This window comes from Papilio machaon, chromosome 1 (genome assembly GCF_912999745.1).
Source record: "Papilio machaon chromosome 1, ilPapMach1.1, whole genome shotgun sequence".
Classification (NCBI taxonomy): Eukaryota; Metazoa; Arthropoda; class Insecta; order Lepidoptera; family Papilionidae; genus Papilio; species Papilio machaon.
The window spans coordinates 4,728,939-4,873,117 of record NC_059986.1 but is presented as its reverse complement, the minus strand read 5'-3'; the positions used below and the strand labels follow the sequence as shown (position 1 = coordinate 4,873,117).

The window sequence follows — 144,179 nt, the reverse complement described above, 5'->3', positions numbered from 1 at the left end:
ATATTTATTTCGCTAACCTACTTCCTGTCGAAAAGATAAAATATTTTTTATGTTTACTTCTTTTGAAATATGTTACAAACGCTAATTTATTTTAAGTTAATGTCTAATTTAATAGGTTAGTAAAATTATGTTCCTCATAAAAAGCGGTATTTGTGATGTCAACACATAACATTTGGTCCTTAGCTGCTTCTTAGAATCGAAACAAAGAGATGTTCTCGTTCCGCGGACTATAATCCGCAGTTTATACACTGATGTATTTTCAACAGAACATATAGCCCATTTGCTATATTTACATATAGAACGAGTAGCGATGTTTGAGCCACGTAGAAAAAAATGTTAAATATAGTTAGAGGAATGCCTAATCAAAGCAGGCCGCGGTTTGTTTCGTTTGTCGGTTCCTTTAAACGGCCAATTAATGACATTATAGCCGTATGATAACGTAATGTCGAGCTCATAAATTAAACAGTTCACCGCAGAAAGAGTGTTTGTTTTAATACACGTTAAATTTCACTTGAGTTATTTTCTTTTTATCTAATTAGTATACTATTCTACGAATCTATTTGTGTGAGCATTAAAAATTTATCTTTTACTATATTTATTATTAAGGCCTTTTTTGTTTTAACTATTACATTTACTTGGAGGAATTAATAGGCTCCAGTTAGCGTTAAGGTTGCTCTTTATCAAGATTTCGTATAAATCTCTCTCATAATCGCAAACCGCAAAAAAAAAACACAACTGGTAACCTAAAACAGAAAGCACAGAGAAATTACATTTTTAACGAATTATAAACATCAATAAAACCTAACCAGCTCTTATAGTAATAGTAAATCATTACAGTTATATATAAATATCGTTCAAGTTTAGTATAGCGCTATTACAAGAAGAAGCAATAAAAACATATTTCGAGATATCTATAAAAGTTACAGCATACAAACTTGAAGCGTATAGAATTTCTATTATACCAAACGGCAGAGAGTACCCTTTATTCGGGTTATTACCCTAAAAGTGGTCAGACAAGATCAGGTGCACAAAGAGTTAAGTGAGACATTCACCCTGAGCCAGCGCACGCCCGCCGCCGCACGCCGCAGAACGCCGCCGCACGCCTCTCGTCTATGCATGTAGATCTTCCCACGATTTATGCGCTATCCACCTACAATTATAAATTAAACCTATTTTATTGCTAACAATAAAAATGATAATACAAATACAAACGATATTTGATATATCAAAGACTGCAAACTTCGTTTAGAATATAGAAAAGATAATTAAGTAAGTATAGCCATTAAATTGTTTGAGATATTACTGTAAACTAAGTAAACAGGATACTCTTACGTATAGTTAGAATCGAGTTAGAAACCAGTGATTAATTACCCTGAAAAAGAACCCCGGACGTTTCTGAACGTAGCTGGATTAACTGAAAGTGCAGCCGTTTTTATTAGCTTAAAATTATAGCCAATGTGTAAATTGGTGCTGATATAAGATTATTGATCATTAGCAAAAAGTATTTAAGTAAAGTAAAAATGTTTATATAAACCGTATCAATTTTTTCCATTTATTAATAATATTATAAATGCGAACGTTTAGATGGATGGATGGTGGTTTGTTTGTAGGTATCTCCGAAACAGCTCAACGGATAATGATGAAATTTGGCATAGATGTAGAGCATAGTCTGGAAGAACACATAGGCTACCAACAATATATTGTTTTATAATTCCGCGCGAACGGAGTCGCGGGCGACAGCTCGTTAATTACAAATTAACAATTAAGTAGTAAGTTTGATTATTAAAAACATTTATCTAATTTCAGATACAATACCGATAAAGCAGACTTGAGTTAGCCAACCGTGTTACCTAACGCCAGCTAACCCGCGGCCGCGTACACATTTCATACAAAAGAACTTTCAGATAAATGATGTTAAACTCATTTGTGTGTATCATTAATTTAAAATTATGCATCTGTTAAAATTAACATATAATGAATTGCCTTTGTATGAACTTGCACAATCGTATGAATGTACTGTGTTACCGGTACAACTGTTCTGTTATTACGATAAGACGATAATTACAATTTGTCTTTCTGATTTGACAGGTCGATGACCTCTATACACTCTCGTAGAAGGATGACAGCTTGACCTAGCATTGTAGAACATTGTAGCGAACAAAAATTATAACTGACAGGATGGTAAGAGGTCGACGTCTATGTTGTCAAGTGAACTATTTATATTGAGCACATAAAAAAAAGAATTTGCTATAATTTCCATTTTGCTAAGTAATACGATCATTTCGCCACATACAAGTGAAAGAGAAAAGATCAAGTATTTGTGTGTCACAAGTAAACTTAGAGTTATTAAGAATTTGTACCTTTTGATTCTATTTCCACTTAAAAATTGTATTAAATCTTAAATATATTAATGCCCTGTCAGTAACGGGATGATTTAAGCTAGCACTAATGAACAGCTTATAAGTACATTAACTGAGGTTTACCCTAATAGAATGTAAACGTGCTCCTAGTTTACAGTGTTAGTTCTCAAGGCTAGTCTAGGTTACAACGTATTAGAGTAAGGAAGGCGCACCGTTCCATTAAACGCGAGCAATCCTGGTAGTGGGCAGTGGGCAGCGGGTAGCGGGCTCGGTTTACGTTCCGGCCGCGGCCACAGGTAACCGTTGCAGATTGCGGTCGCCGACACCCAACACCGATTAAACATCGCCACGTGTCAGGTTCGCGGCTCACTACACAGCTCCCGCTTTCTCTCCGCGACACTTGAGCACCGCCAGGACTCCGCGGCCTGTCTAGTCGAAGAAATTTTGCCTGATTTAAATTGCTTAATTTTACGATAAAATTTTAATTAATGTCAAGCATGATAAACGTCTACTACATTAACTACACGCATCCAGGATACTCCCGCAAGCTTGATCAAATCATCGGTCCATCATGCGGAAGGCCTATGCCCAGCAGTGAGCGTCATGTAGCTGGAAAGAAGATGATAAACGTAAAGTACAGTAGCTGATATATAAAAAGTATACTGATTCAAGTCAGCAGTAGTTGCATGAGTATATAAATTACAGCAGTATTTTCGTATATAAATATCACCGTATACTTGTATAAATATAATATTATCACCTCATCAACACTAACTTTGTTTCCCTTTCTTAGTCTTTACAATTTTTCATTGTTTTAGTTTGGTATTGTTTGGTTTTGGTTTATTTATTTATGGTAGGTACACATAAATAATAATTCAAGTGTCGTTGAAAAAAATCAAGCTTTTTTCCGCAGGCGCATTTTCTCTTGTCTCGTAATCTTTTGTTTTGAGACGAAAACAAAACATAGGAAAAGTCAATAATTGCAACACAATCACATCTATATTTTAAATCACATCATGAATAGGCTTCTTACAAAATAATGATCTTGTTATTGTAGTTCAATGGATAAATGTGGATACGGGACGATGACGATCAAAATGGGAGACTTATGTCCCACAGGCAACTCTTAGCTGAAACGTTAACGACAAAATATAATGTGACTCGATTATTTTTTCCAATTTTTTTAATTTTAAGTAAACAAAGAAAGTTTTCGATATGCCTTTCATCGAGCTGTATCCTACATGACAAAGCAAATCATGTTATAATGAAAAACGGATATTAATTGAGATAAGAATTAATATATATTTTTGGTTAATTCACATATTGTACTAAAATTAAAACGTACAAGATTTAAAATTGTGGCTCTCTCCCGATTTGTTTATGTGTTTTGATAACATTTCACTTAGTTTTTTTTATCACAGTGATAATTAAAAAAAGGAATAATTAACATAACTTAATTAAGAACTTTATTGCAAGTTCAGGCAGGTGAATTCATTATTTTTTAGAGAGTAGCTAAACGAAATTTGTCGAAGTCGAGTTAAAAAGTTATCACCTTAAACTGGCTAAAATTATTATACTTTAACTAATGTTATAAATTATTTTTTATTTATTTATTATAGAGCGATTTATTGTTTGTGAAACATTTAACAGTATACTTGACTATTGACACGTTTACTTATCTCGATTATTACTCTGCTGGTTTGGTAATACTATCTCAGTAATGTAAAATAACGCTACCACCACTTTCCATTCATATTTTTGTATTGACTTTATTTTAGTATTGGAGACAAACCCGTGAAAGTGTTTTGACAATTCTACCAATAAATAATATTATTACATGTAGAATTATCTACAAGACTGTAGGGTGCAGGTTCTTTGATTATGTAATTAAAGGTACTGTATGCAATACAAATTTCAAAATATTCACAAGAATATTAATACACAACGTCTTAATAAATCAGCAATTATTAATTTAGCATGGATGAGGCGGGTTATTCAGTCAATAAATAGGAGTATACAACAATAGTTGTCTAAGAATGGATGGTGCAGTGGAGCGCTTTAGGAATGATATCTTATGGTCAAAGCGACCAGCAGCCGCGCTAATGGCGACTGATCTCAATCTATGGATCTATAAACATGGGAATCGTCCGCTAATGTCCGCTGATCGCCGTAAAAATACTCCCCGACTCATGTTAACAACGACTACATCTTATCTACAGACATAAAAGTACAATAATACTACTTTGCCAATGTTTATTCAGTCTTGCGTCTATTTTTAAATTAAATTGTTTTATTTAATGCAAAAACCGTGTAATCTTAAGCGATAATTCATGTCTAATTTCTTTAACTAACATTGACAATTACTTACATAGGTATATGAAATTTACTACAGCAAAGAGACGTGCTGTTTTTCTTCACATCCTTGAACTATTGTTGTTGTTAAGATACCTTGTTTTATACAAAAGCGGCAAACGTTGAATGTACTAAACAAGATATAACGAAAACTAAAATCGATTATTTAAAACTTGATCAAAATATTGCCTAAAGCATTAACATTCCGGCGTAGGTATAATATAAATTTAATATTTTTGATAGTAGATAATAAAACAACGCATAGTTCCCAGCGGTTTTTGAATACAATCGTTGAACTTTACTCGATAGATCTAACACGATCATCATAACGGATCTGTTTGAAACTAATGAACATACTCTACGAATGTGTTTTTAGAGCACGCTTCGTCGATAATAGGCGTTCACAATGTTTAGTTATAGAAAATCGAATGGATGTCGATCATGGCTACACTTGAATTCCTCGCGAGAAGATAATGGCTCACGGCGACGCCGCCGACAATAACGAGGGCGAATATTTTTGAATAACTTGCAAATATTCTAATATCGAATGGAGCCATCGGCACTGCCTAACGAATACCTGTCTAACTATTAAGAACCTTCATAGTTGGTATTTATTGAGAACACACACGTGTAACATAGCATACATATTCAGACGGAAACCAAAGTTCGTTCCTTGAGATTTATAGGAAAGTTCATTTAATAGGTACTTGGTATGAAAACGGGGCATACAAATTATTCGATTGCAATTTAAATATAGAGTAGGTTTTTCGGTTTCGATTCGATCTTTAGATCGGTTAAATTGATTAAAAATTTCGCGAATAAGCAAAAATGTTCAAGATGTCAAGATGATAATATTGTCCATGACCGACATAATTTTTTTATGTAGAAACGGTCACTGGTCTCACACATCTATCCCGGCGACTCGACGTGGCCGAGCGCCAAGTGCCTGAACCTGTTTAAGTATAATATAGTTCAAGGTCCCACATGAATCACTGTTTAACTAATATTAAGAAAATTGTACACTACTTGGTTTTAAGAGTACTATTTTTATTTCAGAAGGTTGTTGTAATTAATTGTAACATATTAAAAATATGTTAACATCAATAACAACGAAGACGGAATGCTTCTTCTTGCTTTATTTTTTTGTGCTTAATTTTATCGTAATTTTCAAATCGTGAAAAGTAGATGAACTCATACAATACTAAAACACCACACAATAAAAGCAAGTGATTTTATAATTGTCCTTTAATAGTGGCAACTTTCACACGATTTCGATACTTACAATTACATAAGGTAGCCATCGATCATGTGATATCACATATTTAAATGCGGTGATTACGGGGAAAATATGCTTATTAATTTATGTGCATTTTATTGTTGTTCTCAGTAAAGAAAAGAACTGCGCATCCATTGATATTTAACGTAAGGTCGTTACGTCAAGAGATCTCTCCGTAACGAACACATGATAAAATGATCAAGTAAAACTGTTGATCTTTCATATTTTATTTACGCTACATAAGTAAAAGAATTAACCTAAGTAAAGGAGCTTTTTGTATAACAACGTTTAATTTTATTAGTGAACCACCAAGGATACTACATATCATAGAAATAGGCAAAAGAAGTTTTGAAGGGCAGGAGATTCCTGAGCATTTTCAGTTTCTGACTTTCCAAATGCAAAAGTTTTGCATAGCAATAATTATGCTGTTCACAAAACTTATCTACTTCACTTCTGACCGCCGCAATAAATTACTATGGTCATCACATCCATTGTTTTCTATACACGACGCGACGGCAAACGCTAAACCTAAGTTAGAACTAATAAATACTCTAGCTACTAAATCAACCATGATGTAAAATATCTTTGGTCGAATAAGATTTAAAAGAGCTCTTAGCCTGTTAATTATGCAGTAGAGAGGAGGCAGGTTTGTTGCCGAGATAAAGCGTAGATTAATAGAGTCGTATAAAAATGTTGCGAAGCTTATCACGCGACAAAACGTAGGCAGTCTATAAATATCTTGGCCATTTAAGTGTGGTGCCTGGTACAGCCAGCATTCAAAATAAAACATCGTAAGCGCTATGGAATTTCCAAATTATAAGCCAGTACTGTTAGAAGAACTTATACTTTTTTTTAAATATAACACATTAAAACAAGTGATTTGTGACACAAGTATATCATTTACGATGCAGTGCGCTGAATAAAAATACGACATTGAATATTGTGTTTTGTCTATAAATCACAGTCATAAATATAGTCTTTATTGATGTATTAGGTTGAAGCCGGTCACGTTTCTTCGTCAATAATAAATATACATTTTACGTGTTACAATAGTGCCCGACCACCCGTTATTTATTACAAATCATTGGAATTATAAAATTTTACTACTGACGTACGGCCGCGTATTGTAACTCAGTTGTCTGAGCTTTGTACTCGTATTGAGTCATGAGACCTAGTTAGAAATCCTTAGTTTATGCGAGTAACGGATTATGAATTACAAAATTTGTATCTGATAGTTGATCTGATCATTTTTAATAACTTAGTAGTGATCATTTTGTTTAAGAAGAAATCGTCGCTAAAGTAACAAACAAATCTTTTACAAGTTTAGTCGTATATGAAAAAGTATCAAAGTTTCACATACCACGTAATATTAAAAAAAAATTTAACGTAGCATATGACAACTTTTCCGGTCGCTGATACCGGAATTATTGGACTACACATCTTAGCTGCACGCAGTAAATCATAACATTTATGAGTCATTCAAGTCGCCGGCACTGCTGAATAGGGCGCATGACCTCCACATTGAATTGCAATCTCCACTACAAATACTGCTTATTCGACTCTTCGGTGTAAAAACACTAAAACAAAACGACCCCATAGCTTTCATTTTTATCTCAATATTTTGTTTAACATACATCCCAAGTTTATCTACGATTAAAATAATCTAAGAATAAATTCTATGTTTTATTAAAACACCAATCCAGGCTTACTAACTACCTTAGGTTGCAATATTATCATTTAATACAAACCTCGTCCCATGTGTTAAAAAAGCATGACATAAATACGTCAAGTTGTGATAATAGCCAGTGATTACTGGTCTTATGAACTTTCACACTATTAAAATTCATCGCTCCATCTGTTAACTAGACAAACCCCCGCGAATCCAACTCCATTGTTCCGGCGACGAATCGAAAGTTCTCTATTTGCATATCATATCTCGCCTCATATTATATTGTGGCATATTATAATATAACCCGGAGATTATCGCGCCATTCTTCGTCGTTTCTTTGTGCCTACAAGATTTGGAACAAACGAACAACAATGTTATATACCTATGTACCTATATAATATAACATTCTATACGAGATATATATAACAATATGAACTCAAGATGATCGTAGGGTATTGTCAAAATAGAGTTGTTAATAGACATTTCTTGTAGGCGTTTGCATTGTGTGCTAACAACAGCATGAACTTGTAGATCAATTTTACTGAAAAATAATGGAATGAACCAAAAATACAATGTGCAATAAAAAGTTAAAAAACTAACATCAAATCTTATTAAAGTGGCATATCATATCCGATGCAGAAGACTAGTCACCTAGGCAGTTGCTTCTATGTCCATACGTTATTATAAATTCGTCGTCGTAACGTCTACTAAATACGTTATTATAAATCTATCTCGTTATTACAGTTTTCACTTTCAATTTGTACTACACAATTAGAGGTTAAACGTGTATTTTACAATTGTTTTTAAAAAAAGATGCAAAAATTAATAGCTTTTTATTAAATCAGACGAGAATAATGATATTTAAAATGTACGAATAAGTTTATTAGTGAAGTGTCACATGAGGCAAGTGATCTGACAGAGTAAGTGATAAGGGTTCTCACTTTTGGATTTCGACGAGTTTAACATTGTAAATTACGACGTTTCGACTTATCAATATTTTTTTACAATCTTTCTTTATTAAGAAAAGATGATCGTTGATTCATTGTGTATTTTAAAAAATATGAACGAAATGTATGGGCAGATGACACAAAGTTGCGCAGCGATCGTCTGACACGAAAACGTCACGCTTTAAATCCTTGGATTAATTTAAGACGCTGCAAAGAAAATTGGTTACGATGAGGCGAGACACGTGCCTTATTATTGTTGAATATGATGAGTTCTTGACGTTTGCTTATTACAATTGTGAAAGTAAGATATTTAAGCCGGCGTACGTGGCGGCGTTGACACGGACACGCGGCGCGGCGGCGGCGGTGCGTGGGCGCGCAGCTCCCGTGCTCCGCCCTCCGCCGCTCTCCGCCGCGCTCAGCTACCCGTGCCCGCTCACCTAGGCAAAAAAAATCCATAACAACATTACATCCTCCATCCTCCTTCTTCCATCCATCTGATCAGAGGTTTAGAAACGTATAATAAAAAAAAATTGGTTTTGCTTAAAGTAGGAGTCAATGTTTATACAATTTAAAAAAAATACAATCTACTACTACTAACTGCAAAAAACAAGATAATATTGAAAAAGCATTTTACTGTAACTGTTCGAGATCATCAACAATTAATAACTGAAATAATGTAATACCAAATGCCAATCAAAGCAAAAAACAACGTCTAAATTTGTGTATGGACCAGTAGATAAGAACAGCAAATGTGATTGTTTATCCAACATAGCAAATGTGGAGCACGGCACGCGTATAATGAGAACAGTTACGGACAAATCGTGACGCGATTTATGTGTGTTCGCCGAAGCCGAAACGTCGCAACACGAAATAAAACCTGAGGATGTTCATCAGACTCGAGACCATAAAACGAGCCCTAAAATGTTGAACGACTGCTCAAAATTGGTGGTAAGAAGAAATTGCAAAATAAAAGAACGGGATTACGGTACTTTGAACGATTTTTAAAAGACTCCGTCTTAACCTATATTTCAGTTTATGGGTGAACGATTTTACAACCTTCTCGTGAACAATCCAGCAATTACACCCGTAGAAAGTTTCTGTAATAATTATCAGGTGATCAGTAAATACAATAAACCCACTTTTTCTTTAACTTCATTAGCCTTACGGGGTTTTACTTATGGGGTTATATTGCAATACCATGCAAAAGTTTTTGGTACGGCACTTTGATGAGATGCCTTCAATACGGCATATAGGAAGACAGTTCGCGGCGGACTTTATGGAACGCAATCGTTTTCCCACTCGCTACAGAAATGTAGATTTTTTTAATTTTGATTACTTTTCTAGTCAATGAGTCTAGTCAGAACCTATCTACTTATTTATAAATGTATCTATAATACGAACAGAAATTCATAGATTGTTACATTCTACTCCACTCTACCTTTCGATGGAGTAGTTGTATGTATATCCACTAAAATAACTCAGAATGTAACCTTTATGATGTGAATAGCCACGTCGCTAGAGACGTCAAGTTTATCAAATCATTTATGTTTCTGTTATATGTTTCGTTTACATTGGTCCGGGGATCGGCGCTAGCTATCAGCAGTTACAAATCGGAACTGTGACAAAGCGTGTCGGCGGGTGATGGACGCTTGTGCCCGCATCACTGCCTCACTGTCGCAGCGCCGTAGCTGTGTCGTCGTCGCTACGTCGTCGTCGTCCCGTTGTCGCGGGTCTATGACAAACGCCACGCTATGAGTGATTGTGTCCGACGCGGCGTTCGCTCTCTTTGTGCTCTCAAATAATCCGGCGAGTCGTGATCTGTAGTCTAACGGACTTCGAGACCATACAATGTGCGCATTGTAATGCCTACAATTTTTCAACCACTTGTATAAACTACTAAAATTTGTGAAGCCATTAAAGTATTTTGAAAAAGTTTTTGATAAATGTGTATTTTTTATTTTATGTGTTTATTTTATAACTAGAATTGTGTAGCTGATTACTCTAATTTTACACCTAACGTTAATTATTCGCTAACCCTATTCTATTTATTCATTAACACTATTAAACATGTTCGAGAATGACATTTTATAATAGTGTTGTTGATTATTCAAATTTATTTTAATTTATTTATATAAGAAAATGTTCAAATATCATACTAACCATCAAATGTTAAAAGTAAAACAATGAAAAATGTAAGTCTGGTTTTCAATATTAAAACAATTGGATGCTAACTTTCATCGAGTGGTTGTATCGTAAAAATTACCAATTATCTTTCACGATAAAACAATTAAACGTTTATATGCTTTGGTGGTATAACATCCGTTATTTTCTTCGAAAACAATCTTTAAAAATACCAACATACAATACATATATACAAATGTAACTGACGGTTTGATTATGAAAATAATTATATTGTCTGATGTATTCCATCTTGCTTGATGTAAACGTGTTTCCTACATAAAGATAAAAGAAATAAGAATAAGGTACAGAAAGGCAGCGCATAGTGATCATGGCCGCAGCACGAGGGACCACCGACTTTGTTACGACGGCGTCATCTCGTAATCTGTGAATGCTACCTCTTTCTATATATTTTGTACAAAACGTATTCACGAAAGTATGACCTTGTGAATTTGTAAAATATTTGCTATAATGCTATATATTAATAAATGATTTGTAAATACATGAATAATAATGTATCAGGTACATCTGGATAATTATGGTTATCGCTTTTGTTCCATATTAAATGAAATCTGCAGTTTTGCTATCCAAGGCAAAGCTCGTAAGACAGAGAACCACACTATTTAACTTCGTGATAAAAAAAGTACTTAAATAAATTGGTTTTAACGAAAAAGCGTTTGCTTTCTTGTATGTACCGCAAATAAACGATTAATTAGTACCGAAGTAGGAAGCGAGCGAGTCTTTTAACACCGAGGTTAAACTCCCCGCGTTAAAATCTCAGGTCTCACCTGCACTCGGCCAGCCACCTGTTAACTGCAACTCGGCAAAATAAGAAAAAATAAAAGAAGCGAGCGCCAGCCAATGCAAAAAACAAGAATCCAAGACGACACGTTTGGAAAATAAAAAAATAAGCTCTCGCCCACCAGATGGTCGCCTCGACACGCCGAGAAACTCGCTTCGAGCAGGTTGTGACTTACCACGCACATTCAGTCGAGCTCACAAACACAGGGAAACAACTAAACAAATCTGATTAAATCGTCACTAAAATATGTTCCAACATAGTCGTTGTAAATTGAACGATATCCCAATATAAAGACGTTATAAAATGATGCCCGATCTCGAATCAATTGTTGTAACATCCGTCGACGCAATCGGATTGAAATAAGGCGCCGTGTTCTTGAAATGTGGATGTTTTATTTGTTTTATTTGGATCGAGAGTAGTTATTTAATGTAATTAAAACGGCATCGCGAAGGTGATATGCAAATAAAATTGCGAACCAAAGCCGTTGTTAATAATTATAAATTAAGTGTTTTATAAGTGAGTTCATCGTCATAAATAGTTACAACAAAAAATCCAATTTCGTAGTTTGCCACGAGCCGCGAGCGCGGTGATCTAACGTTTTATAACACCTTTTAAAACTGCTCTGTTGGCATTCGTTTAGCGGAGCTAGCAGAAATTAATTGGCCATATGTTTTCGTTACATTGTCATTAAGAGAGCATTTCAAAAGATATGACCCCATATGGTGCAATATTGCTTTTTTGTGTTGCAAAAACAAGTTAAAGTTAAGCCGACAAAACAATAGAATAACAGGCTAGAAAAAAGGACCTGTTATAATCTCGAACGATGTGTCAAGTCATCTCATCACCTCAGTTCCTGTTTTTTGTTATGTTTATTTGGTTATCGCTTTTGAACGCATACGCATTTTTTTAATGTAGCAATTTACTTATCTTTACTATCTTCATTTAAACTTATTTCGATTATATTAACTTTGTAGTAATGAGTTTCCGGTTATAGAGACAAGCTCATCCTCGATCGCTAGATGACAATGTAGTAGCGAAGTTTTTAGTAATTTGCTTTTCATTATCTACTGATTTTTATTAATCTTACACTAATTAATCGGGTGTCCGTTATAAGCTTAATAAAAATAGACATTTAATCATTTAACCCTTAGGTTTGAATCCGGGAAAGGATCGCGTGGATTACTTCGCAAGTATTCATTGGTCCGGATCTGGTGGCTGCGGCTGGGAAATTGGCCCGCCTTCGCAATTAGTTCTCAGCTCACTAATGCTAGTGTAACTTATGGCCGACGATAGCGGCCGTCTCATGTCGCTCATTAATGGATAGTTTCCATTACTAATCGACATCAAACAACATTTCACTTTGTTATTTAAGGTAGATAATTATAGCTTCGAGCGCAGATTGGCGTTTGACGAAAGGTCAGTTTAGGCTATTCCATGTGGTCAATTTGATATTGTTCAAAGAAAATTGTGCTTAAAACTATTGGACTTGTCGTAGTTTTGTTTGATACTTGGATAGTTTGTTTGTTTTGTTGGATATGGTTTGGAATGTTGGTCAGTATAACTAATCACAGGTGGCAGCAGGCGCAGCAGTTAGCTGGGTAGGCTACCTGCGCTACGTCCCGCGCACCTGTGCCCGCATGCCCGCTTACACATAAACGGCAAGCACGCGGCGTGAGGTCCATCTATTACTTATCACGCACTCGCTCTGGGGTCATTGAAGTGCATATTTAATAGCTCCAGTATTCAAATACACCTAATGAATCCATTCAATACCCTAAATGGCGCGAGTTACCTGATATTATGTACTTATTAGGAACACCGCGTTTGTAGTCTTCAACATGTGTCACTACGTTGTATGACATTAAGATTTTTAGTAAGGATTATGTGAAAGCTTCTTTTATTAACGTTACATAATGCAAAGGTTCATTAATAAAACTATTTAAATACAAGACTACGATTATATATAAGCATTATTAGTATATGAACTTAATTTTAGTTTGTTTACTTTAACTTGAAAATAATCATTAATATGTTTCATTGTAAAACATAAAAATCTGGCGCGTTCCGAGAAGCAAATCAAAAACAAGATTCAATCACGAGATAAAATAATAAATGATTCCACTCCGGCACTTCAACACTTAAGTTGTTAAGAGCACTTCACTAACACTGCGCACGCGCTCATGACATGCACTCACTCTACATACCTCGGGGGAGTTAGAATAATATTCTTTTGAACTCTAAGTCTGATAAATTTTCTTTTACAAAAGTAAGTTCTTGTGATGATAGTCAAATACATTGCAATGAAGACGTCGGCTGCGAAGCTTGGTGGCGGGGTTGCAGCGGGAGGAGGGTGCGGTGTGCGGCGCGGCTCCGCCGGATCTTATCGCGTTTATCTGCGATATTGATTGCGGCCGTGTCGAAAGCCTCGCCTGGCCAAAAGCGAGTCAAACGCAGATTGAAACTTGTCCGTGCATAATGATCGATTACCGCGTAATGGACACTGACGCACGACACTGATTCTCATAAAATACCAATGTGACATTGTATTCACATTTATGATTAATAATAACTCACTGCCATGCATTTTTCACGATTGTTTATAGCGTATCTGTATATTTTTTGGAATATTGCTTTATTAAAATTCGATACTTGAAGCCGTGTATGTCAGCCGAAGGTCTGTGAAATAAAAATAATAAAACGAATTTTCGAAGTTTATTTCGCATTTTAAAGATTTAGGTCTCACCACAACATTACCAATTACCAAATTTCACGCTGCTATCGACCCATAACGGTGATGTAATGAGTTTTAAATATCATCCGGCTTGCCAAAAATTCAAAATCTTTGCAAACAGGCGAGATCTTAATCTGAAGATCTGAGATGCGCTAAGTATTTTTACTGTTTTCTTTTTTAATGATTTATGGTCGAGTCCATTAAGGGGTGGCGGTAAAATATATTTGAGGTGATTTATGCCAAAGGTTCGATTAAAATCATTTACTGATTGTTCGATTTTAGCTTATAAAATTGCAGCATAATTAAAAAAGTGGTGAATTTTGATGAGTTTAATGTGTTTTCGAGGTGCGCTGTGTTATTATGAATAATAACGGGTGATAAAGCTGTAAATTGTAAGTGCGTGAGGTCGTAGTCCGCCATAGTCCCCTTCTGCCGTACGCAGCGCCACTTGATTGATAACGCCTGCCATCAAATCGCCGAAATGCTTCACGTAAATGCACTTGTCAAAAGAACTTACGATTTATACAATCAGTGACATATCTTGCTTTTTGAACTGACCAAATTAAAAATATTTTCTGTGACAGAATATTTTCACGTTTAATGGCCGATTAAAGATCCTTTTAAAATTTGCATATGAATAAGTGAGTTTAAAAGATCACGATATGTTAACTGTTTGAGATGGTAAGTGACTGCTACTAAATGAAAATAAGCATAATTTGATACGTTTCCGGTTACGGTCATACATTGGATAATAGAAGAAGTTCAAAATACTTATATGTATTTTTAACACGATTAAAATATTTGTTTTCTGTGATTGGCCGTTCCTTTGAACTTTTAACCGTTTGATCGCAAGCCCGTTGACGATGAGACAAGTAAACAGTACAATAGTGATGTTTTGCTAGTTATGATTAATGCTCAATTATCGTAGAGAGTACCTACTGACGTGTAGGAAGGCGATGTAACGGCGCGTGACGTCCACCTGTCGCGTGCGTCGCGCGTGCTCCACCAACTGCCAGCTCACGGCTCGCAGCACACAGCACTCAGCTCGCGGTCCGCGGCTGGCGGCGCCCACTTGCCTCGCGCCTCGTGCCTCGACCACGGACCGTGAAGCCGCACCTGACGCCGCCACCGAACCGATGTCCTGTTGCCATGACCACCTCGTGCAAATATATCACATTTCTTACAAACACATTTTTAGAACGTCTAGTTTTAACAACAGACTTCTACCACTAAGACGATAAATTCAATAAATAAATGTTAAAAACCACACAACTACCATGAGACATGCTATATTATTTATGTATTTTCAATTAGGTATTATACCTATAATACCAAATACATGTAGAAACTCTTTAAACGTTTTCGATTATTTAAGTTGGCCCGTCACATTACATTTTGGTATTTTAATATATTAATACTTCATGTAACAGTTACCTATGTTTACATCAATGAATACGATTATTAAAAAGCAATAAAAGAATCCCACAGATACTGTAAGCATAAGCCCAGTGGGAGATACGAAAATATTGAGGATAATATCGGCACACTGGGTGGCCGCAGCCGCAGCGAACAAACAACTAGATCGCCTACGCGGCTACAGGCAAAGGTTATCATTAGAGACTGCGACATTACGTAAAATTTTAAGCCTAGTGGTTTTGTATCACTAGACATTGCTGTTAAAGATGATTATAAAATAAATAAAATAAAATAAGCCTTTATTGCTGATAATATAAAGGTTTACAACAGTGTTTTTATCTACAATGTTACGTTATGATGAATTAAAATAAAATTAACAAACTATGAAACTAAAATAAATGTAAATTTAAAGTTATTTTAAAATTAAAACTTATAAATACAGATGCAAAAATTAAAAGTAATGTTAAAATATAACTAAGATATGATATGTCTGTGATTTACACATCGGCAAGCGGATACTACCGTTTTTGTGTATCAGCGTGTCTTTCGACAAAGGCCTCCTCTAACACTTTCCATTTCTCATTTTTTTCAAGACGACTAGTAACATTTAATTTATGTGTCTTTTCTTGTAAACAACATGTATTTGTAAGATGAATTAGTATCCACTCTTTTAGCTCAGGCGCCTTGACTGATTCAAGGATTGAGTGATCAATTTGAAGTGTTCCTGTGTGAGCGTGGATTAGGGTCAGTCCGGTCAAAAAGATAAATATAGTTAGAATGTATACCATCTGTTGCTGGAATTGGCCGGCTCGCCCGATGAAATACCACCACTACACAGAAGACAGGCGTGAAATGAAAGAAATTCCACGTCTCGTCCGAAGAGTGTGGTGCCGGAGGCCTAATTTTAGTCCTCTTTCCCTTCCCACCCTTTTCTTATAAGGAAAGGATGGGAGTCGGAGTAGGTGATGCACAGGAACGGGAAATATTCTCATTTTGTGCGTCCCTTCCTCCGTCGATTAGAGGTAGGCAACGCATCTGCAATTGCGGATGTCTATGGGCGGCGGTCGCTTTACTATTTCGGCGAATTCAGGTGGCCTCCTTATGATATAAAATATTCTCATGTCAAATTTACGTTTGCTTGCTTATGTATATAATTATAATTCACAAATTATGGATTACAATTCATATGATAATAGATGACACATGGCATACTTTGTGATGTTAATATGTGACATTTATACAGAGCACGCGCAGGCGCATGGGCGCGTGGACGTGGCGCGTGGCGCTGACCGGCGGCCGCCACGCTCCGCCGCCTCGCACCCTCTACCCCTATCACCGTGACATTACCACTTTTTACAATATTCGTACTCGTCCTAACATCCTTCTAACCGTCATGTGCACGACAGATGGACCCAAACAAAGATAAGACAAAATAATCACATTAACATTGCCCCGTAATTAAAACGAAGAGGAGCCGACCTCGGGCTAATACTAATTGTGGCATGTGGTGAACATTATTATGTGTATATTGGATGATTTTGCAGATAAACTTTTTTTACATCGTGCGTTACACGTCACGTAACACGTGTTATGTAACAGCCGCGATATTAGAATTTTAAACGAAATTTAAAACAAAATGTAGAATTTTTGTTGAAGTCATTGGATTTGTATAGTAGCTAAAATAATAGGTAGTTCCGCTTTACATAAAATTGAAAAAAAAATAGTTTTATTCACAGGTATTTTTTCTATTCTATTTAAAGAAACATGTCCTAAAGGTAAGCAAGGAAGAAGTAAACTGCAGGTAGTAAAGGAAAATAAAAGGCGGGCGTGAGACAAAAATCGCAAATTTGATGAGAGCAGCAATCACGGGGGCGGCACAGCGACGACACGGCAACGATGGGGCAACGATGCGGCGTCGGCAGCGCGAACGCACGGTTGCTATATTTAATTTATAATTACGGCCGACGACCCGAGATCCGGACCTGTTGCGATTTCACCTGCTATTATTGCCATTTAATACATTGTTATTGCATTTATTGCGTCGATTGATACAGATTTTGTCGTAGTAAGCTTTAACGAATGACGATCATAAACGAGAGTATATCTCGGCGCCGATTTCTCCTTATAAACATACGCGTAACGATCTCATCTCTTAGTTGTGGCGATTTAATTGACATGATTAAGATTTTTATAACCCTCTCGATACATTACGCGAAAGGAAAGTAAAACGGAATTTACCATTAATGTTTAACTTTCTTATACGTAAACTTTGTATCGACATCTGCATTATAAAATTGATAATTATTTTTGAAGTTGTTTCGCTTGATAATGGAGTATTATTTTAGTGTTTTTAGAAGAATGTTTGCGTAGTTTGAGTAGAATAACTATCATATACAAGTGTCTGTTATATAGGAGGTGTTGGAAGTGAGGGTCGCGGAGTATCGGAGTGACGGAGACCCGGGCGCACGCCTACGCCATCACCGTTATGCAGCGGTTAATTTTTATACCGAGCGAAGTATTAACGCCCGCGCCCTCTCTCCCGACCGGGAAACGACTGCGACCTCTTCGCCTCGTACTCGTACCTCCGACAAACAATATCTTTACGATATCTTAAATCATTAAGTGTTACGATGTTTGTCGCCATTCAATTTATTTGTATGAACGTCTCGTGAGAGTTACTTTATCTTTTTACTAATTAAAATTGTATGTCTTATTTTATATTTAAACGATACGGCACGCATAACTGTACCTGCTTCGATTATGTTAAAAAATTTAAATGTACTTTTATGTAATTAATGTCAAATTTACTTAAATTTAAAATACTTTGATAAATACATTGATAGGTTTAAAAATTGCTAACATAAAAAATAAATTAAATTGTAAGACTGTTATTACTTGTTAAGTTTATTTAACCTATTTAATTAGATCATAAATAAGTTATAAAAGAGCAACAGGTACAACTCTATGCTTTGATAACACAGAATGCTACAGTAATGATTTCATACTCTCATTTACCAACAAACCGAGCTCCGTGCAATTTATGTTCTCTTTTATACTTGTAATGAAGTCGTTATGAAGCAGCCATAAAATACACACATCATAACATACGACGCCACAGGAACAAAGATCTAATTTAAAAGACTTAAACCTATGGATACGATCCCATAAACATATAATTTAATCGCCTTACTTTTTCTTTTAATAGACGTGCGCTCTTGTTTTGCGTAGGCGGACGCTCGTTGATGTCTTTTGTATGAATTAATTTAAAACGCAACTCAACGTAAGATAATTAAATCTAATTCAATAATAGTACAATTTTTCTTTGACTGATTTAGAGTATTTTTAATTTAGATTGAACGAAATAGTATAAAACTTAATAAAATATAATGTATACTGCTTTTTGCAGCTTTCCTTGTAAATTTTAGTATTGAGATATTTCGCGTTGTCATGGTGAAAGCTTTATGGAATTAAAGCGTAAGTTTGTGAAGGCAGGGAGAGGAATCGCTACCAGAAAATAATCTCTTCACAGGCGTCGAAGCGCGTTGTGTGCCGCCCACACGGCAAATGCGCCATACCTTACCGTCTCGTAGTCGCAGCATTGGCACGGGATCTGGGGATTTATCGCGCAGCCGACGCACCGCGCCGCGCCGTGCCGCCATCGCACCGCATTCGATTGATTCCGTCGCTCTACGCTGCTATAACTACCCATTACTATGAAGGCTTTCTCGACAAACAACATTTGTGTCCACAAACAAAGCTTTAAATATCTGCAGTGAATATTCCTTCGTAAATATCCTTATTTAATATTTTACCGGGTATTGTTATTTGCTGAATTCTATGTTATGAAAATTTATGGTTTTTGTTTTATTTCGAATGTATCGTTTCTATATGGAACAATTTTAACGCTAAATTACTAAAATAATAGTATTCAAATTGTAATAAACAAAGAATATAAACACACATATAGAACGTGTTTGTGAAATTAACTAACGAACATAGAAAAATAAGAATGTAAATATAAACTTGAAAACATCCTTTCATTTTATATCAATTAAGAAGCCTTGTAGCTGTATATTAGCATGAATGTCATTGGGTTGAGCGCCTGATGGTATTGTGTTACAAGTTGTCAGAGAATCGTGGTGCGGATCCGCATATCACGATGTACTCATATTGAGCTGCGTAATTAGTACGCGCGACAGTCGCCACGGCGTCGGCTTCAGCGCGATCACTTAGCCATGTACTGTTACTGATTCTCATTAAAGCTTTCAAGGAACTACTGCGCTTTAGCATAACGTTTTCAATCATAATAACTTTCATATGTTAAGTCCCGAATATGATTTATACGATACGTCACATAAGTTTCTTCTTCTTACTTAAATTATATTTCTCAAAATACCGATGAAATATAGAAAACAGTTTAGGTAATGATGTCTGGCATCTGCAAGTGAGAAAATTTTCTTTATTTAAAATAATTAAAATATGAAAATACAGTCTGCATGGTAGTTTCAATTAAAATTTAACCATAAGAAAACATCGACAATACTTTAACGATTTCTTATCTGTAACTCATCGCAGTTGTAAAAGCAAAAAGTATTAAATCTGCAAAGGTAATAAATTTCAAGATTGTCATATCAAGAGTGGGTTAGGTAATTTATTGAAAGGTGCGCATTGAAATAACGTTTATTTGTGCGCACGCGCCGACGTGCGACGTTACAAATCATGCTTATCGTCCGAGCCCGGCCGGGCGGCTCCAGTGCCGCCGCTGGACCTGTATCTACACGCATCTAGATACTCTCCTACCCTGGGCTTCTCACACCATTTTGTGACGTAAATGTTTAAATAAAACGATTCTGTTTTCACACCTCGATTTTAATTTCCAATTTTTAACGTTAACTTCATACGGAACCAAGAATTCGTCTTAAGACAGACAATAATTAAATTAAACAATAACTCTTTAAAACGAGGTCAAATTAGTGTCGAAACGCGCCGTCGTTATCTTGAAGGCGATCGACAATACGTAATAGAAAAGTTCAAAGTTCTATTAGACTATTAAGTGTGAACTCTAATTGGTATCGCATATCGACGTTCAATCTCGGATTAGATTATCACGATGCAAATAGGAACTGAATTAATTAATGAGAGTGCGTGGTATTGGCCGCACGCGCGCGCGCGCCCCGCTCGCTGCACGTCGCCGCCCGTCGCCAATCACCTCGCAGCCGCGCCGCTTGCTTCTAATTGGCACTCGTGTAGGCTGATGTGGATATTCCCTGTCTGTTAGCGCATACATTAGCCGGCATAATCTCTGCACACGCACCTTCCGCGTCCGCCGCTCGTTGCCTATGTCATGAATACATTTGCGAGGTAATAAAACCGATTGAAATTTTGTATCAAAGGGCAATTCTATGATGTTGACAGATATATAGTTAAGTTAAGGTTGTTGAAGTATCATAAAAATTAAAAGGTAAATAATTCAGATAGCTGGAATGTCGCCTAGTTCATTCACATTGCGTTGATTGTTGACAAAGACAGCAGAGTAAGTTCTTAAATATAACGGATTAGTTCAATTATAGTAGGCAAATGTCAAGAGAATGATTGATTATGATATTGTTAGTGGAAAGAAAGCTCATTGATTTAAATCAATTAGGATTAGACCATCAGCAATCCGCCTTTAGAAACACTTTTACTGTCAGAGAAAGCAATATTAAAGAACTTTTTCTATGAAACACTTATCTGCAAGTATTTAAATAAGTAAAGATAAACTGTTGAGTTTTCCATCCCAATTAGAATAGAAAGGTACGCAATATATCAGGTACGCAACTCAGTCCACTTAGAACTTATATCTGTTAAAGCTTATTTGTTATTATCAAGCAATCAATTTTATTAAGAACTATAATTTTTAATATAATTTTGACATTATTAAATCTATTGATATAAGGTTATAAAATGGCCCTTAGCGTAATGTTCTTTTTAGTGTAACATATAAACATATGTCTGTAATTTTTTTATCTATTTTTAGATTAAAATATGGATCTAAGATTATCAATAAATCGAACAGACTACTACAAATGTTTTAAACGATATCATAATTTGAAATAATGTCAGTGACAAGAAAAGTTGTCCAATATGATAAGCATCGTTTTAATATTAACCTATGACCCTGTCAAGCAAGTGCACGCTTCTCGCAAGTCGCGATATCTCCACAACTATTGTGGACCAGCTTTAATCGAAATGTTTCAAATTAAGATGCTATCGTCGTGCGGCGGTTAGGTAATGGAAATATCTGATTATACGATACAGTTTACTGCCGATTTTAAAACGATACGTTAAAAGAACACAACCGTTGCACGCTCTTGCTCCCGCTAAGGTTCTCTCAAACAAGTTGATATTGCATAGTAACGATGAACGAATTTTTATTAAAAATCTATAGTCACAGAAGGTAAGTGAATATACTAAAGATATTCAATAAGTAATGAGAATAAGTGTGTTGTGTGAAAGTTTTATTCGAAATTTAAATTTATTTATCGGTATAGGACCCTTACAATTCGATAAATTTAGTTGTCACTTTTTCTGAACTACAAAAATATCTAATTTCTTACCACTAAGATGTTCTTAAACCCGAGAAAATAAATAAAAGTAGCTAAGGGTTGGATATGAAGCATAAGGTGGGTGTAACATACAGATAAAAATAATAACTTATTTTTATTTTATTTTCGTAAAGTAAGTTAAATGCTACGAACATGTATTTTATCTTAATAAGTAAAATGTTTTAAATTGGATACGATTTCCTATTTTATATATAAACAAGTCTCAAATCATAATATATGTGAGATAAGATAACCAATTTAAAGGCAATTTGTGTTCAAAATTCTTGATATAATTTAGTTAGAGCATGAGTCAGCGACCGGTGCAGTCAACGCTGCAGTAGAATTGTTTAACAATTTGATTTGCAATCGAAAACAATGTTTGACCCGCACAAAGCATTTGACAGATCTCGTAATTGAGTGTCTTGGCACTAACATTAAAGTTGTGCTGTAGGTACTTATATCATAATATTACTTGTAAAGGAGTTTACAAGAATTTGAATAAAAAAAATGTAGTGCTGGGTAATTTGATTTTATATCAAAATAACCAAACCATAACCAAACCATAACCAAAGATTAGATAATAACCAAAGATTTTACAAAATCTCACTTAAAACATAAAAATCCATGTGATATTAATATCGAGCTTATCATTTTTTTATAAAAAGGTATAAATATCGGATAGAGGAACAAACAAAGTTTGCACAAAATACTTACACTAATTGTGGGCCTGCTGGCCTAGTACTACGATTTGCGAGAAAGTATTTTGAGAAGAAATTTTGGGGAGATTTGTCGGTGTATGTATTTTATTTAAGTATTATCAGTAATTTTAAACAAATATGTTTAAAATATTATTACTAAATTACGCAATAAATATATCATAGTTTTATTTTATTTAGTGATAAATCAAAATGTATCATCATATAATAATAAAGTAGTATGAAATAGCGAAGGAAGCAAATGTTTGGGTCTTTTGGCCGTGTAGTCATTTGACCCGGCGCCCACACCCCAGCGCTAGACCCACATTATTACAACGATATTGTAATAACTATAACGTCTTTCTTGTCTCTCTAGAAATAATTATTAATTTACTCTTCTTCTTATATTTGCATATTTGTTTTTTTTAATTTATTTTCTTATCGATTAAAAACATTTAATTCTGCTTATTCCAATTGGGATTGAATGGGTATTATTTTTGATAACAATTTCATTTAATCCCAAAATTATACTGTGATATTATTTTTCTGTTATGCATTTGACAGACTCACGAAAGTGTCAAAAGGAGTATGGTATGACAAGATTTATTTTCTTCACCGAAATTTCATACCGGTCATCTTATTTTTTTTTCTAAGTGTCTTTTGTTTTTAAAAACACTTTAATTCCCTTATTCTTCTTGATGTTATTGAGGTATATGAAAGAAAATAAATATTTCATAATTAGGTAATATTTTATTTTCTGCATGTGGAGGTAACAGAAAGGAACGCAAAACGGCAATAGTTTTTATAAATATTACAGCCTCATAAATAGGTACTAACATGTACTTATATTATAACATAGTAGCGTCTAATGACATACTGTTTTATATTTTCCAATAATATATTAATCATTTATAATTAAGGCACTTTGTACATGGCTTAGGATTCAAAAATAGATTTTTTCGGCAAATGCCACATGACTAGCGACTCCGCCTAGAAGCGGCTGAACTATCTACAAGACCTATGTTAACTTACGCTCTACATCTTAATCTAAGTAAACTAATGACACACGGCACTGCGGCTTACGAACTAAATATTAACACACGTCTTGATTCTGTATAATTTACAAAAATAATTTAATCTTAACAACTAAGGCGATGTTGTAGCATGTAAAGAATGTGAGAGAAATTTATCTAGGCTACGAGATCGAATATACAGCGGGTTCAGTCTTGTCAGTACGCGTGCACTGGAGCGGTCGGGGGCAAGGCTTGGTGCACGTGAGACTGCGGCAGCGCCTCGGGCCGATACTCGTAGGGCGAGGCCCCGGCGACACCGCACCCGCCTTCCAAGTGCTTGCTCAGGAGCGACATGCGCGAGAACGTTTTGCCGCATCCGGTGCACGAGTATTTTTTGACATCCGAATGGGTTTGGAGATGAGCTCGCAAGTTCGACCGGTCGGCGAAAGCGCGGCGACAGTGGTGACAGGAGAATGGTTTTTCTCCCGTGTGCGTGCGGATATGCCCCTGCAACAGCCACGGCCGCGAGAACGCCTTGCCGCACAAGTGACACTTGCAGGGCAGCGTGTGAGTTCGGATATGCATCTTGAGCGCTCCAAGAGACGTGTATACTTTAGCGCAGAATTTGCAGCTAAACGATTTTCTGGCAAGACTTCCTTCGGCGGCGGCACAGTGATATTGCTGGTGTTTTGATAAGCCAGAGTACGTCGAATAGGACTTGGCACAGTCTGGGCATTGATAGCGGGGCCTGCGAGGTGCCGAGACGGAAACCCCGGAGTCTGAGGAAACTGAGCCCGGGGAACGGAGGTCCTCGGGACAAGGCGGCGGTGAACAGGAGGAAGGTGGCGATGCGGGAGAGTAGCGGGGGTACAGTTGCGGATGAGCAGGCGGCGATATAGTGGGTGTAGCTGGGTAGAGTTCTTCGAAAGGGTAGGTGTAGAGTGTCGGAAGATAGGCGTACTGCGGCGTGGGGCGCGCGAGCTCCGGCGGCGCAGGAGTGGGCTCAAGCCGCGAGCGACACGCCGACAGGTAATCGAGGTGCTGTTGCTGCCACTCACGAGGTTCCACTTTTACGGAGGCCGTGGACATCGGTGACGATGCCTTGCTGGGATAATTTCCAGTTTTTGAGAGATCTTCAGGCTTTGTGCTTAAATTCTCAGGTTCGTCATTTTCCATGTCACCTATGAACCAAAAAAAAATACAGTTAAAATCAATCATAAATCGATGTCATCGTATTTTTATATCTCTTCTTCTACTCGATAATTAGAAAGTGTTTAATAATTTTAATTAATTAATTAATTTAAAATACTCTGACAATAAAAATCATAAATAATACACGGGCAAGAAAAGGCTAACTTTGCGAAAAACTAAACGTCACTGTTTATTACATTAAATTATTTTCGAGATTTTGAAATCATAAAATCTAATGAATTGGACTTACAGTTGTAATCATAATAAAGTCGTGTAGCCAAGTGGGCGGGGTGCGGCGGCGTAGTGGGCGGTGTCGCCGGCCGCTCCTCCCGCACCGGCCGCTTCTTCAGCGGACAGTGCGCGTATTTTTTGGTCATCGGTGAACTAGACATTTGCGAATCTTCCACAAGCATCTTGCACTAATATTCACAAACACCAAAATCCGTATAAAAAGTTCTGAAGTCCGTAAACTGTTCAACACTTATCACATTCGGTATAAGCAATCCAAATAATATGGTAAGATGCGCCGGAGTTGACGAACGGTTCGGCGGTCGGGACGCGACTGACGTACGCATGCGCTCGCCGGCGTCCGGAAGTCGGAATGGCGCGGTGAGGGAAGGCCGGGGGTTTTTATGCGGCCCGGGGCGCAGCGCGGTGCGGTGCGACGGCGGCGCGGCTGGGACCAGGTGGCGCGGGCCGGTAGCGCACGTGCGCCGCGCCCAATCGCCGGGGCGCTGCGGCCGGTGGGCGCGGCGCGGCGCGGGGCGGCGGCCGGCACCTGCGCCTCCGCACCCGGCCGCCTCACCGTTGCTGCAATATGCCCAGTTTCACTACCTCACCACTTTTGTTCTCCATCATTCCGGTCGCAGCCACTTCGTCTCTCAGCCGGCGATCTAATTTTTTGCGCAACCGTCGAGGTTAAACACCTTTGAACCGAGCAATGCTTCTTTGTGAAAACTCGAGACCGATCCCTCACGTTTATGAATATTTTTCATTTGTCATATTTTATTTTTATTCATCATTCTTCGAGTCAATATTATATTAGAGAAAGGACAAAATTCAGACGTATTTTTGCATGTAACTCACGTGATGATTACACACAACGGATAACTACTCACATCTGTAATTTCAAATTTACTTAAATCAGTCAGCGCACTAATTGATCCAGAGTTGCCATATGAGACACCAATGACACATTTATACTAATTAGGCAGGTCGACAGTTTACATGATGGTGCTATTTACTGTCTGCTCGGCCTTGTCCTCATTCTAGCTTCGTCTTCGATTTCCTTTTATGTTTTTGATGATAATAACCGTTCCTATTTCAAATGTAAACATGAAGCTCTGTTGTAGCGCTCTGTAACTTTATCTAGAGCGTAGGTATTTTGTTATAAAATGTTAACAACTAACATTAGTTGGCGGGCTTTATTTTACTTGAATTATGAAAATAACAAGCATAATGCAAAGTATACCTAACTTAATAAGAATAAGGTTTAACTTTGTAGTATACATTGTGGTATTCAATCAAAAATGCTTTGTCTTTATACCATTATTTTTTTTATTGTTGTTAACTTTTTTCTTTTTATCATAAAAAGTAATTGAAAAAATTTACAACCTTGTTATTTTACCGGTTGTTCAATATTCTAGGAAACTTAAATTTTTACGTTAATCCTTTTATTATTAATATTGAACTATACTCAGAATTTGCAGTTCCCTTAAATTCGTAAAGTTACCGGGATAATAAAAAACGTTAAAAAATCATGGTAAATCACGAACATTACGCTTATAAAAAAACACTTAGGTACCTACATATTATCAATAGTTTCCGAATAAATAAGAAAACTAATATACCTTATGCAACAATAATTACAAAATTTAGTAAAGGACAACTTTATTCGCTAAACATTTTACAACGATTTTCACAATTACATGGAGTGTATCCATGCATGGCGAAAATGGCCGGTTTTCCCAACTTGACCTTGACCACGTTTTAATCGCGGAGACGTCCTGTTTTTCTGGGAATTTACCCGGGTAGATAGCCAGGTAATAAAATTAAAATTATTTTTTAAAAACGGTGTCACTTAATGACAAACGATGCTACGTAATCAGGGTAATTTGACTCTAAAATTTTATTGCTTTATAGTTTTAATATTTTTTATGTCGTTATCTATTCTATACAGTGGTTGGTCATCGGCTTTTATTTTTAAAGTTCTCTGACATGCAAAGCATTCAACCGTGATTGATACAAATTATTTAAATCAAATACAAAATGAGCATTTAACAGACACGATAATAAATTTCTTGGAGGTCGTAAAGTAACTTCATACAGTCTGAGAACAGACCACACAGTTATCGTCGATAACAAAACAAACAAGCCATTCATCGGGCGAGCTTGCTAATAATAATTTACCGATTTCTTAACCGGGAAGTGTCGGAACCCGTTCGTACCTACGGGAGTGTCGTAACAACCCGGCCGACGAGATACGCTCGCAACCCCTTCTAACACGGAAGTACAAAGTCCGCTCTTTGTCCGTTCTTTAGCAACCAGTGTTATGTCCCACAGATCGGTGTGATCCAAGGGTAATTTGGTCATTCCCACACTACCGGTTCTGACGAGAACAATGCAAAATCACAAAATCACAAACCAAAGCCAAACTCTTCCCTAAACATCACACACACACATTAAATTGTTTTTGACAATTTAATGTCTTAGCGCCACAAAATATTCATTTAGTTACATTATATGAAACTTAATTAATATATAACTATGACATATTAAAATTGACCAGCAATTTTTCCATGCACATCAGTAGGTATTTCACGGTTAAATACGCAAGAGTATGTACTGTGTCATCTAACACTTGAGTCATGAACACTTTCAAATGTGTCAAGAATCAAATTGAATATCATTCAATAAAGATGACTAATGCGACCTTGGTCAATGTACAGGGTTAATGAGTAATACTGGAACTATAACAGATTGCATTTGTAATCACTTTGTTTTTGACATACGTAATTAGTAATAAGCATTCCTTTAGTTCACAATCAACAAAATCGTCGATCATTATGTACCTCGTTAATTTATGCCTGTGAATGAATCCTTATCTGTTTTACGCGTGAGAAACGTAAATACATTAATAGACAGTAAACAAACAAACAAACGTATACACGAAACTTAATTTATATCATATTTCATGTTTACTTAATTGCAGTACAAATATTTAACGTTCGTACGTCTGATAGTTTGTATTCTTTGTGAATAAAACAATATAAATACACTAAAAATAAATATGAATCAAAATTTTTACTTTCGTGTTCAACTTACATTTCGTAAAATAGAAAGACTATTAAATTAGACTATATTAATAGTGACGTAGTATTATAGGGCATATGGGCAATAATTATTCGATGATAGGTGTCAAATCGTGTGTCGTGGCGGGGCGTGTGTGTGTGCAGGGTGGGAGAGGTGAGGAGCGAGGGGAGGTGTGTTCAGTTCAGGGGGTGGCGGCCAGGTGCGGCGTCGCGGGGCGCGTGCATAACGGTCGCGGCACGAGCGCGCCGTGCGGCGTGCGCTATGGCGGAAATAGCGATGGACAGGGGCGCTGCGGGCAGGTGGTGCCCTGCCAGACCAGACTCGTCGCATAATTGCCGGTTAATTCCACGCATACATTACTACATGAATTAAATCACTGCTTTATATAATATTATATTTTCTATATAAACTTATGATTGAAATGTATACTTACATACTTTCATGAATAAGTGACGAAGTATTAGTTTTTGCTGTGGGGTCAATTTTGTCATTAAAAAGCTCGTGGAAATTCTGGATGGAAGTCTTAGTTTTCATATCATAATGCATAATACAAGCTCAGATCGAATACAGCGTATTTACTAGTGTATTTAGCTTACTTGAAATAATTCTTTGTTATTATGCGGACGAAGAAAATATCAGATTTGTACCGCTTTATATGTATAAATATTGACCCAAAAACACTGCATAACTGGGTATAATCTATATTAAAACATTTTCATATATATATGTAGTTCAAATATTTCATAAAGTGAATTAACATGAAAGGTTGTGTAGTGAATTTGCATGGTGTAAGCTGCAATTTTTTTTGTCTTTGCAATGTATTTTTCACAATTAAGAATTATGACGTATAAAAGCTTGTTACTTCTAGACTAACTTTACTGTAGTAACAAGAAAACACTAAGGTTGAACAGTGAACGAAGTTACTGAAAAATTTTAGGACACGATCAAAAGAATCCGTTATGAAATCTGTTTAGTCAACTAGTTAAAAAAACACCGCACACCTGAGCCGTATCTATTATTGTTATCGCGCAGGCATTTGTATCATTGTTTGTCTGCTTACCTTTTACCTTCGAATATAAAATGCTACACAAAAGTTTAGGCACCCACTAGCAGCAAGGAGCAGCCATTGAATTGAATCAGTGCAGCTATGTCGGCAGCTGGCCGCGCGTGCAGAATCACATGTCTGTACCCGAATCGCACATCTGCAACCGCCAAGAACACACTTCTAAAACGTCGTAACCGACAACCGCGTCTGTAACGAGACCTATAGCATGCACTATTACACTTACGACACTTCGTTCTTGAATTAAACGGTTAGGGTCTCCCCCATTCATCGTTTCAAAGCTAAATGTTCAAACATCGTAAGCGACAATGCCGATGGAAGATTACTTGACGTTCTTCCACCGATATTCGTAATGTTTCGGTTACTACACAGAGGAAAAATTGCAAGTGATTACGGACCTTAATGGTACAAATATATGGTAGGTTTTTATCTATAACTTACAATATACTACATGAATAAAGTTCCACTTCAGACTATAAAATACGCTGGATATATACCCTTTGGATATTGAATGATCGGACCTTGCAGGTAGGTGAGTAGTTTAATTTTGAATAATGGCATAGCTGTAGAGTTCTATATAAAGCACACTGGTCCATTCAACGCTTTTATAAACACTTTTAATACAGATGGATGGAATATATTAATACAGGATGCTCTCTGGTCGATTATAAAAAATTACTTTAAGAATTAATTAAGAAAACAAAACATGAGTAGCATACTTTTTACAAGTACAAAATAAATATATTAAACACGTAAAAACACAATGATTATGTTCTTATTTCACTTGACAACAAATAGGTATATAACAACGGTTAATGAATTTTATATGATATAAATCTTTAGTTATTTGGTATGGATAATAATACAAACATTACAAGAATATAATTAATACAAATACATATTACGTCATACGGCTTATTTGAAAGACATTAACTTACTTAAAATATATTATGCATTGGTTGAAATTATTAAATTGAATTGCAACATGCTGTATACGGCGGTTCGTAACAGCTGAGATTTGGGCACACGCTATGCGCGGCCGGTGCGAGCGCGACGCCACCGGCCACCTTTCACCCCTCGCGCATTCCCCACCACCTTTACTCATAATATACATACCTCAATTCTTTTAAGGACTAATCTTTGATAAATTTTAAACATCGTCGTATTATACTTAAATTATATTTTTATATTAAAGAATAACAAATGTAAGTAACATTACTACATAAATGTATTGTTTCCCACATTTTCTTTTATTTGGTTGCGACTTTGTCTGCGCGGAATTGTTGTGTATCGTCCCAACAGTGAAAGTATTTTTTAAATCGGTTTAATATTTTCGAACCTATTCAATGCAAACAAACAATCAAATCTTTTTATAATATTAGTTTAGATGAGGATTTAGGTACATTTTACAATGATAATTTTCGTAATGCTAATTGCTAAATTAAAGTTAATAAACATTAAATTTCTTGAAAAATTAAGTACCCCTTTTAAGTCATTAGTATCGAAGGCTTGTATGCATATTTCATTTTAACTGTGGCATGGCTTATCGTGTCCGTGTTAACACCTTTTTTTTATCCGGTAGCACCTTAAGCGCGAAGTTTGTTCTTTTTATTAACAGGTGAACGAAACTTATCTTGTTATTGTAATCGTGATATAGATAATTATTTATTAAGCTGGTTCAATAAATTAATTAGACTAGATACGTTTTAGATAATATAGGGTCATTAATTACAAGTTTCGAAACGGATCCAGATGCTGTATTCGTTGGATTAAATGTCGACACGAAGTACAAATATTTCGTTCCCTGTCCGATATATACTTTAAATCTAGGGAAACAAAAATAGTACGGTTCCCACATACTGTTATTTTTTTTTACAAAAGTAACGGTTATCCCGATTTTTTGCGTTTCTTAGTGACGTCAAAGTATTTATAGTGCAATAGGGAGAAGGGGAAAGACCTGGGGTTGAAAGGCAGCTGCATCCAATGTGAAGCAGCATGCATGTTCAGACAAGTTGGTTTTGGAATGAGATTAACATGACCATTTTAACGAAAAATACTTTTATTTCTGGGTTTGTATTGTGAAAAACAAAACAACAATCGATATTATGCAGTGTATTTAATATAGGAAATTAATTATTAGGCAATGCAGGAATAGCAATACTCACAGCTATCAGTGGCTGGTATCAGCCACCACGAGGCAGGTGCAGACTAAACTGTTTCATGAACTAACTCTGATATACTCGTAGTCTCGCTGTAAATGTAACTGACATTTATTTACATTTATGTGAATAAATTAAACGTTCAAACATCAAACATTGAATACACCTTCTTGTGACAATTTTCGTTAGTTTGCTTTTATTATTTACATTTAAAGTCAAAAGAATTCAATATTATACTCGTGTACCTTATTTTGCCCTATTGGCTTTAGGTATAAATACTTTATGAAAAGGTATAAATGTATAAATAAGTTGATGAAAATTTGTACTAGTAATCAGTGTTTGAGGGTCAGAAAATACTTTCTTCGTAACTGTAAAGAGATCAACTGTAAGAGGATCGTTCAACTAACGTAAGGAGAAATTAATAAATGTTAGTGTAATCATATTTCAATGACGAACCGAATTGTGTTAGTTATATTTATTTTAATTGTATTAATTAAATAAAGTAACTAAATATAGTTTGATCAAATTGTATAAAGGCGAGCTAAACACTGGCGCAGTCACTTATACTTCGATCTGTCGAGATAATGTGACGAGGCAAATATTATAACGCCAAATTTGACCGTTTAAAATTGCAACAATCGTTCGTAGAATTATAGATTTACTGACAACTGCAGATATAATGTGCGTTAAATGTAATTACTTAGAGGCAAAACGGCGGACACACCCGTTCCGGGACACCTTTTCATTTAATCAAAACTTGTTTGCACACCCAACAAACGGTGTCGGTTCACGGAGGGAAACCGATCCGTACCGACGTGGAGCATAGTCGCAGTCGAACCTTGCACCGGTTTATTTGACGTCGCCATCTTTTGATAGAACTTTTTATACGCATTGAAATTTATTAAAAGCGCAGCGCAAGGGTGCGCGTGCGCAGCGACAACGCAGATTGACGCACCTGGCCGCCACCGCGCATGCCCGCTGCCGTGCACGTTACGAGGATGGGTTTTGTCTAATACATCGTATGCGAAGATAAATCTTTCTCTTGTACCTAACAATTCATATATGATTCCATGTATTCAGTTAACTCAGCAAAGTGCAAGAACAACGAAGTACAAACAGATTAATTCTTCATTCATAGTCAATCACCATATACCAGATAATTTGCAGCCATCGGTTAATGTAGTAATAACTGCACGTCTATTTATAATTTAAATCTGTTGTCTCTTAACAATGCTTAAACTGGATTTTCGACACCAAGAAGTTTGTTATTACAATTGTTTGTTAAAAACGGACTATCTTCTTCCAAATAAAAATCATTGTTTCTAAGTTTGTTCACTTTATGATCCTAAAAATTGGCAGATTTTTGTGAAATTTTAATGCTAAATAATATCAAAAATATTTATCAGGTCCAATGAAATGTTTTGCTTAACTATGATGTAATGTCATCACATTATTTGGCATCAATTTTATTATTTAAACTTTTGTCATAGGTATAATAGTAGTAGCTATTATTATTGTTACTAATTCACCTTAGATAAATTAATCCTCTAAATAATTTACATAAAGCCACTCTTGCGTACACTAGGTCTGCCACCAAAAGAACTTCATCACCTTTTACAGACATTAATACCGATTTCAGTTTTTTCATGCTGCACCAATTACGGAACACTTGTCTAGTACTTATTGATTATTAAAGAAAGTCACTAGTGACAGTTTAATGAAGCGACAGAGGGAGTTAGAGCGTAATGTGGTGCGGTGTAGAGTAGACAAGACGGCGCGCGGCGGGGCTATTGGCGCATGTCGTGTCGCGGGCTCGCTTGGCAGCGGAGTGGTCTGTCGGCGGTGTTGCGTGCACGGTGAGCTGCTTTGTGTGGTACAAGCCCCGATACATGTCACCCGGCGACCGCCCAGCACGCCAATAAACGTTATTTAGGAACCTGTAACAACACCAATCAATGTTTTATCAATATACTTCGCTTCAATAATAATTTTACAACCATTCATTAATAATATAATGTTATTTACATTTTGTTAACAACATGGGACCCAAAGAAATTTACAATTTTAATTTCTACATTTTTCTACCTACCCCTCCCGATTTCGAGCATGAGTTTCGTATTTGTTATTTTCCAAATTCAATGCATGTAGACAATTTTTTGTAAGACGGTAAGTACAATATCTCAACTTATTATTTAAAAAAGCGTAAAACATAAAGTAAAAAATTTAAACAAATAAAATGCAAACGAATAATAACACGTTGTTTTGCGAGAAAGGTTTCGAGACGTTACAACAAGAATGTGCCAAAACTTAAACTTTGTGGCTACGTACAAAAAAATATTTACAACTTCATCATTTCGTGCCATAAAAAGCGAACGCACGGTACAAACTGCATTCTTAATAAAATAAAAACCCAACCAATCGAGTTCCACAATCGTATTAAGAATTTTTATCGACAGGTTAGCAGACATCGCGTTGTGTGTGTGCAATATATTGTCATATCAGTGAGATTAAGTCATTTTATTTATTACTAGCGTTTCCCCGCACATCGCACCGTCATCTGATAGCGAGCGATTTCTTTTTCTCTCCAAACTTATAAATGAAAACTTTACCCGATCATCTTGCTTCATGCCATAATTTGTGATTTAAACGTTATTCACGGCTTAACATAACAATCCAGTCAAAATACTGCATTGTGTACAAGACAATTAGGATGATACTTGTATAAAGAAAATAAATGTATTAATTCTTCGCTTATTGTCATTTACGTAGTCGTTTATATGCAGATTATACTTATGAATCTTAGGGTTCATCTACTAGAAGGCGCATATGGATGCCATCATTATTTGAATATAACAGACAAGTACAGAACTTTGCTCTCTTCGAACCATCGAAATAGATGTTACGGACGCACCCCGGTTCCTTTCCGCAGTGATTTGTATTTAGAGAGAGACATTCATGACCGGCAAACAATTTATATTTTTTACATAATATCTATTTAAAACAAAATATATAAACAATAAAGATTAAGTTTTATAACAAATGCATATGATGCTCGAAATATAAATATTTAAACCCGGAAATTAAAGAAACAATAACTTGAGATGAGAACTTTAACATGAAGACGATTCATTGTTTTGATACAAGCTGAGCAATCGTTTGCGTTAGGTCCATCGGCTGTCAGCAGGAAGTTACGATGTTTGGAATCACGTTTATTCCGAGAACCGAATACCATCGGAGATCGGCCGCCGAAAACTGTGCCTTTGTGCCAACTTTGTCAGCGCCTTTCCCGTGTCGCAAAACAGAAACATTACAATGTGCACAGTCGTCCGAGGCGACCGCGGCCGTTATTAGCGTTCATAAAGTATGATTATGGTAACAGTACCTCATTGTTGTTTTCGACGATGGCCGCCTCCCTATTTTCTTCGTCCGGCCTCGGAGTGAGCGCCGTGTAAAAGGTTGTCGCGTCACGGCGAGTTATGACCGATATAGGTTACGATCGACTCTTGCGAAACTTTTACGGGTCAGAATATCCGACGAAATATCGCTCGGTTTAATGGCCTTCGAAATTTAAGTGCCAAAGAAAAGTAAATCACTTTGACGTGTCTCGAACTTAAATTTGTGATTTGATGTGGATAAGAATGTTCTGCACGATATTGTTGAAAAAAAAAAAAACTTTCGGCATAACTGTACCTTACGCATCGTGCAACGTGGACATACCAACTTATAATTCCATTACATTACCAACCTATTATAGTTTGTCTATTTAAAAACTAATCCTGTTTGACAACTGATGCCTATGAAGTATCGTATTTACTTATATGACGTATAATGTCGTACTTAGTGGACGGGTGTCATAGTGTCGATCGTACCTACGTGCATAAAGAACAACTATGAAAATATCGAGAATCGGTCTTGTAATAAAATTAATCGATCAAGTAAGTACTAAAATTTAGTAATTTATTTTATTACTTTTTGTATTTATATTGACTATATTAACTAAAATATAAAATACCTTTCTTTTTTGTTTTCGATAAAAGTTTTATTTCTTAATTTATTTCCGAATAATGAAATAGGAATAAAAAGAAACAATTTTCTTTATATTGTAAATCAAAATCAATAAGCATGATATTATCAATTGCAAGTTCTATGAGAATAACCATCAACAATCGAAAAGATAAAAACCGAATTTACTCAACCCATCTCAAGTAAATTGTAATTGTGGAACTAATTATCCTTAAATAGACAAAAAAAAAATAGGTGGGCCATTTTACTAGGTCCCATTTGACACTTTTTCAAAATCCAACAACGTAAACTTCTAACGGGATGACAAAAAATAAAAAACGTAATTTGAAATTAAAATACAATTACATAATGCTTTCAATTTAATTGTCATTGACCTGTATTGATTGCTTTCGTTAGGGTTTTTGCGTGAATATTGTTTGTCGCGCTCATTTTATTGATGCCAAACTTGTGAAAGGATTTTTATAAACGGTGTCCTATGATTGTTTTGTTACAGTAAAAAAATCGCCGATACAAGTGTAATTTACTTACGCAATTTATTTAGCATCGTCTGTTATTATGCAGTAAACAACGTGACTTCATTGTTATGCAAAGTTATTGTGTAATAATTAGTACTAAAGAAAACGATGTTTACATAACACTCAGGTACTATTTATATTACAAATTATAAAGTTGAAACGACTTAGTAATAACTCGGTTCTACTTATTAAGTTTAAAGAAAATGGTACAAAAATTTGTAAAATGGTATTTGGAGCGTATGTAAGATACACTCGTTCGAAGAACGCAGATAACATTTTTAACCTCACACATCTTATATTATTTTAAACATTAACTTCCCTTCACTACTTATTGTGTCAGATAGTAACAAATCCATCCCTTCAAACTTTCACGTTGATAATACATACTAGTAGAATATACAAGAATATGCGTAAGGTCTTCAACAATGGCTTTAGAAAGTGTATCGCGTTCATCCTGTGCCTGCCATTGTACTTACATATACATATGTAAAGCGACTTTCGATTAATTTAAACTTATATAGGTTGTTATTAGCATTGTTATTGGGCTATTGTTTGTGAAAGTATAAAACAATGATTATTGAAAATCATTATGAAGATGTCAGACAGTGATCAAGGTTTAATATGAAAATGTACGCTCGAGCGGGCAAATATAATAGCTGTAATGATATGAAGACAATGGGTCCCTGGGTGCAGCTCGACATCGAATATTGAGGAAAAGACGATCGCGCTTTACCACTTGACTGGCGCTGCCTCGCTCTGCTGGGCTCTTCGCTGGCTTCTTGGCCGATGTGCCACAATCAAAATATCTTTTGTCATTTAAATGGTTATAAAATATAATGTTTAGATTTTATGGACGTTACACTTCAGTGCCAACAATCTGGTTCAAGCCGGATCAATTGCCATATACAACTAGCTGACTAAAAACTAACGAACTAAAACTTACGAACCAATGTTCAGGTGTGGGTTAAAGCTATAGTTTAAAATAATTTTCCCAAAGTTTTCATACTCTGCGCTAGATTCCATGGAACTCACGCCAACTCTGAAAATGTAAAGTCTAACAAGTACCTACTACATGTAAACACTTTGTGAAAAGCGTATATACGAGTATGCATTTTTTGTAATATACATATTTATCTTTAAGTGGACGCATTAAAAACTCAAGTATTTTAGCTGCCGAATCACGGGTTTTAGTCATTTGATGTGGAACAGGTTGTCCAGGTAAGGCCTGGCTCAATGGAGGTGTAATGAGCGCTATAGAAGCGAGTCGTCACCTGCGGAACTCGTCGCCATTGTGCACGATGACGCGCTCGGGCAACGCTGAGCTTCATTCACCTCAACCGAATTCACAACGAAACACATGGAATGAACCTTTCTTTATTTTAACTCTTTCTTTTAAACACATGACATATTAGCGCCTAGAACCTTTGTTTACGTGGTATAAACATTGCGTAAAATTAGCATCAAATAAATAATTTATTCAAATGGGGTTAAATAAACAGGTAGGAACTTTATAGTTCATCCAACATTCCTTATGGTTGTATACTGTTTAAAATAAACTGTCAGTTTCGAACTTGAAATCCGTCCTAATTTGAAAACAATCATGTATCACAAGAGTCGTGAAATTGAACACCTTTGAAAATTATTTACACATATTATTACATATTACATATTTATCGTTAACTGTACTCTATAAGTAATCTAAAAGTTATATATAAAAATCTTTTCATGTTAGGTACCTATGTATTGTATAAGACTTTATATTAACATAAAACCTTACCCTTGCATCAAACTTAACAATAAAATAATAAGTAATGCATTTGGGTTATGTTGAAAAGGGCCGAAAGTACTTCATCCGACTACCAGTTGCATTGAGTTGCGCCGGATATAGTGGTATGACCGGAAACACTTGTTTGAACGCTCCGCAGGTACATTCTCGGTAGTTTAATACAAATACATACGTCTGAGGAGCTCAGCGGGACCCTCCGAACACGTGCAAGCCGCGGCCTCGAACTGATCCCCTCCTCGAGATCCGGATTTTATTGCGTCGTTCCTCACCAATGGAACTCGGAATGATTTTCATTGTGCAATAAATGAACTCGTTGACCCAGGGCACATCACTAGAGCGAGCTACGACTTAAATTTGCTATTGTTAAAATTTTAAGCGATTTTATCTTGACAGAACAGTTCTGCATCCGATTTTGTTATCATTTGCTTTATTCAAGCATCATTAGAATCGCTTCTAAAACACTAGGTTTATCTTGTTCACTTCTAGTTCTTAAAAACTCAATCGCATTCAGGTTCAATAGAGCTGCATGTGTTCAGTAAATGCTATAGAATATCACTTGATCACTTTTTAAATTTTAACATTTTAACGACCAAGGAACGATGTTGTGGTGGTACTAATATTTTATATAGTAAATCTTCTTACTATGTTTTGAATACTCAATTATTCATTAGTTCTGTTGTTCACGATCTGATTCTTTATGCGAGTATAAACTGTACAAATACACACAATTACCAAACAAAACATTTGATGTGCTAAAGGTACCTATATAATATATTTATCATTTTACAAATTGAATCATTCAATTGATTTTAATGTAAAACCTCCTTACGAACATGCCCGCAGTGTTCCAAATAGTTCCCAGCGAGAGGTGCAAAGTCTATTAATCAAACAATAGGCATTCCGTGAAACAGTGTGTCGACGAGATGTGCGATAAGAGTCCGGTAGCCGCCAAGCCTCGCTGCCGCGCCACGTCGCGGTACAAACGACTCTCCGCTCGCACCGCGCACTCAGTCACGCCCGCAACCATTACCTTTATACTCGAATGCTTCTGAATAATTGAACAAGTTATTTATAAGTTTCCTCTTTAGAAGCGAATCGTGTGCGCGATCGGAGCCGGATGCCGCCACCCTTCGGAGGGCATGCCTTCACAAAGGCATTTAGTCTATTTAAAGACATCCCGGTCGGCGCTGAGCAGCGCGGGAGCCCCGGCCTTCTCGCACGTGCGCGCTGTGTCCTACGCTCGCCGACCTGTCAATTACTGTCACCCGTACCGCACCTAGCGCTGGCAACTGACTCGCGACATGAGACTGATAGCTGAACCTCGTCCACGACGTTTCTCCCGAGCGACGTCGAAAGTCACTTTGTATTGCTACAGATTGTGTCACAAATTTACCACTGATTGTGGGTAACTTAAATAAATATCCTCTATAAGTAATCTAAAAGCTATAAATTCAGAGACCTATATATTCAGTATAAGTAAAGCACGCAAAAAATATTATATCACAAGTTCTTAAAATGATAATTCCCAGAAGGAAGACGACTTATCAACAATCATGACAAGAAATATATCCATGACCATGATGAAAACAATGGTCATCGATTATGATGACCAGTGATGCGTAAATTATTGCGTTCGCATGAGACAAGCGCGGGCGCAGCTAATGACCCAGCCTGCTTACACTCTAGAACAATGTCCGTCGATCACGCATCACTGCGACAATCGCTTTGTGACATTTCGGTTACAAGAATTAAATTTTATCCGCACAAACATGATGTAATTTCTATATGGCTAAGACATTAAATACTAAGTTTTATCGTCTTATTATAAAGTTATCAAATACCTATTTGTATTTTTTTTTATTATCTCATGAAAAATAAAAAAAAACGTATACAAAGAAGCATCTTTTATTACTCATTTATTAGATCTTGAAATTTGTATAAAGCATAATCAAGAACAATAATCACAAAAATAATTAGCAGACGTCAGCATTGTTTCCGGCGTGATTAAGTAGCGAGCACTCTGTCGTAACTGGGAGGTAATGTGAAGCCCCAATCTCGTCGCCGATTTCCGCCTCGACCCCTCACCTGCCCGTCGTTTCCCGAGCTCCGAGTTACTCCGCAGCGCCTCTCTCACGCACCACATTCCTGTGACAACCCTCCCATTCGTCAAGCGGAGCAATGACCTCAATAAGCACGCTCCCCTCATGAATTTCAAAATATCGGAACCACATGTTCCTGACCTTCCTTTATATTTTTCTGAATGTATCGACAAATGGATTTCGCTTCTTATTTGAATTAGTGATGCTTTCTGTGTGACTCATGACTTTAAATACTTATTTTACTTAAGTAAGCGTTTACAATTATATTTACTGTATGAATTTAAATACAAAGATTGCGTAAGTACATTATGTTTCTAGGCTAAAGAAAACAAGGCAAGGTTATTTACTAGTGTTATTTTTTAATTGTAATTGTTTGGGATTTGTCGTTGACTTACTTAGATAAGATTGTGGATATTTGGCAGTCAATCACGGCCACACTTTGAAGACATAGAGAAACATCTACATCACAAACTTTTTATTAATTCACGTCTTGGTCATTCCATGTTACAACATGTTATAAAAACAATAAACAATGAAGACTTGCGAGGTGAAGTTGATAAACGAAGACTAAGAGAGCCACAAATAATAGAAACTGATCTAATTATTTAACCGGCGAAGTAACAATATGTTATTCGATTCTAAGAATTCGCTGGCATCGTTTCCGGCATCGATTACGTAAGTAAATCAATCGAGTTCAAATATCGCACAGGCCATCTCATTTTGTAGTCGAGACACTTGCATAATTGGACCGATTTGCACAGAGCGGCCGCATTAGCCATCGAGTTAGGAGATCAAGCCGTTGCGCAAACTAACAATAATCGATGCTTTGCCGATGAAACAGTGAAATCGATGTGCTGCGGCCGAGTTACCGCATCACTTGTTCTATATTTAATGGTTAGATTGATCCCTTGTAATGAAAACTTCCATTAATTCCATTGCAACATTATTTATGTAACTAGGTGATTTATGTAATAAAAGACGACACTGTACTACGCTAAATAAATTCTTACGAAAAAATGCACAAGCGAATAAAAACATACATAACAATACATGTTTTATTCGCTTGTACAATTCGCAATCCGGTTAGAATAATTAAAAGGCGAAATAACATTTCAGTCCCAGGACTTGGCCCAGTTGTTGAGTGGTTCGCTTATGGAGGTAGAATTTTAGATACGAAACATATCTTTATAAATAACTAGCTTTTACCCGCGACTCCGTCCGCGCGGAATAAAAAATAGAAAACGGGGTAAAAATTATCCTATGTCCGTTTCCTGGTTCTAAGCTACCTGCCCACCAATTTTCAGTCAAATCGATTCAGCCGTTCTTGAGTTATAAATAGTGTAACTAACACGACTTTCTTTTATATATATAGATTCAACATTCAACAGTGGTAGATCCCACAACAACAATATTTGTTGGGTGCACGAATTGGACGGGTCGACCGATGCAATACCACGACCACACAGAAGACAGGCGTGAAGTGGAAGCAATTCCGCGTTTCGTCTGATGAGTGTGGTACCGGAGGACAAATTTTAGTCCTCTTTCCCTTCCCACCCTTTTCTTATTAGGAAAGGATGGGAAGGGGAAGTGGATTTGGCGGAAGAGGGGACGCATAGGAAGGAGAAATATCCTCTTTCTGTGCGTCCCCTTCTCCGTTGATTAAAGGTAGGCAACGCATCTGCATTTGCGGATGTCTATGGGCAACGGTCGCCTCGCTATTGCAGCGAATCCAGGTGGCCGTTTGCCACCTTATGATATAAAAATAACCTCCTTCTTTTTGAAGTCGGCTAAAAAAAGGTAACATCACACATGACATATGCAAAAACAGACTCCTACTTAGATTAAAATTGGAATCATACTAGTGACGATGATTAGAGATCTAGATATTGTATGTACATTCTCTAAGTACATTTATCGAGAGTACATAGACATAATCGCTGAATATGAGGGACGTCTCGTTGATTAAATCAAACCGCACAGGTCGACGCGGTAACGGGCCGGTCATAATTTCTCGCGGAGTGGCGTCGACCGGCGACCGGCGACCAGCGACCAGCGACACGCACAGGCAGAGCCCGGCTATTCGCATGTCATATTCAATCATATCAGTACGCCACTGGCCGCTTGTTCCTAATACGCGATTAGGAGTAATTAGATCAATACCCAGACAAGGTAATTAATTTTCTACGCAAACAAGTTCAGAATGAAAGGGTAATTATTTTATAGTTGATTTGCTATATCTTGCCTCATCGCGTCTACACGCCTAATGAATTGCAGCACATGACTTTAAAATTGGCTAGTAGATCTTAAATGATTAATTTATTAAATGATCATTTTAACAAATTGTAAGGAATAATTATGGATCTTTTAAAAAAATATTCTTATTTTATGATAGACTTTATGCGATCAGAATCAATTTGTATTCTCTTTCCCTTCCGCTTCTCCTTTTTCTTTTCCATTTCCTTCCAAAGGTTAGGTTAGCAATTAGCAAAGGTTAGGTATGTACCACATCTGCGTGCACTTGTTTGGGGGTTGTTCATAACCATGGTGATAATTTGCCAAAATATATTTCAAGGATTAGCATTTGCAAAGAAATGATCATGCGTAATGATTATATTAAAAAGCAAAATCTTTAAAAATTAAGTTTGTTAGGAGCACTACTCCGTGTAAAGATCGCATTGCAAATCGTGATCCCCGCTCGTTATCCTCTCGCAAGCAAATGGAACAATTGCGAAACAATTTGCGCAAAATGTATATTAGCTGTGCATTTAGGATGTGTGCGAGGTTGGTACCTGCGGTGTGGTGCGCGACCAACGGCGGCGGCGGCCACCCAGCGCGTCTCAGCCAACAAAGGCGCGTCCGTGAACCCATTCACGCGATCCCCCGGCCTGCTCCAATAAGTTAACCGCATTCCCTGGCCGGTAGCGCACCACCGTCCGGCACCGCGCCATTTAAATCGGTCGTCTCGGACACCGGACCCACTGCTGGCCTTACATTCACGAACATCTAGCGTTATTTAACACTGCAACTCAAAGACGCCGAGATACAAAATAAAGCTCATATAATCGCTACACGCGAGCCGGTATATCTTACATATACGAGGAATTTATGTGATGTCTGTCCGCGTGGGGACCGTAAAACATGTTGCGGCTAATTCAACAGCCTCTATAATGCATAATGTAGAGCAGTGCGGTTACAGGTCCACCCACTATATTTTATTGTACTTCATAATATAGTTTATTTTTTATGATAATTAGAAAAAATTGATTTTGTTACCTAAATTAACTAGCCTCATACATGCAGATACGTACGTCGTCGGATGTTATATAACCCACTAACATTTGCTTCTCTTGCTCCTTTCTTCAGTCAAGAGTTACATTTAAAAGACTAGTGTATAAGAAAACCGGTAAAAATGTAAAAAAAAATGAGGTCGGTGGCAGATACAATTTTCCGTCAAGTATGCAATATTTGAAGAATTTTCACTGTATGATCATTAAATGTTTGAATTTTTGTTTGACTTTTACAAGTTTTAACTAGCGGATGTTCGTTTATTCCATTAAAGTCCTTTCGATAGTCAGACAAGTATTAAAGGCTAAGGTAAAATTATGAATCAACAAATACAACTCAGTAGTAAATTTAAATAATTTTGAATTGTTGCATTGAAGCAGCATGGCGCTTTGTCTGAGAAATAAACTAGACAAAGATAATTTGTGTTGTCTTTATAGGCAACCGGTACTATGAGTCAGGCGTGATTGTTTAATTCAGTCCTACCGAACCGCGGCCGCGCGTTCATAACAAATCATTTTGATTCCAGTTCCTTCAACTGAGTAAATGAATTGAATTTGGAATTAGTAACTAAACTCAGTAACTTAATGACTAGAAGATGACTTTTTTTTAAGACTGTTGTCATAAGAACACAGAATGTTTGCAAATTCGGATTTGATAAGTACTTTTTAATAAAGTTATGCTATTCCACCATATTCTTTTGGTTACTATTATATTATTACATACTTTCGTAGTCTAAATAAATACTCAATCTCTGTTAGTTTTTAAACCACAAAACCCTCTCTCAATGTAAGACGGATATAAACACATTTGAAGAAGATGTAAAATGTTTTCAAATGAAGGTTTTGTTAATGTTCTCACGCTCAAGCAAAAGGTCCTATTCTACGCTTAACCCAACTCGGGCTATAATTGAAAAGCAACGCATTCAAAAGAGGCGAGTGCGCGTCACCTAAACTAGTAGATAATCGCGGGGCATGTACCTGTTGCGTTGCGCGCTCCTTTCATGGAATATTCTTCTTGTTATACAGAGCACACGACACAATGCGGGTTTATCTGGAAGCATTATGAGGAGCATCTCCGCTCCCAGATGGCGGCGATAGTGGCCGTCGCGTCGTCGAGGAACAAAAGTGTACGGCTGTAGTGAGTACGGTGAGGCGCGCCGCGTGATGGAGCGAGGCGCGGGCGGCCGCGTAAGGTGATCTCGACCCGACCTGACCTTTGTGTGCTCCGCAACCGACCGCAGTCGATCCTCTTTGTCTCGATGCCCGCTTGTCACCGACTGCTCCGCTATGAAGTTTGTTGTCTTTCTCCAAAAGAAAGTAGGTAAAGATATCGACGTAGCCATTGTTCCCTTTTCGAGTTAATTCAATATGCTGCTGTCTATCGAACTTAATTTTTATTTAACATTAGAATGGGCCTCATTGTGCTCATCGTGAACGCTTCAAGTCGAGCAGGTGTGGTTTCAGTGCTTTCATCTCTTTAGGTTACTATGTTTTTTGTTACCATCATTTCTTATTTTTAAATAAGCTAACTAAGATTGTTAAGTTAAACGTGGACTTTTACATTATAACTAAGAATAAGCTTATTAGAAGATCATCAGCTTATATCAAGCTCATCTCCGCGATTAAATCATCGTTTAAATCGTATCAAAATACATGTTTTTGACGGGGTTTTTTTGGGATTCTAACCCAGGACCTGGAGATTACAAGTGCTTAACCTCTGAACCACCGTCGCTCTATGCTTGTGCACTGTGGATAATTTAGTATAAATACTGAAAAAATTGACTAATGCTTTTCATATAAAACTTTCTGAACTTTCACACTTTTGAATCTGACGATTCACTCACGGTTTGATACATACAGTATACGATTGCTGCTTAAAATATCCACTTATGATATAATTGTTTAAATTGACAGACATTCAACTTTAAGGAATATCGCACCTAATAACAACAAACTTGTAAATCGAGAGAATACTATTAACACATCAATAGGATAGAAAGCGTTTCGTTGGTGTGATTGTAAGGAAGTTAGAGAGTTACTGTGAACAATAAAAACTATAAAATTCCTCTTTGGATTACCATACATTTGGTCACCCGTTTCAAATGAGCGATGAAGAGCGGAGATGTGTCATCGAAAATCACTATAGCGAGCGACATGTTTGTCAAATGTAAGACTTTGTGAGGCCGTGAGATCGGCGCATTGAGCCGTGGACGCGCATCCCAATAAAGGCTTATTAACTTCATTCATATGCTTATGAGGCAAGGCTTTACAATCTAAGAGCACATCAATGCATTAAATATATTTTTATATTATATTATTATTTCTATATGTTTTGTATATACTAATAATTGTATTTTACTGTTCTAGTGTTAACTTAATTATATAAGCCTATTATATATAATCTAGTAACTTAATAAATATAGGTGATAATAATATTATAAATGCAAAAGTTTGGATAAATGGATGTTTGTTAATTAGTATCTGAAAAACGGCTTTACGGATCTCGACAAAATTTGGCACAGATGCAGTCCGGAAGAACAGATAGGCCACTTAGGTACTATTTTTTTTAAATTCCGAGTGAACAAAGTGGAAGGTAAATGCTGATATTATAAAAACAGTAGGTGATATTATTTGATAGCAAAATATTTTACATTTTCGAATAAGAAGATGTGAAATATACGAGTATAAATCAGATCCTTGTATAGATACCTCCAATATTTAATACATAAACATTTGTAATCCTAACAAAATTACTAGCAAACCTATTAAACATCAAAAAAATGAAAGTTATACAAAAATTAAAGGACCTCCTTAATATTATCCTTTTAATTATAACTGGCCACGCCACCACTATCAAGTTAAAACTGTAGCGATAATTTATTAAAAGCAGGTAATAATTGTAAGGGCAACACAGATGACGCTTTTGGCCACCGGCTACTGAGACAGGTCGGGGCAGACAGATGGACCGATTTCGGACGGTGTCACCCAGTTCATCCTTCCCGTTAACGATTAATAACGGAGCTAGGGAGGCGGTCAGCTGGTGAACTTTTTGTAGCCGTTGAGCGATCTGTTGGCCGGCAGCCTGGATACCTCACTGGCACCCATATGTCACTTGGCTATAGTAAACCACTCTGCAATAAAATATACGAAATAATTGGTAACAGGAATTACTAACTTTACCAAAAAGTGAACGAACTATCTACCAGTAATCCCTAGTCGGGTATCTTAAGTAAAACTATAACCAAATTAAATGGTGTGGTAATGGTTGTGTAGTACTATTACTTTCTAGTCAAGATACTTAGTTGTAACTGCTGATGCTGATACGGCAACTTTTTCACGTCATTTTTTTACATAAAACATAGTAATATTAAATTCCGAGATATAAAATAGATTATTATACAGTTGAAGGTCATCGCAGCGATGACTATCGTAATCGATTATACAAATCTTTGTTTAGGTTCTCAAAGAACTCAACACGTTATGTAAGTGAGATATACTGAAGTTATCATCCTTTATCAGATATGCACAAAAGTAAAAAAAAATATCTAGGTAGGTACGCAAGACATGTTCGCAAATATCATCAACTAAACAAATGTAACTTTCGAACACAAATATAGATGGAAAAAATTTAATACGTATCAATTTATTGATGTAAACGTTTGATACATCAATAAATTGATTTCTGATTTAAGATGACAATTATGACATTACTTACTACGAATAATATAACATACGTATTCGTACTTAAAATGTCTACAAACATACAATAACAAAAACAGAATAAAGATAAAAGGAATTCGAAAAAGTGTAAAATAAAGTGTATTGAATGAATGGTAGCGCAGACCGAGGTAGAGGCCGGTACCTGCGCGCGCAGACGACGCGCAAGGTATTACACGAATGTGTAATCAGAGAGTTTATTGATCGCGCTAAGATTAACTCCAGCTCGCATTGTCTGACTTGGCACGTCTTAAATTTTCCCTTTTTGTGCCAATAACTTAAGGAATTCACGAATTAATTTTTTTCTCCGCCTTTATGAATGTCGCCGTTTATCACATCGGTGTAAGAATTATTCCTTCTTACGTTGCGCTTTCGTAACCCCTTTTCAGTTTTAAATTGTCGATTTGTACGACTATCTCTTGTGCTTTTGAAAATAAAATATATGAAGTGAATTTTAAATTTTATTCCAATTAAAAAAAAAATACAGATCAGGAAGTTTTCCTGTCTAGGGAAGCTTTAGGTCACTAATGGTGTCGTGAGACTGATTTCTCATGTCATTTACACTATCATTCAACGCGTATTGTAATAATAAGTGGATTCGATAATTGCATCAAGGACCCACATATTCACACGCTCCAGGCTGCAGCTGAGGGTGGCTCCCATGACTTTTTAAACAAATTATTGAAACGATGCGCAAGCGCATCCCGCACGCGCCCGACACGCGGCGGAAGCACCCGCCGCCGCCCGCGTCCTGACCTTCGCGAATGTTTGTGTATCTCCCGCTCAATATGCCACATAAATAAACTCGACATTGTACTATCGTCACACTTCCGGCCGCACGGCTCTTTGCTATTTATTATTATCTTACACCAAGCTACAATATTCACGGTACATAAAATAATAACCATTTTTATATGTTCTATGAATAATATTTTAACCGAAAATTATACATAAAATAAAATCTTATATCAACAAGAACTTGAAACATGTACTTCTTTGACATAATTTTCAAAATTCTTTCACGCAATTTATATGATCGTACACAATCCCTACATTAGTCACTTAAACGTCTTCTATATATCAAGTTATGATAAATACCTCACCTCGTCTTCTGTCTTTATTAAGTATTGCTGGTTATTATTTGGTAAAATGTACTAAAACCCATTTCATAGCACACCTGTTGTATAACAATTAACATTTGAAGCTTTTCTCAGCGTGCTGAAAGCGTCGCGCCGCTCGCCTTTACATCGTATTTTTATTGCGGCGTAGTCAATTAAGATAGCCGTACTTGTTGTAACCATACAAATCGCATCATGATCTCCTGCTTAGACTTTGTTACTAAACCGACGTCTGTATAAAGAATTGTAACAAGGAAAATGATTCAATCTTCATGGATTACTTAGAAACTTTATGACTATACTTTCATTAACTCTACAAGAATCTTTGGTTTCTTGGTAATATTTAGTATATCTATCTATTGGTATATTAGACTATAAATTTATGGCATTCCTTCTTATTCCTACTTTATTTATCAATATATGATCATTCTTCACATTTATGTGATTACGATCAGGGACGCTAAATAAAACTGACAGTAACCTCGTGCTATATTATAATAAAATGACATCCGCTAATAAATATTAACCAAGTTACAATTTTTTTCGAGCTTTACACCTATCACGTATTTGCATAGGTAATGTTGACAAGGCCAGCCGGCTAGATAACGTGGGCAGGTTGAGGCTTATCTCGGCGAGGATGTTCGCGTCGCGCGGACGTGCGCTATCGGCCGCGCAGTCCGTGCAGTCGGCACCACCACGCCGGTATCTCAGCACATCATCACGATATCGGTCACCGCGTGACTGCGCCGCGACCGCGGACACATAATGCAAGCTTGCCTCTATTGTGCCCGATTATGATTGTATTCATTCACAGCAGCTTTTCAATTGCAATTCTGTCCCTTTGAACACGTATATCATTCAGTTTGGTACTTTTCTCGTGTTGTGTTTCATTTTTCTGGCGTATAGTTAGGTTTCTAAATTTTAACTGTAAAGAAGTAAAATGCGATGTGATAAAGAGAAATAAAATTTGTCGCGTTACTTAAATAAATTTCCGTTTTGCATGAGAATAGACAAATCAGGAGCCGCAGCAACACCAACTTAACTCCAAAGCAAACTCTATGTTTTAGATATTAGCATATGTCGCAATTTAGCATAAAATTGTACGTAATAATTCATTTTTTATCATTTCATTTTGCACATTTAAAAAACGTGCAGTCTTTAGCCGAACCAAGATGCAAACAATTTTTGAATCAGCAATATCCGGCGTCGCAGATTAAGCAATTAATTGGTACTTATTGCAAAATACTGTTCATTTCAGAGTGTGGGTTGACACGTGACTTTGACTCTGTAGTTCTTTGAACTTTGAAATAATGTTTTTTTTTTAAATCATAACCAAAAACAATGAATGAGATCTATGTCACAATATCTTTAGAGAAATGATCACGTTTTCGGTGTTCTGGAGAGTTAGCGCTGACTAATCACGTTGGGCATGTTGAAAACATATTGACAACATATGCAACGTCAACAATTACTTTAGGCAAAACAAATAACATTTATGTCTAAGCAAAATTTTCTCTTCTTGTTTTTCAGATTATTTAAATAGCCAAGAAATAATTTATTTTGTTATATACATGCATTGATACATGCATGTACATACATGCATCGTTTAACATCGGCATTGAGTAACATCATATATTTTCATAAAAGTTTAGTCAGAATAAATGGATGCACCCAAAAATAATAACTAAACAATATCATGCTGCTGGCTGATTAATTAATTATAGATTCAACTATCAATGTAACATTGGGGAAAAAAATAATGTACTCTGGCCAATCGTTTCTTAATGTAAGGAACAAACGAAATCCATAATTCCTTATTTTATTCGGTATTCTGTCAGCATGTTGTTTTTACACTGCAGAAGATACGTAAAGATTACACTAACAAACTCTTTTTAAGTCGCATCCCACAATACAATTGTTCATTCGTAAATCTCGAACAATAACCTGTTGGAGCGCGTTGTCAGATTTTTTCCTCCAATATCTTCCTTCGTTCGTATTCAAAAAGCCTAATGGAATTTCGCATTACGCAATTCGTGGTATTGTAGGACGCGGAATGTGAACAAAATCAACGGCGCACTAAATCACACATACCCACCGCGCCGCCCGCCGCCGCTTAGTGCGGCATAAGGGAATGTTTACGTTTCGTATTTTCGTGAAGGGACAAAGCGTCCCCATAGCATTTTATTTTCGTAACAAATTAGACGATATTTGATGTTCTTTGGTGCATGTGGGTTCACTTTCACTTGCGCTTGCTCGTTTGTGCGACTCAGGTAGAGTCGGGATGCGCACATAAATCGTCCAGCGTACCCACTACCATTGCCGATGTCGAGTGTCGAGTGTCGACACCCACGAGCACTGGAGTACAGCGGCGGCGAGCGCGAGCTCTTAGCATATCTGAATCTGTGCACACGCGGCGGCGCACCACCGCTTCCCGATATGGACAAAAATTGAAACACGGAAAGTACATCTGAGTAGGTCCCAACCTACACATAACGTTTCGTGCTTTCTTTATGTTCATCCTTTGTATGGGAAATAAAATAAGATCTTGATGGTAATTTAAATTCCTTTCGCGTCCGGTCTTAACAAACAATTCGATAAGCGAATCGACTTTAATTTACCTGTTTATTTTTATAATAAATTTAAGAAAAAAGCCTTTGTAAGCAGATTTATATTGCACGTCTTAAACAAAAAAGTATATAAAGGTCTTGTGAAGGTAAAAATGTTCTTATGTCATAGAACAAGAGATTTTTTGTATTGAACTGCTTTGTGCAAGTCAGCTGGGAGTCGATAAACAAAGTTTATATTTTCAATTTTAACTGGGAGTGGTGTGCCTAACTAACAAACGGTCACCGCTTAGATAAAGACCAATTCTAACAAAGATAAACTATAAGCAAAACGTACGCGTTAGTATATCTATATAAAGAGTCTGTGTTTCTAACTTGTTGCGTTTTAATCATAGATAAAGATCATATTTCGCGGTTAACTGCTTTTCATCGCAAGTAAGGAGAATAGTTATTGGGTAAGGTACAATTTGTGATTTTTGCACATTTCCTACCTGCGGACTTATCACGTAATCCCACGGTCTCGGCGCCTCAACAGGTGTGCACCTGAGACTGAACGAGTTTTTTCATCAAGCAGAGCACCGAGCGCCGAGCACCAGCGTACAATCGAACAACATGCCCGCTTCTATTGACGAACGATGCTCCGGATCATTCATCCTTGGACATGGAATGCTTTTATGTTTGTTGATGAAACTCGTCCCCGTTTTTTTCTCTTTCGAATATTTTAGTCGTCAATAAAAAGCAAACATATTAATAGCCATACGTAATATTAATAATCATACGGTATGTAAAAAAATTATAGCAATTAAGCATTTGTTTGTTTGGTGCACACACATAGTTTATCAGTTCAACGGAGCTCATTTATGGCATCTTCTCTAGCAGTTTGTTAATATATTTCAGAAAGTCCAGTGAACCACAAATTATATGCCCCAATAGCTACAAAACAAATGATGTTCATAACTATTGTTATTTGTGAACTCTACATGTCACTAAAGATTTTATGTTAGATACACAAATGTGTGTCACATAGTAACAGGGTAACTGGGTACATTGACGTATGTAATAGGAGACGCGAATCGTTTCATCACCTGTTTATCCGTTGTTTTTTTTTTTGTTTTGACGTTATTAAATCATGCTTCGGCTGTAAGTATTAAGTGGAGTCAGCACGCGGCACACGTGACCGCTCACCAAGTGCAAATATAAACTGGCGCAGTCACGTGTTGGAACAATTGTGATGTTAAGCATTGATACACTTTAAATCTAAACCAATGAACTTACGAACTAATGACTTGAATCATTGATATTGTTTTTAAAACAAGCAATAAAGATTTAATAAATTACTTAAGAAATGTGGCATAAACCATGAAAACCATCACTTCCTCCGGCTTATATTTTTTGAGGTTATTGATTCATCACGACAATGTTGCGTTAACCTTGAATGTTTTGGACAAGATATGGGTTCGTTATATTTATTCCCAGGTATTTACATTGACACAAGGATCTGCGTTATATCTTAAACAAACAGACCGACAAGTCGTACTATTAGCTTTATACCATTTTATCGATAAATTTGTTTTTGATTTACACTATCCGTAGAGATAAACGTATCCGTAACCTTGATCTGAAACGAATACATGATGAAAATGTAAGTAAAAACGTCTTTACTCGATACCACTGACATCGTTGTGTGAAACATTTTGGGTGACCGATTACTTTCCCACAGAACTATTATTCATAAAACGACCAGGTGCTTGGGTAATAAGCCGTTTTTACGAAACTCTGTACCTGAATTTCTCAATATTTCTTATTATAAAATGATGGCACACAATTAGATATGGGAACAAAATCCCAACAATTCTATAACCATCAGACTTTTATTGACTAGATAAACTTAAATGCTCGGTACTAGTATATACTTAACTATTACAATGTAAGTTGCCACATAATATTTAGCGACATCGTAACGCAGCGCCTGCAGCATTGTTACAATATAACTCATGGGTTATCGGGCAGTCGCTCTCCCCCAATGATGCTGCAATCTCAGCGAGACTCACGATAGCAGACAAAACAATTAAAAGTCTTTTTCCCGTGTGTAAGCATGTCGCTAATGTCATAACTGAAAGATGTTAATACTCTTAATATTTATAACAATGCTTAGAAATTTAACATTTTTAGACACATATGCAATTTTAGTTTTAAAATATCTGTTACCTAAATACTAAACAAGGTAGATCTAGATGATATATTGTGATTTATGAGTTTTAAAGAAATAATTATTCATTTGCAGATCTTCTAGTGCAAATGAATGAAAGATTGCACCATTTATTTATTAGTGAAGGCAAGTGTAGGTTGATTTAAGTAGCGCATTGTGGTGCCGGCGTGCGGCGCGGGCCCGCTCAGCACTCGGCGCAGTATCGACGCCCGATCGCATCGTGTTAATTACTTTCATTAGGGGCAATTGTCTTGTTCAATCACACTGATCAGTCAGTTTGCCGCCGGTCAATATTTCCAATACTCTGCGTCGACATTCTCGAACATATTTGCTGTAGTATGTTATTGTTCGAACTTGTTCAAGTTTAAGAGTAGTTTTCTATTTAAATCGCTTTCTTTAATTATTTTACACAATTTATTCAAGTTAATTTAAAAAGTCATGAAAACAAAATTATTATTAAATGCGTATTGGACTACTCAATTATTTATTACTTACTAGCTTTTACCCGCGACTCCGTCCGCGCGGAATAAAAAAAATAGAAAACGGGGTAAAAATTATCCTATGTCCGTTTCCTGGTTCTAAGCTACCTGCCCACCAATTTTCAGTCAAATCGATTCAGCCGTTCTTGAGTTATAAATAGTGTAACTAACACGACTTTCTTTTATATATATAGATATAGATAGATAGATTTAATATTCTTTGCTCACTTTTTATTAAAGCAGATTTTATAGCAATAACTGTATTCTTTAATACTATTATTTAACATTTGCAATAAATCGTTTCACTCTTCCAATGTTTCTCACACTTTTGAATGCACAACAATCATTAAATGATGGATTGTCGAACAAATGTCACAATCACATGGCCTATTATGGGGTATCGAGCATCGGTTTTATTTAACTATGGTATCAATTGAAGAAACATTTATTTTTTATTAATAAATACTGACATTTTTATTTAGATGAAATATTTTTAATTTAATTCTAATTTTATTTTTTAATCGTTTTTCACATTAATTATTTTTTTAAATCCTATTGGAAACATTATAACGAAGGTTTGAACTAGTATGTAAAAAGTACACACGTTAAAAATATAAGAACAAAATAAGAAATGAGCAGTATTCTTTTAGAATTAAATTAATACATAATAAAATTTATAAAAAGAGATGATTGCATTGTAAAATTTATGAACTAGAATAAAATTGGTCGTAATATAAAGTGTAGTAATTAAACGGCACTGATGGTACGGAACGAAGGCGAGGAGTGGCGCAGGTAGACCATAAAGTACGTATCCCCAGTGGTCATTAACATATCATTTGACTGCGCGGGCGCTGGAGCACACTACACTAATCGAATGGCCGCGAGCCGAACGGCACGTGCGCCTGCGCCGCGCCGCTCCGCACCGCTTCTTACCTCTCCCGCCTACACAGATCCCATTTAATTATAAGGCTATAGTTCAATGGTAACAATACCTTTTGATTTAGAAAAACATTGATTTAACCTTTGGTAATTTGATTTGAAGTGGAAACATGGCATTAGTATTCGCCACAAGGTGTCTGTTTTCTATTTTGTTGGATGCAATATATTGATTATAATAAAAAACAAAACTGCTACATACACAAATATTTGACATCATTTATAACGATACAGAGACATGAAATCGATACAGTTTGGTGGTGATTGACTTCAGCTCATATGTCCCCATCTTGTAGCCTACCCAATTTAGGATTGTCATAATCAACACATTACTACATGGCGGGCATCGAACCAGGACGTAAAGATTTCGGTCCGCTACGGTCAAGCGCTTAACAACTGCGCCAACGACGATTTTTCGTGGTTATTACTCGTAGATTAATTTATTGCTTGTTTTCAGAATAAAGTCATATTGAATAGGTTGTCATTTAAAATATTATACAAAATTAATTGCTTGTACATTTATACATCGCGTGAGAATATATGTAATTCTATTCTTAAGGCTATTTCATAAGGAATATCTAGTGAGTTGGGACAGATGGCGCACCGTTATATCAAAAACAATACCGGCTAATAGTGTCCAGACATGGTCAGGTACAAATCTGGTGTGTACAACAACAACCTATCTGTTCGCTGATGGAATACATTGTTGCTTCAATGCTTTTTGGAATTATATTTCTCTCAGCTTATTGAAAAATATCTATTAGCAATAACCATAGATGTAAAAAAAGGTAAAAACTTATATTGCTTCTTAGTACAAATCTTTTAAAAGTCGATCTCATCGATCTATTTATATTCTCATTATTTAGGTAAGTACTTATACTTCTTAAAACAGAATATAAGAACTAAATTTTAATAGTGTATACATAAAACATAATTATTTAAATGTTGCCTACTTGTATTAATAACACACGAAATCTTTGCAACATTGAATTAAAATTCAAGGTCAACTAATCAAAGTAACCACTAGTTTACTGTTACTATGTCAAAATATAACCTTGAAATTCGAATCAGTCCGTGGCTCTCCCTCAAACTTTGTTGGCTCTACGTATACAAAGAGAATATGAGGAGTGACATGATGTACGAGTATTTTAGTGTGCAAACAGTAGAAACCCACCCTTAGTTACAATTTATCAGTTTACTACTCATTATTATTGGTTCCCTTTGTAATCGAGTTCTATCTACTTATTTGAGTCATTGCCAATATAAATTTAATTAAGTTTATTAATAACTACACTTTTATATCTAATAATGGCTCGCATCCAAAAATTATGCGTTGGATAAATAAGAGGTACAAGTTAGGCAGACATACTTTTTTTTAAACGAGCTAATTCAGTTTCAACCCAAAAATTGTAAAATAAATAGTTTTTCAAAATTTTAAATGGTACACGTTCTTGAGCCTTTCAGCCTAAGTTTCACCGTTATCTAGTAAATGGTTTAGAAAAAACATTAATTATTTATCTATAAAAGACGATGCGATAAGAAAATAAAAAACAACATAGTCATTTTATAACCTAGGATTTAGGAAAAAATGTGTAGTAAAATCACTAAAGTTAATGTTAGTAATATTAGTTAGATTAGGTTAGTTGTATTTGTTTGTATTCATTACATCTAATACAAAAGCATGACTCATACTTGATAATTTTTGGTCGTCAGGAATGTAAAATATCGCATTTCAATTAGGTCAAAGATTATTATCGGCGTGTTTGGTTTGGACCAAGAAATAATATAATACATCATGAACACGCGCAGAAATAATACGCTTTTAGTACTTATTAATATGGTTCATGATATGTTTTCTATGTAAGGACAAGTTTTTATGACAGAGATAACGCAAAGTTTACCATACCATTTGTAATGCTGCCAAGTCACGCAGTCTTGTTATTTTAACGATATAAATATGGTATCGTTGTGAATTGTGTGTTAAATTGATCTAAAACCACAGCAAGACGTTTGTCATTAAGGAGAGGGACGAGAGGGGAAGCTCATAATGAGTATTCGATAATTTCAACTTGGTAACCAACGCTCCAGTGGCGCAATTGGTTAGCGCACGGTACTTATAAGTCAGTGTTCGTGAGCAATGCCGGGGTTGTGAGTTCGAGCCTCACCTGGAGCAATATCTTTTTGTACATTTTAAATTTAACTTCTACTCACAGTACATTTTGTTATCGTCTTTTTATATTGAATTAAGGAATTGCAAATTAATAGTTAATCCATTTCGCATTTTTTTTAATCCGAATTTTATCAAAATTCATTTTTAAAACGTGTCGAAATAATTACTGCCAAATAAATTCTTAATAAGGGTCTTATGAATGTGAAAAGTATTTTTATTGTTTTCGACACAAAAGTGATATATTGGATCGGACAGAATGCTTTCCAAGTGTCACCCGGTTTAACCAATGATCGCTTCGCATTCTGTGGGGCGCTGGCCGCTGGAGAATACTGTCACTTTAAATTATTTGCATAAGAAGGGAACAAGTGATAAGTCGCCAAGCTACATTCATATCCTTATACCTAAATTGTGGTTTTGCTGCTCAATTCTGACACATTCTTCACATGCCTTTGACTTGTTGCGTGGATAAATTATTTCGTCAGTTTCACTAAAATGGCTCATCGCGTAGCGTATGTCGTCTTCGGATAAAAATTTAGAGAGTAACAAAAAGTCACATTGTTAAGAATTCTTGTTTGTCAAGAATGCTTGTACAAATTCTTTACGTGATTGAGTTTTTATAAGATACTTTTATAGGAAATAGAGACGACCCGACCCGACACGCCGACCCCGAGTCGTGAGGAATGTAAATCGTTGACCGTGCGCGAACAACCCCCTACACACAATCATTACCCCTATCTTTAATCACTAACGAACGTGAAACTATTCAAAGCTTGAGTTTTTTTTGCTGATAATTTTGAAATATTTATTTAATTCGCGTTAAAAAAAACGTTATAAATTACTTATAATCTTTAATCTCTACGTATGCCACGTACTTATATAATATAAACCGAACTAGTATATAGTTTCATTTTTTTTTGTCATCGTAAACCATAAATAGCAAATACTAAAATGATAGAGGGCGGAAAGCAAACAGAACAAAGATAGAAAGGCAATAAAGATAAAGTCTTTGCCGGGGTATCAGGACATCAGATATGTTGTTGACCACGAACATAGCACCACCCCTCCTGGCAAATATAGAAATACACCTATAAAATTTGATATACATACTCAGTCCCACCATAGATCCTGTCGTACTTTATGACTTTGGTTTTGCAAAGCGCTTTCAAAATTTTAACAATAGCTAAACGACAGGTTATAGTTAACTTTAAATCAATATTAGATATTAGTAAAAAAACATATACTTTTTGATAACTTTACCAAACTATAAAGTTGATGGTGAAGGCGTATTCATATTCATCTCATAAAAAATCTACTAAATTTAAATAACAATATATTGGGTGAAAGTCCATTACTGTCTATTGTTTTTATCACAAACGTCTGATAACAAAAAGCTTTGTTTACTGTTCAGTAAGCTTACATTCGGAATATTGCACAACCAGCAATAAACATGTCGAGGTTAATAACGAATAAGTTCATTGAGAAATGATAACAAGGTATCTTAGAATAACAGTACACGGTTACGTGGTCAACAGTTGCGTTGATAAGGCGGGCAACAACTGCGTTCGGCTTTGATTCAGTATCTAGGACCGTCGATCACGAAGCGGGTTGCTTTCGTCACCGCAATGCCTACTACCCGAGCACAATGTCCTGCTGACACTGAGCCCGCAATCGCAACACAGCTTATCCGCAATTACCTACGAGCTTAGGATCACTCATTGTCGCTATAAAACACGATGAACGTAATACGAGATTAATGAACTGTAATAAATATGTCAGTAATCCTTCCTTATGTAAGACTTACGTAAACAATGATTCAGTAGAATGGAAGTACACGTCGCTAGGCTTTTTATTCGAATTACTTTAAATGAGATCAAGTATGTAAAAATCTTACTATCTTACATCTTACTAATATTATAAATGCGAATGTTTGGATGGACGTTTGTTACAAGGTATCTCCAGAACGGCTCCATGGATATCGCTTAAATTTGGCATAGATGTAGATCATAGTCTGGATAAGCTACTAATAAAGTTTTTTTAATTCCGCACGGACGGAGTCGCGGGCGACAGCTAGTAAGTTCATAAAATCTTGATTCTAATTTAGGATTTATTAATGACGAACGAATAACTAAATTGGTTAAAAAAAGTACGGCATCGTACAATAAAGTATAAATAATATTATGATAGATGACAATGTACAATTAAGTACAGGTCAACTGCTCGTTACGACTAACAATTTAATTATAGTAGAATATTTCAGTTTTAATTGAAGATAAGTGAATTTTAAATGAAGACATAGCGTTGATTCGTACCGCAACCACATAATTACTACATACGAGCATTATTGGAATTATGACATGATCAAATGTCAGATCTGGCAGAATTATGTTTTATTGGCAGGCGCTGAACTCACAACGGCGCATTGTGTTGCGAAACCAGACGGGGCGACGACGACGTTAGAGGGATGTCGGCTTGTCGGTGTTGACTTATGAATATGCACGTCGCTCGCCTGTTGCGATAATCACTGTTATTGATCAGAGAGCAGAGAAATCAATGGAGTGTTTCATAAATGTTTAATAGGTGACGAACTTTTTATTTGTAATTTCTCACAGGTGAAAATTTAATTCAATAAAAACGTTGTTTTAAATGTAGCATATTTAATTTGATCTTAAACTCAACAGATGGCGATAGCAAAGCTTTTCAAATGGTCAATTGGCCGAAATTTACGTCTGTATATCAAAGCGGTCATTTATCGACGCACAGAAGTTCAAAGAAATTGCGTTGGCAGATCATTTGGGCATAATGTTACGGTGATACTACACTGGTAGTAGTAGGTAGTAAACGGGAATCCACAGGCGTGAGTCAGTCGAACAAGTGGCGCGGCGACGCCGCGCCGCGCGGCCGGCGACAGCGGCAGGCGGGTGGCGCAACGCAACCACTGCGCCGCCGCCCGCCGCCCGCCACACCGTCCGGCACCCGAATTGTTCTCGAATACGAGTATACAACACAAAACTTCCATAACGAATGGACTTAATCATTACATTATTATTCGCCACAAAAACTTATTTATATGACAACCCATTTGAATACAAAATATAATTTTTGTTTGGTAATAATAATGACTTATATCCCAGAAGTAAATATTTTCATAACAATTATTGTTAATTAAGTATTTTATGACAAAAAAACATCTCATTATCCCTCGTTAAATTAAACATAAAGTAGATCTAATTAACTTCTTTCATTAATATAATCCTAAACATGCGTAAACATCTCGGTGCTTTAATTCACTGCGTTATTCAAAGATTCAATCAGTGCGTTTCGAAGGTTAATTTATAAATGACAAACATTTTCTACATCTGTTATTTCATTAGGAAACGTGAATTGATTAGTTGCAATCTAATCAAATTAATCGTTAATTAAAATTTTAAAGACCTGCATTAAATTCACAGCGTGTGTTAACCTTATTAACCACGACCTGGTAGCCGAGTCGCCAGTTTCGCTGTTTCGTTAACACTGCGCGAATGTTCATTGTTGTCACTGATAAAGAAATTAAATTGAAACATAGTACAAATTATAGCATAAAAATTTGATTTAGGCAAAACGTAATTTTAAAACACATATCAAAACTGCAAATATTTTAAATATAAATATGAATAAATATAGATAAAATGATTTCAAATCCCGTATTTTTAACGTTAAATAGAATGTGTACATCGAGTATCGTTATAAGATGCACTGTACATTCTCGTATCATCATTATTACCTGTCATTCATTCCAGAATTTGTAAACTTGCTTCTTTCTTTCCTTCCATTATTTACGATTATTCCAACTATGCTAACCGTTTTAAATTAAAGTAAGAGATTCGGATCTACGACCATCTATTTTGCAAACATTTTCTATTAACATACACTTTAAAATTTATTAACAAACAGTTGTCAAGTATCAAAATGTTATCAGTCAAACACTAAAAATAACATTTATACGCAGATTGACAAATAATTGTTCATTTAAATCAGTAGATACGAAGTAGCTGGAACTAATTAATACTGCGGCACAGGTGTTGTGTCTGCAACAAGTTTGTACAATTCCTATTATGTATCCGTGCCACTCCGCTTGCCGTGAGCTCGGTAACAAGCACAGTTAGTCAGATCCTTGATTGAGTCGAATAATTTGCCTAATATCGCTATGTCGCTGCTACGTTTGTCATTGTTTACCTACAATCTGAATCTATTAATAGACTAATATTACGAGATAAAGTACTGATAATATAAATTTTACTAAATCTGCTACTAATTGTTAAAATAAAAACAAATTACGACTTCGATTAAAAAACAAATTCGACGTCAATTAGACTACGATAAAAACTAAGAAAACTTTTATTTCCTGTATTCATTATAACTTAAAGTTACTTCGAGAATTTGGAACTTTTTCACTAAAAAGCGATCTGCTGTGCTGCATATAACATCAACCATAGACAAATATTTACATGACAATTAGATGCCAAATCAATCAGCGAAGGCCCCTTACTTCTCAGTAGATGTCTAACAATGTAATCGACAATGCAGACGCAACATGAGCGAGCCGTGAGCTCTGGCCATCGAGGCGTAATATGATATTTATTGATTTCTGTCGGAGAGTCGCGTAATGAATGCGGAGCACATTTTATTATTTCTCACGATAGCTTTGGGAACGAAATTTTTTTTCCGTTTCATTTCTCTCGCCAAACAATAGATCACCGAACGCGGATGGAGGGTCGGGAAGTTGGAAGTGCCGAGTACGGACCGCGCTTGCGTTAACACCACTCTAGTGAGAATGTTCCTTATTGGCCTGTGTAACCGATATTTTTTAGTTTGTCAATAAAAAAAATATAACATTCATTAATAAATGAAACATTGTTTCAGTCGGCATTTAAACTGGAAGAAATTTTTAATAAAGTTATATAAAACATAATTACATATGTTAATTACGAACCTAAGATCAAAGTTGTAAACATTTATATTTGTTGAGAATTCACTAAAGTATTTTTGTTGCTTCAAAATGATTTAGACAAAAAAAAATAATTCACATACAAGGGCCAGTCCGCTAGTGTACTACTATGCCGTGGGTTAACCCATGCGCCGGCTCCTACTGTGCGCACAACTTGTTGCCTTGAACTAGTTCCACCGCCATCGAACCTGTGCCTGCCGAACACTTCCTCGTTTAATTATTCTAATATATTTATTGTACTGTGGGATCTTATGCAAAATACCTTTATTGAACATTTGTAATGTTGATTATCACTACAACACTATTATCATTGAAATTATTTCCGTTGCAACGCTTTAAAAATGTGCAAATTAAATTTCTTGCTACAATTTTTATTACAAACATTTTTTTGTCTTCGAAGGGTTAAATGATTATTACATAAGAACCAAAATATAGCGTTCATGATCCTTTTTTTCGCCTCTATATTTTTTTCATTTAAAACAGCACCAGAAATAACCATAAGCCGAACAACTTTTTTATTTTACAATGTACGTATACAAGAACAATAAAGTTTTCAACGTCAGACTATCTACATATGTATAAGTAACAATGAGGGTAATAATTCGAGATTTTACATTATATTTGGTAAAAGATGTCCCATGTTTAGTTTGAAGGAGGAAGTTGGGTTTATACAGGAGTTGTACTGAAACTTACTTAGTAGCCAAGTATTTACTATCAGAAAACGCATCCAGTGCATTAGGGAGTCTCTTGATCCATGCAATACCCTTTATTAAATCCAATTAAATAACACACTTGATAAAATTACATAAATAAACCAAAAGACAGATAATTGATAATTTTACCTGGCGATGTTTACTGAAAGAGTTCTCATGAGCCAATACTTGTGCCGACACTCACAGTACACACATTGTAATTACTGTCCCAATACGACTGCGTAATAAAAGGCGACGGAAGCTGCTCCTGCTACCTGTTTCGTGAGAATTTAAAACGGATGTTGCAAAAGGTGCCACCAGTTTTTACACAACAAAGTTTGGTTCCGATTCCGAAAGAAAGTCGAGCTTAAAAACTTAACGCGTTCAATTCACTTTTTTCTCCACATGTGTATTTTGTATTCAATCATGTATATCTCTTAGAACGACATTTGTGCTTCATTTTTATAAGGTATTTTATACCGAATATTTTTACTACTCTCAGCAAAAAATCAAATCAAATCCTCAACATGATCATCTAGATAAGAAAATAAAACAATATTAAATTCACTTATTTCCTCTAAGTGAGCTAAAAGTTATGGTTACTTTAATTTTTTATTATCTAGTCAAATACCGTAAATGTTTAGCAAGATAAAATGTTGAAATTAAAATAAAACAAGGACCCAATTTATTCCTTTGACTTATTTTTTGTGCGCGCTCCGTATCCGTGTGAAACGTTATCCCTTCACCTGTTACAAGTTAGCAAAACAAAAAGCTGTCGCGACAAAAACCGCAACAAGAAAGACGCGCTTAAATGTTAAACGTAGGTATTATAATTGATTTTCGTATATCGAAAATCACGTGGGCGGATTAGTATGATTAAGTGAGGTATTGTACATCCCGGCAACGTAGAGATCACAACATGATCACGCGAACAATTAATAAGTGTGCATTGTATAGCATATAAGTCATAGAAAGTTCAGCGATCTTGATATTGTTATCTGTATCATAATAAGGCATTAACAATATTAAAACAATCTATCATTTGAAATTAATATGATCGGTGATCGGCTCAGCGGTACGCGGGCGCGGCGGTAGATATCTGCATAGCTGAACAGAATGGCGGTTAATCAGGTGGCCCGTTATTTTACATTGTGCTTGGCGTGAGTTCGAACCCGACCGAACAGGTTGCCCCAGTGACAAAGGAGCAGATTCCATCGTCCGCAAACCGCGCTCGCCTCTGCCGCGTCGCCGACACTGTACGCTGTCCCTCGAAATAATCGGATATGGCGCGTCACCGTGGCGCCCACCGGCCTCGATAAAATAATATTTAGTCCTCTTTCACCAGCCATCAAATACTTTACTAAAAAACACTAACAGCAATGAACAAGTTATTTTAATGACAGCAAACATTTGGACAAACAATGATAGACACATGGGCAGGAAACGGATTTACACTTGTTTATCCGCTTTTGTTACGCCTCAGTTCCACTTTTCCCAACCTCTAATGTCTCACAAACAAGTAATTAGGAAATAAATATGGGTTGCATTTAATTACTTTACAATAGAAATAAGGATATGCGCACCACCTGCGCACCAGACATAGCTGGAATGGGTCTCAACTGCAGCGCTTATTACTAGCGAAACAATGGCTGGCCAGCAACTATTGTAGTTGTAAATGTATTCTGCACAAAGCCGGCATAATATCTGACGGAACCACCTGATTTCGATTACTTTATGAGAGCGGTTCCATAAACGTTTTGTTGTATATCCCCACTGTGTTAACTTCCCAAGAAGCTCTAAAACTTGTTTAGAAACAAAGCAATTTTTAATATTTGCGAAACTGGCACGAAAATATTACATTATGAATACGTTATCCACATGTTACAAATTTGAAGGCCGTGAAACGACAAAACGAGATAATGACCAATAATCACAGCTGGTGCCAGCGATCAAAAGATCCAACTAAACGATTACACACTATTTTAAAAATATAAATGCTTGTAACGCCCCGACTAAAGGGTTCAGCCCGTGGCGGAAATTGATTTAAATTACGTTATTAATAATTTTAATATTACACGTGGTTGGCCGCATTTTTTGTTTCGAAACTTCTGTTTTTAGGGCCCGTGTCCTTAATAGTACGCTTATTCTGTTGTAAAAAAACAACGCTTTGAATTCATCCTTTCTTTTTGATTTTCGTATAATGTTATGTTATCGATTCTTAATTATTAGAACAAATATGAAGGCGTGTCGTTATGAAAAGTTATCGACGGACAAAATGATACGTTGTTGCATTTTTACGAATGTTTTGTAAAACTTTGATATAATTTCTTTACAAAGCATCTATTATTAATTATATTATCTCTTATTTATTTGTAAGCGCTTTTGAATTGTGCGACGTTGAATTCATAAGAAAATCTTTGTAAATAATTTGATATAATTGAATATTATAAATGTGAATGTTTGGATGGATGGATGGGTGGATGTTTGTTAGAAGGTATCTGCAGATCTTCGGATCTCGATTAAATTTGGCATAGATATAGGTCATATTCTGTAAGAACACATAGGCTACTTATTAAGTTTTTTTTTAATTACGCGCAGGCGGGGTCGCGGGCGACAGCTAGTATATTCTCTATTTTTAATTTCGTTGTTTAACATTAGCTAATGACTTCCTTTATTAAGTATTTACTCCTTAACCAGCTTGGTTAGTACAAAAATATTTTTGGAGAAAAAGAAAGTTATTATCTTAGTGTTGTAAAAAATCCATTAGATCTCGTAAAGCAGTATATAATTTTAGAATTATGTTCGTAAAAATGTTTCACACAAGTTCACAATAAGAAAACCTTTATCTATTCTTGACTTGTTCCATTACGTTGTGAGTTAAAGGGTATTGACCATGAACGTTATCAAAGAAATTTCGGTTCATATTTTTAAAGGTTAAAATGCGAGCCAGGCGGTTCAAATTCTATATGATTGTTATAGTCACTATACTGAATTTATTAAGAGAAATTTTGGTTTCATCCATCCTGTTCACAAGTTTTCGGTGTTAAAAATTTAGCTCGCACACACTAGGTCTTCATCAAAAACGTTGATAACAACACAGAGATAATGGAAATTGGCTTATATTTAAATCTTTATACCAATACAAATGTGTGTAGAATTAGGTGATAATGTGTTTCGGTAATGCACAAACACAAACACAGTCGAAAAGGTGTTTGTGTGAATATCATCCGGTCAAAGGAGAGAGCTAACAACCTCCTCATTGCACTATAAACACAAATGCATAAAGTACTATAATCAACTGAAACGCAGATAAATTGCCTATTGACCCATTTATAATGTTTTCAAAACCAGCAAAAAAAGGTTAATTTAGAATATACTGTGTCGGCGGTCAATTACTGACCCAGCAGGCGTTATCCCGATTATGGTACAACAGATGGTTGTTTTTTATGCGGGAGCAAGGAGGGTAGGGGGCGCAGGAGGGAGCGCGGGGTGCGTGTGGTAACCGTATAATTACACGTTGTAGTTGCGCGGCCGCACGCACAATTGCCCTAAACGAATGTTTGCTTTGATCTGCCGCCGCCCGCCGCTTATCCACGTGCGGTCGCCTTAACCCGATCTTACGTTACTAGACGCTACTCGTTTTACGGTTGTTTGTACGACAAAAAATCTAACTCATGCCATCACATTATGAGTCTAGACGGTGATTCCGACTAAAGCATTAATAGAAATGTCTGACGAAGCGTACCATGATTCTTAGATAGTTAATTTCTTGGAATTAATTAAGGATTTTTTTTAGGTTTTGCGTTACCACTCGGCTGCTTAATGAACCTTACTTCTAATTAATCAGTTGAGAGATAACATCTACTTTAAAAAAAATCTTATTGGATGTGCACAGATGTTTTCAGTCATTTTTATCCGAAGTATGCGAACAACCTGCTTTTCCAATGGAATAGGAAGTTATTGAAGTTTCAAATAATGGTACCCCGTGAAGGAAACAGCATAATAAATCTGCATGAGCAAAATACGAGGTGTTGTCATTATGTACTATTTGATTCACCAATCTGAATATTTCAGGTTATTCTTCGTTTTTTCATTTAAAGGTGTATAATATTTTTAATCATTTCATATCTTAATTAAATAAAATTTTATTAGAACCTCGAGATTGTGTGATACTATCTAATAAACAAACGATTTTAAAATACAGTTCCGCTCTTTAATCTCTGGCGACATAGTTCATAATAATAGGCACGGACGATTTAATCAGTACGAGCACATGTCAATACACTGCTCGCTAACTAACCGTGTCATCTGTAGTTTACAGTTATATCTCACAAATGCCAAGGGCTACATCGATCAATTCGGCGTTGTCGCAAGTGATTCTTAATCGGCGGCCACAGTCGAAAGTTGAGTAGCGACGTCGTGATTCCAAACTTAGCCTATTTCCCCGCGTCGGCCCCAGCGCGCATATATACGAACACACCGGAGGCAGCATCGCCCGGCGACGTATAAAAACAAATTATTAATCTTATAGTCGTGACTAACGTTTTTGGATCATCGTTTACACGAATGGAGGTTGCGAGACGACGAATTCTGGATCAGCGTTCGCGGTAATGCTTTCGAATGTCGCAGCGGCGTCAGCGACAGCGACGATAGCGCGGCGGCGACGACCAGTCACGAGGCGCTGTCTTCACACGTTATTCATTGCACTAACAAATCGATCAAGCAAGCAGAACAAAGTAATATTGATGTAATATCTAAACATGCACAAGGTTAAATATAGCTAGCGGCGCCGTAGCACCTTCAATAAAGCACAACACAACAATAGTGATGATTTAATGGGGGCGCGGGAGGCGCTCGCCACCTCGTACATTATGATTGGATATCGCCTATCGATGGCAGGTGTTCCCGCGGCCGTCTCGCCGGCGTTACATGAACTTTTTGCTTCAAAAATTCTACTTAACACCTTGATGGATCGCTTTGACGGATCAGTTAGTTTACAAGGCTAATGAAACATAATAACGATCGATAAGTATCACAAACGAACTTAACTATATTAATCATAGACCATTGCCTGGGTGATCGAAAAAAGCCGGCGCTCGTTCGAACGAACCGATGAACATCCGTGATTTATATTCACCTGCGATGGACCTTCTCTTGGCAACAAATATTATAAAAGTCTATTATTATGTCTGCTCTGAATTCCTTGGAGCATTTTTATGCGCTACGTTCTAAATAAAATTGTTAACAATAACCGAGCTTCAATTAAATACCGTTACAATAAAGAATGATTGCCTGACATTTGAATGTGCCTTCGGTGCTAGTGCTTAAGTAGAACGGTTAGGAACTGTTAATTACATTATTGGAATTTAATATTTTCTCATAGTTCAATTAATTTGTAATTAAAGTAATGAAATCAAAATTATTAATCAGTAGTATTTAAAAGATCAAACTGATTCAAAATGCAATTGAATGTTTTACGCTACTATACGAGTAAATATTTTTACTTCTTAATTTCTTTTTATTGTTCATATTGAAACGAGTTTAATCTCAGTTTTTTTATAAAAGTTGGCTTAAATTGTGTTTCACAACAGCCCCTGATATAAATAAGTGAAAGTTCAACGAAAAATGGATCTTCTAATCCCGAGACTCAATCACCTTACACTACATATCAATAGAAGCGTAATTTAAAAAAATAATCTAATAAATCACTATAAAAAATACAGATTAGAATATTAGCCACTGAAGTTATACAATTATTGACGACTTTCGATAGTTGAAAGCTAGATATTGCATCCAATGTCCGCTTTATTAGAGCTTATTGTTTTAAGCCGCACATTGCTACATACGTTATGGAGCAGTATATATCTGGGCTAGCGAGATAATGATAGATAATGCGGCACAATGCAGCACGCGCCGCACCGCACCGGTTCGTTAGTGTAACTGTTGAGTCACGGACCCAAAGATCACCTGACGGGGTGCCTTTGACGGCCAGCGAGCTTACTACCACTACACTGCTACAGTGTACTGTACTGCCTTATACATTCACTTGTATCTATTTGTATGCAAAGTACATACTACAATTATAATTGCTTCCCAAATTAGATTATGAATTTATATTAAAAATAAATATATGCGAGTACTTTATTTAGCCACTTTTTTATGTGGTAATGTACTAACTAGAACAAATGAATCATGCAAATTGAGTTCGTGAATACGCTTTCTGTTGTGTAAGCTTTGCTCGTTATCTATCGGACTTGTAGCAATTAAAATTTAACTCTTATTGAATTAAAGTGTAAAGGTATCTACAATCTGGCAATAGAATGCCTTTATTTAGGTCATTATAAAGCGGCTCTATCGCAATAAATATGTATTGTTCGGCCTCTCATATAAAGGCAAAATAATCACCTTTCGCGCGTCCTCTTCTATTATGATCCGAAGCGACCTTCGGCTGCGCGCGGTCACTTCACGACTTCACACAAAGACTGTCAAGAATAATTAAAGTAATTACTGTTTACAGTAATTAATGACCCACATAACGTGATATGGTTTGATCTCGGATCTGTGACGAGATAATTGTGGCTCAGCAGAGTGTTGTTGCCAAACACCGCAGCCGCAGATCGTTTTCAATAAATGAATACGTTCTACACACCTTTGGTATATACAAAGCTTTACCCGTTACGTAGTTATGAAACATCCATTTCATGACATCAATCAATACTATTGTCTTAATAAATTTAAAACACAGTGAATGCAAAAATGCTAGGGAATACAAAACTATTTAGCAATTATCATATTACCCTAACGTATGAATATAGCAACATTTTTGTAATATGAAGACTACGACCATGCATTACTCAGAGTTAACCAAACACCTTGTATGTACCTTTAATGTGAAGGCTTTACGATAGAATTAATTAAACACAACTATCTTCAAAAAAGTTTAAATAAAGTAAGGGCCAGCATTCGATTGTGATTCAAGGCGTGTAGAGGCGACGACGGCGCGGAGTCGATAGCCGGCAGCTATCCGACGACACCGACACTACATTAGGGTTTCTACGCCGCCTGGCGGCTTCTTTGCTCGCGCCATAAGCGAACCTAACATGAAACCGCGCTCTCGTTTCTCTTCTCACAAAATATAAGAAAGATAAGAGCTGATATAATATGATATCAACGATAAAAAACCGTCACCTGAAGCGTAACTAACGTTGATACAGAAGAAGCGGAAATGCGTACCGCAACACAAGCTGAAAATATTCGTTTTCGACAAACCAAAACGTCAGTTTCTACCATTTTTCATGTAACATGGTGAATGCACAATCTATTAGGAATTAAATTTTGTATGCAATATATATAGTTACTATTTTTCCTACTAACCAGTTCTGTTTTCATCTGCGCATATAAATAAAAAATATAAGTCCAAGTTATTGGTAAGCTATTGCTTAGAACCACAGGTGGGCACAGTTAATCGAAAAGTTAACTTCGTTAATCGTTAATCCGTTAATTAAAAAAGTAACTTCGTTAATCGTTAAAGCGTTAAATTCTCGAAAATTTAACGCAAGTTAAAGTTAATCGTTAACAGTTAACCATACCAAAATTATACATACTAATTTCGCACTTATTGTGGCGACACTTGTTTAAAATAGTAATTTGACTGTTTATTCTATAACACATTAGTATTAGAGACAAGTATGAATGCATTATAGTATATTTCATTATGAGTGCGGAAAGCCTGTCATTGCAAAGAGTTCCGACAAATGTCTACCCGAGCCGAGGCGCAGCCGAAGGTGAGGGTTGACAGTAGGAACCAGTTGTAATGACAGTTCCGCACGTGTACTAAACAACTATTTCAATACGGTTGCGAAAAAATTAAGCAATTTATTAGAATAATATAAAAAAAAACAGTCGAATTGATAACCTCCTTCTTTTTGAAGTCGGCTAAAAACACAATAAACTCAACTAACTAAAATGTTTGAAAAATGGCGCCAACCGTAAAAGAATACAAACAAAGATTTTTTTGTTTTCTTCGCCCATTCTGGGTAGGCAAAGGGAACCATGCCCAAACAGCCAAGGTTTCAGTAGATTATTTTTATTGATAATGAAATTTAATGAGATGAAATAAAATGAAACCTAACCTAATTCATTGAATCAAATCATTAAATCTGATATTGTAACAAATTAGGAGCTTCTTTTTAGAAATATTTGCATGAATCATAAAAACTTCAATGATTTTTTTTTTTTGTAAAAACTTCGTGATTGGTTTTTTCTTTTTAATAGACATCATTTTTACAGTTGGGAAAGAGAAGGCACGAGTAAAAAGTGTTTTAATACAGTTGCTCAAAAAGTGGCGTATTGCAGGGGCGAAGAGCGTTCGGAATGTGGGCTATTACATACTCATGCTTTTATATACTCGTAATGAAATATACTATTTCGAACCTTCTTTTGTTTTGATCCTGTTGGTCACGTCTTTCCCGGATGCTCTAATGCATCACACTTGCACGCGAACTTCACATATATCAATTATCAACTCGTTGGTTCACCATTCGAGTCGCCGACAGTCGCCCAACATAGTTGAACTTACGAGCGTGGCGTGGCACGTTATTTAAACAAAATGACAGCACGTCTCCAAGTTTCTAATTTAACGATTAACGGACTTTTATTAACGGAAGTTGAGTTTAACGGAAGTTAACAAAAGCGTTAACACTTTTTGAAGTTAACTTAAAAGTTAATCCGTTAAGCAAAATGTTAACTTCGTTAATTAACGATTAACGGATTAACGAGTTAATGCCCAGCTCTGCTTAGAACTATTTCAATTACTACCTAAGAGTCATAAAAGAACAACATAAAGCGACTCGCATAGCCTAGAGACATATAAAAAACTACAAATACAATAAAAAACTTCGGTAATAATGATCCAATCTTGGTGATAAATTAGAGGCATAGTAGAACTGCGCTTAACTTATTCCGAACAAAGAATTTGAACAATTGCCTTTAGCCGCGAATTGTATTACTCGTATATTATCACCTAATCTTAGGCAGATAAATCTTAATGGAGTGTTTTATCCTTTGTTGCCTTATCTACGCTTATCGATTGAGAACATCTTTCGGATATTAATAAGTTAGTTGATTACCGTGAATTTATTCATCTTAAACTAATTAAAGCTTTATTGTTTTTAATTTGTTCTCGTTTAAGTCGAAATCCGTGACGCTTGATAACTATTATCAGGATCCGGGATCGATAGCTAAATTTTTATCTACGCGAAATTTTTAACAAACAAATTGTTCATTAGTGAATATAATTTGTCTGAGATTAGATATCGTTCAACGTCTTTTAAGTACTTTAAAAATTATCTATTTTTGTTACAACAACCGTCGGATTACTGAGCTTCCTCTTAAAGAAGAATAAACTGGATATTGAGAGGGACATTGCAACCATGTAGTGCCACAGTCTATAAATAAAAACAAAGAAATGAAATTAATATCCATAAATGTATAACTTTTAAAACTAAATCCTCTAATAAATCAAATTACACAGATTACATTTTTATTATTATAAAAACAAATTACTAATGACAATATTTATGAGTTGAAAGAATACTACAAACGTCAACAAAACTATTCCAATAAAAAATAAACAATGGGGCTTAACGTTGTAATGCGAATAGCGAGTTGTTGAGACGACGGCGCTGACGGACCGCGTGGGCGTGGGCAGAATTGACTCGTCGTCGTCGTCGTCGTCAGCGAGCTATCGGGCTCACATAGCGAGCTGCAAGCTTTATCGCAGCGCCGCCACCGCTCTAGCGGCCGCGCAAGAAAACTTTGCTAACTTTCGCACTTATCGCATTTCACCACTACAACATACTAACTTAACAACTACTTTAAAAATTTCACACCATAACTTATAATATGCCAATCGTCAGAATACAATTCTTTGTCGTTGTGTATTTAAATAGTGATTATTGTAAGTTAAATTTTATATGTATCATAATATATTTTAAGTATAACAATTCTCAATATCCCTATGAAGTGAATAAACAAATACTATCGAATCAATTGTAACGTAAACCAGTAATTTTTATTGTTGGATCGCTTTACAATGGCTCTCCCCTGTGAACTTAAAATGAACCAATTACCAGAATCCGAAAGTGGTGGGCTTGTGAGAATATTTGTACTCATTATTCAGATCGGTATTGTTCCACGGCGAGGGGATCAAAGGTAATGGCAGGTTACGTTTACATTGTTAAACATTTCTCAACGTGAACCCGTAATGTTTAACCGATTAAAATTCGTAACTCTTTATTCACGATACTCTAATAAAGGCGAGTCGATCGCTTAACGGTCACAAACGATAATAACGGGTACAATATCCTTCTATACTTTTACTTTGATTGACGCCGGCTTATAAAAACATATTAACCGAATGTAGACCTCCTTTGAGTAGTAAATTAATACATCTTTTTTCATTTTAATTAAATAATCGATTAAATATACCATACAAATGATATAGCGAAATCATCTTAAATTCATTAGTGGATGTTGTTTAATGAAAATTAATGTGATGTGGCGCACAGGGACGTAGCGCGGAGATGCGTAGGGGTGGTCACGACAGTGATGTGATAAGCGTTGCTAACGCTAACGCATTGCAACTCACCAGCCGCCATTCGACAGTCATCATCGCCTGCCACCTGTGGATCGCAGCCCTAATGCGTATTTCCGATCACAAGCAACATTTTCAAAGTGAAATGCTTCATCCCAATGTTTCTTTTGTTTTGTGTACTAATTAATTTTGTGATACGAGTACTTACTGCTAGAGGAGTATCATCACATAGTAATGAATAAGTGACACCAGAAAACGACTTCAGGGTAAAACGCAGACGTAAGTTAATAATTAAGAAGTTACATTTAACATTAAATGTATTGTATTTAGGCTAGTGGTACTCATATAGTAGAACAAAGAGAAGAGAAATGTAAATGCTATGTTAGTACCATATAACATTATCGTTAATATTTTGCATTTGATATAAGTCAAAGATAATGAACGATCCGTTAAGTCGCCTGACAAATAATATGACAAATACCGTTGTATGAATGAATATTGTATATTTACATAAATATCATATGCGAATGTTTCGAAATATACGAAACAAGAACCTCTGTTTATTACCATTATAAATGTACATGTGATTTATTGATATTGCACACCAAAATGATACTTACTGAAAAGCGCATTGGTATCTCAGTGTAAACTTTTGAAAATTTTACATTTGTTTGCAACAAGATAATATTAGCAAATTAAACTCGTCTCAATGTTTTATGTAAATTTGTTAAAAACGCTCTTATTGCAATAACAATAAGTGGTATTTACTATTAAAATGTAATGAAAAGGTAGTAAGGTTATGTTTGTAAAATGTAGTGCGGATTACTCACCGAGTCAGGCACCGGGCGCCGCGCACGTGCGCGCCGCGCCGCACTAGACAGTAGTCGGTGCGCTAATCTTTGCCTCTCCAAGCTCTAGTGCCTCGCCTTAGCATTATATCGATACATTTCACTATTACATGTGTTTTAACCTTATATACTTGTAATATTTCAACTAACATAATTACAATCAGTAATCTTGTGCAAGTATTTCTGCTTGTATAAATTATCGAACAAAAGACTTCAACGAACTTATATATCAGTGATACATCTCGAAAATCTATTATTATATTATTTGAAACTTTTTACATTCAGATAAGAATTTAACATCTCACTTGAGAAAAAGTTCTCAAAATTACATCAAAATGCATTTAATTATGTTTGACGCTGCGAAAATATTCTAGCGTTATTAATACAATTGTAAATATTAAATAAATAAAATCTACAATTGCAATCGACCGCAAAATTATCAACGAATTTATTATATTAAATTATTACGCTTGTTAAATCAATTGCGGGCAAGCACTATTGGCGGTGTCCGCAATCGTAAATATCGGACATTTAACGCACAGAGGCCCCCCTCCCCATCACCACGACGCCGACTACATTATAAATAGATTGTTGCGATACGAACGACGTGTTTACAGCAGCTATCTGTCGATACCCAATCCAGTATCGAACGGTAAAATCTCACAATTAACTTATTAGAAGAACACAATCTTACTGCGACAATATTACTACCGCCTTTAAAGTAAAACCTCGCCCTTAATTGATATTGAAACTTCGCTTTATGTGTCTTCATATAAAAAACGATGTTGACAAAATATGCATTAAAAAATAACCTGCACTAACACAGTACACATAAAAAGAGTTGTCTTCTCGATAGGGAAGAATAAAAACTATGGAAGTAAAAAATATGATCCACAGTAACAAGTACGCGCCAATTAAGATGTTCAGTCTGTTATTTCTGCTGTCAATAACGAGAAATAACGATTCAGGAAGGGCTTGATGTGCTCGCGTACAAAACCACTATATGACGTGTTGCACTATAATATCTTGTACAAAAATTAAAATAATATTTTATTGAACTCAATTTCAAAAGTAACTTCTTATTTAACAATATTTGAAGTACTTAAAGTGATGATTAATAATAATAATAATTTTTCACAACAACAAAGACAAAAACGATTTAAAGTTACGAAAATAATGTATGAAACGAGCTAGACCGTAATCCACGTGTATTTTTTGTACTCATTTTATTATACATAGCTATGGAATACCGGCCTATCAATAAAAAACAAACAATTTATACATTTACAAACCTACATCTTGAAGGTTACCAGATTCTGTATGTTTTTGCCTAACCCTCATAAGGTCTATACATACGTAATTTTAAAAAAAATTGTTTAAGTAGACGAAACGTATCTTATACATATTAACACAAAAAAAAAGATGTTCTGATCGAATATTTCACAGCGGATACTGAATGATATTCTAAAATACTCGCTTCAATAAAGTGGACGGAACGTATCTATTACCTACAAGAATAAATTTCGAGTCTTTTCAATGCACATGTATAATCTATATCCATAATGATGCAGACATTTATTCGGTTGCTCGATCAATAGGAATAGCTTGAGCTCTTTTTAGAATTGTATTCTGTGTGATACTGAGGCCATGTCGTTCTGGCTGTCATATTAAATATTACTTGGACAAAATCACAGCGATTAACTGATTCATAAATAAATCGATACAAGTCTGGCGTCTGCTTCTTCACAAAGTGACATAACCTCTATAAACGTAGTTTCGTTCTCCGTTCGTCCATATAATTATTTGAATTTATATAACTACGTAAAAAGTGATGAAAGTGAAGGCCACGTTTCAACAAGGAGAATTTGTTCTCATAACAAAATATAGTTGGTAAATTTGCAGGCGCTTGTAAATTGGACAGATAGTTGTTTAGATGAAATAGTGCGGCGCCAACGGCCAATTGTTCCGCTGCCGGCGCCGAGCACTCGCCCGGCCTACGCTGACCGCGAACTCTAATTACTTACAAATACTGTGAATAGACACAGTGGCCAATTATCGGGGGTTTTCATTGCCGAAACATCTGTACAAAGTGTGTTTGTTTTTTTATTTATTCCAAAGAACTACTAAAGAAAAAAAAGATATTAGAATGTATTAAACCCCATAGTTAGTAATGTTGAGTATTTTTACAATTATACGTGTAAATAACAAGAGTTAGTTCCGCCTAAAAATATTTTTTAACTTTCATACGTATGTTCCAATATAATTTATTTATAATACGTTGTTAACCTTTTGATTACTAAGTCCCACAATATTATTTAAATTAATTTGACTGCAGAATCAAAAATTATTTTTAAATTTACATATGTGACGGTTTACTATAAAATATAGTATTTAAACTATGACGCCACAATCATACATTCGAAGTTCATTAATGATTTCTACACAAGTAGACGTGCTACGTGCGGTCAGGTTACAAACGCTAACGCCTTTAACACACCGGCGTGAAAGCGGAACCAAAGAGATGCTAAGCATAACTCATGTAGCGTTATCGAGAACGAAGCTAGGCAGAAAGATGATCCAGCCCGGTTTAATAGTAGCTTCGCAGTAAGCCTATCTGCGGAGTCGCCTTAGTCGTCGGAACGTACCAAATCCACAGTAATTACATAAAAAATCGGTATTTCTACTTACTTTGCTTGGTTTCCGGTTCGCTATCACAGATGTGTGGTACAGGCGTAAGTGGGAGTCGGCGGCGGCAGCGCGCCGTAATGAGTCGCAGTAAATTATTAAACCCCGCGCTGCACTGACAACGGCTGGCCACTTGTTTCATTGTTCGAAATCAGACCACAATTGCGGAAATAACACGCAATTGTGTAAGCGTAAACCTCTACATTTGCTATCAATTAATTATCGTATCTCATTGTTATCTTTCTCGTATAACTTGTGCATTTCTCTGTATCTAGATTAAATTTCTAATTTTGTTAATTCGGTAACAGACGATCGCGTATTGAAATATATAATTACAAAATCTGTAAGCGTTCACGTGTAATAAATACTATTGGCATGACATGGGTTTACAAAACCTTTGACCGGATTTTAATGGAAAGACTTTTTATATTAATGTTCTTTTTATTTCTTTTACTACTACGCTGAAGAAATCGCGAGCAACAGCTAGTCTATATTAAAATAAAATGTTGATTCTGCCCCAGTATATTACTCCAGTAAACTAAAAATAATAATTTACAGGACTAGAATATTCGAAAAATTTATTTACCGAATTTGAGTAACTTTTATTTTATTAAAGTGTGATGAATAACTACTGGACCTTGAACTAGAAACGTCAGCATTGTTAAGGAATTGAAGTTAACCAAACCAAATCTTATTTTAACATCAGAATGAAGTGCGACGAATATCAGAATCAAAAACTGTTACGACATCATTCATAATAGCAGCAATAATTACAGACATTGTGTGTTGCGTTAGATGTCGTGCTTGGCAAAGGATCAATATCGGCACGAATGCCAATTTCGTAAGTATGTGGTGGTCAAGTTGATCGATGATGTGAAGTGTACGCGGCGCGGCGCTTGTCAATTACGTCGTCGTCTACGATCGGTGACCGGCGACGGTGGCGCTACTGCCATGGCCCGCGCGCGCCCTCTGCCTACCTATAGGCCTATCTATAGGCGCACTCTTGCAAAACTTTATGTTAACAACAGAAAACCACACCGCTATATTGCTAATATTGCAAATGCGTATTATTTATTTAATTGGAATTATGGTTTTAAAGTTTTCACAAATAGACAGTGAAAAATAATTGTATCATAATCGCGAATAAATAAGGAATAATTAATAAGGAAAACAGAAGTTATAAAAATTATTAAAAATTTCTCAAAATAATGTCCGCGAGCCTAGTATTAAACTAGGCGATGAGGATGAGGACTTTGTCTTAATATGGTTAATTAAAAACTTAACTCGTTATTTAAGTATTGTTATTTGCTGTTTATAATGGTCATTAATGTCTCGCGGTTCTTTGTCAAACGTTATTAACACTTTGTTCAATAAAATATTAAGTATCGAGCTTTTTAAAACTAAATCGCCGCTAATAAATAGCTAATACAAATGATATAGTGTATCACTATATCATTTGTATAACTATTATTTCAAAATATATAAATAAATATTGTAGTTTAATAATCGTAAAGGCTTATTACTATTTGTACAGAGACAAAATTATTAACTTCATTTGAGTATTGTTCTCGCGAAATGATCCCTCAAGACTATAGAACCTACCTCTTGAGTGAGTTTTGCCCATAATACAATGTTGTGTTGGGTCGAGACTTGCAGCTCGCGGGTTAGCGAATTTAACGGCGGGAAGGGCCAGCTGCGCTCGAACGCATTCTTATCCCACAAAAGAATCTTTACAGGTTGCTGCAGAACTAAAGGACGATCTCTCTTTCAAAGAAATTCACCTTCGATCCGACCGACAGCCATTGCGCATCTCCATTGTTAACATTTTGTTGTGTTACGTTTTTCCACAATAGCATCAGCTGATTTCGTAAACGTCAAACTATAAATAACCCGTCATGCAACTTCATACTTTCATCGAAATAAAAATATTTATATTATGTAATTCGTTAATATTGGGTATATAACCAGAGAGTTTTTAAATAGAAAAAATATCAAAAAGTATTATATTATTCTTACGGGAATATTGTTACTATATTGAAATAAAGTCAGTTTGATCTTTATAAAAATCACATATGATAAATTTAATCTTTTTTTTAATCTAATATGTATTCCAAAAGCATATTACGAATCGAAGAAGATCTAAGTTAAAATAACATAATGGTTTCTGAGAATCAAAACTATAACAAACTAAGATCATGTATAGGGTTAATAATTAAACAAATACAAAGGTTAACTTTATAGAAATAAAGATAAATAATAAAATAAGTTGATTGATACAATTGTGCTTTATCCGTACAGAGTAGGTAAGTTGTGAAGTGTTACGCAAGGCAAGGCGTCGGCGAGGTGACGCAGGCGTTGTTAACATTACCGCGGCAGCAGCTGTACGCTCCCCTGTTACCTGGCCTATGTGCCGCACGTGTTATATGTGCCTGCCCTCACTCTTGGATAAATAGTATTTTAAGTCCTCACATCCGGAGTTGACGCATGTACCGGCGACGCACGAAAAATGCTTCGCTCGATTCCATTGTACCTAAAATCGCGGTTTCCGCATTAAGCTTATTATTACTCAATAACTTTCTAACATATAATAATTGCAATAGGTGAAAAATATTTTCACTCAATATAATCAATTTGCCTGTTTGATGCTCACATGTAAGTGCCACATAACGTTAGCACCTGCCTGCGACTTCCGATAATTGTTTGTCCTGTAACACTATCCTTTAGAGATCCGTCCGAAATGAATCCCCCAAACCTAAAAGCAACAAATAAAACCGTTGCGTAGGCCACACTCTGCTTGCATTGACATTTCCATTGCCTTTTTATGGTAATTTGATTTGATTTGATATTCATTCAGTTAAAATCAGTTAGTTCACGAATAGATCAAAATTCGATCGGTGACAAAAGAAATGAGACCAAAAAGCTAGTGTATATTTATAGTGAATATATTAAAAACTTGTTTTCAGTGGTATCGTACAGGACAAAACCATTGCGGGGCCGTAAACGGGTCTCCCTTTTGAAAGTCAACAAAATAAGCAATCGGAAGCTCGGGGCAGGTGTGCCCGATCCCTTTCCCAGGACGATATTAGAGGCGTCTATTACAAAAAGTCGTTCACGAATTAATTAACATAATATTTAATGAATCTGGTGCTACTGGTACACTAAAATCCGTTATAGATATTGATAAATGGCCGACCTCACTTGTGTTATAGTATGCACTGAGAAAAAAGTTTTATTTGTGTATCCAAAGTTAACCTTATTAACATTGGATAATGTTATTGAATATATTAAAACCGCACACGGATAAATGTATTTTATGTCTACTGTTAAGTGGAAGAATAAGTAACGCTAAATAAGTATATGATGTTTTTCAATTTTAACAGTGCTATAAATATTGTTCCACCCACTATAACCACATATACTTAGCAAGATATAGTTGAGAGGGGAGAGGGCACCATTGGACACCCTTTCGCCTAAATATAGGTGTGTCATTAAGGCCATATTTAATAGCGGCATACGATAATAATTTTAAAATCTATTTGTACAATACTTTAAGAAATATCAGACGTATTCCACGGTTAAATATTTTTTCTTCTAGTATTAATGTTCCTAAAAAATAATAATTTTATTATTTATTTATTAGTTGCTAAATAATTATTTCATCTTAACTAATGTTTTAATCAATTTTCGAAAGCACAAAACATATTTTGGCTGAATAAGAATTTTTTGGATTAACATCTTAACTCTACAAGACAATTTTTTTTCACGTGCAATTTTTTCTTTACAAGAATATCTAAAAAGATATTGAATCGGAAATTTTATAGTTTGTATTTCTAGTTAGTTTAATGTCTTATCAGAATTGGTTTTATTGTTACATATCATGATAACCCATTATTTTATATGTACATTAGTATACGAGTAGCTAAACTATCAGAAAACCATGTGCTAAATATAACAGATTTTTTTTTCCAAATCAAAGACAAATTGCATAATTAAATCGGATACTTGGCTGATTGATTTAGGCAATATGTAAATTTATACTTAGGCAGTCATAGTTCTTAAATTCCACGTTTTTGTTCAATTTACATGTGTTTTTCACCCAGTCAGACAATTTTGATAAGATTAACATAGTTGCGAATTGAAAATGTAGTAAGACTGTGAGTAGTTAAGAAGGAGTACATTGAACGTATACTGCGTGAACAGGGATGCTTGTTATTATGAAGCTTCTACGATGTATTGTTTCTTTATGAGAATCAAAGTTTGGATTAATTTCGAACTCGTTAAGTAGAAGCATCAAATAAACTTTCAGACAGGAAGTGGGCATCCCACTTGGATGATTTCTTTACGATATGACATTAGTACTGAGTAATTAATGGATGAGAGTTTTACGATGATCGTAAATTAACATATGCGGTCTACGACGCGAGCCACGGTGACGAAGGGACGCGACCGCAAGACGCACATATTGCGCACAAGTGCACGTATCGACCTGTATTTTATATGATTGACACATAAAACATATTAATTAGAACCACATGCTCGCTATTACACTGAAAATAAGTAGGATCGCTCTAAAACTTCCTTCAATCACCGACAACTTCCACGTCCGATTAACCGCAATAAACAATGAAAAAAGTTATTAGTTTTGTTTCGTATCGGTGCTGCGAATCAAGACGTTCAGAAAATTAAATAGTACTACAAATATGTTCACCACAATATAGAGGTCCGATGTCAATATTCAATTTAGGAAGAGACAAAGTTGTTCAGACATCTTCAACCCTAGCTGCTTCACATCAACAATAGCTCGACAAATAGTTTATTTGCTCAACTCTTGAATTATGCTGTTCTTAGTTTTAAATTTTTATTTAATCTTATCATAGATAAAAAACCAACTAAACGTCATTAATATGAAACTATCTTCGTAAAAAAGATGCGCCACTCGAGCTGGACATCCAACGCGCTTTAAATCACTGAGAGCTAATTATTTTCACAGCTCTAGTTATCTTATCTAATCGTGTCCTGAAAGGAGCCGATGTGCACCGGCCCGGGGCCACATGTGTTTGCGCGTGCGCACGTGTTCATTCACGTACTGCTCGCCTCTCGCCGAAGGGACTGTGACAGGAATAGGTAACATTAAGTATGCCGTGAGCAAACAACACTCGTCGTCTCCCCTGATAATTTATAAAGACAACCTTTATACTGCGTATCTTTCAGTAACTGTGCTACGGATTTTTTTCATAAATATCGTTGCCCCCTTCTATTTTACATAAGAACTATCAAGTACTCTTTGTTACATTGGCTGAGAATGGGCACAAACATGTGCAAATAGGCCGCGTTAACATTCAGTAAACAGCCAACTACTTACTAGTACTTTCATTCCAGCAGGCGTAGGTACATATCTGATATACGTAGGTAATATACAACAAAAAATGTTGTTTAAACTATTTATGCTTTTATAAGAAATTATAATACAGTTGATACCAAATGTTTTTTTTATTTATAAATCTTCTATACATATTAATTAAACTGTAGAGTCAATTGCGATGTATATTTCTTACACTTGATATATTTGCGTTGCTGACAACGAAAGATCATTTTTTATAATTTTTTGTTTGTCTGTATGTCTATCCGCAAGGCCGTGTTTGATCCGGGTAATCTCCGGTACGGCTGGACCGGTTACGACGGTACTTTGACGAAAAGGTAGCTGATGCACAGGAGCAAGTGTGAGCACGAATAGGGGAGGTCAGCTCAAAGCGGTCACAGGAGGCAAAGCGGTCATTTTTAATTTTTCGGTTATTTGAAATGAGAGCGCGACGTTACCGTTTTGTCACATAAGGAACCTCCCACCCTGCGCCAGGCAATCATTCGGTAGCGTTGGGAGCGATCACTTGACCACGGTTTCGAAAATAATATTTTTACATGTTTTGTTAAAAAAATGCAAGGTAAGTTCATCCTGTTTTGATCATACCTCTTTATATTTAAATCCTTTTATGATACGTATATTGTTTCTTATCTATTTGGCTTGAGTTGTGCAAAATTTACTGAAACGTAAATGTATAAAAGTATGAGCAGCCGAATTTTAAAACAAAATGGCCGAAAAAGGTAAAGCGGCCAGGGCAAAGCGGCCAACTGCCCGCTTTGCCCATATTAAAAATATTATGGTTAGATAGATAATGCTAAATTATTTTATTTAGGTGGTGAACAATTATAAGAGAAAAACCCGCCAGGCATCATGGGATGAAAATCTTATGGCACGGGCGATATATATTATCTATAGCCAGAGCCCGTGGATTTAACAGATCCCAAGTATATAGATTTTTTGACCTCCTTGAAACTGAAACTGAGAAGCACCAAATTGATGCTATGCGCCTCTATAATATGGACGAGACGGGTATTCAAACGTCTTCCAACAAACCACCTAGAGTTTTAACAAGACTGGGTAAAAAGCAAGTGGGTTTCACTGCCAGTACTGAGCGAGGAAGAACGACCACAGTTATTTTTTGCTGTAACGCTGCAGGATCATTCCTACCACCCTTAATGATTTTTCTTGGGGATGAACCTTCTAGATGGAGCGCCGCCTGGCACACAGGCAACTGTGACAATGGGTGGACCAATGGCACTGTGTTAAAGTTCCTTAAAATTTATGCCTAATTGAAGTTTTGTAACTGATATTTTCAAACTAAATAAGTTAATTTAAATTAATTTTAAGAATCATATCCAGTTAAGTTAGAATAATGACACAAAACTGTATCTGATTAAATTATAATTATTTAGAAACTGAACTGATTTAGCAACTGATTATAAGACGGGTAAAATTAATGTCAAATATTTCCTTTAATAAATAATGTTCTTTATATTTTTTGGACATTTTTATTTCGTCAAGTATGTTAGGTGAAAATAAAAAAAAAACAATTAAACGCAGTATCTTTGAAGCTGGCCAATTTGCCCTTGCCCCCCTGGCCGCTTTAGGCGGCTCCTCGGGCAAAGCGGTTTTTTTACAAGTTGCCGTAATTTAGTCATTATATGCTTATTAATTCAATTTTGGAGACTTTAAATTTCACTAATCATAAATTTGATAAACTCTTTTGCCATCAGCATAAAATTCTTGTGGAAAATCAATCGTTTGATAGGTTTTTTTTTTACCCAAAGTTAAGGTGGCCGCTTTGAGCTGACCTCCCCTACTTCTTTTTTTTAATTCGGCGCTGACGAAATCGCGGACGATTGCTAGTGTTATATGCAAATGACAATAAGTTTACTTTAAGCTATTAAAAGTAATTTATTGGGATCATACAAACATCACACAGTTATATGTTTATTTTAATAGTTCAGGGTCGCGAACGAGCATTGCGCCCCCTATCGTCAGGTCGCGCACATCGTTAATTTCATTAAGAGCTTATTAAGAGGGCACGCGACCGCTGACAGTTGGAACCGACACGCGCACAACATAATCGAAAAACTTATGGACCGGAACACTGCTCCACAACACTCATGTTTATTTCGTTTGCACGCATTGATATTAATTACATCGGAAACACTAACGATAAATTTAGTATTCAATTCATTTGATACTAAGTCTAAAAAATTTAATAAATTAACGAAGGGGCAGCAAGTAATTACGTGTGTACTATGCAGTTGCCAGCGACTACAAAAATATCTAGTAATAAATATAGCCTATGTTACCCGGCATAGTGTAACTTCGCAATAGTGATTTTTTTTTTCAAATCGGTTCAATAGTTTCGGAACCAATTCAATGCAAACAAACAAATCTTTCCTCTTTGTAATATTATAGTATATATTAGTAGTGGTCGCTCATTGGTTGAGATTCGACCATAATTCATAACAAAAGATTGTTTTCTTTTAATTTTGCAGTTCTTTTCCACATAAAGTTTAACTATGTAACTTCACGTTCATCCGTTAGCGCAATTCCCTTAAAAAGGGATATAAAGTTTCCGCTTCACGTATTATATTAAAATAACAATGACAAATAAAATTAATACTTAAATAATCTTACTTATATAATATGAATTTCAATTTATGCAGCCCCTGTACACATCTCTCGCCTATGCCACACTGCCTACATATCCTAGAAATATAAGCTCGGCGGTACTTGTATAACTAAAAAAACATAGCATGTACTGTACAAAATATGGTATTCATTGCACGAGGAACACTTTCATTTGTAATATAAAATAGGAAACTAATTTGTTAATAAACAATTACAATAGATGGTCACGCAGAGCGGTCACCAATGCGGCGTCAGATGGCAACCCCGCAACACACACACTCACACACAAACACCGTGAATAATCCACGTGTTACGTCATCTTTGTTAAGTACAACCAAACCAATTACGATGGAATATCATTACCATTTGTTATGCATTCGTGCTTAATGCTATTACACTGATGTAATGTATGTAGTAATTATAGTTTTAATGATATGAACAAATATCGCTTTATGTACCATCGCTTCCATAGGTTTCGATGATCACTTCAATGTTCCCACTATTCGTTGGCCCATTTCTTTTATAAAAAAGAACCTACTTCAAAAATAAAGTCGACATGTATCAGTCTACTACTACTGGCTGTCTGACTGGCTGTGACTTCATTCTCGTGAGCGGAATTTTCCAAAAAGTATAATAGCTACTAGAAGTTTCAAATATCTCCGAGCAAAAGTAAAGAGATTTCTGAGAGATTTATTGCAATGCTCCCTATACACATGTTGTTGCAATTGAAAAAAAAAATAGTGTGAATAGACAATTACAATAATAATAAAAATTGTATGATAAATATGAATAGTCAAATTTCAAATTCATAATTTAGCAGAAAATTCTAAGTGTCTATTACTTAACAATAAGATAGTTAATTTCATGTAGTATATCATAGGTAGAGTAGAATTTTTTTTTCAACATGGAATAATTTTTATGAAATAAAATAATGCGATATCGCATCAAGTTCCGGTTTCGGACCAAAGCGTCCGCTGTGTATTGTTTGCTTTCGGATGGGGATTTTGCAATTGATATTATTAATAGTACCGTTCCGTTCCCACAGCTTCCCGAGGGGTGAGAGGGACCTGCCAGGCTAAGCGGTGTCGACGTGTTATTGTTGTCGGTGCGGCACTCCCACGACACCCAGCAGATGCCGGCCCTAGCGCCGCCACCCGCCAGCCGCCACTGTCACTCACAATATTGTCTCACGAGTGACCCTTCAATGCGTTGTGGGAAATTGATTCCGGGTTCATGCAGCCACTCAATGTGTTGCACAATGAATTTGCAACCACTCAAATCTATGCATTGTTTGTTTGTTGGATAATCTTCGAAGCTTCGAGACTCACGGATCTAATACATTGCGTTATATAGTATTACATTCTACCTAAACATCTTCAATTGAATGAATACAAAAAGTATTTTCAATTGGTAACCCTCGATAAAATATATGGCTAGAAAATCATTTAACTTGAATGATCACCTTTGTTCTCCGAGCAAAAATATTTCGATACAGCAAACAGACACTTGACCCGTCAAAACAGCGCATTATGCAGCTTGTGCGGAATTAACATAGATTTGCTAGGTGACGGACGCCGAGACGCCATTGCATATGCGCCCGCGTCCGCCGCCCCCCGCCGCATACCCCGCGCCTACACCAGAGCAGATGCTCCATTAATATTTTATTACGCATCGCATTAGACGCAGTTGCTATATCGTCAAACTTTTCATCCACACATCTGTCTGCTGAAACATGGAAATTTGTCAACTTCAAAAACATTTAGGGAAATATATGTGACTGCCAACAATGTCTATCAATATTTTCCTACATTTTCGTCTGTAACAAGAAACGTAGGCACTGAATTACACATGCGCAGTAGCTGCGCAAGTCCTACATCTGGCAAAATGAAAAAATGTGAATCTCTTGAACGAGTTGACGGTGAACATCATTTAATACGAGTATGAGCGTTTTTATTTACTCGAATAATAGTAATACTAGAATAATACTGATCTTCCATAAAAAGTTTCTTATTCGGGCAAAAAAAATATTAGAAGTAAGGAACTTTTCATATCATCATTAGCTAATTATACAACACTTTCTTAAAAGGAAACTCATTAGGTGCTTTATAAAACATAAATAAACATCCCCGTAACAGAGAGTGGGTACAGATTATTTATATTTTTGTCAGCATAAAACAAGTAAGTATAATAAGTACGATGCTGGTGATTTAAGCGAAACTCACCATTGAACTTTCATGCATGTCGATCCGTATAATGTAACAATTTGAATAGGCCGTATAAATCACGGCAGCAGTTTTAGTTATCGAATAATAATGTGTTCAATAACAAATGCTTTGTTTTTGCAACCGAGAGCGAGATTGATGTGCAGCAATTACGGGATGCTCCTCGGACATACATTCAAAATGTGTCGCATCCACAACTAGCTTTTTCTACAGTCTGCTATGCTAATCAGCAAATGGTTACAAATGGTGACAATGTGAAACGATCCATCGTCTGATCTGAGCATAAACACTTGAATAAAACAATCTGATTTGTTGCAGAAACATAAAGCAGACATTTATCTATTAAAGTAATTCGAATTTAAGTACGCTCACTTTATCTTACGGGATATTTACAATGATCTTTATACTATACATATAACTTTATTTTATTTTTTTTCTTTCGCGTTCCTTCCATGGTATTAAAGCTATACATTTCAGTATACTGTTGCACGCGCCTTGGTCTCCTCTATTCAAAGAAATGCATGTGTACGGCTTTGCTAAAAATTGTCAAAATAGTTTAAATCAAAATACAATTTGCATAATAAAAAAAAAATAAGACACCTCATTGTCTTTATCTATACATACGTTAGGTGTAGAAAACCATTGATGACCAATCGGACATCAAATTGTGCAAGTTATTTATCTTATTCCTATGAGGTCATAATGTTTTAGAATACATATAAAAAACGTTATTGGTCTTCACAGGCGTATTTGTTCATTTCGGGTTTTTTTAACGAAATAAGTGTTCTAACTTCTTCTTTGCAATAACATCTTTTCAGGTGCTTTTTGATAGATGGTTACATAACAGAATTATTTACTTGAAGACTGTGACTCAAAAACGGCACATTAAAAGCCGATATGTATTTATCATGATGACACGTATATTAAGTGGATATGGCAGGACGGTCGCGACTTTAAGTTAGTACAATCGCCCGTGCCGTACCATAAGGTAAGGTATCAGACGCTTTCATCTGCAGCTACGGCGCCGCGTCTGCGCCGTCTGCGAGGAACGATGCGTCCGACCCGAAATCGATTACGCCTCCGCTTTGAAGCTATGAATATTTTAACCGACCATGATTGACTCATTGTTAAAATTTGGTGTCATAAGCTGAACGTTCTTATTTGTTCCGGAAAGAAAGCGTATCTATTGATGTGTTGAAAGTTTTAAATTTATATATTAATCTGATCTTTGGGCATTAAACCTGTAATAAATATGTAGAAAATAACTGTATATAAAAAGCTTTCTATTTCGATTAGTTATACCCGAGCATACAGGAAAAAACTTGTACGCGTAAAAATGTGAGGTCGTGGAGCGCGAGTTCCCGTGTCAAGTGTCACGGGCAGGGACGGCGGAAGGCCAGCGGGCGGCAGCAGCGGCGAGGCCGAGAGCCACGACCAGCCATTGTCCGCCGTGCACGACGAGACGAATCGCAAGCCAGGACCCGTGACCCGCGTCAGCGCGGTCACGAAATCACTTTTGATGAATCTTTTCACAGGAAACCGTCAACAAATAGACTAGGCTAGAATCTTTAATAGGCCTATTTTCCCACGAAGACCATAATACGTAATAAAAATAAACTACAATTTTCTTATAGTTATACTAGCGATGCGCATTTACTTCGCCCGGGAGGCAAAGGCTATCTCTGATCTCTTTTCTGTCATATCATGTCCCATCTATTGGTAAAACCCTTGAAAAATTCTCGGCCCGCCGATTTTTCGGTTACATAGATCGAAGATTCTTACTTACATCTTTTGACTACTAATAGTTTTTTATTTAATTCCGCGCGGACGGAGTCGCGGGCGACAGCTAGTACGAAATATAAATACAAACCATCCGGAATAAATAACCTATAAACTAATAACTTGGTGATGAAAACCATATTTTAATCAGTTTTGTGGCTTAATAGACATAGCAGTCGAAAAGCAATCTTCTTTTATAAGATTGCTTTTATATACGTTTACGCTAATTCGCGGATGGTGAAGTATTATTTGTTTTATATACAACTAGCTTTTACCCGCGACTCCGTCCGCGCGGAATAAAAAAAATTGAAAACCGAGTTAAAATTATCCTATGTCCGTTTCCTGGTTCTAAGCTACCTGCCCACCAATTTTCAGTCAAATCGATTCAGCCGTTCTTGATTTATAAATGGTGTAACTAACACAACTTTCTTTTATATATATAGATTGTTAAATAAATTTTTAATTTATTTTCCAACTTCTGAAACTGCACAGGGGTGGCTCGCACAACGAACAATTGTCGAAAATCAGTGTTTAAAAAAATCAAACAAATAAATGCTATAATTTAGGCGTTTGCCTACTTTTTTAGCCGACTTCAAAAAGAAGGAGGTTATGTATTTATAAAGTTGTTATCTTTCGCACGAATAATTGTAATAAAAACATTACACGCCTTAATTATTATCACATTTTGTTCAAATACCTTGAACCATGTTTAGCTTTATTATTTGTTGGATTTGTAAAAAACAAAAAAAACATTATCATTTATCAGCCCACGTAACCACTGAGGGGGTTCGGAGCCTACCCTAAATCAGGGGTAACTAGACTATAGACAAGCACATTGTGGGTTGACTGTCTTTACACATATCTTTGAATTTCTTCGCAGATATTTTCAGGTTGCATCGCGGTGTTTTCCTTTACAGTTGGAACGTCAGATAAATTTACATATGTAAATCGAAAATCGCAACGGTACATGACGGGCTTCGGACTCAAGACCTGTAGATTAAAAGTCAAGTGCTTATCCTCTGAGCCACCAACGCTCAATTAAAATATCTTGAAAAATAATAAATAAGAAATTAAGGATTACAAGTTCTACGAAAATTATGAAAACTAAAAAGATTCATAAATTAACTTAAAATGAACAAGGTATATGAATGCTGCACTCAAATAAATCACTACAATACTTTGAACTTTTTTAATTTTTCGAAAAATATAAACGAAATATATTGTAATAATGTTAACAAATTAAGTTTAAAAAATAACTAAAATCTACTAATTATAAGATTTAAACAAAAACAATTATTAATACTTAGTTAATAATTAAAGATTAATTAATTCGTTTTCCCGTTGGTTTCTGAAACCAAAACATATGTATAAAACATATCATCATTCCTGTCATTGTCTTTGACAAAACAGAGATAATAATACATTTTTAAACAGAAACCTTGGTCTCGGAAACCCACAGTTAATATATCAGACCACAATCCAACATGTCAGTAAATTCTATAGACCATGAAATTTACTTAATATTATTATATTAAATTTATTTAATAGTTTGAATCATATATATTATAAACAGGTCACGAAAATGTCTATGTAATGAAAAACCGAAAGAATATATCAATATTCATTTACTATGTAACTTAATGTAAATAGACATTCCACTGTCAAGTACTACATAAATGCACTATGTTAAATAAGTAATTAATGTTGGTTATCAGGTCCCATTAAAATGTTCAGACATGTTTTTTAGTAATAGAATTTAATATAATACTTTTATTTTACAAATTTGGTCTTATTCTTTCCCAAAAGTTAGACACTTAACAAAACAAGATACAAGTAATAATAAAACATTATTCAATAATACATTTTAGTTTTAATAACCTCTTTATGAACAACTAATAGCTTATTACTCTGATTTATTTTTAACTGTGTACAAGATTTGGTTGGTTTGATGGATGAGGTAGAGTGCACTCACAAACACAGCATTTGCTCTGAAATAAAAATACAATAGAGTTAATATACATATAGAAGGTCAAAAGTTAAATATAACAATTTTTGTAGATACAGTTATGATCATATTATTAAGAATGTTTATATAACTTTCAAAAATATTGGCATCTCTGTTTTGTCAAAGATAATGACAGTGATGACGTTATTTTTATAAAGAGATTTTGGTCTCAAAAACCATGGTCAGTGTTGAAAATCTTTTCTATGCTAACGGTTCATTTACATACATACTTTGTAAGAAAAATAAGTTGAAAAAAGATAGCCAACGCCAAGCATTAAAGCAAAAAACAAAATCCATCGTCCACAAATCAAATATTCCGCAGGTACATAAACAAAGGTCATCTCCTAGAGATGATCAAAGTATTGTTTGTTTAGCAAAACAAATTATTTAAAGGTATCTAGTGATCTGAGAAAAGCATATTTTAGAGAAAACAACCCTTCAGCAATCTCAGCATATAATATTCAATAGTATTTGAGACCAAATACTAAAGTTGTTTGGTAATTTATTACCAAATTTAAAACAAAAGGTATTTTGCTTATTAGGATGTAAATTTGTAATAGATTCAGATTCAGTAATAGATTCTAACATGGCAAAAGTTACATTATTAGAAAAGTCATAAAGATATAATACTAACTGTCCCTCCTTGAAATATTCCTTTAAAGTGTTAGAAAATCTCTTTGAATATTTAACAAATTCCCTTTTCCTCTGTTCCAATGCCTGTTTTCCTGGACCAGGTGTGTATGTTGACACTTCATTAACCGCATCTAATAACTTCTTGATGGCAGATGCTATCTCTCTGTAAGATAATGAATAAACCTTTTACAATACAATATGAAAAGATCTGTTGAAGAAATAGACAAATGCTAACACATTCACTGCAACTGACTGCAATTTATTTTTAAATAAAAAGCACAGTAGCATGGAATTTATTCAAGTTACTTGATGTATAGCTCACTTAATTGTTTCCAGAAAAGTTTTACGGTCAGTAATTTCATCTGGAATTCGGCTCAAAATTTTCTTTAAAGCAGCTGATTTCTTATTCAACTCCTGGAAAGCTTCCTCAGACCTGTTCAATCTCAAATCAGCACCTGTAGAGAATACACAAGACATGTTAGCATTTTAATTTAAATAAAGATCCAGCACTAACATGTAAATTTGAAAATATTTAAAATTGTCTTACATTCATTTTCAGTAAGTGTTCCTTGCAGCCTCAGCAAGCTCTCATTCATGTTAACTGGTATATCAGCCCGCCTCATTATACCAGCCACTAAATCATAGTTAAGTCCAGGTATGGCTGCTTCAGCTTTTGTAAGAGCTGCTCGTAATGTTTGAGAGGCTCCAAGGTCATATTTTTCTAACTAAAATTTAAACAAACTGACATATTAGAATTTGGGTAAGAACTACGGTTTCCGTATCTCCATGAATGGCTTTAAAGTTGGTTAGTCGAACAAGCCGAAGAACCCCAGCAGCTCCCTTATGTAACTTACAAACTCTAGGAGCGATCTTAGCAAGCAGAGATACCAAACTCTATAGTCTGACGCCGCTGGGCCGTGTTGCATGATGTGAGATGATACCTCCAGAGATATTTCCACTTTCTCCATGCCCACTATACTTGGCTATTATAGACATACTTGAGCAATGATATGAGCAAATTTGTAACATAACAGCAAGGTTTATATGTATATGCGTTTAGTAGTAGAAGTATAGCAATACCAATTATAATTATCATTACTGATAAGTTTATAATGACCTCCAAATATTATGAAAACAAAAGTAATGCAAGACATGGTACGTATGAGAGATTGCGACACCACAATTAGTAAAACCAATATTACGTATAATATTGTACTTTTTTTTATTCATCATCCTAGTCATATAGAACACCATTCCCACAAGATATTAAAATAAAACCTCACCTGAGTTAAAACAGGACGTATGAGTACGGGTAAAACTAAGGAAGTAACAGGTAATTCATCGCCCATTGTCATTGTGAACAATTTTTTTTGTAATTCCGTACCTTCAGGAAAATAGGGTAACTAAAAGAGTGGTTACAAATATTACAGAATTTTATAGAAGAATTTCAACGTAAACAACACAAAAAAATAGTAGTATATTTTCAGATTTTTAAATTAAAATCAATTCAATTTCATTGACCCAAATGTCATGTCAAACTAATCCTTACCACAGAGCTCCACAGACCACTGAGCTCCAAAGAGTATGTAACTACTCAAATCAAGCTTCAAACATCAAAGAGTTTTATGAGTCATCACTCAACTTATCCATCAACATTGGCAAAAAATACTCTACGTGATGGGAATGAAAAGGTTACTAATTGAAATTATAACGGCTGTATGTTATTGATAGCCTGAAAAAAATTACTTTTTGCAACATTTTCATGCAATAAATAGAATTCTTTTTATTACTTCAAAAAGTCACAGACACCTTCTCTATGATACAATCATCATCAGCTCACTATACGTCCCCACCGAGGGGCTCGGAGCCTACCCCAAGTTAGGGGGTGACTAGGCCATAGTCAACCACGCTGGCCAAGTGCGGGTTGGTTGACTTCACACATATCATTGAATTTCTTCTCAGATATGTGCAGGTTGCATCACGATGTTTTACTTCACCGTACGAACGTCGGATAAATGTACATATGTAAATCGAAAATCGAAAAACACATTGGTACATGGCGGGATTCGAACTCAGGACCTGCAGATTGCAAGTCAAGTGCTTAAACCCCTGAGCCACCGACGTTCTATGATACAATGTGGAAGTGTAATGAAATGGTCACCATCTCAGATGAAGAATTATATAGATATGGCATGCGCGTTCACCCGTAAGGGACAGATAGAGAGTACTATAGACTATACCTATATATAAGTGAGAGGATTGGGGTTACCAGTTATTTGTTTTGTCCCGAAAATGAATAATTACGATATAATTTAATATAGACCAATTTATATATTCCCAATTAAATTGTAATTAATAAACGTAATAAATATAAAAAACAATGCGTAATTTTTGTTTATGTGACTAAGATTACATAAACAGATTTTTTTAGTAATACTTAGTCAGGTCATAAATTCTGTTACATGTTTAATATAAAATAATTGAAACAAGTTTATTCATTATGTGACCATTTATATACCAAAATGAACTTAACAAAACATAGATTCTTATGACACTAAAGTTTATTCAAAATGACATCCGTGATTTTGAATACAGGCCTTCAATCTGCTCGGCCAGTCGTCTATCACAGCACGAACGAGGTCCATGTCAATATCGGCGGCTGCCTTAATCAAGGATGTCTTGAGTGACTCCAAAAAAAGAATTTCCCGATATTTTTTTCCCGCGTACTGCTTCAACAAAGCGCGGCATCTCTTCAGTCTTAGGTCCATTAGACGAGCATTCAAACGATGTCCTATTTTTCTTCGATATGCACGAAGCCCTAAGTCTTCATAAAAAGCTACAAAAAACATACCAATATTATAGTCATATAATTTTAAATTACTCTGTATATCATTACAGTGAACACTACATGTAAAACTACTTAATATTAAACTATTTTGATTGTAATTTCTAAGAAACAAAATTTACATGGGACAAATTAAAAAGCATACTCTTTAAAATCAACGGGATAAGAAAGTATCAAATATTTAAAAACACAGCATATACCAGAATTAAAAACTCCTTTTGAAATCTGTTAAAAATAGTATAAAAAATGTGAATTGTTTCATTATACATACTATAATTTATTTCCCCTAAATTCAGGGTAATTTTTACAACAAGATGGTGGTATTATTTTTACGGGTAATAACCAACCAATTTGAAAAGAAGTTTAATATGGCCGCTTATTTCCCAGATCTACAGTATATTATTTGACACAAATGACATCTGCGTTTGGGCGCATAATGTTCGAAAAATACTATTTTATTTTAGCTGATTTTATCCGTATTTTAACATATTAGTTATTACAAAGACTGTAAAGAGCAACTAGTTTGTATTTTCTTCCTTATTTTGTATGAATACATGTGAATAAGTGCGTAGTTTCAGTACTTACGATTGAAAGGTTATGTTTTTCTCTTTTCGCTGACTACGGCTTTTACAACCAACAATACAGCAGTATACCATGTTTTATACACTTGATCTCACTAAAACTGTAATATCAAAATATTTTTGCACAATTACAGCCACTAAGTACTCACAATTTTCGAAAAATAGCACGAATGTCAAACTTTGTTAGGGACAACCTAGGTTGTTTGTAGGGGACAACCTTTGTTCCAAACAAAGCCCAAACCCTGGTACGCAGAAAGGGACGGAAGATAGTTATCCCTGTCTTTGTCACGTCACAGGAATTGTGTATAACTGTATCTCTCTCACTCACGGTATTATTATTACCGTGTCATAGACTTGGTCACCATATACACTCCTTGCCATTATTTACTATGGCTCTGATTACCACTGTGTGACACTGACATTGACAAGTTGGGTTGGTAGTGAATAACAAAGTTAATTTATTTGTACTCCTTTAAAAGCTTTTACATATAAATTTTAGTTAAAAGCCTACTTTAAATCAAAATACGAAATACCTAATAATAGAAATTAACAATGGCTAAAAATACATCTAGCTCAGCGTTTCGTAAAATAGACATTGACCAGTACAATGAAGATAATTTTAAAGAAGATGAAACTGAATCATCCGGTCCTACGGGCCCTGACGAAGGAGAAATTGGTGCATTACTTAATCAATATCCTTTTCAAAGTATAGAAGGTTATAAATTTGGAATTTCTATCGGTATATCAATTTCATGGTTTCGTTAGGCAAACGACAACTGTGAATTAACTCCAAGACCGTCGGTCATACACACGTTTTGATGTTTCCCTAAAACTACAATTTAATGTACTTCTGTACTTAAACTTTACTAGCGTTTGCGCGCGACACCATCCGCGCAGAATTAAAAAACTTAATTAGTAGCTTCTTCGTAGTTATTTGTGTTCTTCGAGACCATGTTCTACATCTATGCCAAATTTCAGTGAGATCCATTTAGCTGTTCAAGTGATAAATAATAACAAACAAACATACATCCATCCATCTGTCTTAAACTTCACATTTGTAATACTAGATCATTATTTTACTTAAATTTTGGAGACTGGTTTCCTTGTTTAAAAGGCATTAATATGATCATTCTTTTATATGTTCTAATATTATGTTCAATGTTTGATTCTACTAACATTTTTAACAATAGCCAATACATTGGAAAATTATGTTGCTGTGATAGAGTGCAAGTCTGTCATGATTTTCTTAACACATAAACACAGGAAGATATATAGAAGCACTTAAATTGGTGCTTGGCAATGCACCAGTTGGGTCAACAAACCAACAAGTCAAAGTAAGTGTTTCAAACATTTCCTGATTTCAGGATGTCTGGGAAAGTTGTGTACAAATGTGTTTAACAAGCAAAAACCATGGTTTCAATATGAAAAATAAAAGATATCTGAAAAATTTAAAGTAAATTATAAACTTGGGAAGCCTCTAGCATCTACACTAGACTAGTTTGGATAGGGATAAGTTGGGTTAAATCATCTTATTTTTGACCAAGTAATCTGTGGTACTCCATTGTGCATGTCTTTCCCGGACACCTTTAATAATGTAACAAAAAATCTTAAGAAATTTGTATAATGTATTGATATTCAATAAAATAAAATTAAAATGTTATCTATAAAAATGTCGCCTAGCGTATTAGTCTTTACAAATATTTTGACGGCCTAAACTCTTCGCCGCGCTGTGCAGTGCTGTCCGCTCGCATCACTTAAAGTTATGTTCTGTGCAACAACTCACGCGAAGTTAAAAGCCGTCAAGATATTTGAAAAATGTGTACTTCTCAAAAATTGCGCAGTATATACGACGTAAATGGTTTAGAAACAATCTAAGAATCCTTTGATTTATAAAATTGTAGTAACAACTTAGCATTTGTTTTTCCAGGATAATGCACTTGCCATTACTTTGAAAGTATTACTTGCTATTAAATCAGCACAAATAGAAGAAGCAGTTGGAACTCTTTCACTAGATGATATAGACATCTTGATGAAATACATCTACAGAGGTTTTGAATACCCGTCCGAAGGCTCCAGTGGACATCTGCTGCTGTGGCACGAGAAAGCGTTTAACATTGGCGGATCCGGCTCAATTGTCAGGGTTCTTTCAGACAGAATGAGAGTTTAAACATCATACCAAATATTTAAAAGTGTATAAGCATCGTTTAATAATATATGAATTTTAACTTTACATGTTTTTAATTATATGTAAAGACTACCTGTCGCCCGCGACTCCGTCCGCGCGGAATCAAAAAAAACAGTAACGAGGCAAAAGGAGATGAGGGGAGAGGGCACCGAGCAACACGCAGATAATCTATTCTATATCAATTTATAAAATATATTTCCAAAATTAATAGTAGACTCCCTGGTTCACATACTGATTTAAATAGCAACTTTATAGATTTACTCACTTTGAAAAACCGCAACGGATTTGAAACTAGTGGAACCCTAAACCCTAGACCGAAATTAAGTTAAGACGATATAATTAATTAGTGTAACTTTATAGATTATTTTTTACTCAATAACTTTGAGTAACACAATAGTTAAAACGATCGTGTTTGGTAGAAGGTGTTTCTATCAAAGACGGTATTTTTAAGCTAGACTTCGATTCGAACTATTTTTTTTTTTAATAAATAAAATCGTGCTGGACCTCGATCCAACCTGATGTCAAGCGGGATAATGGTCAAAAGATAGTACATGTTTGTTTAGTCTACTCACCCTACCTACTTATTACAACACTTAAATGTAAATTACACAACAACAAAAACAACTTAGAACAGAAAACTGCTGACCTGAATCGTTTTTTTATTGTTTTTTCGTTTGTACATTGATTCATAATACTTTAAATGAAATTTCCAAGATTCATAAAAAGGTAAACAGAGATTGTGCCTAGCCAAATCAGTCTAAACATATATCAAGTTTTACAATAAGAAACACATAAAAAAGTAAATAGTTTAGTTGAGTGAAAGCTATGATTATTTCTATAATGCACACTACAGTATTGATGTACAACCGATTTGGCCTTTGCAACAAATATTTTTCTCGTTTACACTTTAAAGTACTCAATTGATTCGATAATGATTCAGCGGTATAAGTTAAGTAATTCAGATCAGTGATCGTGGTGACGTGTGCGCCGGCCGCAGCCCGTCGCCGAGAGGCGAGTGTAAGAAAGTAATTGTCTGGTTCGAGCAGAAGCAATCTCTCGCTGCCGCGGGAACACGCCATATAAAAGGCTCTCTGTGCACTTGTCGCTCGATAGTTTTTATTCGCACCTCGAACGCACACTTCATACCTACGCTATGGAGTTACTGGTAAGTTAATTTGTTTGTATTGAATAACTACATAAGATATATTTTGATGTCCGGGTATCGGTAACGACAACTTCCTGATTACACAATAAGTTATATAACACGCTTCAGTAGATAGCTACAATAACAAAACGTCCGATGGCAAATTATACAGTTAACGACATTTACTACTCCCTGGCCAATTGGCAATTTTTTTCAAAAATATTACTGACTATAGTCTTATATTATCTAATATTTTTTGTTACGAACATGCTTGATATTATTACATTTTCGTTTCAGAAATTTACTACATTACTATGTTGCACATACATAGCTTTCGCCTCTGAACACAAGCATATAATCCCCGTGGAGAACTACGACACAGAACTCCAAGATCTGGGTCAGCATGTAGAGGTACCAGAAACTCCTGTTAGAATTATAAAAATTACAAAGACCATAGCTGTTAAGATTCCCGTACCCTATCCGGTGAAAGTAGTGGAAAAAGTACCTTATCCAGTGCACGTTTCAAAGCCCTATCCTGTGCCAGTGCCGCAGATCGTTAAGGTGCCACATGTGATTAGCTCAAAGGACAATAACGACCACGAAGCATTAGATAGTCCTTACCAGGGCCAGGGTCAATTCGGCGGAAACACTTACCAAGTACAAGAACATGCATCTCATGGGTATAGTCCTGACTCTGAAAATGTCTATCACGGTGATGGGGGTTACGGAAGCGGATCACAAGGAGCCGGTGACGAATACTCGCTGCAAAACTCCAACGAAGACTTCGCCGGGGCCAATAGTTACAACCAAGCTATTAAGAACTATTTAGAAAATCATGGGTCTGGTAACCAGGCTCCTGTGTCACATTACTAATTACAAAAATGTATAAACCTGGTGGTATGGCTGTACCTGAACAAATTTGTACATAGTAACCATATTTGAAACTGTGATCTTCGGAAAGAAATAAAAATCTCTTTGTATAATTTGTATAAGCCAAACCGTTCGAAACATTATGCCCAAATAGTCTGATTCAATAGATGTATTCTGTTTTGTTGCTACATGTGTATGTACTAATGATAAGTTGTTATTTATAGTGTGATCGGTGACGCGTCGCTTGTATATATGAGAAATACAAAATATAAAAACCATTTTTTTTTTATTATAACATAAGAAATCTACAAACTTTGCATGTCCACATCAAAAGCTTACAAATAATATTCTATATAAATGTCAAAAATATAATATTAATAATAATTAAAAGAAAAGTATCGCGTCGGTTGTCAGCGCCGCCGCCCGCCGCCCGCCGCCCGTCGCCCACCGAACTATACGCCGCTCGATACAAGGAGCCGCCCGAAGACTTCCGGCACATTACGATGTTATACTTTCCTTCCGCATGACAAGATCGACTTGCACTTATAAAACGATTATAAGACATCGAGTAGTATCAAATGAAACTCGATCCTCAATCTAACATCGAGTAGGTCAAACAATGAAGATAACTTACAATATATGGTAACACTACAAGCAAAAAATGATTACTGCATTACAAACTAATAGTATCAAGTGATTACGCCACGTAAATGTTTCTCTTTCAAAAGGAAGGAAAGAAAGTGACTCTAGGTCGTTTCTCGACGGTGGGCGTGTCGCTGGACTCGTCGCAGAGCGCCTTCACCGGCAGCGCGGGCGCCCGCATCGGCTCCGGCTTCTCGTCCTCGTCCGACACGTACATGCGCGTCAGGTCCGACGCCACCGACGCCGTCTCACACACGCTACAATACGTAACTTAAACATTACATACACTCTTTACATTGTTTCCAACAAAACTTCACTAGGACTACCAATTACTATACCCAGAGTACGGAGCAAAAAAATATACCATGTTGTAATCATAGAAAAACTGCACATTACTCTAAAACTCGTAACTTTTAAAATATCTCTAAAATACTTTTTATTGTAGAACTATATCGTACAATTTACACTAGCTGTTCTATCAAATAGATATAAAATGTTGTTCTGTATCGCCGCTAGGGTAGGGCGCGATTGAGCGCCCTGGGCGCTGGACAGAAAGGGGCGCCCCAGGTCTGCGAATTACACAGTCTCAAATAACATCCAAAGACATGGTAAAAATTATTTTAGCTTCACTTCAGCAACTGATCTAAGGCATTTGATTACAATCAATCCGATACTGATCAAATTAGCGGGATATCGAGTTAAATAACAGTTTGTGTAATGTCAGTTGCAGTAAGTTGTGTCGACTCACCTGTTGTGATATTCAGACTCCATGAGGTGCAAGTTATATTTGACATCGGGTTTGGTGCTCGTGGTGGTCGTGGCGCTCGTGGCGCTAGTGGCGGCAGGTATCGCGAGCGCTGCGTCCGGCATGCATGACGCCTCCTCGGCCTCCGCCCCAGCCTCCGCCCCAGCCTCCTGCCCCCGCACACGTCCCCGCTCCTCGCGGACCTCCTGATCCGACCTGCCCTTCACCTCCGTTACCTTCACTTCCACCATCTCTTCCTTCACAATACTGCTGAAAATATTCTTTAAATATAACAATGTACAAAAAACTTAAACAACGTCTTTGATTGCTTCACGTTAGTCAATCAAGCCACAGGATAACAAATATTTGCAAAGCAGTTGCGAAAAAGTGTTCGTGACGTCAGAATTTTTTTTTTATGAGATTTGTTGGTGTACTTTACTCCCGAAAGGGGCGCTGCTCAAATTCTAGTACAAATTTTGTAGAATACTGATAGACACTAAGATTTATTATTTTCCGTAATGTTAAAAATAATGTGGAAATACTACTTTTTCCACAAAGATAAAAGAAACAATGTAGGTTTACCTTCCAACATCGAAAGATATTTTGTATTCTTGAGATTTCTGAACTATTTCGAGCCAATTGGGCTTTTGAAATTCATCCTCGTTCAAGCTGAATGACGAACCAGGCCTATGAAAAATTTGGAGGTATAAATGTCACATTTAACAACAATAATAATTATTATGTATATAACATAATAAAGACATGATGGGAAGGGGAAGTGAATTCGGCGGAGAAGAGGAGGCATAAGAATATGAAATAACTTCTTTTTGTGCGTCTGTTAGATTGAAGGTACGCAACGCACCTGCAATTGCAAATTTCAGAATTCAGGCGGCCTCTTACTCCTTTGCCACCTTATAATATAAAAAAAATACTATTTCCAAAAAATGTTATAACTTACATAGGAGTGAAGTTAACGAGGGCACCAAATTGCTGTTGTTTGTTAACTTGATAGAAATTATCAAGACGAGTGGTCATTATAGTGTCTTTTGTGATTGAGGGCAACGCTAATGACTTTCGCTGATTTGAGTTTTTCACACTGCTCTCCATAGCTTCACTCACAGAAAACTTTAATTTAGCTAAAAGACAAAAGTAAAAACAGTGTAAAAATGCATAATAATTAAAACACAAGGCCACAAATATTGGCCTCTTGAAGCATATCAATATAACTCACATTTTTCAATCGGTGATATTTTACTTGCCACATCGAAAATAAAGTCAGGCGTCCAGAAGTGAGGTATACGAATAAACACTTTGCCAGAGTCGACGGGCATGTGGAAGCCGAGCTTATGCAAAAGCTGCAGAAATTTTAAATCCTTACATATTGAAGCTTGCTCGCAATTCCACGGCACCAGTGGTACGGATTGTTTTAAAACTGAAATTAAAATTTTAAACTCTACTTTGTGTCAGAATAACAACGTATCAAATCGTCTTAAGCACTGGTTTAACTTATTTGCTTGTAACAGAGAATATGTATACAACATAACTTACCCAATGAATGATACGACACAGAAGAGGCGATAGGGTCCTTTGTATTATCCATATCTTTGTCTTTGTTCGTAAAATCTATGTCCATTTGTGCTTTCTTCTCGAAATATATTTTGGCATAGCAAGTGTCGAGTAACACTGTTTGTACCCAATTCAAAAACTTCGACTTGCCATCCTGGGCCAACTGTTCGCAAAGCTTTCCTATTTCGTCATCTCGCATCTCTTTGTTAATTTCAAATGCTTTAGAGTTCCTATCCATTTCGGATTTAAGAAGTTTCTCGAATTCTTCCTTGCTTATTATTGACTGTTTAAAAAGTTCCTTTATTACGGAATCCCTCTTTTTAATTATGCCGTCCTCTTTAAATAATTTCAGTACTTCGCCGATCACATCAGACGTTGTGTTACACTGAATATAGTTCCAGCTCAAAGAAGATATCTCGTTCTCTGTCCATCTTAGATAGAATATTGTTTTTTACTTTACAAAATCTAATTTATAATTTTTATTTCTTCTATAAACATTAGTAATCATAATATATCACTATTACTAGAGTTAAGAAATATATTATTCCTATAACGTGACGAGATAATAAAAATGAGAAATAAGTTGGATGAGTAGGCATCAGCAGATTACGTCATCACGTAGAATTTAAGTGACGTAGTAAAGCGATATATGCCGCGCGGGCCATTGAGACGTCATCGTTTGATGTTGTGCAATGCGAGCACCGTAACAGCCCGTCGCGATTTAAACAACACGCTACACTTCTATTTATCAATTTCAATTTTCAGTCCCCAATACGAAGGCCTTGATCTATATATATTTCTATGTACAGTCAGCTGCATAAATATAGTGGCAGACAAGATATCCAGACATATAGGAACTCCTAAAGTGATCAATTATATAAGTACAACCAAAATCGTTAAATTATTTGAAACACCCACTATGCGCAAATATCATCAAGGCCATATGAGTACATTCAAGTTGCCCATAATTGGAGTAACAGACATAGCGTCAATAGTAACTAAGCATCCAAAGTATGCAAAAAATATTTAACATTAGACGAAATTGAACTCTATCCTTTTTACTTGAGATACACTTTGAATTATACTACTTCTGTTAAATTCATTTGACATTTTATATCAAAACATTTTTCTGCTATTTACTACAAGTTTACATCCCGCATGACAGATACTAGATAGATTTTACATTTAACATTTTAGTCTGTCACCATATTATATGCCAGTTTGGCCTTATGGCTTAACTATTCGCAGTTTTGGCGGTTCGAATCCGAAACTTAATTTTTTTTTTTAATTTTCAGGGTTTTTAATTTTACTATCGAAGCGTTATATAAAATTGAACTTTACCGCAATAATTATTGGGTACTACATTATGACTGAGTAACAATGACTATAATCTTTTTTGTAATACCGCGCGAACAAAGTCGCGGGCATAAGCTAGTCGTCATTTATATTTCAATGTTTATCGAAATTAAATATGTTTTCTAAATTTCTGTTGCTGTTTTCTATAGTTTTCTTCAAATCGGTATCGGTAGCCAAAAATTATAAATTTTCCTGGATTCGAATCGCGCCATGTACCAATTTTTTTTTTCAAGTTTCGATTAACATATGCACATTTATTTCTTACGGTGAAGGAAAACATCGTGATTGCAACCTGCACATATTTGAGAAGAAAATTCAAAGATATGTGTGAAATCAACCAACCCGCATTTGGCCAGCGTGGTTGACTATGGCCTAGTCACCACTAAGTTAGGGTAGGCTCCGAGCTCCTCGGTGGGGACGTATAGTGAATTGACGATGAAACAATTAGCTGAGATAATGTTACTCTACCTCTCATTAGCATTCGTTACGCTGCTTGTAGTTGACTTTCTTTTGACTCCGACGTCTTTTCCTGCTTCTTTGCTTTGGTCTACATCGAACTTCTCAGATTCAAGTCGGATGGTTCCAATACATTGCAACGATTGAGGTTTCTTTATGAATGTATTTATAACGTACTCAATAAGATCGGACCAATCCTATAAAGAAAAATGCATCAAGAAGAAAAAAAGGTTGCATTGCACGGAAGAGAGTAATTTATAGAGTTTATTCAATTTATAGAGTTTAAAACAGAGTTCTATGGCACATCTCCATTGTATTGTAATGCAACTTTGTACAGAATCTGCATCTTTTCGTGCAAATAAACAATAAAGGTGCTATCAATGTTTTGATCAAACAAAAAAACAACTTTTAACAATGGTAAAGTCCATACTAGCATTAGCACAAATTCTCGCTAAACAAGTGCCACAACCACACAAAAGGCTTAGCGGTGCAGGGTAAAATAGGAAAAAGAAATATCCTCTTTCCGTTAATCTGTAACGGGTGGCAAGCCAATTATAACTTTTTATCTTGAGACCACATGTCTACGAGCAGCGGTCACTTATTATATTATCAAATTTGTAAAAACTTTCAAACGTCATCACAATTTTAAAACTTATTGTAGGTTCTATTCCAAAAGATTTACATACATCGCAAATCTCGAACTCAGCTTGACATATGGATGTGAAAGTTTTTAAAATCTTGGGCTGAACCAAAGTTTTGACGCATCCCAACTCTCCGCCCACATGGTGCATCATGGTGAAAATGCAGTCGTTGACGAACTCCCCATTGCATTCGTAATCCTCCAACAAAATCCCATATTGGGACATTATTTCAGGTGTTGCAAACCTGTGACAAATTGATGTATCAATATAGAATAGTAACAAGGTTATTAGTTCGGAATAACGTACATAGTAATAAATTCATAAAAATACTAACTGTTTTATATGATCGGGCATACTGGCCGAGCCTTTGTAATCCGGCATTTTCATACCGTTGTCCAAAAACATCAGTAAAATGTGGTTGGTGACAATAAGGTCCTGAAAATGTTTCTAATGTTAAGTGATTCACAACTGATTTTGCATATTTTTTGTTGCTTAACATAATAATGTCAATTTTAATGGAAAAACGACGACAACACTATATTTCGTCACCTACCATAACCCTTCTTTTATAAATTATGTTAACAAATCTTAGTATGTGATTCGGTATTCGGCATTGTTATCGGTTTCGACAGTGTCAGAAAATATTTTAGGAATAGAAAATGATATCGAGAAGACACGAAGACAAGTCTGTTGTAAGGTAAAGCCACAAGTAATGCAAAATATTGCTATGTAAGAGATCAGTGGTGAATATTTTTACTCTGTATGTTTATTTGTAGATTGGGCAAATAAAAATTGGTCAAACCTGTAAATATTGTTTCGGATGATATTTAGGATTGTAATTACGTAAAAGCAATACTAAAAGCGAGCGCAATTCATCCGTTTCACACATCTTCATTTGCAGCGACACCAGTTTGTCTTGGTCATCATCACAAGTATGCGGCGATTTCTTATACAACTCAATCGTCTGAACAAATTCTCGGATGGCTGTCACCACCTATACAATGACAATAGTTTTTATTTCGATTTCAGCACCAAATTATAAAGCGTATACCTAATACCTGTTACACTTGATTATGTACCTACCAAATGCAATCTTCGAACGTTAGGTTTCAAGTCATTTCCGTCCAATTTCCTGGCGATTTCAAACTGTTCGCAAAGATTTACTCCTTCCGCTGTCAAATATGAAATGATTTCAAATGACAGCACTGAGCAAACGTGATCCAAGTCGAGTTCAATTTGTGTGGCAAACTTCAAAAAATATGTAACGAGCCAAAAAAAATGCGATGTATCAATTTCGAGTTGAGCATTAGTCAAAATTTCTTTATGCAACGTCTTCACTAACGAATTATATCCTTTTAACAGAAAATTAATTGTAAAGTCTTTTAAAACATTGGAAATATCGTCGTCGGTCAGCGAATTGTGCCCTTGCAGTGTTGTTCTAAAATAATTTAAATCATTAGTATAAACCAAAATCATATACATATAAAAAACACAACACACAATAATACGAACATATTAATTCTTCCTTTCTTGACGATTTTTTTTCTTTTTCTTTCCTGAAGAGTGAGGGTCGACCGTACTTTATTGTTAATTCTCTGTTTGTTCGTGTGCGGTTTTTGGTGCAAAGGTTTTTTAGTTGGCAGCTCATCTTCGTTGCTCGATGTGGATATCGACTCCTGGTTTTCTATCTGAGTGACGTAACCGTAATCAGAGTTTCCTGATATGACTACTTTCTTTTCTGATTTTCTCTGTTTATAATTTTCACTATCATTTTCATTTGAATCTGATGCGGAAACCGGCTGCAATCAATATTTATTTCACAATAAGTTTTATGATTAAGTAATTTAACGCAAACTTTTATGAAATACTAACCGTATCACTTTTAATGGTATCTTTGAGATTATCAACGCCGTCACTAGCATCGCCACCATCGCAACCATCGCCACTATCGCCGCTATTATTATAGACGTGATTGTCGGCGGAACGCGGGAACTGGAATGGTTGGCTTCTGTTCATGTTGTTTCTTGAAGAAGCATCCCAGTCGTTGTTCAAAAAATTGGCTTCGTCGTTACTTTTGCCGCTTCCGCCGGCGTCCGACGAATCAGAGGTTGGATTGGAAGTCAAATTTGGCGAAGAATTCTTACTACCTATATTACAGTTACACATATTTAACTAAGTCAAACTTAAAAAAATATAATTATACGAGTATTTTACCGCGTATATCAAAATTACCTCTGTCTTGTGGTGACGTATTACTCTCATTGTCTTCAGAACTTTCAGATATAGAAGCGTCGAGCCACAAATTAAGAAGTTTATGTAATGTTGTCACATGCTGATCTTTATATAATAGGGCTATTAATTGTACCATTGTAACTGCCCAATTGGTCTGGAAGAAAAATAACATACAAAACACACATCTCGAATCTAGAAGGACTATATAATTAAATTAATTCAATTTATAAAAATGAAATTAAGTAAGCAAAATTCAATACATATTAAAATGATTTGTAAATGCTCTGAATACTTTAATTCACAACTCACCGCATCTGGCATACACATAAGCTTTATAAGAACTATGTCAAAGTTTTGGCTAAACAAGTTCCATAGTAATTGATTTTGCACGCTGTGCTGGGAGCCATTGTAGGCGAGACTCAGCTCGCTCACATGTTCAGGTATATACAAGATATTACGCAGAAATAGAAGTGTGTTGCTAATATTTACGCATTGCTCCGAAGAAAGTTTACTTTTTTGCTCTAAGTTTGAATTTTTTTTCAAAAATTCTATTATAACCTTTGTTGCCCGATGGTCTGTCAGAGCAAGTTTAGTAGTTGCTAGTAAATTGTTAACTTCAAATATAGTGTGTCTCCCGAAGCCAGTTTTCGAAATTGCATCCATAGAAAGTAGACATTCTATAGGTATAGTTAAATTAACTAATATTTTTATCACTAGTTCAATAGTTTTATCTTCTTTTGCATTAATCAGTAATGGAATAAGATCCTTTTTTATGTTTTGACCGAAACTAATACTTCTACGATAGGTACATAAATATTTATCTTCTGTTAATATATTATGTAAAATAGTTTCTAAAGCAGCTGAAAAAAAAATGAAAAGGATTTAGAACATTTCGTAACATCTCTTTCTCAACGAACAGAAGGTATGAATGGACTTAAGAAATGTAAACTAAATATGCCGTACGAGTATTAGAGATTGATCGATATAGAGGTAGTGTCACTGAGTGTAGGCAGATATTGCGCTATAACGGCGTGTTGACGCTGTCAGAACCAAGCAACCGCAAATCAGTGATTAGCGGCTAGTTACGCTAATCTGTACGCACGCGACTGTCATTTTGTATAGTATTTGTGGCCGCGCCAGTGGATATCAGCAGGAGTTGGATCTTAACGTGATGTATGTAGTGCGTATTGAATGTGCGTTGCTAGCCAGAACGGACCCACAGCGCAATCTATAGACTCATATTTGACTACGGTTGATCGAATCGATTGACTTTGCCTTAGTCAATCCATATGACCTTGGATTGGAATAACTTCTCTTCCCTCAACAACCAGTTTCATACCACAGTCATCATTAAGTTTGAAAAAATAATGCACAAAAAGACTCTACTCACCGTTACAGTGTTCATTTACGTGATATCCATCTGAATGTAAAAATCCAAGATTACTGAATGTGCTATGGAGCTGAGGGCTTCTGAGAACCCATTCCATTTTTTATCTGAAAAATATTTATAATTAAACATTATTACTTACGTTAAATGTAATAAATGTAAAATCTTCATTTATGTTATGGTAAATGCTCAAAGAACGACAAATCCTAAGATTTACCAGAAGGAAAGGATTTAACTCAACACATTTCTTAAAGATCTGAAGTGGGGATTAATGTTTTTATAGAAAAAAATTCATTCCTTGGACAGAAATACTTGATAACTTACAAAAACTCGTTACAATACAAAGATTGGACTACCCTCTTTCGAATTTTCTGAAGATTTATCTTTCACGTGGACGAAATCAAGAGGGTAACGTTGAGACGTTATAGGGTTACCAGAAGTCCGAAGAGAGGGCGAGGATACGATAATCCTTAAGTCCGGTAACTTGTTCTTCAGTCAGGGCGACCAGCAGTCGCAAGGTGGTGTCGGGTTTATTGTCCACAAGTCCCTCGTGAACAATGTGGTGAAGATCGAGAGTGTGTCGACTATAACGACGACGACGACACGACTTATAGGGTGGCCTACCTCATACTCAGAATAACCAAACGGTATTCGCTGAAGGTCATACAGGTCTTCGCACGGACTTCGACACACTGCGACGAAGAGGTTGAAATTATGTATGTAATCTATATATGTATATATCTTATATATATAAAAGAAAGTTGTGTTAGTTACACCATTTATAACTCAAGAACGGCTGAATCGATTTGACTGAAAATTGGTGGGCAGGTAGTTTAGAACCAGGAAACGGACATAGGATAATTTTTACCCCATTTTCTATTTTTTATTCCGCGCGGACGGAGTCGCGGGTTAAAGCTAGTATATTATATATATAAAAGAAAGTTGTGTTAGTTACACTATTTATAACTCAAGAACGGCTGAATCGATTTGACTGAAAATTGGTGGGCAGGTAGCTTAGAACCAGGAAAAGGACATAGGGTAATTTTTACCCCGTTTTCTATTTTTTATTCCGCGCGGACGAGGTCGCGGGTAAAAGCTAGTATAAATATATTATTGAAAATATGAAATTATGTATCTCACGAGCCATACATAGTTCTAAAACCTTTTACACCGTTGTCATGAGGGACTTCAACGCAGCTGCGAGTTTTGGAATGAGATATTTTGGATATGGACAGCGCAACCACCAGGGCCACTTACTAGGCGGCTTCATGGAGAAGGAAGGACTCTACATGATGAACTCCTTCTTCAGGAAAAAAGAGCAAAGAAAGTGGACCTGGATGATCAACGGCGAGTACATAACTCACATACGCTTTGCCGATGACATTGTAGTCATGGCTGAGATCATGGAGGGACTCGGTACAATGCTTGATGACCTCAATAGAGCCTCCGAACGAGTGGGGTCTAAAAATGATTATGGATATGACGAAGGTCATGTCAAATAACCATGTTCCGCCCACTCCGATAACCATCGGAGGCCACACTCTCGAAGTTGTCGACGAATATGTCTACCTGGGACAGTCTGTCCAGCTAGGTAGGTCCAACTTCGAGAAGGAGGTCAATCTCCCAATCTGACTAGGATGGGCAGCGTTCGGGAAGTTGCGAGATATCCTATCGTCCCAAGACCTACCACAGTGTCTCAAGACGAAAGTCTTTGACCAGTGTGTGTTGCCAGCGATGACTTACGGAACTGAGACGTGGCACCTCACTGCGGGCATCATTAACGGGCTCAATGTCATTCAAAGGGCAATGGAGAGGGAAATGCTCGGAGTCTCTCTGCGAGATCGCATCAGAAGTTATGCGAACCGACATTGCCCGAAGAATTGCAAATCTTAAGTGGCGATAGGCTGGCCACATTCTCCAAAATCATTTTTTGATAAAACTTACAATTTCGTCGTAAAACACGAAAAACCCATTGTTGGTACCTTTGACCTTGAAAATATTTAGTACTTAATATGTCATTAAGTCTTAATTTGTACAGACATTTCAATACATTACTCGTGAATAAACACAAACTATAAAAGTATTATAGCTAAGACAATCAAAGCATTAGGTAATGATTTAAAATTATATTATAATTCCGTGCTATATACGCTTTCGACAAACTTTAATAAATACCATCCAGATGAAATTACATAGTGATAGCTTAAAAGTGTTAGTTTTATTTCAAATTTTGGGAACTTTAGTCGTTTTCAGGAAAGAAGCCTTAGAAAGTAAAGAAAATCTCAAAGTGCTGGAAAGTTACGAAGTCGTGATTACAAGTTGCGGGAACTTTTTCGGAGGTCACGTGTACCGATACAAATACATTACAATTACAACTCAATTAAAAGTAGTTACAAAACTTCACCAAATTGCCGCATTTATTTCTTGACTATAGATAAATGAGAATGTATTTGGCTGTTTGCTTTGGATAAACTCAAAAACAGATCTAAAAATCCATTTACCAATTAAATAACTTTTTTATCAACAAATAAGGTAGACCAGAACTATCATACTAAATGCGAATGTTTGGAATGATGGATTTTTATTAGAAGATGGAAGTTTACTATCTGTAAAACGGCTCAACGGATCTCGATCAAATTTGGCATAGGTATAGAACATAGACTGGAAGAACACATGGAATACCATTTTTTTAATTCCACACGGACGGAATCGCGAATAACAGTTAGTAATTTATACTTGTTTTTTATCTACCAACACGAACAATGCTAAAAGGTAGAGTAGGTTAGTAGACAATATGTATTTAAGGTACCTAACCTTAATTATATTCTTTGATCAAAAATAATAACATTCACTCCAGTGTAACATATAAAATTGATATCGTAAAACCGATAAAAATATATTAAGATCTGAAAGATCCTAACATCTAAAACGTGATTCGATAAACGCGCCAGTGTATAAAAAAGCACGTTTGTCGTCGGAATCTATTTGAATGAATCTCAGCTTTGTGTAACGTTGTTAAAGCAGGTGTATTAATGATACTAATATTATAAATGCAAAAGTTTAGATGGATTGATGGACGGATTTTGTTTAAAGGTATCCACGGAAAAACTCAACGGATCTTGATGAAATTAGAAAGTAGAATATAGTCTGGAAGGACACATAGGCTACTTTTTAAGTTTTTTTTTCTTTATTCCGGGCGGACGTAGTTTCAGGAAAAATAACGGAATATCGTAAATTAGGCTAACGTACATTTACTTACATAAAAGTATGATAAGCTCGGTTCCGATAAGCGATAACAATGGTGATTCAAAACAATCTCCATTGGATGACAAAGTACATCCAGTTCAAATTATTTCGTCCTTATTACTTTATTTAATCTTTATGTTTTGATCTGATTCATTTAAAACTACATAACACGCTGAAGCTTGAAGTTAATTTTTGTAAACCGAATAATCCACGTGAAACAGACAATGGCGTACAATTTTTTGCTTAATATTTTAGTTGCTCGGTAAAATAAAATGAAGTTTGAGCCAAACTAGAAACGTCGTTTCTATTGTACTTCTTTTCTGTAAAGTTGTAAGTTGTCCAATGTTTTATTAAATATACAACGCAGGGTCTATTTACTTTTAAATAAGAGATGGTAGATAAATAACATTAACTACTAATAAAATAACAACATTTAGACATTGGGTTCTATAATAACGTAATAAAATGAATAATAATAAATATTCGGATGCATTTTATTATTTTTATCTACTTCACCAGCTGTCGCCCGCGACTCCGTCCGTCCGGAATTAAGAAAAATTAATTAGTTGCCCATGTGTCCTTCCAGACTATGTTCTACATCTAAACCTAAATTCACCGAGATTCGCTAAGCTGTTCTGGAGATGCTTAATCACAAAGATCCATCCATCCATATAAACATTCGCATTTATAATATTGGTAAGATTATCTATTTCATTTAATGTTGGTATAGTATAAATAACATAATAAAATTGCAAAATATAATTTTTATAATTAATAGAAAAGACCATGTTATATTTCGTTATGTGCCTTCAAAAAGTATCTTTACCACGTGAACATGAGTTGCGGATTAATACGCACCAATAGTAGGTCACGGGTCGCGTGTCGAGTACACGTGCTCGCCTGAGCGGTGTGCTACGCCCCTCGACCCTACTCCCCCTCCCCTTCCTTAACAACCGCGCACACTGCTCTTGCCTCACTTCTCGCCTACGTAAGCAAGTCCTACGTAATTATAATATGAACCTAACAAGGGTTTATTAATGTTATCGTTTTCTATATGTACTTACATATTTCTTAGCAGTACTTTAGTTAGTTTTGACAAGACTTTTTATTAAAAAATGATTAAGCATAAGAATTTTACAAAATAACGAGGCAGCACTGAACCGCAAGAATTGCCCGTGCTCACAATGGCTCAGATATTAATAATAATAGTATTTGGTTCAATGTTATTTGTAATATTTCATTTTTGTTTCAACAAACTAAAGAAATATTGTAAATATTTTCCACAGTCTCCAGAAAACATGGTTGTTTTGAATTCATCAGACTTGATCTTTTTTATGATCATTGCAAGTTACAAGAAATGTAGGAGTGTGCCATTACAACTCATTTTAGAAAACTTAATGTCACTTGTCCATAAGGATGTGATTTTTTTTTTATATCACAAGGTAGCAAACAAGCAAACGGCCACCTGGATTCGCCCCAATAGCGAGGCGACCGTTGCCCATAGACATCCGCAAATGTGTTGCCTACTTTTAATCAACAGAAAAAGGGACTCACAGAAAGAGGATATTTCTCCTTCCCATGCGTCCCCTCTTCCGCCAAATCAACTTCCACTTCCCATCCTTTTCTAATAAGAAAAGGGTGGGAAGGGAAAGAGGACTAAAATTAGGCCTCCGGTACCACACTCATCAGACAAAACACGGAATAGCTTCCACTTCATGCCTGTCTTCTGTGTGGTCGTGGTATTGCACCGGTCGACCCAGCCAATTCATGCACCCAACAAATATTGTTGTTGTGGGATCTACCACTGTATGAACTGACATTGTTATCTCTATTTTGTGAAGCCTTTTTTTTAAACCTATACTATTTCCTATAGACATTCACTTTAAAGTTATAAAATTTAATTTCTCTTATATGATCAACAAAATATTACTTAAAAAATATTCTAAATTATTAGAATCTACACCAAATAACCTTTGAACCACATCACTATTTAACACTAGGTAGAATGGTCAATTATTTTTTTAAATTGGTATTTACTATTTTTTCATTGAAAGTCAAATTGTCTGGAGATGGTGACATTGAATGTGTTAAACTCAAATCAACCTTGTGAAAAAGACTACAATAATTACTTAAGGAGTTATATGTAATCTGCTCACTACTTACACTTTAGAATTAAACTATATAATATTTAGTTTGCATATTCAACTTCTACATTCCATTCATACAAACTTATCACTAACAACATTTAAAAATCCAAAATATCAAAATACAACTCAAATTAAAATAATTAAATAACTATATTTCCACAAGCTTGTTCATACCCTAAGACTGTATAACATACACAGAGCAGGATACTCGGTCTCGGCTATTATAATTGCAATTAAAATTATATTCGAATTGTTTCATTGTTTCTATGTTGTCGATGTACTTCTGTATTTCTAGATATCACACCAATAACATAATTTGCTAAAAATACTTACGAAGAAGACAATATTTCCGCTTAGCTAGCTGTCGTAGCATAAGTATAAACAATTACAATTATAAAACCACTTTACACAATATAAAGTATGATTAGTTTTTAAGAAAGCGAAACCAAACACTATTCACTTAAACTTAGTTTCTATTATTTTATTATTTGCAAATGAAATTTTAAAGAGTTTATACAACAATCTGAATTTTTTCAGCTTTTGTATCAATTTGATATAAATAAAAATACGTTTTCTTCCTACAATATCAGAATATGTAATTACTTTCGAGATTCGAGACTTCGAGAGTTGCCAGTGGCCAGTGTTGCCAATGCTACGGCAATAACCGTGTTCTACACATTGTTGCCACCTCAAGTACTTCAAAATCTGCTAAAAGGGCTGTAAAAAATGCTAGTTTAAAAAATGTTCTAAAATAAAATGCCGAATAGGTAAATGTCAATTTTAGATGAAAATTATTACAAAATATACAGTTACAGTATATCCGAGTAGTCCAAATATAACCCCCAGGGGTAATAGATGTCCAAATCTTCCCCCTGGGAAATTTAAAAAAAACTAACATATTTTAACAGCTCTTTTAGTACATTTTGAAGCACCGGATGTGGCAACAGTGATTTTATATATTCTTTGGTCGGCCAAAACGACTAGTATCCAGAAAATATTTTAAAAGAAATTCTTTGGTCCTTGTGGGACTAAAAGTTTGAGTTTTTCGAAAAAACAGCTAACAGGTGTACATTAAAAACGAAGAAAAAGAAAATGGGTATTGCATTTAGAGATTTAGATAAAAAATCAATAGACGATAGTGATACTGATTTCAGTGATGAAAGTGGGGAAATTGATGGTTTTGGTTAGTTTCAGTGAACTTAATATTAATTCGTTTAAAATGTTTGTTACTTGACCAATGCCTAATTCTTAAATTATGGTCGTTGTTTATTTATAGTTATCATTGTTAAAATAGAAATCTTTTGTTTAAAAATGTTAGTACTTGTGTTATTCATAAACATTATTGTTACTAACATTGACATTGCTGAAGTCATAACAATCTGATTTTCAACAAAATTACTAGAAAATACATATACAGTCAAAATCTGTTATAACGACATCGAAGGGACTACTCATATTGAGTCGTAAAAACCGATAGTTGTAACAACCGGTGACAGGTATTAATAGGAAAGATATGTAATAACATTCAGCCAGGACCTTTGATTTTGGTCAATTTAACCGGTATGTTTTTCTAAACGATGTCGCTATAAACGGTTTTGACTGTATTACATTTTGTTAACTCATCGCTATAAAATCTTTAAACTCCAGATGGTATGGAAACTGACGATAATGAAGAAGGCGAGACCTCAAATATGGAACAAGCAGAAAATGAAACAATCGGATCTAATAGTGAGTTAGATCAAAGTGATGATGAAGAGGATGAAGTGATCAAAGCTATCAAAGCAGAGAAATCTAAACCAAGGGATCATCCTCCTGCAATAACCTGTGAAGATTTTATTGTTGATATATCTTTTAGCCCATCTAACAATTTAATCGCTTTAGCAAACATAATGGGTGATGTATTATTGTATGAATATAATAATGATGAAAACAAATTGTTGAACACTTTGGAATTACATGTTAAGGCTTGTAGAGATGTAGAATTCAATGAAGGTGGTGATATTCTTTTTACAGCAGGAAAAGTAAGTTAACTAGATTTTTTTGTATAAATAAGTTTTTAATTTTTGTCACATTTAAAATGGAGTAAAAAGTATTAGTAATTAACAATAGTGTATTTGGCTTACTTCTTGAGATGATAAATATTCTTTTTAATATTTCTTATATTGTTTTAATATTTTCAGGACAAAGCAATTATTGCTACTGATGTAGAAACTGGAAAATTAAAATGTTGTTATGAAAATGCGCATGAAGAACCAGTTTACAAATTGGTATGTTTAGAAAACAACAAATTTGTAACAGGTAAATTTATGTACAAAAATAAAAAACTACTTTTATAATACAAGAGTCGAAGTATAATGAAACTGCAGAGAAAAACCTCTTGCCATCTTTAACTACAGTTTGTCTATTTCATGATTCGTTTGACAATTCAGTAGGGATAGGTTGAGTAAAATTGGAATGAATCTTATTCATTTGCGATGGTTATCCTTATAGAGATTAGAATCAGTATTGTTTTTGAATAACAATACAAATTAAATTGTTTCTTTTTTTTTTACCTTTGGATATTAAAATGTATACAGAAGTGAATTAAAGTGCATACTATTAATTATTTATAGGTGATGATGGAGGAACTGTTAAACTGTGGGATCTCAGGAAACCTGATCCATGTATGAGCATAAAAATTGGTGATGAACATGTTTCCGACATGATAACAAATGAATCTGAAAAATATTTAGTTTGCGCAGGTGGTGACGGAGTTCTAACATCTATAGATTTAAAAGGCAGGTATGTAAATAATTATTAGTGATGGAAATAATTACTATTAATGCTTATAATACATATTTGGAATAGATAAGTTAGAATCACTTTTATTATATTAAAAATGCCAAACTTTAGATGGATGGATGTTTATATGTAATGGCTCAACGGATCTTGATTTTTTTCTTAATTCCGCACTGACGGAGTCGCGGGTGACAACTAATACTTTAAAAATAATATATTTTATAATTACAATAATTTGATTAACAGTTATTACATGCTCAAAATCTCCAACTTTCCTAGTGATTTCAATCTCAGGTCACAGGTACTATACTAGACAATACTGCTGCAACAAATTATCAACGAAAATTACTTATTAGAAAATAAATGTAAAAATTGTGTCACTGTCTTTTGTTTCAGTAAAATATACACAACCTCAGAAGACTATGATTCAGAACTAACATGTATGGGACTTTTCCGCTCAGAAACTAAATTATTGGTAGGATCATCAAAAGGAAAACTCTACCTTTTTAATTGGAAAGAATTTGGTCTGCACAGTGATGAGTATGTGGGACAGAAACATTCACTACAATGTATGGTTCCGGTTACACAAAATATTGTTGTGACATCTGGAGAAGATGGAATTTTAAGAGCAGCACATATGTTTCCTCAAAGACAATTGGGAATAGTCGGCCAACACAGCTTGCCTGTCGAATGCCTGGATATAAGTCACGATGGACAGTACATAGCATCTTGTTCTCACAATAATGATGTGAAATTTTGGAATATTTCTTACTTTGAAACAATTGATTCGCTCATTGATGTAAATCATAAACAAAATAAGAAAAAGGATATGAGCAACAATCTACCTTCAAGTAGCGTAAAAAATGCTTCGGATTTTTTTTCGGGTCTTATGTAATTTTTTTTTGTAAAAATATGTGTACATATTAAGTCTTTTAATATGCCATGTTTATGTTTTTTAACTGTTCAATTATCAAAAGGAAAAACTTATTATACTTGAATATGTTAAAAACTTTAAATCAAATAAATTATTTTGTTTTGCCATAAGGCAGTTTATTTTTTATGCTAGAGAAATTCCTACGAGAGTTGATTTGTGACAGTGGGGAATAAATGGGTATACACTTTACAAATAAGCAGCATTTAATTTAATTTTTAATGCATTACATTATGATCAACAAAATAATACTTTTTGTTTTATATTCCAAGGGTTTGAAAAATTTCCAAGACTAAAAAAAAAAAGAATTCAAAAAATAAAACAACTATGTTATAGTTCTTCATGTTTAATCTTTTTTGGACTTGGGAATGACCAAAATTCTGAAGGTAAACCTTTGACATCTCTTTCTCTTTTCGCAAATGCCGAGTATGAGGAGACACAATTCCCAATAAAATAGTTAGCTTGGCCTAATATAGCTAAATCTAAATGAGGGTTTGACTCTTCCAATTTTACAATACTGACATCAAACTTTCGTAAAGCTAACTTAAAGTCATCAATTAAGTGATTTGAATCTGAAGCTACAAAAATATATTTTATGTCATTTAACTTTTTCAATGCTCGTTTTACTTGTCTGAAAAAAAAAAGTATAATTTTAGAATATAATTTCAGTATTCAACAAAAATAGATATAGTTGTGTGAAGTCTTAACCTGCCTTTAAAGGTTACTGTAAAAGAGTTAAAAAAACTAGATAACAAGTAGATTGGAACCAAAGTAAAGAAAAGTCAAAAGGCCCCAAGGGTGGTTGGTGGCTGCGGTCTAGACACGTCGACGAATAGCATCGGGCTTGCGACTTGATGTGAAAATTCAGGTGTCATTGGGGAATAAAGCTAGTTCCACACCGTGTACGCGCGGAATAACGTTGGTGAAGAGAGTACTGGCCCTAACACCGATCCTTGGGGCATTCCGGCTCGAAAGGGGTGGGCTTGGGAGCATACTCCCTCGACACGGTAGCGAAACGTGCGATTACTGAGAAAGTCTCGTATTATTCATACGAGACGATCGGATACTCCGTACTACTATGAGCCCGTCGTGCAGTGTTTGCGTTTGGCAAATATGTGCTCCGTGATGCGGTGCGCTTGAATGTTTGGTGCGAAAACTAAACTGTTCGGCGATAGGCATGCCTTTCGTAGCCATGAAAGCACGTACGCGGGCTTGTACCAGACTTTCTTAAATTTTCCCAAAAGTTCTGAGAAGGCTTATGGGGCGGTAAAAATTGGGATTTGTGGAGGGCGTCTTGGAGGGGAACTTGACTTTGGCGTCCTTCTATCGCTGGGAAAGACGCCTTTGGTTATTGTCACGTTATATATGGTTACAAGAAGCTGCATAATAGCAGCTGTTAATTGTTTGGTCACTCTATTGTTAAAACCATCTGAGTAATAGAAAGGAATTTGTTATTGTTAATGCACCACTTTTATATAGCTACCTGATGTATGTGTTGCAATGTCATCTTCATAACTCTCTAAAAAGTTTCAATAAAACTTGTCCAGTGGTTAAGGAATGCACGGGTGACCAACATTGTTTTTATATAGGTTTTAATTTTATTGTTATTTACATAAATTTTTTAAAATGCCAATTTTAACAACAAAAGACATAACCAAATTTATATTTACTTACTTTATGATATCGGATTTTTCTGGGTAACACATTGATTGTGTTAACAAACCTCTTTCATTTTTATAGCCCACACATTGCGGTGCAGCAAACAATCTTGGACTGTCTTTAACATGTTGACAAGCTCTTATCCAATCCTGACCATTCCTCAAATGTAAACCAATGAAACCTCCACCGCTCATATTATTTTTGATAAAAGCTCTTGACTTATTTACTATGTTTTGATTCCATTTTAAATATTTATGTAGGTGTATGTTTTCCTCTTGAACAGGGAAGCTGGCTGGAGCACCTACAAGTTAAATCATTGTAAATCGGTTTGGAGTATAGATAAATTAAATATTTGTTGACACTGACCTCCATACATGTCACTGGACGGGTTGCTGCTTGAAAATGACAGCTTTATCTCAAAAGCATGTTTTGATATTATTGACAGTTGATTCATTCCTATTATTAGATGGAATCCTCAACACTGTTACCAACCACAACCATCAGCAGCAAAAAGGCGTCAGTCAAATAGGCAAAAATTCCACAGCTTGTAGCCTGTCCAGTGGATTATAGAGATCAGGGTTTATTGATAATATATGTATAGAACAAATTCTACATAAAAGCCTTATTATTGAAAAAAAAAAATGTAAACGACCCAAGTATGGGAAACATTTACATCATGGTTGAAATAACAAAAGTTTTTTTACCTATAGCTAAAACATAATATTATATAACCATGTTGTAACCCATTGGGAGTTAAAGGGTTAAAACATGTATTTAACTAAACAATGTCTAACTGTATTTTTACAATAATACAGATAATGTTAATTGCCTGTATATTAAAAAAAATATACATAACTTTCCAAATAAAATATATTTATTTTGAAATAAACATGTAACATTCCAATGCAATCTGTTTTCTCACCAAGTCTGGCTTACCCTACTACTATAACAGAATACCAGACACTTAAGATAGATTGAAAAATTTGCATCCCTTAGCTTCCTCAATTTTGGAATCAAGCTAGTGTGTTAAATGATTTTTAATAAGTAGTAAATATATTAAAAAAAATACCTGTAAAAGCTAAAACAGGCCAATCTGTGGAAGGATATTTTTGTTTCCATTTATCCATCATTGCTTCATTATGGGCATCATAATTTAGTGGTCCATAAAATTCAGAACCTACAAATTCTATATTAAAAGTATCCCAAAAAGGACCAAAAGGATTTCCTGACTTTGCATTACAACTATTTTGTACTTCACCACTTCTCTGGACATAACAAAAAGATATTCTTTTTTGTGGTTGCCAAATATTAGGTGCTATGTGATTCATGAAATCATCCATTGAAATCACTTTATGGTATAAAGCCAGAGACTCCACTTTAAAATATGTAGTAAAAGGTACTTGAATTGATTTTATTTCTCCATACCGGTATTCAACCCATGGGGGCAGAACAAGTGTACGGTTTATTCCTTTACTGAATGCTAAAGCTCCTAAGAAATGGTCTGCTTGATTACCAAATCTACCTGAAAATTTTATGAAGATAACTAACTTATCAAAATTATAAATTACTTTTAAAACGTGAAAAAAGCTCCACTTAACAACATAACATCCACCGTACTTCGCCTCAGGTGGTTTTGTCTTGTTTCTTTTGCGACAAAATTATATTTAAATATTATTTAGTTACATTATTTTATACAAGTATTCGAAAATAACATACCCATGCAGGGACAATATACAACATATCCATGATTATCATAACTTAAAACATTAACAAAATTAAATGCTAAAAGATATAGAAACATTTTTTATTTTTCTAGCACGTAATTAGGAGTTTGCAGCGGCAAAATATAAACAGCAATATTGTAAGTAACTGATCTCTAATCACAATCAGTTTGTCCAGTTTAGTTTAACAACTGACGTTAACAAGTGGACACAAATTCTTGAGTGTTGCCCAACATTAAACGATGTTACCAAATTATAATAAATTTGGGGGTCAATTAAAAAAAAAGGTCGGGTCTAAAATTATCTTGTGTGTGTGGTAACTTACTTTACTATTTTATCTACCAAATAAACTTGGTGTAAATCTGGTTAATTTAAAAAAACCAACTCCCATACAAAAATTAGACAAGTCTTTTACTTTTGGCATCTATAATTAGAAGACTGAAGTTTTTGGTAGTTTTAGTTTTAATCGCCATTTTCTTTTACCTTCATGTTGGTAAGAAAATCTAGTTTTTGCTTGTCATTTATTTACTTGGAGAACTCAAAAGGTATAGTAATATTTTAAGTAGTTAAAAAATCCAAGAATGGCTAACATAGCTGCCAAACGTATTAAAAGGGAATTTAAAGAAGTAATGAAAAGCGAGGAAGTAGCGGATGGAACTTTGAAATTAGAATTGGTCAATAACAGCTGGACAGAATTAAAAGGACAAATAGCTGGTCCTTCTGAAACTCCATATGAAGGAGGAAAATTCATTCTTGAGATAAAAGTACCGGAGACATATCCTTTTAACCCACCTAAAATTCGGTTTTTGACGCGAATTTGGCATCCGAATGTTTCTTCAGTGACAGGTGCGATTTGTTTGGATATTTTGAAGGATCAATGGGCTGCAGCGTTAACTCTGAGGACAGTACTTCTCTCTATACAGGCTTTACTTTCTGCCGCAGAACCGAACGATCCACAAGATGCAGTTGTTGCAAAACAATATAGAGAGAACATTGAACTTTTTAACTTGACTGCACAGCATTGGACTAATGTTTATGCTGGTGGTCCAAACCTGGTATTAGATTTCGTGCAAAAGGTGCAAATGCTAACTGATATGGGTGTTGATGAACATCAAGCACGGGTAGCATTGTCAACTTTTGATTGGGAGTTGGAACGAGCTACAGAACAGTTGTTCAGTTAGTCTGTTGTAATTTAAGAGTTTGAGACATACACACAGCAATCAATGATACCTCACATATGTTAGTGTTTTTGGTAGAGTTTTATAAATGCAGGACTAAGGATATTTTCCCATAAATTAAAAGAAAAAAGTTCTTAGTGCAGAAATAGTGTTGTGGTAAATAAGTTTCCTTTGCTTTTCCATTTATTACAGTACATACTCAAAGCTAGATATTCCTTAAAGGTAGTTTTGTTTCAACTTGAAACTAGAGTTATTACTAAAAAGCATTTAAGTTTGCTTGTAGTATATAAATATCGTTAATCAAACATAAAATATATTAGCTTTATTTAAATGCATTCATTTTGTTTTATCTTTATATATTTTTAAAAAGGAGCAAAAAGTTTTCATAAATTTTGAAAATGCTCAAAAGCCTTAGGATATGGGTGACCTTAGCAATTTAGTTTTTAGGAAAAATGAAATATGTTTTCCCTTTGATTCATGGTCAATAATAAGTGATTTTGAAATTTCCTGGCTGTGTAATATCTATTAAAAGGGAAAAATTACCAATAAATGTTAATTTTACAATTACTAAAGGATAAACCAACTGATAATAATTGTAAAAATAAACAATTCCAATATTTGTGATGGGTTTTTTGTAAACGTGTAATCTGTAAAGAAGTACACTGGTTTAGAATTTTGCTTTGAGCTGAAATATTTATGGGCTTGTTACCACATAAGACTCACTGTGACAGACACACAGAGACATTGTGAAAACAGAAGCGGTGTGAACGTAGGAACCAACTAATTATGTTTAACTGAAAATCTTTGTTTATTTTACTATCAGTTTCAATTACCATAACACCTGTACAGAAATAATATTTTCCTCTGTTTTTCAAAAGAGCATTTTAGGATTGTCATATTTGAACATGGTTTTTCCAGTCAAAGCCCATGGTTACATTTGGAGCACTATGAAATACTGGAGCAACAAATACACTTGCACCACAATCTTTGCTTCCTACCTCCATCATATCACTAAATTATAAATTTGTAAAGTAATGAATCAAATTTCCGTTCTGTGTGATTAATAGGAAACTAAAAAATCATTACCCTTTTTTAGTCATATTCGACTACTATACCTAGTTGCTTTTATTTTTCCACCTGTAGTGCTACTTCTGATGTTTGCTTTTTCATGGTGACAATCCTTATTTTAATTATTATAAAAATGGTGACATATTGAAAGATACTTTTTCTATATTACTTTTTAAGGCAAGTGCATTTTTTCTCCTGTCATATTGACATTGTAAAAGATTTTGTTGTGGAAACTTCATCCATAAAGTACATAAATATTAGTAACTAATTTTAATGTTTTGTAAATGTGGTGGCTGATACATCTAAAAGTCAACAAGAACTAGAGAAAGTGTTGTATGTAATTTTTGTTTTAGTATATATGTGAAAATTTATAAAAACATGAAATTTAAACCATAAAAGCATTTTAATTTTTCTTCCTGTCACTTTTACATAGCTTCTATATAAATAAAAATCATTGTTTCTATGTTTGTCTACAGTGGACTAAACCACTTAATAAATTGTGTTGAAAGTTAGAGCAATATTCTTAGGTCTTTCATACACAAGGCAAAGTAGAACTTCGAAAAGTGACGATTTTATTCGATAAGCGACTTGCGCAATACAATTTCATAGAGCTTTCTGCACAGCGAACATCGCCGACATTTCTATCGGTCATCGCCAAATACAGTTGCTTGCAACTTTAGTCAAGATCGTCGTGAGAAAAGCCACTGCAATTTTCAACGTTGCGAGGAAAATCTATACAGTTTGTATATAGTCGTTATGCCTGTACTGACCAAATACGCGCGAAGATTCACGTTGACACTTCAACATTGTGTGTACGATCTTGACACAGGTTGCGAGTGACTGGCTTTGGCGACGACACGACAGAAAGAAATATCGGTCGATTTGTGTCGTGAATTCGCTCGTGACTATACGCCACTAACGTGACAGTCACATCGATTCTGTAGTGGGCAAATAGCAGTTTTTCTACTCATTGGACACAGAATCATTCACAAACTTTGTAACACACGTCGTTGTGGTCAAAGACGTGGTGTTTATTGACGTTATTGGTAAACTGTTACGCAAAAAAGTAATATTCAAATTTAAAAATTTTATTTCAGACAAAAGAAAAACAAAGTATATGTTGGATTTAGATTTATTAAGCTTTCACAGCATAAACACGTGGTGGGAACAAGGATTTCTTCCTAATTTCCTTGCGTGTTTTAAGTTTGGCTTCATGTTTTGTTAAAGCCTTACGCATAGCACGGGTCTTCTTGGGTCTGAGGTCCAATGGCTTGTATTTTTTATTTTTATAATGGTTTCGGAGATTGACCTTCATTTTCTGATGGTAAACAATGTAGACTCGTGCAATAGCTTTCCTCACCACTCGTCTGTAAGAGAACATTTACACAATAATATTAGAACAATATAGATATAAGTAACAACTAACAACACATTGTCTTATAAAATATATTGTATTAACAAATATAAAAGAACTGGTATATGTATGAACTTGTGACAAACTTATCTTATGATTGGTTTAGGTACAAATTTCGATGTTTAACCTTTGTTTCAATCCAAAGCATTTAAGTAAGTAGAGGAACATCAATTTCCATACATGGCAGCCATCATGATAATTGACTTTATAGATAAAATTGTGAGATAAGCTGATATTGTAATTTATGGGTTAATAATGCTACAAAATTATTAGAGTAAAAGTTTATCAACAGAAATATCTTGAAATTTTCGAGTTTTAGCTTACAGTGCAGTTTTGCCTATGGTTAAGGTTTAGGATTGGAACCTGGTATAAAGGGCTATAATAGGTCTTTTCACAAATTATACTATGAACTGAGAACTTTTATAAACCAATATGAGCATTTCTCTCTAACACTTAGTATAATTATATACTTTGGGTTGCTACACCAATAGAGTATTATTTTCTTAATGCAGCTAAGCAATAAAACTGAACTCTTCAGCCATTACTACAGATGCTTATGTTTTTTAAATAGTGTTACAAAAAGCACACTTTAATAATTGCTAATTCAACATTTTCAATAATAATAAAAGTCAAAACTTCAAATTGTTAAGAAATGAAACTTAGATTTCACCCAGCAGCATGGAACAATAGAGGTACTTAAGATGTGTAGTTAGCAGAGGATAGGAAAGATTAGTTTGACATTGAACAGTAGTAGATGCCAGCAGCAAGTCCGGCTCGCCCGCTGCGTTACCATGACCACAAAGAAGACAGACATTAAAGAAAGTAATAATGTTACATCAGATAAGTGTGCATTCTGGAGACCTAATTTTAATAGTCTTTACCTACCAACCCTTCTCTGATTAGGAAAGGATGGAAAGAGGAAGCAGATTTAATGCAGGCGGGGATGCATAAGAAGGGGAAGTATTATCTTACTGGGGGTCTCCTCCTCTGTTAATTAAAGGGAGACATAGCATCTGCATTGTGGATATATATGGGTCAGGTTTTTTAGTATAAAAATAAGTAGAGAAAATCAGGAAGTGTTACATTTTCTGTATATCTAAATTAGAAGAATTTTAAAATTGATAAATTGCATGTTATTCACAATTCTACAATATTTTAAAAAGCATTTTTCTTGCATTAATTAAATATCATATGCCCATACTTGACAATATTATTTCAATTTCACTCACAATTTTTTCATATGAACAGAAAAAGAGCAATGTTATGATTTTTACCATGTATGCAATGACATTCTGTGAAACCAGTTATTCAAATGAGGCATTGGATTTAAACAACGAATAGAATAAACAGTAACACTGAAAACAATAGAAGTACTTGTAAGAGACAAAATTCTTAAAGTACAATATAATTTTTTTACAAAAAGAAAATCAACTTCAAAACAAAATATTCAAACACAAAAATGCAATTTAAAATAGCTATGTATTCTTGTATGACACAGTGACTACTTTGTTGCAAAAACTGCTATAAATTTTCAGCAAATCGTTTTAAGTGTTTTTTTTTTTTATCATAATTAACTTACATTTTAGAGAGTTTTGAAGCAACACCTCCGGTGACTTTGGCAACTCTCAGATTAGTCAGCTCAGTCTTCAGCTCTTCAAGTTGCTTGAAGAGTTCTTTCTTATCCTTAGTTCGCAATTCGGAGCACTTGACTTTACCCTGTTTTAAGAAATGAAGAATATAACTAATACACTTTCTCTGTATAATACCACTTTTAACTTTGTACTGCGGTTTAAAATTGTGGTAACATAATAAATAAATATGAAAACAATGCAAAGCTGTCCCATTGTTGAGGTTAGAATCAATAACTATTTCAATATAAAAACAAAATGACAGAAATATTTTTTAGCATTAGTTGAATTTATTTAGTTTTACATTTTCTTATTAAAATAATAAAGATTTAGTAACTGATTTCAATCCTAAAAATGGATTTTAGCTTAATAATATCGTACCATTTTGAAATTTACACCTCCTGTCACCACTATTTTGACATAAAGAAATTTGAAAGACACAAATTTTTAAAACGTGCGGTGACCAAAGAGCTCAGATGAAGAATTAAGAGCGTATAAAAGACACAGAGTGTGGCTTTACAAAGCAATAATTTATGGTTTTGTCACAGACTGTATAAGGCGAAAGTACATAAGATGGACTATAGTGTTAAATTTAAATAGTTTGATAATTCTTCATCTGAGAGTTTGAATAACGAAAACGTAATAGGAGGTTGCAGTACCGCATGTTTAATCGTTGGTTTCTGAGACCAAATACCTCTATAAAACTTATTGTTTTCTTTGTTTTGTCAAGGACAATGAGAGGAATGACAATGTGTTTTATTCTGAGATTTTGGTCCCAGAAACCATGGATGAAATGTATCAGAGAAATAATATTAAGTGAATACACCAATTGAAAGTGAATCAGTAATTGATAGTTTTGGATTTGATTCCTTTTTATTATATATACAATAATTTATTATTAAGTCGGCTTAACGGCTTAAATAACGGCTTATTAAAATAATTGCTTTGAAATTTTTGGACTTGGCATTAAAATCGACAATAACTCAGGTATCACACGATTCTGCCTTGTTATCTCGTAGATAACGTTTGTGATTTATTAGGAAATTTTTAGCATACATAACACTGGTACTGGTGCGATTTTAAAATAATTCGAGTTCAAATTTACAAAAATTAGTTTTTCACGGTTTTCAATAAATTCTGAGTTATATAAAAAAAGGCCTGAGACAAAATTGTAGATATCAAATTGGCCCATTGAAAACCTCTAATCACGTTTTTTAATAAGACCTATTGTTTCTAAGATATAACGGTTCAAAAAGTTGGAAAAATCGTATTTCGCACTTGTCGCGACTTCGTCTACGTGAAAGATATTTTTTTTGGAAAATACGAATGAGGATGCTTATTTTTTTCTACTGCTACTATTTTGTGTAAATTATCAAGTATCTTTGCTGAATTAATAAGAGCTTCACATTCCATAAGAAAGTTCACCTCCCAATTCAGACCTTTAGGACCACACTGTTGATTTGGTAATCTCAGAATATACCTATACATACTCCTTTGATAATTCTGACCTACTTGGCTTTTTATGTAGTATATTTAAATTATTTTGAATTAGGAATGTCAGTATTATTTTCTTAAGATTGAAGTATGTTATAATAAATTAATTCCGTTAATATTCTCAAAGAAGTAAGATGTCTAGTAATCTAAAATAACTGTTTAACCTTTGTATACATATTTAATGATCCTGTATCAACTAAATTATATCCAATATGTTTGAGTAGGAATAAATATTTTCCGAATCAGTCTAAGTGTCTTTTTGGTTTGAGAATGATCCCATCATCAACATCTACCATTTCAAAACACACGACCTCGTGACTTTCGTAAAATCCTTTCTTAATGCGCGCCTAATGTATATAGTATAGTTTGTCTCTTTTAGGATGGATTAGTTAGATTGACAACTGAAGTATTGAATTAATTATGTATGAGGATCAATGTAGTACTTAATGGTGTCATAATGTCCGACCGTACGCGCATAACGTAGTATGGAGAATAGGTCTTAGTTAAATTAATCTGACAAATGTGTACTGTAATTTAGGTATTTTGTGATGAATGAACAAAAAATCATGGCGAGTGAGATTTGAACTGTTTCTTTTGGCAATTTTTTTAGATTTTTATCACACGTCCAGTTTTGTGTGTTGTGCCGCTGTAAGCCGCCCTTTGACACTCCGGGGAAGAAGACGAATCGAATGATACCTCACTTCCCAAAATCGGTTCGGTCGTTTAGGTTCTAGGCCGTCGCTATAGAATTTACATAATTACAAACCCACATACATAAAAACAAACTTACATACGCAAGAAAATCATTACCCTCTTTATCAGTTGGGCAAACTTAAGAAGATATTGGGTTAAATTGTCTTATATTTAGGATGGTCGTATAATAATCATGTGAAATAAAATAAGCTGCTATATTAAACATTCATAAATTAAATTTATTGTGCAAGTAATTTATATTTAGCTTATTAATATTTTCACCATTTGTGTAAATAATATATTATTCAATTCTTTCTATCTACAATAAAATAATAAAATATACTTTGAATAAATACTTAGCTAAAACGTAATTATGTATTTTTAAAGCATTTTATACTTAATTTTAAAATATTTCTTAGCAAAATTTAAGGCTCGGTATTAACAATAACAATTGTATGAATTGCCGACAAATTGCCGACGTAGAAAAATGCAAGAGGAACAACCGGTCCTAGGAACGCTTCTGAGCCCACTTCATGTCGTCTGCACGGGGCTTGCAGCCGGTGAGCGCCTCTATGACCAACTCCAATGTCGACCAGAAGTGCAGCTTCTCCAGGGGCCAGTTCAGCCAGCCCGTGGTGATACAGAAGTAAGTCTCGTGCGGCGCCACGTGGTGTATGCGGTGGTGACGGCGAGGCAGCACTATGTGCCACTCTTGCAGCCACACCACCCACACTGGGAGACCAAAGTACGTATGTGACCATTTGTGTATCTGGAAATGAACAAGAAAAGAATACAGAAACGGAAAATTTAAAAAACAAAAACATACACCGAATGATTTTTTTATTATCATAATCATAATATTGAACGATTAAATTAAACATTCAAAGGTATAATTATTTGCATAGAGCTGAAAATAGGTTGGAATGTTCGTAATAGCATTACATTTATATATGAACTAACCCAACACCTATTTCACAAAAAAATATTCAAGGTCAAAGGTAGAAAATGAGTTTTAGCGCTAAAGGACATACATCTTTTCATCTGCATCAGCCATCACTCATATCTGAATTCACTCACATGACATGTCCGTACCCCGTTAATTTTTTGATTCTCAATATGTCTTATCACTGGCTGAGAGTGACTTCCTTAATGATACCTGTAACATCCTTTCATCCAAAACTTTGGTCGTTCTACATTTTGATACATAAGTACGACACACACTCAGGTCTCACGATCAACTTGTATCATCAATAGTTATTAAAATCATTTTATCTAATTTAACATGATCTTTTAATAAATGAAATTACATTCAATACTAATTAGCGTCTCGTTTTCCGTAAATTAAAAAATGACAAATCTTCATAGACTTCAGTTATACTTTTCTGTTTATAATTTAATCGATCGGTTGTTAACCACTGAAGGTGATTATTCATACGGCCACGTAGAAGCTATGAATAATAAACGAATTTACGATACAGCGGACATTTTTTTAATATACATATACATCGTAAGTGAATTTGATGTGGGAGGGGTGAGGAAATACATAAGAACTTAATCTTTATTGAATATGAATCAAAAAATTACGTAGAAATTGTTGGTAATAGAGGGAACTTTACCTGATTAGTCATGGCGACGAATATACAGCATAGGTACCAATAGGCGATCCAGTGGAATTGCTGTGCAATGAGATCGGAATCGTAGGTTAGTAGCTGCCATACTATCCTCGCCAACACCGGTACTGTTATAGCGAAGTTATCACCGTTTGTTTCTATGAAATCGTGACGTGTTATTGAAGTAGGATCGATATGGTGTTCACGAAATGGCCTTATAAAGTTCTGGAAAAATTTCATTCAAATTTGTTTAATTAACATGTTGTATTGTATTGCATTATTTACTAGTCCTAATGTATTGTCGCAATTGTATTGTAAAAAAATAAATATATTTACCTATACATTGAGTTATCATTATAATCTAAGGATATCAATTTAAACATATCTTTACACGAGTGATACAGTTGATTAACATTACGAGAAATTAAGATTACACAGCTATGGACAATGTTATTCAATTGCAGTATTTTCAAGTTACTTGTTTTACGTTACGTTACCTTATGACTTCTATTGGATCAAACTTGAAGCGTGAATAATCTCTCCGCTCATGCTTTTTAACTAAACTGTTAATTTACTAAGCAGTTTAATCTATATACATCTAATATAAGTAATAAGAATTTAATTGATGTACTGGAAATTTTGGTCAACATAGATAAAAAGCGAGACTAAAAGAGATTGAAACAGGCAAAGAGAATGCACATTACGTTTCATACAAGGCATGAAAAAAAAGTATTTTTAAACTACAACTGTGTGAAGAGGAGTGAACGCAAGAATAAGATGCTTCATAATTTTGCGAGTAATAATTCGCAGTCGTCAATTATGGACCACCAGAGCTGGGCATTAACTCGTTAATCCGTTAATCGTTAATTAACGAAGTTAACATTTTGCTTAACGGATTAACTTTTAAGTTAACTTCAAAAAGTGTTAACGCTTTTTTAACTTCCGTTAAACTCAACTTCCGTTAATAAAAGTCCGTTAATCGTTAAATTAGAAACTTGGAGACGTGCTGTCATTTTGTTTTAATTACGCGCCACGCCACGCTCGTAAGTTCAGCTATGTTGGGCGACTGTCGGCGACTCGAATAGTGAACGAACTAGTTGATTATTGATATATGTGAAGTTCGCGTGCAAGTGTGATGTATCAGAGCGTCTGGAAAGACGTGACCAACAGGACGAAATCAAAAGAAGGTTCGAAATATGTAGTATATTTCGTTATGAGTATATAAAACAAGAGTATGTAATAGCCCACATTCCGAACTCTCTTAGTCCCTGCAATACGACACTTTTTGAGCAACTGTATAATCACTTTTTTACTCGTGCTTTTTCTCTAGCTTTTCCAAACTCGTGCGTTCTCTTTCCCAACTGTCAAAATAATGTCTATTAAAAGAAAAAACCAACCACGAAGTTTTTACAAAAAAAAAAATCATTGAAGTTTTTATGATTCATGCAAATATTGCTAAAAAGAAGCTCCTAATTTGTTACAATGTCAGATTTAATGATCTTATTCAATGAATTAGGTTAGGTTTCATTTTATGAAATAAATCATTTCATTTTCATTTCATATCAATAAAAATAATCTATTGAAGACTTGGCCGTTTGGGCATAGTTCCCTTTGCCTACCCAGAATGGGTGAAGAAAACAAAAAAAAATCTCTGTATTCTTTTACGGTTGGCGCCATTTTTCAAACATTTTAGTTAGTTGAGTTTATTGTGTTTTTATTATTCTATTAAAATGCTTCATTTTTTCGCAACTGTATTAAAAATAGTAGTTCAGTGCACGTGCGAAGCTGTCATTAGAACTTGTTCCATCTGTCAACCCTCACCTTCGGCTGCGCCTCGGCTCGGGTAGACATTTGTCGGAACTCTTTGCAATGACAGGCTTTCTGCACTCGTAATGAAATATACTATAAACTATAATGCATTCATACTTGTCTCTAATACTAATGTGAACATTCTATAAATGTATAGTCAAATTACTATTTTAAACAAGTGTCGCCACAAAAGTGTAAAATTAGTATGTATAATTTTGGTATGGTTAACTGTTAACGATTAACTTTAACTTGCGTTAAATTTTCGAAATTTTAACGCTTTAACGATTAACGAAGTTAATTTTTTAATTAACGTATTAACGATTAACGAAGTTAACTTTTCGATTAACTGTGCCCACCTGTGTGGACCACATACAATATTTGTGTAAAAATGATTGTACTAGGAATTTATATAAAGTCAATTAATTTCTCTTAAGTATACTACTTATAAAATACATAAGGGCGTTTTAGTCCACCTATTCCTATAGCTCCAATGGCGTTCAAGTATATCAAAGCACATTTCGTTAAAATGCCAAAGACTAAACGACTGCTGTACTGACTGCTTTTCTGCTATACTATGACTCAATTAGCTACAAATACTTAATGAAGCATATGTTGTCAACTATAATAACTCTAGTCTCATTTGATTTACTGTGAGGGGAAGATACAATGTTAAAACCGTCATATTGATAATGTCAGCTTTGTTATGTACAATATTTGATAACATTGGGAGCGTCTTCTCCCACCTTGATTTATCCACGATCGTAACACTGTTTGCAATGTCATGCCAGAAGAAGGTACAAGAAGGTACCGAATAGATAGTGAACGCTAATAAAAGAGTAGCGCCCACGTCGGTCATCAAATATCAAATAATGTCCAATAAGAGAACTAGCAGGTTTTCCCCTTTTAATTTTGCACACGAAGTGTCACTAATAATGCAATAACAATTCCCAGTCGACGTTCATTTTACACAGAGTCAAGTAATTCAATGGAAGTTTTATTTTTGTACCAGAATTAACTAACGAAAAACCTCAAGTAATGGAACCAGCACAGCGGACTAAGTAGCGTTTCTGCAGCAGAAGACAACTTGATAAGGAAAGTCTTTTGAAAGCCAGATCTTTTACTATGATTAATATGATATGATATTGCAGCGATGGAAGAAACCACGGAAAAAGTGTGAACGATTTTCGTGAACAAACGTGAATTTTAATATAAAGGTACCTACCAACAAGCGTATCAAGATCATCAAGTATCAAGAAACATCGGGAGCTCAAACAACCTAATCGTGTTAAGAATCCCGATTCTCATGAACATTATTTGTTTTATAATTAGCATGTTTTATAATTAGGCGGAAAAAAGAGTCAGGATTGAGCAAATTTGAAGATAGCGTCACATTTCCTTACACGAGAGAGAGAGAGAGAGAGTAAATGTAATGTTTACATGAGCGTTCATAAACCAGTGAATAGATTATAATTAGAATCCGGTAGTTCAGAATCTAAATAAGTATATTGAATCAATTTATTGGATTTTAAAAACAACATTATAAGAATGATCTTATTTTTATGAAAACTACAAATTTATACGACTAGTAGAGATTTAACCTTACCAAAAAACAAACTTCGATTTTTTACTGATTTCGAATGTTTATCTTAAACTAATTCGAGGGTCTACTGTTCTTAAGAAACGGGATTCTTACCACGATTAGGCTGTTTGAGCTCCCGATATTTCGGCACAGTTGCATGCGCTATGTTCAAGGGTTGACAGAATCCAGTTTCTTACGAACAGTATATTAGTAAAAACCACGATAGTTTGAAGTTATAATTCGAGGGTCGTTCAAAAGATAATTAAAACATATTTTTTCTAGGGAATTATAAAAAGTTTAAAGAAAACGATTTCACGCGTTAACGCTCCCGATCAGCTGTTTTCCATATTTCCTCTGGAAAAGATATCTCCCAAAACTTTAATAAGCTTCTGTTGTAAGTAGTTTTATTACTGTCTCTATAGATGTATGGATAAATATTAAATGATGTGTCTGTATGTAACATGAAGTCTACTAATATTATTAAGAGAAAAGATTTCATTGTTTGTTTGCATTGAATAGGCGTTGAAACTATAATAAGTTCGATTTGAAAAATTCTTTCACTGTTAGAAAGCTACATTATGATGCGCTATATTATAACTAGATTTTTTTTAATTAAGCGCGGACGAAGTTGCAGTGGCACTGATAGTGTAACATGAAAATCTGTCGTTATCGATAAAAAACCATTTTTAAAATGTTTGGCTTTTCGTTAGTATTTGGATACAAATAAATTAATTAAAATATTGCATTAAAGTTTTAATTATTTTCTATGTTATATTTGCAAATGATATAGTAATATTAATTTCATAGAAAATGTATTGCTAAGGTAGTTTAGAACTAGGAGACAGACATAGGAACTTTTTTATCTTGTGTGCATTTTTGTTTTCCGCGCGGACGGAGTCGCGGGTAAATGCTAGTAACCAAATAAAAGCTTGTGCTATGTGCTAAGATCTTTCGGCTTAGTTGGAATTAAGATTATTGGGCTCAATAATATATGTCCTATGAACACAAGAATACTGTTTGAATTTGCTAACTGTTTAAACACATTGGTGAAAGTGATCATGTGCTGTATGCAACCCTAATAACTATATTTTAAACTATACAAAATAAAGATTTATGGTTTTCACAGGTGTTAAAATCCAAAGTAAAAGTGTGATTTTGGCATGCATGTATGTACTATTGACCATACTTTTATATGAATAGATCTACCAAGAGTGCAGAATTGAATTATGCTAAGCAATGCAAAAAGCAGAATACTCTTTTGTTGCCTTTTTCATACAAATCTAGATTCAAGTCATCACAATGTATTATATTATTTTATTTATTTTTATAACAGAAAGGGATCAAACAAACAGCGGGAACAACAAGATGAATTATAATTTTGAAAATTGAAATAGAAAAAGATTTGAAAACAAAGTATAAACTAAATTGAAATTTTATGATACATAGAGTAATTAAATCATTATTTATTTACAACAAATAATAATCTTCAAAGGTTTTAGATTTTTTTTATTTCAATTATAATTTTCATCAATGTTATACTCTAACCTGATAAATGAGGATTCATAATCCAGAGATAATATGTACTGATTTAGAAGGTAAGAAGTAGATACAAGAAAATTAAAATGATGTGAGATTTCATCAAGTAGTCTTTTTAAGTTTAGTTTTATGGGATATAAAAATCCATAATAGATATGTTACCAAAAATGTAACTTATTTAGCTTATGAAAATGGCAAACAGGTGGTAAGTTATTGATTTGTATGATTATTCTCTAGTCACGTCATATACCTTGCCAATTAAAGGTAAATCTACAGCTCCCCAAGTGTCAGCTGCCCAATGTACTATGCCAGAGGCAAAGTCTGCGGTCAACACTCCTGCTATTGCTGCAAAGAATAGTGACGCATCTGCTCTGACATACCGGGCCATGAGCAGCCCTGCACAAACAGTTAATGTGCAACAAAACACCACACACACCCATTCCTGAAGTCTCTTTCCTGTTTACAAAGAATACTAGTTAGTGGTTTAGTTTACATTATCATAGGGTGTCTTGTTTTTGCACAGCAGCCCCATATTGTTTGTCCATAAGAGTATTTAAACTTCAATGGTATGTCCTTATCATTATAATAATCTCCTTGAAGAAAAATTATTTCCTGTTTACGAAATGTATCACTATTTTGAATAGTATGAAGGGCTTCAGTAAAATCAAATTAAAAAAAATAATAAACTTTGTATTAAAAAAAATCTTGATAGCTCAAGACATCACAGACACTTATCACTACTTTACTAACTCTATTATTATTGAAAATACAAAGATAAACTATACACTGAATATATACGGAATTTACTTGAGTACATAATAAATATACGCTATTGGTTGCTAAGAAGTACCATTTACGAAGTTTGTAGCCTAACCTACCTGGACTGTACAACTCGGCGAGCTCTTGAGCACCTCGATGCCGTGGGCCCCATCTCGGTTGTTTACCTCTGTCACTCATTAATTGCGTATTTGCATTAGGATCATCTTCAGACATGGAATGTTCGAGGATTTCTCGTTCTGTTTTTACCGGTGCCAATAATGTAGTAGCCATGCTACTTGCGTATTCAAAACGTTCACATCCTAAACTACCGAGGCCGTCTCTTTTGGCACACGGTGATATGGGTAGTGGTAGAGTCATTGCTTGACCTGTTTATAATTAAAAATATTCAATACTATCTAAAAATTGCAAGGAATATACGACAACAATTTGAGTATCAATATATTTTTGCTTATCAACGATGTAGCGACATCGTACAAAGATTATTCGCGTCACGCGTGACAATTTATCACTACAAAGTTACACAGTCACAGCTACAGCTGTCTTCTATGTACGATAAACTTACAAATTCCAATTCGACTTGTTTTTGACATTGACATTAACATACTTCTAGCTTCTAGCAGTATATATACGCGGCTTCGTTCGCGTTAAATACGAGTTAAATACTGAGTTCGGTTGGTATTATAATTTTTAAGGTTATTTATTTTACTTTTACTTATACACAATACAAATTAACTTATAACATTACATCAATGCATCATACATTTTATCAAATTAACAGTCTTAAATATACGCTGCAAGTTTCTTACTATAAAAATGATGATATTCTATACAACTATCTAACCCCCCTTTCATTTTCGCATTAAAAAGGTGCCTATGTCTTTTCTCAGGCTGTAGAAGTCTGTATACCAAATTACACTTATATAGGTTCAGTAGTTTTAGCGTGGAAGCGAGACAGAGTTACTTTCGCATTTATAATAATAGTAAGGATCACTTGCGGCCTCACTTGCGGCAGTCAGAAAAGTATCAAACGTACATTGTCAACTTGACAGCGTCATTTTATGGCCAACTAGCTAACGCCCGCGACTCCGTCCGCGCGGAATCTATATATATATAAAAGAAAGTCGTGTTAGTTACACTATTTATAACTCAAGAACGGCTGAATCGATTTGACTGAAAATTGGTGGGCAGGTAGCTTAGAACCAGGAAACGGATATAGGATAATTTTTACCCCGTTTTCTATTTTTATTCCGCGCGGACAGAGTCGCGGGTAAAAGCTAGTTTAATATAAACTTAATTAGTAGCCTATGTGTTAGTCCAAACTATGTTCTACATTGATGCCAAATTTCACCCAAATCCGTTAAGCCGTTCTGAAGATACCTGCCAACAAATATCCATCCATCAATCTATATATTCCCCCCATTCATAATATTAATAATATAATAATAATAGTAAAGTAACAAGTAAGAAGTTAGATTAGATGAGGCAGCTTCGGCGGTTTAATATTGCCATTTTCATAATCTTGCCATAGAATATCACGCATGATGTTAAGACTTGTAGGTTATTTTGATAATGTATTTGGATGTATATTTTTAAATAGTAAGGAATTGCTGTGAAATTCAGGTCATAAGTTGTAAATCAATTGCTTGGAGTTGCAACATGGACGACGTTCGGAAAAAGTTAGGAAATTTTTCTTTTTTCATATTGATTGAAAATCGTTTGAAAGTTAATACTTTATGTGTAATACAAAAAAGTTTGAAATCGATAAGGCATAAATGCACTTGTTAATTAGTTTCATGTGGATGAAGTCGTGGGGAACAGCTAGTATTTTAAAATGTTTCAACTGTCACTAGATCACTACTCGCCACCGAAAAATAAACTCGCGGGATATTTTTACTTAACTTTTGACGGTTGTAGAAAGGAATTCACTGTAAAATAAATCGTTCGTAAGTATTATAAATGCTTTGCCAACTGAGTAAAGCCTGGGCTAGACACTAGTATTTTAAGAAACAATCTGTAGATAGACCAAAAAATACAATAATATATGTAGGAAGGAGATAGATAATAGACTGACAAGGCTATCTGAACCGGTGGGTATAAGTCAAACTAAACTTTGATAGGTTACTAGCGCCCCCAGTCAACGTCAAAAAATGTCACAAGATCTTATTTTGTACTGTAGCTGCATTCATTTACTTGTGATTTACCACTAGCCTCTAGTACCAAGTATATTCTTTATCTGAGACTAGCCTAGTGGTGGCCACTAGGCTAGTGGTAAATCAATGTGTAGCTGTCATATTACTTTTTTCTTTTACGTCATTTTCTATGTCCTAAGTAGGTTTAGGTTTCTGTCAGAACCAACCACGATAGCAGCGCCTCTCTCGCAGGTTCAGATATCCTTGTTTGACGATAAATAATTATAATTTAAATTTTATATAAATGTAACATTTAGTTTTCATAATTATTATTTTTTTAGGTAGAGGACTCATATTTAAGGAATAACATTCTTAGAAACTAGATTTATAGGGCAATGGAACACGGACTTCAAAATACATTGGAAAATCTTGAAGCAGTCTGTAAAGTGAATAAAAATAGATCCACGGATTAGATCAGTGCTTTAATCTTAAAACATCTCTCCCAGATTTTTTTTGGTTTTATTAGAAAACATCATTACAGCAATATTTGCTACCCTAATTAATTAAGAAATATCTTAGGTAAGCAAATGTGCATTGGAATAAAATAAATGGTGGGTATATAAATAAATAACAAGATTTCTAAAAATAAAGCTCAGAACATTTTTGAGATACACTATTTGTAGTGCGTTTTTTGTAACCTTTACTTACGAATCTAAATAAACTACATGTCGACTTATTGTCACTTATTATATACTATGATATGCTATTTTAAACCGACTTCATAAAATATTTGCTAATCATGAATCGGTTCGGCTTAAAACATATGGGAATTGAGTTCAGTTGTTATGAAATATCCATGTTTTTCGTTAGATTTTTTTTGTAAAATAGTATTAAAAAAAGTTCACTGACGAAGCATTGTAACAAAGTTCGATTGACAACATCACAATAAATATGTTATCGAAATTCGACAAAGTAAGCAATTATGTAGTTCTTAACTTCAAAAAATAAATAATATTTTATGCTCGCCTTTACAAAATTACGTTGTTGGATTTTGATGAAAAGTGACCTATTCTAATGGCCCGCTTATAAAATTGTTACTTTTCTTTTTTCAAAATACAATTTTAAATATTAAGTTATAACAACATAGGTTGGATCATAACTTAATGGTAATGAACTGAATAATTTTCATATATTTTGTATGAAAATAACAATAGAGTTTCCCCTTAACTATATCAATTAGTTTTTTTTTACATGATAAACGGATCATCATCATCAGCTCACTATACGTCCCCACCAAGGGGCTCGGAGCCTACCCCAAGTTAGGGGTGACTAGGCCATAGTCAAACGGATGTTAGGCGAATATTTTTTTTAGGTTTTATTCTAGAAGCGTAATTAAAAAAAAATACTGTTTACATTTCATATTCACAACAAACATCGTTGTAAGTTAAAATATCTATAATTGCCTTTTACAGATTCATAATGTCAAGATACAAGCAACCAGAAAAATTGGAGAAATTAGCTTTACGCAAACTCGGCGATTGGATAGCGTTACAGGCAGAGATTCAAATGGTGCCGGCAGTAGGAGTCGCACAAGAAAACATCAGTAATGCCCAAGTAGTGCTAGCAAATAGCATTAACTTTATTCGATCTTATCTTGATTTTAACGTCCCTTGGATGCTTTACGACTCATTAGCAGAAATGACGATTAAAGCTCTGTCAGATTTAATAGAAAAAACTAAAAATTCGTATGGATTTAGAATTTCCATGGGAAGATTTGTCACTCAAATGAATGTTATTGTAAAAATGACTGAGGTACTGTTCACTAAAAATATTACGTATCTATCTATTGATAGAATTCCTAAGATGATTCGTTCAGTTTTTTATGCCAAGTTATACATGCTCAAAGGTTTAGTATATCTTAATTTAGGTTCTCTCTCAGGTGGGTGGAAAACAGCAGATATGGAGGGTGCCATTATTCAATCCTTGAAAGAATTGCATTCCCTTAAATATCTGTTTATGAACTACGATTGCACTGACAACATCCTTATATGTATTGTACAATATTGTCCAAAAATAGAAACACTAGATGTTTCTTCATCTAAATGCATATCAAATGAGAGTATAGATATTATTTGTAATCTAAAAAAATTAAAAAGCATACAACTCTATAGGACGTCCGTTACGTGGACAGGATTTGCGAATTTGCTTTTGCATTGCGATAATTTGGAAGACGTGGGCAGATGTGACGAAATTGGCAGAGTATTAGAATTTATACATAAAACTGGCATCGGACTAAAGCAACTTAATTTAAAAACTTACGTCAGTCGTTACGCTACCGATACTCATTTACAATTGGCGGTAAAAATGTGTCCCTTGATTCGGAGCATGACAGTTTTCCACAACACTTTGCAAAGCGATCTCATGATATTGATAGGTTTAGATCATTTGTGCGATCTGAAATTATTATCATGTGACTTTTATGCGGACCAAATTAAACAGGTGCTTCAAGCCAAGGGTTGTAACATTATAAGCCTACACCTAGAACATGTCGATCAAATCGATTTGAATGCTTTAATGTACATAAGTCAAATGTGCCCATTGCTTGAAAATTTTACTCTTTATAATTGCTCATTGATACAGCATACATCTTTATATACAAAAAAACTTGATATATTACCCTTCAGAAATCTAAAAAAACTAACGTGCGTAAGCACTTGTACAGATGAACAGTTATTATTCTTACTAAGTAATTGTGTTAACGTAGAATTTCTTCATATTGGGACAGCTATACAATTTACCGATGATTTCATGTTTAAAATATTAGAGATAAATCCACTGATACATTTGAGAGAATTGCGTATAATGCAATCTGACTTTATGACTGTTACTTCTGTCGAAAGAATAATCCATAGTTGCATGAGCTTAGAAATATTAGTAGAACTAGAGAGTTGGACACTTTTAACAGACAGTGATCGCGAGTTTATAAGAAATTATATTAAAATGAACAACTTCAATATCGACACAAGCCCTATCAGACGATATGATGCATGACAAGGTCATCGCCAAGGCGGGTCAGGGCTGTTACTCACCCCTTATGATACCTACAATCCCTATGGATCTACTTGACATTATTTCATTAAAAAAATAAATCACATGTTATAAAATAGGGAGTAAATTATAGAATACATGAAATTGTAATCACTGTTATTGTTTTAAAATCTCTTCAGTATTGTTAATTGGTTTTAATAAAACATTTTAACAGCACGGTCTTTTCATTTGTACACAATTTGACAAGCTATGGACCAATACTAAAACAATACAGCGTTTCGGGAAAAGAAGAAACACCATGTATCTTATGTGTACGTGTACATCGTGTATCTTATGGTGCGGTTTTTCTGTGTGCCTGGGACTTAAGGTTATCGTGCACTCATCAAATCCCAGCGTGGTGTACATTCGCTGTTTTCGATTGAGCGGGATAAAGATATTTTTGGTAAACCGCCATTCTCGCTTGCATATGTTGACGGAGAGCATTTGACAAGTACATATCGCACCATTACTCTCGTCCAAACAATGGGGAGAAAAACTGAAAGAAAGCGGGAGTTTCCTTCTGTCACCTTCCAAAATTTTTATACGTCATTATTCTTAACATTGAAAGAATTCAGGTTATCGCACATCACTCCACTACTCGCCTTGCGATCGCCACGGGCATACACTCGCCGCCAATTGAGCGTTTAGCAAACGCCGACTTAGCCGTTGGCTATCGCGTATGTACTTACTTGCTGAGCCGGGTTGCTAGGTAGACAGTCTTATATCACAGCAGAATATGCTAATGATTTTATTAAGACTGTATGTTCTTTACGGGAGGCGTGACGAATAAAACGCAGCGTTGTGCAGTGTGGTTCCGCTTGCCCTCGTGAACGAATAGTAACATATTTTATAGGTACTAAAGATTTGTGGCGAGGCAGGAGTTTGGAATGTGGACACAAAAAATGTTTCGGGTGGTTCGCATGGGAAAAGATCGACGAGTACTTAACTTAAAATTCCTCGTTCGATTGCACTTGACTGATGGAATGTGTAGGCAGCTACAAGCACGATGAAGATATTAATTTGTAAACAAAACGTTATATCGCCGATTTTAATGTCGTCTCCAAACAATAATTCAAGATAATAATTCTAATAATATGAAAGCCGAAATTATTGCCCAGTGCTCGAATAACTAGTTTATTAATCGTTTATTCACTTAAAATGTATCAGCCGTTCAAAAATTAGTTTTTAATAAATCTATTAAATAAATTGAGCACGCAAAAAGCAGTGCTTTAGGAGGGACCCCGAAACTTTTAATAATTTGAAAAATAAAATTGAATTAAAGTAAACCTTTAAACCCATAGATGAGATGAGCGTAGTATATAGACATGAGGGTGATATAACCAAATGAATTAAAATTTAAGTAATTTTATTATTCTTTAAAGTAATAATGTTATTTTCCTATCCCACAATTAATGTTATGAGTAAAATGTTTAATTTTTATATTTGTCTACGTTAAGAATTCGTAAGAAATTTCATGAAATTCTGATATGGTATTCAGAAATTTATAAGATAGTTAATTTCCATGAATAACATACATTGTTAAAACGATAACCCTAGTTATAGGTGAGTGAAATAAATGAAGCACGTTGCTGTACACGTAACACATAATTTTAAATAAGTTGAAACCCTTCAATAATTCATTTGGTTGGAAAATTAAAAAAATTCTCCGTTATTATCAGATTGGAGAATTGCAGGAGCTCTAATGTCTAATAATGAATCACTTTCTCGTTTCGTTTCAATTTGAGTTGTTTTAAAACAACATTGTGGCATCACTGTCAGACTGGGACTGAAAATCTACTAGATCCAATTGTAGTTATAGTTGAATGATATAAAATGCTTTACAACAATACCCTTATATACCTCTTTGTTTTCAGGACAGGTTTCTATTTTTGTAGCAACTTCATATCTGTTCATCACACAATTTCTTTCCCTATGACCAATTCATATAAGCCTTTCATGTCCTCAATTGCTTGTAGTCTTTAATAGAAAAAATAAGTTTACTTTTTTGGTCAATGATTAGCACTCACACATAATCAAGAGAAAAATAATTCCTGTTTGTATTACATTGCCTTTTAGGAAATGTGTCTAATATAATTTTTTCACACATTTCAAGATGATTTTAGAACTTTTACATATTTCCTAGAAATTGTATACAATGATGTATTACATTTACATTTCTGTGAACATTTACACACTGATTTTTGTTTTATGTTTACATTCTATTTTTTATTTAAAAATTGAAATTGAAACTGTTTTTCTTTCATTTGAATAGAAATTATAAAATTATTTGGAATAATCCATTTCTGTTTGAACAAACATAGAAAAACAAAAAGATTCATAACCAATAATGCTGAATTACTAAACTGGGAGTTGTCAAACTAATCAATTTGTAGAGCACTAAAATTTAAACCAACACTACATATACAGGGGCATAAACTAATAATAATGAATAACATTTGAGTATTTGGAATTTAAAAAAAATATGTTACATCTGTAATTTCATAAAAAATGTTTACAGTTTCATTTTTAGATATTTCTTTAATTTGTCATTTATACAATTTGCGTACCGTCACATTTTGTCTCCAACTTTAGTAATGCCAAAATAATATGTGATGCTTTTGATTTCTTATGGGTTTTAAGTAGCATTATGGTGTGTGCTTCTCAATCTAGTAGTATATGATATTTCTGGTATTCTTGTATTTGGTACAAGAGCAAACATATAAACGGGATAAATTCCACTAGGAAAGTTGGTTTGCTTACATTGCTTAATCCTTTTTAAATTTGCTTTCTTAAAAATTCTCATGTAATCTTTTAATGATCTAGTCACTGATGAATCCGCCTCATCTTTTTCTGCAGCTCCTGATGAGGTGACATTTTCCTTTACAACTACAACTCCATTTTCAGTCAATGCATCTCTGTAAATTTGTTTAATAAACATATTAACTCTAAACATTCTATCTATTTCATGTAAATGTTTTCTCAATGTAAGATAATTTACCTGCATCTGTTTAGATATAGTACAAGATCGTCGTCAGTTAAATACCCTAAAACCCACTGATTCCAGATAACATCATACTTTTTCTCTGGTGTAAATTCCTGTAAGCTGACTTTATATAAGGTTTCAACTTTACTTTTGTCGTCACCAACAAAGTCTGCTAATGCGTTAATAAATTTTTCATCAGGTTCTATTACATCGACCTTTTGAAAGTTTGGTATAAGTAAAAATTTTGTTATCCGGCCAATACCAGCACCACAATCCAAAGCAAGATTTGGAGCAGGGCCATTACCTAAAGCAAATAATGATTTAAGGAACAGTTTTGATCCTTCAATATCAGCATTTGAAATAAATCCAAATCCTCCAAGCACTCCATCCACAGTCGGAGGAATCTCAGCCCAATATTTCAATGACAATTCATAATTAATTGAAGTATTATGATTCATCTTGCATTTCCTTAATTTTTTTTAATGTTAGTAGTTACAGTTATAAAAATTATATTCAAATGTTGAGTTGGATGTGTAGTGTAAATTAAAAACAACAAGACCCTAAATTATAATAACCTAGAAAACAAAAAGAAAACAGAAGATGACATACTGCCAAATGCCAAATAATACTTTTTTTTTTTAATTTATTAAGGCATTGGACAACGGCCTAAATGTGCCAAATATACAGTAACGTAGTGTTGCCAATTTAATTTTAAATGAGAGCAATAGTCAACAAGGACATAGATATCGAATAGAAATAGATAGGTGATTATCTTTCAAATGATATAAGGATTGCTATAATAATATAATAATTATACTAACAACCCAACAATGCTGAGTGTGATTTGTAAAACTTTTCACAAAAAGGGAAGTTAGATGATTTCACAAGTAAATAGATTTAGCATTAAAACGGTGTAATTCACAAAAAGTTGCTAGAACATAGTGTAAATATATATTCCTTTTCT

The 144,179-nt window shown here is 35.0% G+C and overlaps 12 protein-coding genes and 1 non-coding gene across 16 annotated transcripts; 6 read left to right on the top strand and 7 right to left on the bottom strand.

The window, feature by feature from the left end:
• Positions 1 to 23,782: 23,782 nt before the first annotated feature.
• On the bottom strand, positions 23,783 to 25,795 carry LOC106710751 (protein snail homolog Sna). Its single transcript, XM_014502910.2, has 2 exons — positions 25,465 to 25,795; positions 23,783 to 25,204 (listed from the first exon to the last, which is right to left on the bottom strand). Exons 1-2 carry the CDS (start codon positions 25,625 to 25,627, stop codon positions 24,240 to 24,242), a joined length of 1,128 nt encoding a protein of 375 aa, XP_014358396.1. The 5' UTR covers positions 25,628 to 25,795; the 3' UTR covers positions 23,783 to 24,239.
• Positions 25,796 to 56,559: 30,764 nt separating this feature from the next.
• On the top strand, positions 56,560 to 56,651 carry Trnai-uau. The gene is given in 2 exon segments: positions 56,560 to 56,597; positions 56,616 to 56,651. It is a non-coding gene; the product is annotated as a tRNA-Ile (tRNA).
• A 33,569-nt stretch (positions 56,652 to 90,220) lies between these two features.
• On the bottom strand, positions 90,221 to 92,700 carry LOC106710762 (programmed cell death protein 10). Of its 2 annotated transcripts, XM_014502923.2 has the most exons (6): positions 92,645 to 92,700; positions 92,379 to 92,498; positions 91,643 to 91,820; positions 91,418 to 91,550; positions 91,097 to 91,258; positions 90,221 to 90,445 (listed from the first exon to the last, which is right to left on the bottom strand). In XM_014502923.2, the coding sequence occupies exons 2-6, from the start codon at positions 92,448 to 92,450 to the stop codon at positions 90,361 to 90,363; spliced, it is 630 nt and encodes a 209-aa protein (XP_014358409.1). In that variant the 5' UTR covers positions 92,451 to 92,498; positions 92,645 to 92,700; the 3' UTR covers positions 90,221 to 90,360. The 2 variants fall into 2 exon arrangements, with proteins under 2 accessions (XP_014358409.1, XP_014358408.1); XM_014502922.2 differs by lacking the exon at positions 92,645 to 92,700 and having other exon boundaries at positions 92,379 to 92,638.
• Positions 92,701 to 94,919: 2,219 nt separating this feature from the next.
• Positions 94,920 to 96,740, top strand: LOC106710769 (actin-related protein 2/3 complex subunit 5-B). The gene is made up of 3 exons (XM_014502930.2): positions 94,920 to 95,213; positions 95,783 to 95,855; positions 96,449 to 96,740. Exons 1-3 carry the CDS (start codon positions 95,074 to 95,076, stop codon positions 96,686 to 96,688), a joined length of 453 nt encoding a protein of 150 aa, XP_014358416.2. The 5' UTR covers positions 94,920 to 95,073; the 3' UTR covers positions 96,689 to 96,740.
• Positions 96,741 to 97,744: 1,004 nt separating this feature from the next.
• LOC106710772 lies at positions 97,745 to 98,992 on the top strand. The gene is made up of 2 exons (XM_014502933.2): positions 97,745 to 97,871; positions 98,148 to 98,992. The coding sequence occupies exons 1-2, from the start codon at positions 97,860 to 97,862 to the stop codon at positions 98,721 to 98,723; spliced, it is 588 nt and encodes a 195-aa protein (XP_014358419.2). The 5' UTR covers positions 97,745 to 97,859; the 3' UTR covers positions 98,724 to 98,992.
• Positions 98,993 to 99,149: 157 nt separating this feature from the next.
• Positions 99,150 to 113,573, bottom strand: LOC106710792 (protein timeless). Of its 2 annotated transcripts, none has more exons than XM_045679415.1 (17): positions 113,472 to 113,573; positions 107,749 to 107,852; positions 106,668 to 107,218; positions 106,359 to 106,512; positions 105,999 to 106,273; positions 105,639 to 105,925; positions 105,210 to 105,564; positions 104,929 to 105,120; positions 104,461 to 104,561; positions 104,172 to 104,370; positions 103,498 to 103,682; positions 101,656 to 102,104; positions 101,339 to 101,539; positions 101,066 to 101,243; positions 100,690 to 100,794; positions 100,111 to 100,377; positions 99,150 to 99,619 (listed from the first exon to the last, which is right to left on the bottom strand). In XM_045679415.1, the coding sequence occupies exons 2-17, from the start codon at positions 107,843 to 107,845 to the stop codon at positions 99,442 to 99,444; spliced, it is 3,774 nt and encodes a 1,257-aa protein (XP_045535371.1). In that variant the 5' UTR covers positions 107,846 to 107,852; positions 113,472 to 113,573; the 3' UTR covers positions 99,150 to 99,441. The 2 variants fall into 2 exon arrangements, with proteins under 2 accessions (XP_045535371.1, XP_045535378.1); XM_045679422.1 differs by having other exon boundaries at positions 100,111 to 100,374.
• Positions 113,574 to 114,153: 580 nt separating this feature from the next.
• LOC106710750 (WD repeat-containing protein 55 homolog) lies at positions 114,154 to 116,826 on the top strand. Its single transcript, XM_014502909.2, has 5 exons — positions 114,154 to 114,321; positions 114,786 to 115,159; positions 115,319 to 115,436; positions 115,751 to 115,919; positions 116,313 to 116,826. Exons 1-5 carry the CDS (start codon positions 114,231 to 114,233, stop codon positions 116,809 to 116,811), a joined length of 1,251 nt encoding a protein of 416 aa, XP_014358395.2. The 5' UTR covers positions 114,154 to 114,230; the 3' UTR covers positions 116,812 to 116,826.
• A 17-nt stretch (positions 116,827 to 116,843) lies between these two features.
• LOC106710743 (GDP-fucose protein O-fucosyltransferase 1) lies at positions 116,844 to 120,404 on the bottom strand. The gene is made up of 4 exons (XM_014502902.2): positions 120,223 to 120,404; positions 119,576 to 120,028; positions 118,522 to 118,807; positions 116,844 to 117,478 (listed from the first exon to the last, which is right to left on the bottom strand). Exons 1-4 carry the CDS (start codon positions 120,305 to 120,307, stop codon positions 117,178 to 117,180), a joined length of 1,125 nt encoding a protein of 374 aa, XP_014358388.2. The 5' UTR covers positions 120,308 to 120,404; the 3' UTR covers positions 116,844 to 117,177.
• A 301-nt stretch (positions 120,405 to 120,705) lies between these two features.
• LOC106710753 (ubiquitin-conjugating enzyme E2-22 kDa) lies at positions 120,706 to 121,644 on the top strand. The gene has a single exon (XM_014502912.2). It carries the CDS (start codon positions 120,809 to 120,811, stop codon positions 121,406 to 121,408), a length of 600 nt encoding a protein of 199 aa, XP_014358398.1. The 5' UTR covers positions 120,706 to 120,808; the 3' UTR covers positions 121,409 to 121,644.
• Positions 121,645 to 123,589: 1,945 nt separating this feature from the next.
• Positions 123,590 to 125,992, bottom strand: LOC106710748 (60S ribosomal protein L35). The gene is made up of 3 exons (XM_014502907.2): positions 125,897 to 125,992; positions 125,467 to 125,603; positions 123,590 to 123,840 (listed from the first exon to the last, which is right to left on the bottom strand). Exons 1-3 carry the CDS (start codon positions 125,897 to 125,899, stop codon positions 123,609 to 123,611), a joined length of 372 nt encoding a protein of 123 aa, XP_014358393.2. The 5' UTR covers positions 125,900 to 125,992; the 3' UTR covers positions 123,590 to 123,608.
• Positions 125,993 to 128,099: 2,107 nt separating this feature from the next.
• LOC106710805 (plasmanylethanolamine desaturase) lies at positions 128,100 to 135,642 on the bottom strand. Its single transcript, XM_014502974.2, has 5 exons — positions 135,579 to 135,642; positions 135,115 to 135,381; positions 134,487 to 134,692; positions 129,319 to 129,537; positions 128,100 to 128,471 (listed from the first exon to the last, which is right to left on the bottom strand). The coding sequence occupies exons 1-5, from the start codon at positions 135,616 to 135,618 to the stop codon at positions 128,211 to 128,213; spliced, it is 993 nt and encodes a 330-aa protein (XP_014358460.2). The 5' UTR covers positions 135,619 to 135,642; the 3' UTR covers positions 128,100 to 128,210.
• Positions 135,643 to 137,266: 1,624 nt separating this feature from the next.
• LOC106710804 lies at positions 137,267 to 140,302 on the top strand. Of its 2 annotated transcripts, none has more exons than XM_014502973.2 (3): positions 137,267 to 137,397; positions 137,487 to 137,724; positions 138,618 to 140,302. In XM_014502973.2, the coding sequence occupies exon 3, from the start codon at positions 138,625 to 138,627 to the stop codon at positions 140,194 to 140,196; it is 1,572 nt and encodes a 523-aa protein (XP_014358459.2). In that variant the 5' UTR covers positions 137,267 to 137,397; positions 137,487 to 137,724; positions 138,618 to 138,624; the 3' UTR covers positions 140,197 to 140,302. The 2 variants fall into 2 exon arrangements, with proteins under 2 accessions (XP_014358459.2, XP_014358457.2); XM_014502971.2 differs by having other exon boundaries at positions 137,487 to 137,756.
• A 2,451-nt stretch (positions 140,303 to 142,753) lies between these two features.
• On the bottom strand, positions 142,754 to 143,725 carry LOC106710766 (N-terminal Xaa-Pro-Lys N-methyltransferase 1). The gene is made up of 2 exons (XM_014502927.2): positions 143,231 to 143,725; positions 142,754 to 143,147 (listed from the first exon to the last, which is right to left on the bottom strand). The coding sequence occupies exons 1-2, from the start codon at positions 143,671 to 143,673 to the stop codon at positions 142,868 to 142,870; spliced, it is 723 nt and encodes a 240-aa protein (XP_014358413.2). The 5' UTR covers positions 143,674 to 143,725; the 3' UTR covers positions 142,754 to 142,867.
• Between the last annotated feature and the right edge of the window lie 454 nt (positions 143,726 to 144,179).

Excerpts from the sequence above, each read along its gene's own strand:
- LOC106710751 (XM_014502910.2), bottom strand. The coding sequence starts at position 25,627 with ATGCTTGTGGAAGATTCGCAAATGTCTAGTTCACCGATGACCAAAAAA. Across the intron at positions 25,205-25,464 it reads ACTTTATTATGATTACAACT|GTGACATGGAAAATGACGAA; the intron begins GTAAGTCCAATT and ends TTTGGTTCATAG.
- LOC106710762 (XM_014502923.2), bottom strand. The coding sequence starts at position 92,450 with ATGACAATGGGCGATGAATTACCTGTTACTTCCTTAGTTTTACCCGTA. Across the intron at positions 91,821-92,378 it reads TACGTCCTGTTTTAACTCAG|TTAGAAAAATATGACCTTGG; the intron begins GTGAGGTTTTAT and ends TTTAAATTTTAG. Across the intron at positions 91,551-91,642 it reads AACACTTACTGAAAATGAAT|GTGCTGATTTGAGATTGAAC; the intron begins GTAAGACAATTT and ends TATTCTCTACAG.
- LOC106710769 (XM_014502930.2), top strand. The coding sequence starts at position 95,074 with ATGGCTAAAAATACATCTAGCTCAGCGTTTCGTAAAATAGACATTGAC. Across the intron at positions 95,214-95,782 it reads ATTGGTGCATTACTTAATCA|AGGAAGATATATAGAAGCAC; the intron begins ATATCCTTTTCA and ends ACACATAAACAC. Across the intron at positions 95,856-96,448 it reads CAACAAACCAACAAGTCAAA|GATAATGCACTTGCCATTAC; the intron begins GTAAGTGTTTCA and ends TTGTTTTTCCAG.
- LOC106710792 (XM_045679415.1), bottom strand. The coding sequence starts at position 107,845 with ATGGAATGGGTTCTCAGAAGCCCTCAGCTCCATAGCACATTCAGTAAT. Across the intron at positions 105,121-105,209 it reads ACGTTCGAAGATTGCATTTG|GTGGTGACAGCCATCCGAGA; the intron begins GTAGGTACATAA and ends GTCATTGTATAG. Across the intron at positions 102,105-103,497 it reads GTAACGAATGCTAATGAGAG|ATGGACAGAGAACGAGATAT; the intron begins GTAGAGTAACAT and ends ATTCTATCTAAG.
- LOC106710750 (XM_014502909.2), top strand. The coding sequence starts at position 114,231 with ATGGGTATTGCATTTAGAGATTTAGATAAAAAATCAATAGACGATAGT. Across the intron at positions 114,322-114,785 it reads TGGGGAAATTGATGGTTTTG|ATGGTATGGAAACTGACGAT; the intron begins GTTAGTTTCAGT and ends TTTAAACTCCAG. Across the intron at positions 115,437-115,750 it reads AAACAACAAATTTGTAACAG|GTGATGATGGAGGAACTGTT; the intron begins GTAAATTTATGT and ends AATTATTTATAG.
- LOC106710743 (XM_014502902.2), bottom strand. The coding sequence starts at position 120,307 with ATGTTTCTATATCTTTTAGCATTTAATTTTGTTAATGTTTTAAGTTAT. Across the intron at positions 118,808-119,575 it reads GCCTGTTTTAGCTTTTACAG|GTGCTCCAGCCAGCTTCCCT; the intron begins GTATTTTTTTTA and ends TTTAACTTGTAG. Across the intron at positions 117,479-118,521 it reads GAAAAATCCGATATCATAAA|ACAAGTAAAACGAGCATTGA; the intron begins GTAAGTAAATAT and ends TTTTTTTTTCAG.
- LOC106710753 (XM_014502912.2), top strand. The coding sequence starts at position 120,809 with ATGGCTAACATAGCTGCCAAACGTATTAAAAGGGAATTTAAAGAAGTA.
- LOC106710748 (XM_014502907.2), bottom strand. Across the intron at positions 123,841-125,466 it reads GCTTCAAAACTCTCTAAAAT|ACGAGTGGTGAGGAAAGCTA; the intron begins GTAAGTTAATTA and ends GTTCTCTTACAG.
- LOC106710805 (XM_014502974.2), bottom strand. The coding sequence starts at position 135,618 with ATGTTAATGTCAATGTCAAAAACAAGTCGAATTGGAATTT. Across the intron at positions 135,382-135,578 it reads AACAAGTCGAATTGGAATTT|GTCAAGCAATGACTCTACCA; the intron begins GTAAGTTTATCG and ends AATTATAAACAG. Across the intron at positions 129,538-134,486 it reads ATTTACCTTTAATTGGCAAG|AACTTTATAAGGCCATTTCG; the intron begins GTATATGACGTG and ends AAATTTTTCCAG.
- LOC106710804 (XM_014502973.2), top strand. The coding sequence starts at position 138,625 with ATGTCAAGATACAAGCAACCAGAAAAATTGGAGAAATTAGCTTTACGC.
- LOC106710766 (XM_014502927.2), bottom strand. The coding sequence starts at position 143,673 with ATGAATCATAATACTTCAATTAATTATGAATTGTCATTGAAATATTGG. Across the intron at positions 143,148-143,230 it reads CTATATCTAAACAGATGCAG|AGATGCATTGACTGAAAATG; the intron begins GTAAATTATCTT and ends ACAAATTTACAG.